This window comes from Cydia strobilella, chromosome 27 (genome assembly GCF_947568885.1).
Source record: "Cydia strobilella chromosome 27, ilCydStro3.1, whole genome shotgun sequence".
Classification (NCBI taxonomy): Eukaryota; Metazoa; Arthropoda; class Insecta; order Lepidoptera; family Tortricidae; genus Cydia; species Cydia strobilella.
Genome location: NC_086067.1, coordinates 7,524,006 through 7,651,085, shown reverse-complemented (window position 1 = coordinate 7,651,085; position 127,080 = coordinate 7,524,006). Strand labels below are relative to the sequence as shown.

At 39.4% G+C, this 127,080-nt stretch overlaps 6 protein-coding genes across 6 annotated transcripts; 3 read left to right on the top strand and 3 right to left on the bottom strand.

Moving 5' to 3' along the window:
* Positions 1-12,167: 12,167 nt before the first annotated feature.
* LOC134753595 (uncharacterized) lies at positions 12,168-16,174 on the top strand. The gene is made up of 2 exons (XM_063689518.1): positions 12,168-12,386; positions 12,461-16,174. The coding sequence occupies exon 2, from the start codon at positions 12,625-12,627 to the stop codon at positions 14,572-14,574; it is 1,950 nt and encodes a 649-aa protein (XP_063545588.1). The 5' UTR covers positions 12,168-12,386; positions 12,461-12,624; the 3' UTR covers positions 14,575-16,174.
* Positions 16,175-19,502: 3,328 nt separating this feature from the next.
* Positions 19,503-22,450, bottom strand: LOC134753478 (uncharacterized). Its single transcript, XM_063689354.1, has one exon. It carries the CDS (start codon positions 22,448-22,450, stop codon positions 19,568-19,570), a length of 2,883 nt encoding a protein of 960 aa, XP_063545424.1. The 3' UTR covers positions 19,503-19,567.
* Positions 22,451-24,974: 2,524 nt separating this feature from the next.
* Positions 24,975-33,260, top strand: LOC134753614 (ets DNA-binding protein pokkuri). The gene is made up of 4 exons (XM_063689551.1): positions 24,975-25,119; positions 31,688-31,805; positions 32,009-32,163; positions 32,574-33,260. The coding sequence occupies exons 1-4, from the start codon at positions 25,117-25,119 to the stop codon at positions 32,640-32,642; spliced, it is 345 nt and encodes a 114-aa protein (XP_063545621.1). The 5' UTR covers positions 24,975-25,116; the 3' UTR covers positions 32,643-33,260.
* A 15,906-nt stretch (positions 33,261-49,166) lies between these two features.
* Positions 49,167-79,490, bottom strand: LOC134753621 (SID1 transmembrane family member 1-like). Its single transcript, XM_063689557.1, is given in 20 exon segments — positions 49,167-51,286; positions 53,193-53,271; positions 53,814-53,939; positions 57,198-57,330; positions 58,089-58,205; positions 59,028-59,150; positions 59,855-59,975; positions 60,551-60,733; positions 61,104-61,215; positions 62,458-62,566; positions 64,316-64,477; positions 65,494-65,648; positions 71,390-71,550; positions 72,000-72,083; positions 72,562-72,750; positions 72,865-73,043; positions 75,122-75,244; positions 77,070-77,160; positions 77,728-77,797; positions 79,287-79,490. Coding segments are annotated over 20 exon segments (2,592 nt in total). The 5' UTR covers positions 79,385-79,490; the 3' UTR covers positions 49,167-51,109.
* Positions 79,491-81,178: 1,688 nt separating this feature from the next.
* LOC134753477 (uncharacterized) lies at positions 81,179-84,013 on the bottom strand. The gene has a single exon (XM_063689353.1). The coding sequence runs from the start codon at positions 84,011-84,013 to the stop codon at positions 81,179-81,181; it is 2,835 nt and encodes a 944-aa protein (XP_063545423.1).
* Positions 84,014-87,702: 3,689 nt separating this feature from the next.
* LOC134753581 (wee1-like protein kinase) lies at positions 87,703-108,340 on the top strand. The gene is made up of 11 exons (XM_063689504.1): positions 87,703-88,145; positions 94,111-94,223; positions 94,693-94,806; positions 95,937-96,028; positions 97,754-97,971; positions 102,027-102,173; positions 102,779-102,912; positions 103,695-103,820; positions 104,993-105,120; positions 106,273-106,439; positions 107,122-108,340. Exons 1-11 carry the CDS (start codon positions 87,922-87,924, stop codon positions 107,291-107,293), a joined length of 1,635 nt encoding a protein of 544 aa, XP_063545574.1. The 5' UTR covers positions 87,703-87,921; the 3' UTR covers positions 107,294-108,340.
* The last annotated feature ends 18,740 nt before the right edge of the window (positions 108,341-127,080 follow it).

Here is a 127,080-nt window from a genome sequence, read left to right as displayed (position 1 = left end):
CTGCCTAGTGCGGTTACTAATGTTTATCAACTTTGATTGTAATAACTTTTTGCTTAATAAATATTTTTCATTTCATTATAGTACTCGGGTAATACTAACTTCTATAAGTACAGGGATAAGTTCGCCTTTGTTTCTATCACGAACAAATCAAATCAAACAAAACTATCTTGTCTTTCCATGGGCCACAAGCTATCTCCATACCAAATTTTACTAACTCGGTCAAGCAATATAATATCTGTATCATTGTAATATATCTAGTGTTGCAGGCGTCCATAGGCTACGGTGGCTGTTTACCGTATGCCACCGACGTGGTATTAAAAAAAAGCAAGCGTGCAAGCAGACAGATAGTAAATAGTGTTACCTGCGTTATATTATAACTTTTTATATTGTTGAACTTAAAATTGTGGCTATAACTAAATCTACCATGCAGCTAACCTTTGTGTAGGCACAGAATAAGTAATAGTACTACCGTACAGAAAATAAACTTCCTGCAAAACCGAAGTTTCACAGCTATTCAGGAACGTTCATCTGTTCTGTTCTGAATCATGCTGTTCCTTTCTATTGTACGGCACTATCCCTTTCGGCTATTTAGGGTTGTCAAAATTTAAGTCATTATCTTATCTGTGGCTGTGCACGCAAAGGGACGTCAAGTTGTGCCAACCCTAATAATTGCTCGGAGCAATGCTGAGCCGAACGGACCCGAGTTTGCCCGAAAGGACCCCCCCCCCCCTCCCCCCGGTGTAGGCACCTATTAAGTACCTATTCCTATCCTCCTTTTATTTAAACTTTATTGCACAAAAGCAGGGGCGTAGCTAGAGGATATGGCGCCCGGGGCAGTCACCAAATTTGCGCCCCCTGACGACTGACAAAAGTTTCCCTGCTGCTGCCTTTTGTCCATTTTGGCGCCCCCTCTTGGATGGCGCCCGGGGCACTTGCCCCCCCTAGCTATGCCACTGCACAAAAATGTACAAATGGCGGACTTAATGGCAAATGGCTTTACCAGTCAACCATAGGGCCAAACAGAGACCCTTACAATCGGCACAGAGAGGGAAAAAAATCAATGAATTAAAAGAAAAGCAAACGAATATACTTATAAACTACATATATTAATAATTGTATTATATTAGAAAGTTCTAGAAGTAACTAATAAACACTTTCTTGTAAAAGGTTTTGTAGCCCTGACTTTTTTTAAAGTGCACGTGGCGTGTAAGCTGCGTTTAACTTTTTTTTCTCATCTCGTGTCCCATCCTCATTGCTGAGCTAATATCAGTAGCTAATCATACTATGTACCTTGCCAAGCTAATTTATACTTTATTGCTAAACAAATAAGGTGTTAAACAGCCCTACTACGAAAAACAAAAATCGGAATTTTATTACCTGCCTCTATCGCTCTTCCTTATTCGTGCGAGAGAAAATTCGATTTTCGTTTTTCGCTGTTGAAAATTAAGGTGACATTCCGATGTTAACTGCAGCTGCTACTGTTGCGGCGGCGTCGTCGATGCTGCCATTTCTGTAGATTTCCTTGATAAAATGAGTGACGTTCGCCGCCACATTACTGCCGCGATTACGATGCGTGTTACGTAAACGAACAACTCGCGAACGCGAAGCGAAGCGGCGCGGCGGGCCCACGGCGTTCGTGTTCGCAACGAGATCGCCCACGTAGAACACTTCTATAAGGTATCAAAGGATTGATTCACCCCGCGCCGCGCCTGCGTTAGTGTAAGGCCTGAGTGGACGCTCAAAGCGGAGCGTTCGGCGGGGCGTGCAGCGTGGCGTCGGGTTCACAAGTGATGTGAGCAACGTGCACTAAGGCCGCTCCTATACGTTTGCATTTGTTTAACATGCACGCCGCACGCCCCGCCCCGCTGCACGCCCAACTCGAGCGTCCACTCAGGCCTTACACTTAGACGTTTATTTCATCACTTTTTTATCAAAGAAGTTGACAGATACAGCGACGGCAAAAACGACGCCGCAACAGTGCAGTTGACATCCGAACGTCACCTTTAATTCGTTTGTAAAATTAACCGTAATATTCTGTAACGTTCAAATGAAATTCAGTCGTATGACAACGTATTAAAGTGCAATTTGCAATAAAAGGTTTTGTAAAGAATTAATCATACTACGTACGTTTTTTTCGCAACTTTTATGTTCTTATGACATGCTATTTTGTATTCTAAGCATGTCACAATACAGTTGAAATTGGTTTAGTATCTTAAAGCGCTTAGAAGTTTTTTTCAGTCATCCCTTAAATACATCGTTAGGGCGTTTTTTTGAGAGTTATTTGCTAATTATGTTGGTATTTCCTGTTGATGGCATCCTGTTGGAGAGTCGAGCGGAAATGTGTCGGTAGTTTGACACTTTTGACATGTAAGTGGTAATGGCGCGGACGCGAGGCTAACTGAATGATTTATCGGTTTTGTGCCAATTTTAAACAAGTTAGGTATAAGTCTAGTGAAGTTAGGTACTGTATTTTTAAGTCACAGTTACTGTTTTTTTGTAAGGACGTGTCTGGCCTAGTGGGTATGGTAGTGACTAGTGACCCTGCCTATGATCCGAATTCCGATGGTCGTGGGTTAAAATCCTGGTACAATATATATGTCATCGGTAATCAAATGGGTACTAATTGTCGGTATTGAGTTATTGCTACCAGCATATAGTCCAAAACGTGCTCTTTAAAATGCAAAAACAATCAGAACTTATTTTTCCTTGATTTTTTGAAAATTCATCATGTAAATGTACAGATTTGAGATATTCGATGTTCAAATTTTAAAGACCAAGTTCTAGTGCGAAGTTATAGAGATAGCGGTTTTAAATATTTGTTTCTGGGTGTTTTCTGTGTATTTAAGTATGTATTTATAAATATTTATATATGTACTACATATGTATTATAAAAGTAAGTGATATTAACAGTATAACTTGGTATAACAGTGCTGCAAAGGGGACAGTTTTAACGACTATTAATTAAAAATACCCCTCGGACTATGATATGAATTTTTTTATTTTTTTATTATTATGGAGTATCGAGACAAACTATTCTGGTTTAACGATTCGATGCTTTTTATCAAATATTAAGTAATTGTGATTTATCTCTAATAAATAAAATAAAATAAAATAATAGGCACACAACAAAACATTTACTTTTATGCATCTTTAGAATCTATTGGTTCTCATAAATTATTTCGATAGTAATACTAATTTATTTTCCCATTATTCATTTATTGAGAAACCTTTTGTTGGATAACCCCCTGTACTCTATAAGTGACTTCATTGGAATTGAATTTGTAATGATATAGGTATATGTAATTTTATTTATGATTCAAATGATTTATTGTATTTTAAAAATGACATTTACTTCTTTTGTGATATTTTATTTTGTTTGACATTTAATAATGATTCTAAATTGCTAAGATTGACATCTATTTTTGACATGTTTTTGTTTATACATACTTATATGACGATCCTTATTGGGGGAGAAAATTATTTAAATTTATTTTGTATTTTTTAGTATGTAATGTTTGACGATCATGATAAGAAGATAAGCATAATTTTGACATTGATGCAAATTTCTAGTGTAATTTTTATCCTGAAATAAATAAATCTAAATCATTTTTTACTAAAATTTGCGCAGTATTTCAATTTAGGTATATATTTAACCAATAACTTGTCTCATATATAAATTTATTTAAAGATTTAGACCATAAGAAAAGTGCAGCGATTTTGATAGCATACGCAGTGCAAGTGTTATTTTAAACGTCAAACTTCTATGAAATTATGACGTATAAATAACACTTGCACTGCGTGTGCTATCAAAATCGCTGCAGACTATTCTTGGTTTAACTCTACCAATTTATACACATTTACTGTATGTATTCTTTCTGTGTTTTGTGCATAAGTGTTTTCTACTACTAGGTACTACTAATTTCGGGCAAAAATCATGTATTCAAGGGATATGCGCATGTCCGGGAAACGACGAATGAACGAATTACACAATAAAGAGGACGTCCGCGTCCGTCGGAGAAAGCGGGAGGCGATTCTACCTTTATCATCTTGTTATGAAACGGTTTCATTCATTCATTCTTTTAAAATTATGGGTTCAGTCCAGTGAGACTAGGGTTACCAGATGTCAGGAATTTTCGCCTTTTGTCAGTAATGCGGACGGAACACGAAAATGTTAGGATTTTTTTGAATTAATAGAATTTTGTCATAAATTACCTACATAACTTTTTATTAACTTAAATTAAAACAATGTAAAAAAATAACAATGATATTCATGCACTCAATCAATAACTCGTAACTATTAATTACCAAATCTTACTCAGGCATACATACATAAATGTTTTTAAAGTCGAAATCATGTCTAATATTCGCATTTGCAAAAATAACAATATAATAAGAAGTAGATAAATCATCTTGTTTAATCAGGCACTAGCCCCCCCCCCCAAATTCGTCATCGTCGTGAACGATGAATGTCAGGAAATATATTCGGAATTCAGGAATTTTGTGGCTTATAATATATCAACATAGAGTAACTTATACTAGAGCGGTACTGTCATAGTAAATTTTGTAACCACAGTAAATTCACTGCCATCTATCGACACACTTTAAAGCTAAAAATGAAGATTTATAAAAATACGTTAAAATGTATTTAAATATGGATAAATGATTTTTTTATTTGCATTAATTATTTTTATATGATTTTGACCCATGTTCTTTCACTGATATGCGTTAAAATTATAAATAACAAACGAAATCGTCAACGCCCTCTATATGAGAGTAGGCCAAAACTAGTGGCGCCATCTGATCGAGAATCAAATTTTCTTGATTTTCGAGGCACGTTTTTTCCTTAGACTGTATCCATCTATTACGGAGTTATATCTATCTTTGATATCAAGATCTAGGACAGAGTCATGACAGAGTGTACGGTGATTTTATTAGCTCTTGTTTTATTTTATTTTACTTTCATCATCTTCATCTTCCTCGCGTTGTCCCGGCATTTTGCCACGGCTCATGGGAGCCTGGGGTCCGCTTGGCAACTAATCCCAAGAATTGGCGTAGGCACTAGTTTTTACGAAAGCGACTGCCATCTGACCTATCCAACCCAGAGGGGAAAGTAGGCCTTGTTGGGATTAGTCCGGTTTCCTCACGATGTTTTCCTTCACCGAAAAGCGACTGGTAAAATATCAAATGATATTTCGTACATAAGTTCTGAAAAACTCATTGGTACGAGCCAGGGTTTGAACCTGCTGAGGGCGCCGTGGTGGAATGTTATCGATCCCAGTGCGCCCTCACGAACGGCTAAGAGGGTGAAACGCCGGAGTGGGTTTAGTGGGTAGGGCCAATTCTCCCCCCCTCTCGCCAAGAGAGGGAAAAGGAGCGGCGAGTCCCACACACCGTGCGTAAGTGCATTCCCACTCCGACAAAAAAATAAATTAAAAAATAAATAAAATAACGTACTATATCATGAGAAACATACAATTCACATTATGGCTTAAGAACTAGCACGAAATCCAAAACAAGTGTACACAGCATGTTTTACAATTCAGTGGAAATGTTACAAGTTAATTTCAGAGAACAAATAACTATCTTAACATTACAATATAACTAATATAAGGGAGTTAAAGGTTCTTGTAAGGAGATAGTGGACTTTACAAGGGCCACGTGGAGCTACTTGGCGTTGACGACAGAACGGTGGATAAACTCGTACTGTTAGCTTATTTATTAATAATTAATAAGTGATTAATATATATTTAATTAATTACGTGCATGTCACTTGATTATCCCTCGGCAAACCAAGAAGTCATTAGTACAGTTGTTATTTGACTATATCCGTCCACCGCCCTCTACGAGTTGTTTCAACGGTTGCTGAGTGATAATAAAAGGGGCAGAACCAGCCAGCGGTTCATTGCCTTGACGACAGTCGAACAGTGCGGACGTCTAGAGTTAAGTGCTGAATGTAAGAATATTATAAACAAAGTGAGTTATTGTAAAAGGGGTAAATACAAATAATACAATTATTATCCAGTACCTATTGAAGTTTATTTTCTTGGTAAATACTCCAACATTACCTAGATTAATTCTTCATTATCCTCACACTTCCATATTATCATAGAGTAACTTATATATTATTTTTGCTTCCACATTTCTTATGCGAACTGCCAAGGAGTGGAACGCCCTGCCCGAGTTTGTGTTTCCGCATGAGTACAATTTGGAGCTCTTCCAGGCAAGAGTTAATCATGAGATACAGCCTGGTGACAGACAGACGGACAGCGGAGTCTTAGTAATAGGGTCCAATGGTTGTCTGTAAAGTCGGTTTACGGACGATAATTTTGCGTGATAGTCATAAGAAAACTGATGAAAAGGCCGTAACGTTACCATTGAGAATTATTGGAGATATGTCCACAATGTTACCATGGAGATTTGTCCACATCGTGACACTTTTTCGTGCATGCTACCGGTGTTCATCGATTTAAAAGACAATCACGTCATAAAAACATAACGCAGTAAGTTGAAAACGATAGCCTATTTTATTGTAAGGTACAGTGGTACATACACGTTTGCGTAACCTAATTCAGCCACCAGCTATAAAATCGCAAAATTTATTGCAAACGTTCAATAAGTATAAACAAGTTTTGTTATTTCCTTTCCTCTGTCAAGCAAATAATGTTTACAAGTTTTAAGTATACTTTTTGTATATCTATTATGTTAAATTTATTCCCTGGTTCGATGGTGAACGGGACTGATACTGATGACATCATTAAAGAGAAGTATTTGTTTTGACCATGTTTTGATAAACACATTTTTTATAGCCGTATTTTATAAAATGCCGCATGTACCGCGTCGTCTGTCAAGGCATTTGGGGTATTTTCTATAAAAAGGGACCTTATTGTCGATGGCGCTTACGCCGCACAGCGTCGCGCAGCATTGTATTTATATCGGAGCATCGTTTATAATGGCGTAAGCGCCATCGACAATAAGGTCCCTTTTTATAGAAAATACCACATTTATAAAGACTTACCTAACTGTCAAAACATTTTTTTTGACACACTTTTATTGCTGACTGTACTTCTTCTCATTTGCATGTCTATCGAGTACTTCTTGAGACCTTTATAATGAGCCTAAACTTGATGTGTTTCTGTTTTTCCATCGAGGAGTTTCTTTGGCTACCTACGGGCTGCATCATCAGAACACCTCCATGTTAGCATATTATTGCATTGTCACCGGAATTACGACAGTACTCCAAATTTTATATTGGTAGCTTAGATGGCAGAGCACTGGGCTAACGATCCAGTGGTTGTGGATTCAAGTCCCACCAAGAGTAAATTTTTCCGCTTTTAATTTAATTTGTTGTTTCAGATTTTTTGAATCGTATGATATTGCAAAAGACATACTCAAGGTTTTCTTCCATCTATTCGCGGAGTGTGTGAGGTCGACAATGGTTAATCAAAATCAAAAGTAAGTAAGTTTCTAGTTTTTGGGTATCTACGGGATGTAACAAAAATAGTGGGGATCCAAGGGCCGGTTCCGGTATTGAAATAGGTACCTATTAATATCGCTCTAAAACCGTTATACATGGTTATACTTATTATTTCGTTTATTAAAAACCCGTTAATTGGTGGAACTCACCAACGGAGCGGCAGCTGACGTTCACGAGGGTTGATCATAATACATACCCGTTAACCATTATACTAGCTTTGTTTGTTATTTATTTATTTATTATTTATTATTTATTGGAAACAATGTAAGTTTACAGTTTAAAACCAATTCACTTACATGCTAGGAGTACAGATATGAGTAGGAACATGGAAACTAATTAAAACTAACCTCAACAAACTCAACATTCATACTTATAAAAACATGCGCATAAAAATGTCAAAACAAATTCTAATTTCAAATTTACTTACACGCTAGGAAACAAAAAAAAATCGGCGGTTTGTTAGATTAGAATAATAAAAGCTTTAGTTTATTCTGAGGTTTGTTTACAGAGGATCTACCGGGAAACGCGAATCCGAAATTTCGCTATCTGCTTCTTTATCGCTCGAATATGCAAGAGTGACAGAGATGTTTGATAACGAAATTTCGATTTTCTTGTTTCCAGGGGCGTATAGCTAGAGGATATGGCGCCCGGGGCAGTTACCAAATTTGCGCCTCCTGACGACTGACAAAGGTTTCCCTGCCTTTTGCCCATTTTGGCGCCCGCCCCCCTTGGATGGCGCCCGGGGCACTTGCCCCCTCTGCCCCCCCTAGTTACGCCACTGCTTGTTTCGCAATAGACCCTCAGATTGTGGTACTGGCGCCACCTACGCAGTTTCGCGTAATATTCCCTATATATTATTTGCTATGTTATTCCAAAGAGAATTAAAACCTGACCAGTAATATATGATAATTGTCAAGAGGGCGCTGTTGTTGTGAATGTATAGAGTGACAGTTCAGTATAGTATGAAAAAATTAGTTCCAGTGAAATTCCGCAACATGGCGCGTGATCATATATTCCTGGTCAGGCTTTAAGACCATATTTTTTTTCCCACAGATTCATAATAGATGACCTACAAGGTTACTTATTTTATCCGGCGAAAACAACTGTGGGTTACGCTCCGAAATTCACGACCAACCGTCGATTCTTCGCTAATCTGATAGGCACGCCTCAGTTCCATCACATGTTGAACAAAGATCTCGCAACATTGAGGGAAAGCTTCGTAGAAAAACTTAGGAAGTGTGATGAAATCGTGATGGACGAGCATCTGCTGGAGGAGATGTTGGACAGAGGGCAGGAATCTTCACTTATGATTTAATATGTTTAAATAAAGTATCAGTAACTCCGTAGTTTTATATCTTAGCAGTCTACAGTTAAATGTGTGGTGTCGACGCACCAAGGTGCAAGACGTTGGTTTCGTCAAACTATAATGTCGTATTTTCTATAAAAAGGGACCTTATTGTCGATGGCGCTTACGCCATTATATACGATGCTCCGATATAAATACAATGCCGCGCGACGCTGTGCGGCGTAAGCGCCATCGACAATACGGTCCCTTTTCATAGAAAATGGCCCAAATAGAGGTGGGCGGGACATGTTGCTAGGCAGAGTGATGACAGGTGGACTAATATATTAACGGAATGGTGGCCGCTTTCGAATGAAAGAAGCCCCTGGCGTCTGTCGGCTCGTTGGGTGGACGACATCCGGAAGATTGCGGGTCACTTCTGGTTGAGATTAGCTCAGGACCGGGACAAGTGGCGTACTGGAAGGGGGCATATGCTCAGCAGTGGGCGATAAAGGGCTGCTGATGATTATAAGTAAAATGTTGATGCTGACTGCATAGTATGCAATTCCAATTTCTTACTGTTGGTTATTATATCTATCTTTGTTATTAGTGACCGCCTCAATACCTTAGATGCCAAACGCCAACAACGTAAAGAGGGACCGAAGCCCTCTTACGCGTATACGTCTACAACGCGTCTGGCCACCTCTATTATCGAGTCTTTAACACCAAGTTCGGCCTGGCCAGCCACATTCGGCCCATAAGCGGCGCGGCGCGGCAGGCCCACGGTGTTCGCGTTCGCAACGAGATCGCCCACGGAGGACACTTCTATAAGTATCAAATGATTGATTCACCACGCGCCGCGCCGCTTCGCGTTCACGTGTTGTTCACCTACGTAGTATCGTGTAAGCTGTGCCCTGTTTCTCAAAAGCTTGTAGCTTGTAATACAAGTGGGTGTCCCTTTCTAACAAAAGCTGTCAAAAAGTGAGTTCCGCTTGTATTACAACACAAGCTGCAAGCTTTTGATAAACTGGGCACTGGCCAGCCACATTCGGGCCATAATAGGCGTAGGGTCATTGCGCTAGTTTCCGTCCATGCTCCAGTTTTCGTCCACTTGACGGATTAGAAAATAATATATTTCATTTTTAATTTGCTACTTGCGAAATATCATTTTTATGTAGATAGATATATTTATTACATTAAGGATTGCAATAAGTCCAAAGTGCAGTAATGTAGGTTTACATTCAAATTTCGTCAAGTAGACGAAAACTAGAGCTGGACGAAAAGTAGCGCAATGACCCTATAAATCCGTAATTGCTGAGGTCGCCGTCATCGAAAGCGATAAGAAGGACTATATACTTAAGTAATAAGTGTTAAATAGTGCAAGCAATACAGATGCAAGCCGGATGGTATGGATGGTCGTTTTCGAGAGAAAATGCTCAAGTTGCTTATAAAAACACCCAAATCACCATACATGTGCCTTTAAAAATTGAGGAGTTCCCTCAATTCCTCAGGGATCCCATCATCAGATCAGAACCAGATTAATATGGGACCAACTTGGAAGTAGCTTCTTTCGAACAAAAAAAGAATTACTCAAATCGGCCAACGGGTCTCGGAATAATCGGTGAACATACATAAATAAATAAAAATAGCCACAACCGAATACAGAACCTCCTCCTTCTATAAAATTGAAGTATAGTCTCCATGCCGGATGGTACAGTACAGTAGGTAGAGTAGGTACAACACCTTAGAAATCTATGTTTACATGAAAATTACGGATGGCTGGCTACTGATAGCTAATATTGACTCACAGATAATACGAAAACTAAGCCGGATCCGAAAAAAATGGTCCATACCCATACGTGACATCCCAACTAACAGAATCACGTTTTATTTTTTACAAAAAGGCGGCCTCAGACGAGCGGAAGCTGGACAATATACCGGACATAGTGTGTAAATATCTTAATATCGTGGATTTATAACACAAATATCACATCAGCATCACCTTGTGTGCTCTATACAGTCTATACCTACTTTTGGCGTATTCGTATTTCGAAAATATATGATACCAATCAATGAGGGCTACCGCGTTTAATTTCGCTGCTAGGGGCGCTAGTGTAGATGGTCTTTAAAAATGTCAAATGCATCTTCGAAGTTTGGGGGTTTCAAGCTTTTTTATCGGGAAATTTCACTCCTTATTCATAATTGTGCTAAATCTTTGTCCATCTTTGATTAATCGTGGTAAACAATAGATGTTAATAGTGGTTAAAAAAAGTGCCAAATAAAATATATGCAAAATTAAACAGGTTGAAAAAATGGCACATTTAGACTCTAAAATACCTTTGTGTGTATGTCTTAACGTATTGATTTTATAAAAATAAGCATAGAAGAATTTTGAGATCTGTTTTTCTGGACCTACATCTACAGTGGCGCCAACTGGTGACCCCAAAAACGTTAGCCCTCATTAAATATTATACTTGCCTCGACCAAAATGCTAATTCAAACTTACATAATTTACTTTTATTTGTACATAGTGTTCGTTTGTCTATCATTTTGTATTTATAATAAATAAATAAAATTCTTTATTTCAGGCCAGACTGCCCATAGATTGTTAGTTATATACAGACTTATAATATTAGAGTTAGTACATCTTAACCTAGGCATTACAGTTCTTATTTTTTTTACTTATTTGGGGTCCCGGTAAACAGGACGATGAGCCGACGCCCAGTGGCTAAAAAACGGACAATCCCACCTCTCGGCTATATCTACCAGCAAGCTGTTGGTGCTACCCCGCAGGCGATACATTTGAGAGGCGATTCTTTTTCTCATTATGGCATGAAAATCGTCCATTCGTGCTTGTGCAAACATGCCTGATGAACTGCAAAAGCGTGGTAGCCCCAACAGCATCCTGAAGCCGTTATTGAACTGGACACGCAGAGCACTGTAAGCACGCTTCGTATAATTGATCCACAGGCCGCACGTATTTGTCTACTCTCAATAGTTCAAAGGTTGACTGGAAGAGATCCCTTATAGGGATAAGGTCGCCGTTGTACATTGTATATCTACATTTTTTGTTTTGTATCTGTTACGGCAATACCTAAAGTGCATAGAAACCGGCGGCGGCCCGTGACCTTCAGCCCGACCCGCGCCTAGCGACCCGCGCGCTTATCCCCGGCTGCGATGCGCCCCTACCACGAGTACCATGACGTCACACACATGTCATCGCGTCATGCCCCCAGCAGCCAATGAGAGGCGTGCATCAGACATGTCGTGATCGGCAGCCAATAGTGTAGCGGCTCGTCATCCCTGCGCGCACCAATGAAGACAGAGGATGACAACACAATTTGATTTCTCACCGAACAACTTACCTGCCTACTCCTGTTTTAGTTTGCTTATTTTTTATAGATAAAGTTAATTAAGTAAAAATCCAGAATTCATCATTTCAACAACCTGCCATCCACATCAGCGCAAATCCTGGCCAGCAGAGCTATCTACGTATGTCTATACGCGCAGACATAAATTTGATCCATCGATACCGGATATCAACCAGCCTTGGATCCACGGATTGGGTGTGAGAACGCATCGGCAGAGTGCTGAAACGACCAGAGTCATCGGCATCGGTGAAGATCTTCGGTGAGACGAGCCAGCTTACCTATCCTACCTTTCCCTTTTACGCTTGCGTCATACCGTGCTTTTTTCAATTCCAGTGCTTGTGCTTTCGTTGTGACCCTATCGCACGTCGTCGAGTCGACCTTCGCAAAAGTCTGCAAGCAGCCCGCGTCAGCTTCACTGCTAGATGCCTTGCTGTGCTCGACCGTGGTGGTGATTGCAACTGTGAGTACTTAGCGTCTGCCTTTATTCGATTCGCAAAATGACTGGCAAATATGATTTTGTGTTTCACGCCGCGTTAGGTCCTAATCAAGAAGCGGACTCGGAAACGATAAAACATTTAAACCGTAGACGAGGTTCCGTAAAATGTAGGCTGACTAATTTCAAAAAGTTTGTAAAAACATTTGAGGGTTTAACTTTGTCCGATACCCAACGCACAGAGCTCAATTTACGCATGCAGGGAGCTCAGGGTATTTTCGATGATTTTAGTGAAATTCATAATCAGTTAGAAAGTTTAATTCCCGATAGCGAAATGGACTCACTTTTTGAAACCAGAGAGGTGTTTGAAAGCGAATATTACGCGATTTTAGCTCAAACGCAATGTATGGTGAAATGCTCGGAGAAAGCTAATGAACCTATAGTGCAAGCTTCTAATAATTTGGCGCAAACAGTTCGGCTCCCCGTCATTTCTTTACCTACCTTTGACGGATCTTATGAACACTGGTTACAATTCCGAGACACATTCGCGTCTTTAGTGCACAACTCGCAAGAAATAACCAGCATTCAAAAGTTCCATTATTTAAAATCATCGCTCAAGGGTAATGCGCTTCTTGTTATCGATTCGCTTGAGTTTTCGGCAGATAATTACGCAATTGCTTGGGAATTACTACTGAACCGGTATGACAATAGTAGATTGCTAGTGCACAATCACGTAAAGGCCTTGTTTTCTATACAATCGCTTAACAAAGAATCGCCGGCACTGTTAAGAAAGTTATTAGATACAGTTTTAAAGAATTTACGCGCTTTAAAATTGCTCGGTGAGCCCACAGAAAGTTGGGACACACTAATTATTTATTTAGTCGTCTCTAAATTAGATCCCACCACCGAACGTGAGTGGGAGCAATATAAAAGCACTTTATTACCAGTGTCGAACGAAAACAAAACCGCGCTTAAGGTAGATGATTTGCTAAAATTCATTCGCGACCGCGCTGATATGTTGGAAACATTATTGGTTACGCACAGCCGGTCCAACTCACATAACACTTATCCGCAGCATGATGCTAAAAAATCATACACTCATAACGCGCACACGGCTCCAAAGGTTCACTGTAATGTTGTCACCGAAAAGTCCGTGGACAAATCTCACTCCAAACAAACACATAACAAAAAATTATGTATTATGTGCAACGGTAAACATCCTTTGTACTCGTGTCAAGCATTCATTGATTTAAGTTTGCAAGATAAATTAAAGTTAGTTCGCGATAAATGTTTGTGTGAGAATTGTTTACGAACAGGGCATGCGCCCAGTGAATGCCGATATGGCCCGTGCAGAAAGTGTAACAAAAAACACAATTCCATAATTCACGAGGACGAGAAGGAAGGTGCCAGTGACAAGCGCTCCGTAGCGTTGCTGGCAACAGACAACGCATCAAAGTCGCCCTCCTCCTCGATCTCTGATAATAATATCGCACGCGCACAACACGTATTGCAGGTATCGAACGCACACATAGACGAAGACTTATACGCGCGATTGTCTTCGAGGCGTCCTGTAATATTAGCAACCGCCATTGTCGAAATTCCAGATAGTTACGGTAACTATCATAAAACGCGAGTGATTCTCGATAATGGGAGCGAAGGTTGTCTAATTACCGAAGCGTTGTGTGACAAATTAAATCCGCTATGTATACAGTCCACAGAAGAACTAAACGGTATCATGAATTTAGCTACACATAGTTCGCGAGTATGTGAGATCGAAATAAATTCACTTGTTACCAATTTTAAGGCGCGATTACAATGTCGAGTTTTACCGAAGTTAACCTCGTCATTGCCTACGTTTCCGAGTAAACGTAATCAATTCCGCATTCCAGACAACGTACGTCTGGCAGATCCTAGCTTTCATGAAAGTCAACCTGTTGAGGTCCTTATAGGAGCTGACATATTCTGGGAGCTCCTCGTAGGGATAGTTGAGATAAGGCGCTTAACGAACGGATAATTTTTAATAAATACCCAGTTAGGATGGATCGTTTCTGGACCTGTCTCCTCTAATACGCGCAATACAAAGCCTATTAATTGTAATTTTATGCAATCTCTTGACGCGACCTCATTAGATAATCAATTACGTAGGTTTTGGGAAATAGAGGAGGTGCAGGTAAATAACAAATCGCACGATTCGCGCAGCGAAGAGGAAATTGCATGCGAAGACCATTTTGTCAAAACGACCACCCGTCTCGAGGATGGTAGGTTTTGCGTGCAACTTCCTCTCAAAGAATCTCCCGAGTCTCTCGGTGACTCATTCGCGCAAGCGAAAAGACGCTTTATGTCGTTGGAAAAACGCCTCAATCGCGATCCGATATATAAAGGCATGTACAGCGACTTTATAAAAGAATATCTCGCATTAGGTCATATGAAACGAGTATATACCTACGGGACCCCTAATTACTTTCTGGCCCACCATGGAATTTATCGTGCACATGCACAAAAAACACGTCTAAGAGTCGTATACGATGCTAGCGCCCCCACGACCAGTGGCAAATCGCTGAACGACATACAACGCGTAGGCGCGCCTATACAAGGCGATTTGATTGCTATATTGTTAAGATTCCGTGAAAATAGGTTTGTTGCATGCGCTGACATCGAAAAACATTATAGACAAGTCCTAATTGACGAATCTCAACGCGACTTACAACTAATTTTATGGCGCGATAATCCAAGCGACGACCTTGACATATATCAGCTGAGTACCGTTACGTACGGCACGGCGGCCGCTGCCTTCCTCAGTTGCAGGTGTCTAAAACAATTGGCGCTAGAATGTACAGATCCCGAAGTAGCTAGAACTATTAGAGACGATTTTTACGTAGACGATTTTATTTCTGGATCGTCTACGATTCCCGAATTGCTACGAATTTGTGACGAAACCGCGAAAGTTTTAAGTTCTGGTTGCTTCCCATTACGAAAATGGGTATTTAACTTCGATTGTAACGATCAACGTTATAATGACGACACGTCAAAGGAATTATCATTAGGCGAGCACGCGCATAGTAAAACTTTAGGTCTCGGGTGGTACAACAAAAGTGACGAATTGTTCTATCACTCGCGACACGAGCCAAATCCTAAACCTGTCACGAAACGCATAATATTATCCACGGCATCACAGGTTTTCGATCCGCTCGGATTATTAAGTCCAATGATAATTATCGCCAAATGTTTATTACAACGGTTGTTTTTATTAAAGGTAGATTGGGACGCAGCTGTGCCCGATGACGTCACGCAAGCCTGGCACCGCTTCGTAAGCAACCTGGCTATTTTACCTAACATTCGCATACCACGTCATGTTATGTGCAATGATCCTATATGTATAGATTTGCATATATTTTCAGATGCAAGCCAATTAGCTTATGGCACTTGCGCCTATTTGCGAACGATTGATAATAAATCAGCTGTTACCGTCCGGTTGCTATGCTCGAAAAGTAAAGTGGCCCCAATTTCGCCTCCTTTGAGTACGCCTCGACTGGAGCTGTCCGCGTGCTTATTGGGCGCTAAATTATATAATAAAATAAAAGAATCGTTCCGCGCGAAATTCAACCGAGTAATATTTCATACCGATTCAACTATCGCACTAAGTTGGCTCCGAATGCAGCCTAATTTACTAAAACCTTTCGTTCAAAATAGGGTTGCAGAAATCCACGAACTAACGAAAGAACACTCGTGGCATCATGTTAGCGGCAAGTGCAACCCGGCCGATATGGTTTCTAGGGGAGTACAGTTGGACGCACTTCGCTCATCCAGTCTCTGGTGGAGCGGCCCTGACTTCCTTCATGACATTAATTATAATGCTCAGACTGTAGATCCGTCATTGTTGCCAGACGAGTCCCAGATACCCGAACGTAAAACGAATCCGATGACTAGTCTGGTATGCAACGACAATAACAATAATAAACTATTTACATTCGACAGGTTTTCTCAGTTCAACCGAATGCAGCGCGCAGCCGCGTACGTAATTCGCTTCATTCATAACTCGCGCAATAAGGATGCACGTCGAACCGGCGCGCTCACTGTAGATGAACTGAGGGAATCTGAGATATTACTCTCGCGCTTATCGCAATTGGAGTCATTATCGGATGTTCACAACGCATTGACAAAGAACAAATGTATCGCAAAGGGTTTCTTAGCCAAATTAAATTTGTTCATTGACAATAATAACCTAATTAGAGTCGGAGGACGGCTTACCAATTCTTCTAGGTTTGATTACGATAAAAAACACCCGATATTACTTTCTAGTAAGCATCATTTTACTATTTTGTTGTTCCGATTTGAACATAAAAGATTATTGCACGCGGGACCGCAGCATATATTATTCTCGCTTCGCGAGGCCTGGTGGCCCGTAAGCGGTAGGAATCTTGCTAGGAAAGTGGTTCACAGCTGCGTTGTTTGCGTTCGTTTTAAGGGTAAAACGTTAACTCCTATTATGGGTAATTTACCTTCTGAGCGATTAGAACCAGGGTTCGCGTTTGTCAATTGCGCTGTGGACTATGGAGGTCCATTCTACATTTTAAACCGCAAGGGTCGGGGAGCCACAACTGTCAAGGCGTATTTATGTATATTTATATGCTTTGCTACGCGCGCAGTTCACTTAGAGTTGGTTACCGATCTCTCTTCAGATGCTTACCTACTGGCGTTGAAAAGGTTCATTTCGCGTCGTGGTAAACCTTCAAAAATATTTTCGGACAACGGACGGAACTTTGTAGGTCTTATGAATGATTTTTCAAAGTTTTTAAAATCATGTTCGAGCGAAATAAAAGAGTACGCAATCTCACAAAAAATTGAATTTATTATGACGCCTCCTTATGCTAGTCATTTTGCCGGTCTGGTCGAGGCTGGTGTTAAGAGTTGCAAGCATCACTTGCGACGTGTGATAGGCGATGTCAAGCTAACTTACGAGCACTTTAGCACTATTTTGACGGAATGCGAAGCCATTCTGAATTCCAGGCCTTTGAGTCCTTTGTCCTCAGACCCGCAAGACTACACCCCTTTAACCCCTGCTCATTTCCTTGCTGGACGTCCGCTGACAGCCCCTGCGTGCGCTGACCTCAACGACGCTCCCGTGCACCGTCTGTCACGATACCAGCGAGTGGAACAAATGCGACAACATTTCTGGGCCAGGTGGTCGAAGGAGTTCATATCCGAGCTGCAGGTCAGGACAAAGTGGACGCAAAATTTGGACGACCTAAAGGTGGATACCCTCGTCCTAATCAAGGAGGACCATGCTCCGCCCCTCAAATGGAGCTTAGGGCGAATCACCAAGACTTACCCGGGCAAAGACGGCGTCTCCCGAGTAGCCGATATCCGCACATCCCGCGGCACTGTACGCCGAGCTTTTTCGAAAATCTGCCCGCTACCTACGCATGATGATGACTAACTTCACCGTCTCATCTTCACATTGGAAGTGCACTCTTCCAAGGCCGGGAGCTTATGTTACGGCAATACCTAAAGTGCATAGAAACCGGCGGCGGCCCGTGACCTTCAGCCCGACCCGCGCCTAGCGACCCGCGCGCTTATCCCCGGCTGCGATGCGCCCCTACCACGAGTACCATGACGTCACACACATGTCATCGCGTCATGCCCCCAGCAGCCAATGAGAGGCGTGCATCAGACATGTCGTGATCGGCAGCCAATAGTGTAGCGGCTCGTCATCCCTGCGCGCACCAATGAAGACAGAGGATGACAACACAATTTGATTTCTCACCGAACAACTTACCTGCCTACTCCTGTTTTAGTTTGCTTATTTTTTATAGATAAAGTTAATTAAGTAAAAATCCAGAATTCATCATTTCAACAACCTGCCATCCACATCAGCGCAAATCCTGGCCAGCAGAGCTATCTACGTATGTCTATACGCGCAGACAGTATCCTAATATAATCTGTCTTGTCCTAATGTACCCACGTGTTAAAGATAATAATTTTTTATTATTATTTTAAAGTTTATTGCACAAAAAAGAGAATAACAGGCGGACTTACTGCCATTATAGGCATTCTCTACCAGTCAACCATACGATACGATAAAGATACGATAGAGTTTATTATTCAAGTAGGCATATAACAAATTAACAATGCGCTTAATGAACGTCAAATAATGCTATGACGTAATGATGTATGTATGTATTAGTATTGTGACATCAAAATGATATTTATATGATATCAGTCGAGCGTGGTAGACCCTCAGTCCCTACGTAGGATTTCAGCTAGGGTTTGTCCAATCGCTCATCGGAAGATCAGCGCTGGAAGCCACCAGCAACATGCTGAGATGAGGCAATTTCGTGGCACTTTAATCTTATTCTATGTTTTCTTTTATTTTTCACCTCAGCAGCTCGAACAAGCCTTCTTTCGTCACTCCCTGGAGTGAGGAATGTGCGACTTTCCTCACTCCCTGGAGTGAGGAATGTGCGACTCCTCACTCCAGGGAGTGAAGAAAGTGCGACTTTCTTCACTCCAGGGAGTGAAACAAAGTAGCTTTTTAATTTAGTGAAGGCCATGAATTGCCACATCATACTTTTATTACAATTGTTTTTTTTTGTTTTTTTTTTCTCTGTATTATTCTGTGTAATTCGAAATACATTTTATCCTTTAATATGTTCTCAATACTGAGGTGAAAAATTATGTGTGCAACACGAGAGCAAAGTTATTTTACGTCTCGTGTTTTTGAGTCCCTCGCTACGCTCATAATAAACACTCCCAAGAAAAACCAACTTTCCTCTCTTGTTGCACAAATAACTATTGTGTAATCTTGTTTGTTTGTGCTTACGAATAAGTATTCTATTCTATTCTATTCAATGGCTAAAGGACATTCTGTATATCGTTCTTGATGTAATGCATTTTCCCATTCAAAAGATCCCCCGACTGCAATCGAAATAAAATACATTTTTTTTTTTTTTTTTTTTTTTTATGAAATAGGAGGCAAACGAGCAGACGGATCACCTGATGGAAAGCGATTACCGCCGCCCATGGACACCCGCAACACCAGAGGGGTTGTAAGTGCGTTGCCGGCCTTTAAGATGGGAATACGCTCTTTTCTTGAAGGTTTGAAGGTCATATCGGTCCGGAAATACCGCAGGCGACAGTTCATTCCACAGTTTAGCTGTGCGAGGCAGGAAGTTTCTAGAGAAACGCACAGTTGAGGACTGCCAACCATCTAAGTGGTGAGGATGGTAATGTTTTCGCGTAGGGCGATGGCGAAAAGAAGCTGCAGGGATTAATCCGAACAATTCCTCGGAGCACTCCCCGTTATACACGCGATAGAAAATGCAGAGCGAGGCCACATCTCTACGCAGCGCCAAGGAGTCAAGCCGTTCCGAAGTACGCTGGCAGTCGACAATTCGAGTCGCTCTTCGCTGGATGCGGTCCAGAGGGAGAAGCTGGTATTGGGGTGCCCCTGCCCATAGATGAGAACAGTATTCCATGTGTGGGCGAACCTGCGCTTTATACAGCTGTAGGCGGTGGGCCGGCGTGAAATACTGTCTCGATCTGTTGAGCACACCGAGCTTTTTTGAGGCTAATTTGGCCTTACCCTCTAAATGGCCGCGGAACTGGACTTCACTCGAAATGTCGACGCCGAGGATTCCGATACTGGCTGCGGCAGTCAGGGGAGTGCTCTCAAAACGAGGTGATACGACAAATTCTAACTTTTTTGCGGTAAACGCGCAAACCTGTGTCTTGGCAGGGTTAAAACGGACTAAGTTTAGTCGACCCCATTCAGAGATTTCTTTTAGGGAAGTCTCAATTTCAGACACAAGTTTGTTCCGGCTCTCGATGACGTTTTCCCGAGAGATATTGGTGCGGCCGGTGTAAGAGGCATCACCCGTACTATCATCAGCATAACAATGAATTCCGCTGATTTGCAGCATGTCATTGCTATGCAGAAGGAATAGCGTGGGTGATAGCACACAGCCTTGGGGGACACCAGCATTCACAGACATGGAGTCTGAGCATTCGCCGTCAACTACGACCTTTATGCTTCTGTCTGCTAGAAAGCTACTGACCCATACACATAATCTCTCGGGAAGCCCATAAGATGGTAGCTTCGAAAGAAGTGCTTTGTGCCAGACGCGATCGAAGGCCTTCGCTATATCCAAACTAACAGCCAATGCTTCACCCTTTGTCTCGATTGCCTGTGCCCAACGATGTGTCAGGTAGACTAGAAGATCACCAGCCGAGCGGCCTCTACGGAAACCGTATTGTCGGTCACTAAGCAACTGGTGGTCCTCTAGGTACCGAAGGAGCTGGCAGTTGATAATGGACTCCATTATCTTCGAGAAAAGGGAGGTTATAGCTATTGGCCTGTAGTTGGATGGATTTGAGCGGTCGCCTTTTTTAGGGATCGGGTGCACCAAAGCTGACTTCCACGAGGTCGGGACTACGCCGGAAGAGTAAGAGAGCCGAAAAAGACGCGTTAAGACCGGTGCCAACTCGGGAGCACACATCTTCAGCACAACCGCAGGGATTCCATCGGGCCCACTCGACTTATGAGTGTCGAGGGAAAGAAGTGCTTTGCGCACCGAGCTTTGTTTGAACCGGACATCCGGCATATAGCTCTCGCACCGCGGTATGGTCGGCGGCGCGTTTCCCCCGTCACCCAAAGTCGAGTTGGACGCAAAGAGTTTGCCCAGAAGATCGGCTTTGTCTTTTGCGTCGTGGGCCAATGAATCATTCTCCGTGTGCAGAGGTGGAAAAGATGGCGTGCAGAAATTCCCCTGGATAGCTTTGGCAAGAGACCAGAACGCACGAGTTCCCGACGGGAGGCGCTCTAATTTCTCGCCAATTCTACCAATGTGCAGCGACTTTGCTCTGGCAATAACTCTTTTGAAGGACCTGGAGGCAAAGTTAAACTTCTTTTTTAATGCGCTAGTCTTTACATCCCGTACTGCCGCTGCGTCTACCCAGGCCTGGTAACATTCCTGCTTTCGGCGAGAGGCCTCTTTGCAGAAACGACCAAACCAAGGTTGGGATTTGCCACCAACAGGGACCACAGAGGACGGAATGAAAAGCTCCATTCCCTGCAGCACCACGTCAGCAACAGAATCAGCAACGACGTTGGGATCATCCGGCGTGAAGCAAACCTGCCTCCAAGGGTAGGATGCAAAGAAGGACCGCATCCCGTCCCAATCTGCTGACCTATAGTGCCACACACGGCGGCCACAAGCAACTCGCCGACGCGGCGGGTACGCGAGTGGCACCGTACTCCGGATCAAGCAATGATCCGAGGAACCGAGTGGGGCTTCAACGAATACATTGTAGTCAACCGGATGAGAGGTCAGCAGAAGGTCCAACAGGGAAGGTTCATGGCCTTCCACATCTGGGATTCGCGTAGGCGCAGTAACCAATTGTGTCAAGCCATATGCCAGAGCAAAGTTATAAACAGATCTGCCCGCATGATCAGTCTTGCTAGAGCCGAGCCATTCGGCGTTGTGGGCATTAAAATCACCAAGTACAATGATCTCAGCGGAAGGGATCTGCTGCTGCACAGAGTCTGCAGCCGTTTGGATCTGCTCAATGAGTCGGTCAGTTTCGGCATCACCGCTATGGGACCTATATAGGCACGAATAGACACGGGGATGGTGATCGTTGTCTATACGCAGCCATAAGGTGGAGAGGTCCCTACCTTCAAGATTGTTGAGGCGACGAAAACTGATATCGTCTCTAACGTACACGCACACCCCAGCCCTAGGCGAAAAGGAGTGTTCCAGTCCGTACCCAGGGTAGGAGAGGTAAGATGTGTCCGCCGGAGACGCTATCTGCGTCTCGGTCAAAAAGAGCAAGGCCGGCTTTGCTGTCTCGAGGTGTAGGTGGACAGCATTAAGGTTTATACATAAGTACATAAGTACAGTCACATCATAAATGTGCATAAACCTTTGTATTTACTGTAAATGACCGTAAGTGTACATATATATTCCAATTTAAATTCATAAAGTTATGTAACTAACATCAAAATTATTTTTGGCTTTTCAGTTCGCTTAAAATTCAGCAGTCGTGTTTTTAATTTTTTAATTAATTTATTTTATAGACTATGTAGTAATGTAATGTAGTTATTTAATAGTCCCAACTATAACTATAATAGTATCCACCTGCATCTATTGATGCTGCATTAAATAGAGGAAGCAATATAAAAAACAATTTCTAAAAACAAAACAGTGATTCATTGATCGGTTAAACTCGTACAAAGAAACAGTACAGGAAGAGGCAAAGGATGTTACTTTAACAGCCAGGATCCCTATACAATCTTTCTTTACAAACCTCTTCCGTTCACAATAAAACGGACCAAAGACATCTATTCTATTATGCCATTATTTTTTTAAACGGCGTCCGCCCGTCTGGGGAAGTCAAATTTGGTGTTTTGTCCTACTTCCGGTCTGCGGTATTGTAGGGTGCTTCCGGTCGGACTTGGCTTCGTCAATAGAGGATTGTTACGTGGATTTAGGTATTATCATAGAGTAACTTATACTAGAGCAGTACTGTCATAGTAAATTTTGTAACCCCAGTAAATTCACTGCCATCTGTCGACACACTTTTAAACTAAAAATAAATATTTATAAAAATACGATAAAATGTATTTAAATATGGATAACTGATTTTTTTATTTGCATTAATTATTTTTATATGATTTTGACCCATGTTCTTTCACTGGTATGCGTTAAAATTATAAATAACAAACGAAACAGTCAACGCCCTCTATACGAGTGTAGGCCAAAACTAGTGGCGCCATCTGATCGAGAATCAAATTTTCTTGATTTTCGAGGCACGTTTTTTCCTTAGACCAAAGATAGATATAACTCCGTAATAGATGGATACAGTCTAAGGAAAAAACGTGCCTCGAAAATCACGAAAATTTGATTCTCGATCAGATGGCGCCACTAGTTTTGGCCTACACTCGTATAGAGGGCGTTGACTGTTTCGTTTGTTATTTATAATTTTAACGCATACCAGTGAAAGAACATGGGTCAAAATCATATAAAAATAATTAATGCAAATAAAAAAATCATTTATCCATATTTAAATACATTTTATCGTATTTTTATAAATATTTATTTTTAGTTTTAAAGTGTGTCGACAGATGGCAGTGAATTTACTGGGGTTACAAAATTTACTATGACAGTACCGCTCTAGTATAAGTTACTCTATGCTTAGACTGTATCCATCTATTACGGAGTTATATCTATCTTTGGTATTATGACCGATTTTTGAAGAATAATGAGCTATTCGGGACAGGATGGAGGTTTTATCTTTTTTGTAGGTACACTTACCAATGGCGGATTTGCAGTCTTGCCTCATGCAGGTCCTGTTGTAAGGTCTATTTTGATCCCGCGGGAGTTATGGATTGTGAAAATAGCTATAGGGTCATTGCGCTAGTTTTTGTCCACTTGACGAAAGAATATAAACCTACATTGTTGCACAAATATATATATATATCAAATCTACCTATCTACATAAAAATTATATTTTGCAAGTAACAAATTAAAAATAAAATAACTTTATTATTCGCAAATCTGTCGTGGACGAAAACTAAGAGCACGGACAGAAACTAGCGCAATGACTATTGACTATCTTGTAAGTACGGCGCCTTCAGGGGTTTTGTATTATAGTAGAAGTAGGTATAGGTTATAACTATCAAATCTAGAATACTATAATAATATAATTTTTTAGTTTTGAGGTCACGTTAAGTTCACTGGAGTCATTAAATTATAAAAAATTACTTCAAATTCTAATGTTCGAAATTACTGCGAAAAAGAAAGTTAATTTCGTAATTTCCGTGTCACCCGCCATTTTAAAAATACATTTGCGCGGGAAACCGAAATAACGCAGGAAACAACGTCCTTAATTATTTTCAACGGGGACTAACAACATATATTGCAAATTAAATACGATTAAAATTAACTCTTATAATTAGAAGCGTTAAGACTTAAATTCTAAACGCTTACTGGCGCAAATACGTCGTTTTCGAAAAACTAAATCATCCGGAAACGATTAGTTTTAGAGCCACACGCTGACAGGCAGGATGTAAGAATTCATTATCCGCTTCTTAAAAACAATTCTACATCTCCCTCACACTTCACAAAAGTCGGTATAGAGTGACAGAGCCAGAGCATCCCGCATCCGGCAGACGCTCGCAAATCCTTTTCTCATGCAATAACGTCCTATTTGACTACAACGCTAAAAAATATTATGGACCTTCTTAACTTGTATTAGGGTCTATTTTTGAATGTATTGAGTGCAAACTTATAGCGTTATATAATTATAAAATCGCTAGACTTTGGCTTCTATTGAATTTTGTGTTTGAATGATCGTAACGTAGAATGAAATACCATTCCAGTCTTGAATGGGCTCGTGTGAGCACGTGACGCCATTTTGAGAAAATAACGTTACGTTCGTAAATAATTATTTAATTTAGTTTAGTTATTTCATGTTGTATGGTTTATGAAACTGTGTTAAAACTGAAATTAATAGTGAAGTGTGTGTTGAAAGGATTTTCCAGTGTCATTTTATTTGAATGGTGAGTTGAAGTGATTTTAATTAATTTCGTTATGTTTATTTAACATGTGATAAAAAATAGTTATTTGTTATAAAAGGGTGCAGTTGTATTTACCCGCGAGTGTGGAATTGAAACACGAGAAAGGGAAATCCTGAGCGTAGCGAGTCAAACTTTCCCCACTAGTGGATAAAATGCGTGTTTACCCGCTTGTTTTGAAGGATAAAAGACGGCTTTCCGAGCTAGTGAGGGGAAAAAATGTTGACCGCTGAGTTTCCGGCTATGATTGATATTAGGATTTGTATTTACTTGGGGTTGGGGTTTATTAATCATATTTTAAATTTACTTATTTTCGCTCTAGATAGGTATTCAAGATTCAGGTCATACATATATATGTATAAGTAGTTAAACTTAAGTACTAGAAGTAGATACAGACTTTCCGGAAAATTATCAATTTGGACCTATATTTTTATGCATATGTTTACATTTATGGTCACATTTAAAATATTCACATAATAAATATAAGTATTGTTAATAACAATATTTTAAATGTGACCATAAATGTAAAAATATGCATAAAAATATAGGTCCGAATTGATAATTTTCCGAAAAGTCTTCCGTCCGGAAGCCATTTTCATGAAGACATTACGCTGAAGTAGATGGCGTGTGCATACTACTGTCTCTACCTACTCTACCACTGTCGCCCGGTAGTGTTGGGGTCCGAATAGGTACTAAAAATTGGTATAGCGGTGACCACCTCTGAACTGAACTATCTCTTTGAACGTTTTTATTATGTAAAATATGTACCAGCTAGCAGATATATTAATGTGTACAACATAAAGGGTCATTGCGCTAGTTTTCGTCCAGCTCTAGTTTTTGTCCACTTGATGAAATTTAAATATCAACCTACATTGCTGCACAAATTTGGACTCATTGCAATCCTTAATGTCTAATCAATATATCTATCCACATAAAAATGATACTTCACAAAGTATAAAAAAAGGAAATATTGTTGGTCAAGCAAATCTTGTCAGTAAATGGAAACAAAAAAACTACACTCATCCCCTTCTTCTGGGCGCTAGCACCAGTGCAAGACAAAGACAGTATGACTCTCTCCGTCTACGCCCGAAATGAGACAGTCCCTTGACAAACTATATGTATATTAGTTGCTAATCCGTCAAGTGGATGAAAAGTTGAAAACTAGAGCATGGACGGAAACTAGCGAAATGACCCAACTTAAAGGCAAAGAAAGCGGGGCAAATTCTATGGGAATAAGCCATTACTTAATTGTAATAGAAAGATTAGAAAGTCACTATTTTCACACACGTTACTAAGAACAGGGAACAGAAGTTTTTCCCACTCATCGACACACTTCTATTGTCTCTGGCCGGACGTAGAAAGCGCGGGAAAAAGATGGCGGGAAAATGCCACCACAATGGCCGAGCTCACGACCCAATCACAAGCTTAACCAGTCTTAGTTAGCCATAAGCCAATGTTATTTTAACTAGTGACCCGCCCCGGCTTCGCACGGTTAGTTCAACTAATACTAATTTACACAAAACCTTTACAAATTATACATATAATATGGGGCATTTTCTATGAAAAGGGCCCTTATTGTCGATGGCGCTTACGCCGCACAGCGTCGCGCGGCATTGTATTTATATCGGAGCATCGTTTATAATGGCGTAAGCGCCATCGACAATAAGGTCCCTTTTTATAGAAAATACCACATATAAACCTTCCTCTTGAATCACTTATCTATTAAAAAAACCCGCATCAAAATCCGTTGCGTAGTTTTAAATATCTAACAACTGTTTAGCTATCACGGTTCATTAGATACAGCCTGGTGACAGACGGACGTACAGCGGAGTCTTAGTAATAGGGTCCCGTTTTTACCCTTTGGGTACGGAACCCTAAAAATTAGTCAACATATCTACAATCTATCTACAACATATCGAGCAATTATGTAACACGTTTTGAATGTAAAACTCAAAGGTACACGGAAAGAACATGTCACTTTTTTCGGAAAATGAGATTATCATTTCAAAATGTAGAGCTCTTAATGAACTATTAGTTATACCAAAGAGGATATCTTTTCTAGACAGTTGAAATTTTCACAGATGATGTATTCCTGTTGCCGCTATAACAACAAATACTAAAAACAAAGTGGGGCTCCCATACAACAAACGTGATTTTCTTGCCGTTTTTTAGCGTAATGGTATGGAACCCTTCGTGCGCGAGCCCGACTCGCACTTGGCCGGTTTCTTATATGGGGCATTATTGGGACCTTATTGTCGATGACGCTTACCGCACAGCGTCGCGCGGCTTATATCGAAGCGTCGTTTATAATGGCGTAAGCGCCATCGACAATAAGGTCCCTTTTTATAGAAAATACCACATATTGATTCGTGAATAACTTAGCCGGCGGACGAAGGACCTCCTTAAACAGCTCCATCCGCAACTTAACGACGTTAATAATTAATGCAGCCATATTTAATAAACAATGATCAGGAGTCAGGACGCTCGTAAAAACGTTCCTTTCCCGAACGGAAGCCGGCCGGACAACATGGCGCTTACGGATATCCGGAGTCTGCGTTTTGACGTTTGAATAAAGGGCGCAACTATGGCGCAGCACCAACCCCCTGGTTTTTGTGGTAAATATGGCGGATGTGTTAAGGATAGGAAGCAATCGATTATATAAAAAAACCGGACAAGTGCGAGTCGGACTCGCCCACCGAGGGTTCCGCACTTTTTAGTATTTGTTGTTGTAGCGGCAACAGAAATACATCTGTGAAAATTTCAACTGTCTAGCTATCACGGTTCATGAGATACAGCCTGGTGACAGACAGACGGACAGCGGAGTGTTAGTAATAGGGTCCCGTTTTTACCCTTTGGGTACGTACCCTAAAAACTATTTTATTAAAGGCGGGCCAATCTAACTCTGCATTGGCATGGCATCAATAAATGGCATATGCAATGTCAAATGTCTATGAAAATTACAGAATAATAGGATATGTTTATGTGACTGCTACATAATAAAAAGGGTGTATTTCCCCTTTTTTATACTACGTCGGTGGCAAACAAGCAGACGGCCCGCCTGATGTTCAGCAGTCTCAGATCCGTAGCGTATCCTATCGTATCGTAGCGTATTCACGTGAGCCGGAGACATTAAAGTACGAGCGAGGGTTTACGAGCTGAAAGCGAGTTTCATAAAATCACACGAGTGTTTTAATGCCTAATTATATACAGTTAGGCTGGATCTACACTTGTAAGTTTCTTCTTCAATTCTGATTTCGGTATGGTGTAAATGTGCTTGTAACAATTTACGTAAGTAAATCTCACAGAACTTTTGTAAGTGTAACTAATTGTAATTTTATTTACATACACTGCTTTATCTACGCATATAATTATTATAAGCTCTCTGTCATTCGTTCGGAACCGCATTTTACAACCACTATTGCGGTATTTGATCACATAATAAAACGTCATCTCAACTGTAAAATGAGGTCAAATCAAATTCCTTTGTTTTTCGGAGATTGAAATTTAAATGTCATTAATAAAACGATATCGACGTTATCATTACGCAATAATAACATTTTCACCTCACTAGCTCGGAAAGCCGTCTTTTATCCTTTAAAACAAGCGGAGAAAAACGCACTTTATCCACTAGTGGGGAAAGTAATTTGACCTTGGATGGAGCGTGTCTAAGTAGCTTGACAGATAACAAAACGTAAAACGCTTATAATAATGGTTCGTTCGATATTAATTATCATTAAATTTGAGAATTTAATAAAAAAATACCAAATTTAGCTTTATTTAATGATTTTAAGTCATAAACCTTAAATTCCATAAAAAAACATTTGTTTTTTAAATGATGTTGAATGTAATTCTGAACGCACAAGTTGATTCAATGGAATTTCAAAACGCATCGTCAGAAATGTCAACATTGTCAACAAAAATTTTCTCACCGACTCCGACACGTAAAAATACACAACTTCCAGAGTTTTCTGTTATAATATCGTTTTATCGTAAAAAAATGAGTGATTCCAGTGATGAAGATGATCTAACGCCTGTGGATGTTGCATTTTCCTCGCTATAGTGAGGGGAAAAGTTTTGTGTTACACACGGGTGCAATTTGTTTTTTGTACTTCTCGTGTGTTGAAACACTCGCTACGCTCAGGATTCTATTTTAGACCACTCGCTTCGCTCGTGGTTCAACTATAAAATCCTTTCGCTTGCTCATGTTTCAATTCCACACTCGCGGGTAAAATACAACTTTGCACCCTTGTATAACAAATAACTATTTCACAGATAAGAAATTTGTTCTAACAAAATGGTTTTTGCGGTATTTGATCTCATATCATGCTGTTTTATAATGTAGATAAAATGCTATTAGGTACTTATTTCAAACGACAAAAAAGTAGTTAGCAACTTGCGCCAACAGTTCCACATTCAAATAGTTGAATTGGAAAGGAAACGGTAACAAAAATCGGGAAGCGACACAACGGACCGGATCCGGAAACTGGTGGCGCTGCATTATGACTATTATGTAATTATACTGATGATATTATGGCTTTACTGACTGGCCTTGCCCAGCGCGTGTTAACATTAACAGTAGGTATTTATAAAATACATGGATATATAATTATGTTCACGTGTACGTCATACCATAGGTACAAACAGCAACAAACTAAACTAATATTAAATCACATTAAAAATCGGGTCTATCGCGAATTTATTTTGTTACCTTTATTTACCGACGTTTCGACACAGGTTTCACTGGCCGTAGTCGCTAACTGATGTCCCAGCAAAATGTCAAAACAGAGAGACCCGATTTAATGTAATTTAATATGTGTTCAAAACGCGAAAGTTTTAATTTAAACACATAACAGTTTAAGTTTTAACTATGTTTTAACACTTAACTGTACATAGGTGGACCATATTACAAAAGGCATAAGGTCCACTTAGGGTCAGTTGACAGTGGGTGATGTTACGTCAGGATTTTCCCTTCGGGATTTTTGGTCCTTTGCCAGGATTGCGGGGGGACTTGGCGAGTGTCAGGGCTTTTTAGAAACCTCAACTTACCATTTTAGTTATAAGCTAAACTCTAACAGAATGCAGACTCAGCCTTAAAGAAAAGTGGTCTTCTGACTGGCAGTCAAAGACAGACCTATCTGTTAGTAGCCTTATCTCACCCGGTGTGAAAGTGAAGGGGTTCAGTCTCCCGCGACATGAATGGTGCAAGCTGAATAGAATGCGGACAGGGTTCGGCCGTACCGCACATTTTAAACATCTTTGTGGATGGATCGACTCGCCCAGATGCGACTGTGGCGCCGAGTCGCAGACTGTCCAACACATAGTCCAGGAGTGCCCCCTCAGAGCCTACCCCGGAAGCCCCGATGACCTGTTCTCACTTACCCCTGACGCAGCCCAATGGCTGAGAACCTTGGATATAAACCTGTGACATACCTGTTATATTTTCGATTTATTTGTGACTTTTTATGCCATTCGATTAAATAATAAAGTTATAAGCTAGCTCAGGTTGGATTTGGCCAATTTGATAGCTAGATAGATAATAGTTTATTCATTAACACATGGTAATAGATACATTTAAAATATACATCATGTACACAATATCTATACTACTAACAGGAAATTTGGGCTGAGGAATAGGGTAGGCTACATAGTTAAGGTATTTGTAAACTACAGAGGACACACGAATGGAACGGATACTCGGACCAATATTTTGCAATGCTCTACCGGCCCGCGCAACATGGTTCCCCTATCACTAAGTCCGTCACTTTCGCACTCACATACTTGTTAGAACGTGACAGGCATGGTGATAAGCGTACCGTGCTACGACGCCTGGACGCATGTGTTCCACAATAGTTATTTGTGCAACAAGAGAGGAAAGTTGGTTTTTCTTGCGAGTGTTTATTTTGAGTCCCGAGAAGCGAAAGACTCTATAATTGAATCACGAGCGAAGCGAGTGATTCTAAGTTAGAATCTTGAGCGTAATGAGGGACTCCAAAACACGAGATGTAAAATAACTTTGCTCTCGTGTTGCACACATAATTTTTCACCTCAGTAGTGAGAACATATTAAAGGTGAAAATGTATTTCGAATTACACCACAGAATAATACAGAGAATAAAAAAGTATGAAGTGGCAGTTTATGGCCTCCACTAAATTAAAAAGCTACTTTGTTTCACTCCCTGGAGTGAGGAAAGTCGCACTTTCCTCACTCCAGGGAGTGACGAAAGTAGTCTTGTTCGAGCTGCTGAGGTGAAAATTTTATTGTACCATGTATTAATGTACCATGGTTCGCAATAAACGATTCTATCCTATAGCAGCTTCAGCTTGGTTCCATTTTTATCGCCTGTCACTTTCGCACTTACATATTAAATATTTGTTAAAACGTGACAGACATGGTGACGGGTGATAAAAATGCGACCGTGCTACACGGCCGCTGGTCAGGATATTAGATTTTCTTATATACTTATACGGTTACTACTCACGTGTCATCATGGTAACGCATTAGAGTATTTTGTCTCTGTCACTCAATTTGGCCTAATCACAGTATCTTGTTCCAGAGCTGCGCACCGGCCGCCATCATGCCTTCGCAAGCGCGCTGCGACCGCGTCCCCCCCACCGACGGCACCCCCTGGGGCGCCCTCGACCTTACCCTCCAGGATGACGACTTGCCTATCGGTTCGTACCTTACAGTCTCCGCCTCAACTCCATATATCCCCAAACGTCTATAACGCTCTAATCTCGAAGCATGTCTTGTCGACGCAAGCGCGCTGCAACCGCGTCCCTCACCCCCCACCGACGGCACCCCATGGTCATGTCCCAATTGACTACCACTGTGTTTTCTATTGACATATTATACTAACATTACATTATACCCGCAGATCCCCGTCGCTGGAACCGTCAGCAGGTGGGCACATGGGTGTCGCGCCGGGGCGGCCGCGCCGAGCGTTTCCCCATGAACGGCAAGGCGCTGTGTCTCATGACCAGGGACATGTTCCTGGCCAGGGTACCTGGGAAGGGACACGAGCTATACCAGGTAACTTCTTTGTCAGCTCTTGACAGTGAGACCGCGCAGAGCGTTTCCCCATGAACGGCAAGGCGCTGTGTCTCATGACCCGGGAGTCCCGGGACATGTTCCTGGCCAGGGTACCTGGGAAGGGACACGAGCTATAAGGTAACTTCTTTGTCAGCTTTTGACATTGAGACCGCGCAGAGCGTCGAGCGTTTCCCCATGAGCGGCAAGGCGCTGTGTCTCATGACCCGGGACATGTTCCTAGCCAGGGTACCTGGGAAGGGAGTGAGTCATGGGTGTTTTCTATGTATTTAAATATTATATGTATCGTTGTCTGAGTACCCATAACACAAGCCTCCTTGGGCTTACCGTGGGACTTAGTCAATATGTGTAGAAATGTCTTATAATATTTATTTATTATTTCTCTGTTTCAGGACTTCAGAAGAAGGCTCGCCAAGGCTCTGGCGCTACAGGATTTGCTCGAAAAAATGGTGCCAAAATGAACAGATTCCAATGCATTTGAGGATAACATTTATGGTTTAAAACAACCTTGCTTACCAAGTTAGCGGTAAAAACGTTTCTTCGTAATAAGTTAATATACCTCCGTCTCGAATGATCCTCGCTAAGAGAAAAAGAGAAGTCGGTTAGATGTAAGTTTATGCTTACTTTATATGTATAAATGTAACGTTTTCAACCAAAAGGTACCACATTGTCGCTTGTTGATAAGGTTGATTTTTAATTGAAGCTATATGGAAATAGCGCCTTACTGACAAGCGACAATAAGTACCCTTTTGGCAGTTTTGGCTGAAAATGGCACAAATGTCGCGGTTAAATGCCAATTTATTCGTCATTAAATGTTCTATGACTATGACACGGTTTTTGCTTTGACATTTTAGCACTATTACTAATGTTTCTCACCAGAGGGCTCGGGTAGGTAGTAGAAAAATTGTAATACCAAAGAAACAAGTCCTTCAAAGTTGACTGCTGAATAAGATGGCGCTTTATTTCAAAACTTGAAACCTAGTTGCCTATCGCATAAAGTATGACCCTTACTTCATGCGCCATCTACCTACTTGAACTGTCATTTGTAGCATGAATTGTTCTTAGAATTTACACTTTTAAACTATAATTAACTTCGATTTTGTCTACATAAGTAAATTTTTATATTTTTTAATGTGTTGTGACCACAGATATGTTGCGTGTCATTTTCCGTTGTCGACATTTATATACAGGATGGCTAAAAAATAAGTGCCTTCCCGTTTGCCAGGGAGGTATTGGGATTATACTGAGCAACTTTTACTATAGGACCAACCCCGAAATCGCGAAAAAAAAATTTGGCTGTTTCATACATTTTGGCTGGTCCATTTTCTATGGGAGTGTAAAATTTTTGGTTGGTCCCATAGTGAAAGTTGCTCAGTATAATTCCAAAACCTCCCTGGCAAAAGGGAAGGCACTTATTTTTAGCCACCGTGTATATGTAGGTATATCTAGGTTCTGACCATTACTTCTTACCAAACCCTCGTTATTATTATTCACTACGGCGGGACTTAACCGCGTAAAACAAGTTTAAAATTGACCTCCAACGTTTCGAGGACGGCGTTGTCCCCGTGGTCTCGGAGAAGACTGGCTAAAGTTGACATCAACATCTAGCCGCGCGAGTTTCGAATTCGAAATGTCGGAGGTAAATTTAAAACTAGTTTAGTTGTTAAGTAACATGTCCTATATTGTATGCTCTGGCACGGTATCATGTACCTACTAAAACTAAAATGTAAGACCTTAATGTACTGATGAACATGATAACAATGGATTAAATGAATAATGAATAACTTATTTTACGCGATTAAGTCCCGCTGTTGTGAATTAGTTATTTGTGCAACAAGAGAGGAAAGTTGGTTTTTCTTGCGAGTGTTTATTTTGAGTCCCGAGAAAGCGAAAGATCCTATAATTGAATCACGAGCGAAGCGAGTAATTCTAAGGTAGAATCTTGAGCGTAGCGAGGGACTCAAAAACACGAGATGTAAAATAACTTTGCTCTCGTGTTGCACACATAATTTTTCACCTCAGTAGTGAGAACATATTAAAGGTTAAAATGTATTTCGAATTACACAGAATAAACAGAAAAAAAAAGTATTATAATATGTACGATACGATAAGATACGATACGATACGATACCGTACCGTACCGTACCGTACCATAAAAAAATGTAATAAAAGTATGAATTTCATGGCCTTCACTAAATTAAAAAGCTACATTGTTTCACTCCCTGGAGTGAGGAAAGTCGCACTTTCCTCACTCCAGGGAGTGACGAAAGTCGGCTTGTTTGAGCTGCTGTTGTGAATAATACCTATAATGAGTAAGAATCGTGAAAGTTTAAATCAGTGAAAACCTCGTTATATTTTTAATTTGAACCCCACATTCGTTGGGAATAATGAAGTATTTGTTTTAGTTCCTATTAACTATGTAATTTATGTTACTTAGTTTTAACCTTTTAACTGTAAATAACCACACGCACTTTGTAAGTTGAATAATTGATTATACATTAATATGTTTTTTCATGTATTTTTATCCTAGATAATGTAGGACCTATAACACTCCGATCCTTTCAATTTTGGTACCTTAAATACATCTAACAATGTAATTTTCAAGAGTGTGCTTAGCTTAGAGCCTAACTGACTCTGGGATATAAAAACAGACCTTAGATAGGGCACAAAAAATTGAAATTACGTAAAATACAAGTCAGTTATATTTATATATAGTTTTGGTTAATGTCAAATGGGTTTACAGTTGTAGTGCGTAATTATTTTCCATTGTATTTTTACGGAAACGCACGAACGGGGAACGGGTCTTGCTATTTTAGTCAGTCTCGGTACCAAAACCAAAAGTACTGAGGTTGACTGAAGTGGCATGACGAGAAAAAAAAAATACATTACATCTGTATCTGTACATAAGTAATTTAAGTTTGGTATGTAATTAAACTTTGGTAAAAAACTTAACTTGTAACAAAATGGTTACTTTTGGCTGCTGTGGACATCTCCCAGATAGCATTTATACGTCAAAATGACGTCAGCGACGTCATTATGATTTCATAATGACATTATTGCGTCTTTATGACGTCGCTGACGTCAGTTTGCTACCTAGGCTGTTATTGGCTATGTTTTCTGTTCACTATGCATTGTATTACTTTTTGTATTGTTGTTGATGCCTAAATAAATAAAATAAAACTGTCAAAAAGAAAATCAAACGCTGCGCCAAGGACCTTACATTCAAAGGTTAATAGTCTTTATCTTTTCAAATGATTTTTACGTTTAAGATGGTAATCTGTTAAACAAAAGCCATTGTCTCTTTTGTTCGAGCGGTTGGCCATTGTGTGCCATTGTGTGTGAGCGCCGCGCGCGCCGTGGCACGCGCCAACACACAAAAAAAAACATTACAGAAAATGAAGACTATAACTTGGAGAGATCCCATACAGGGATGAGTTCGCCTTTATTGTATTTATTTTACTCTGTGACTGTGTTTCTCGTGTTTTTATTTCTATGTACAATAAAGTATATATAAGTACATACATACATTATAACCTTTTCGACGCCGTGTCAAACACAAAAGCTTTCATCCAGACGCCACGTCACCGTTGTGTCAAAACTGAAATTGAACTTTATGCACATGCACGTAGGTCTATTTTGCTCTGTGGTCTATGACCGATTAATCGGTTTTTGGCATTGAACCTACGGTGCGTATATATCGGTCAATGGCGTCCAAAAGGTTAAAACTAAATGTTCAAAAGTGTAAATGTAATACTTACTGTAACACGTGGACGACAACAGGGCTCATCCATTAATTACGTCACACGTTTAGGAGGAGGGAGGGGGTCAAGAAAATGTGCCAGGTTGTGACAAGGGGGAGGGGGGAGTCACAAACTTTGTGACGTCAGTTTAACTACATCTGTATCCGAAAATGGTTTTGATTTTTTATTCACTGTTAACAGTTAAATTAACTAGTTTTTGTAATGATAATCGGTTTTCTGGATGTATGTTGGCTTCGTTGGCAGTTGGCTTCGTGTTATGAATTTCTAGCAATGATTTTCTCAAAAATATTTTTTTCTTTTTATTAAATCAATAAAAACTAATTGAAATGAAATGAAATACATTTATTTGCTAGAATGCAGGTCAAAAAAGGTACAAAAAGGGTAAATACAGTTCCAAATACATTCCGCCACATAATGGCATGCAAAATTACATTCTTAATTTAATTTGAAATTGTTTATTTCGTTGAAAACAAATATGTGACGTCACACCAGGGGGGAGGGGTTCGCCAAATGTTTGAAATACAAATACAAGGTTTGAAAAGGAGGGGGGGAAGGGGTCAAAAAATCTTCATATTCGAGTGATGTAATTAATGGTTGACCCCAGTCATGGCAGATTAATTTTAAACCTTATGGTGGTGCCATCTGTAAAATACTTCAATCGGCCAACAACATTAAAACGTCCAGTTTGAATGTAAGATCCTTGGGCTGAACACAGTAAATACTTGTAGTGATATCTATGAATATAATGTATGGCATCTAGTCAAGGCTGTAATATATTACTTTCAGTACACTTGTGTTTTATTTTATCATGATTCCAACCTGTACTAAACCAAATTATAAACCATTTATTTACATAATTTATACAAATACTAAACTAAATTACTTAATCGAAGTGGTCCTTACATTCAACTTGGAACACACGGCTGGCTAGGGGCACGTCCCGGCATTTCAATTTAATACGACTATAATTTAATATTTTTGTTTATATTAAAAAATATTTAATTGGATTAATTTAACAGCCGTTATCTTGTATGTTTTTATACAAAAATGTTTTCTTGTATGTCCATGTTATGTTATGTTTTTTTACTCTTCTGTACCTCGAAATGTTAATTAGATTGCAGGTTGTAGAAAGATATTGAATTCCGTTACTTAAAATCAAGGAGTTAATCACAATAACAGGGAATAAGCAAACGCTTAGTGGTGGTAGCGAGCGAACGAGTTATAATCGAAGAATAAATTTGTAAGAATAGAACTGGGTATAGCGTGGTATGTGGTCTGGGTATAGCGTAGCGGGCCGCGCGAACGGAGGCCGGCGAGGAGCGCAAAATGCGTGCGCGTCTGTGTGCGTGCACCGTGCACCACACACACTGGGATAGTCCCACGCTACGCGGTACGGCGATATTCATCTTGAAATCTCAAAATTGAAAACGGGCTCACCTCCTGTTGGCTCTTAATGGTATAGAAAGGATGCCAATCTCTTATGGCAGAATTGTTGCAAAAGTGACCGCTTTCAGCTTTAAATAATAGTTCCTAATCTCTCCGGTGGCGCTAGTTAGGCTCTGGGACATGAGTATAACATGAACCATATAAGGCAACAAATAACCCGACCAAATTACGTAGGTTGTTTTTGGTAGTATTTCGGTGTATGGTGGCGCCGCCTAATTACTGTTTTTTGATAGACACTTTTCATACATCTCTATGAAAATCTCTATTTGGCTCCTGTATATAGTCTCCATGATCCAAACGTTCTCGAAACACCGTAGGTAGTAAAACATACACGAATTTCGTAATTGACGACATATACCTTGTCAAAGGACTGTCTCATTTCAAACATAGACGGCGAGAATCGTATTATGTATTATCTTTGTCTTACACTAGTAGAAAAAAAACCCAAAAGAAAAGGATAAGTATAGTTTTTTCACCTCAGCAGCTCGAACAAGCCTACTTTCGTCACTCCCTGGAGTGAGGAAAGTGCGACTTTCCTCACTCCAGGGAGTGAAACAATGTAGCTTTTTAATTTAGTGAAGGCCATGAACTTCATACTTTTATTACATTTTTTTTATGGTATGGTATGTCGTGTCGTGTCGTGTCGTGTCGTGTCGTACCGTATCATCGTATCGTATCGTATCGTATCGTATGGTATGGTACATATTATAATACTTATTTTTTCTGTTTGTTCTGTGTAATTCGAAATACATTTTAACCTTTAATATGTTCTCACTACTGAGGTGAAAAATTATGTGTGCAACACGAGAGCAAAGTTATTTTACATCTCGTGTTTTTGAGTCCCTCGCTACGCTCAAGATTCTACCTTAGAATCTTTCGCTTTCTCGGGACTCAAAATAAACACTCGCAAGAAAAAACAACTTTCCTCTCTTGTTGCACAAATAACTATTGTTCTTATTTACTGACAATTTGGTTTAACCAACTATGAAATAAAACAATGAAAACGGATTATATCGCGTAAATTTTACATAGTTTTATTTTATGAGTAACTATCGCGGTAACCTAACACTATTGACCAACTATATCAAACATATTGTTTAGGCAGCAGTTCGTTGCGGTAGATGGCGCCACAGCGTTCTATTCCCGTGTGTCCTACGGTACGGCATCAAATTAGTACTTCTTTTCTGGTTTAAGGATACCAATCTTTATCATAATAAAAAAAAAACAATCACTAACACTAAACAAAGAGCACTAACTTTTATTTATTATTATTTTTCATTTATTTTGATACACTGGCAGCTCTTCTTCTTCTTTCTCTCTTAAATGTTGTCATTAATTTACTTATTCATAAATTTTATCATTAAGTAATTGTATAATCTTTGTTTCAGTTTTAGTTTGTAATTGCCCTGTTAATTTACTAATGTGCATGTACTGCATGTTGTTTCTCTCAGAGCAATAATTGTTTTACCTATTAGTGGAAACTGTTCTGGCTGTTGTGTCAACTATAGTTATTTGTTATACAAGGGTGCAAAGTTGTATTTTACCCGCGAGTGTAGAATTGAAACACAAGCAAGCGAAAGCATTCTATAGGTGAACCACGAGCGAAGCGAGTGGTTCTAAAATAGAATCCTGAGCGTAGCGAGTGTTTCAACACACGAGAAGTAAAATACATTTGCGCCCGTGTATAACACAAAACTTTTCACCTCACTATAGCGAGGAAAATGCAACATCCACAGGCGTTAGATCATCTTTATCACTGGAATCACTCATTTCTTTACGATATTATAACAGAAAACTCTGGAAGTTGTGTATTTTTACGCGAGTCGGTGAGAAAAGTTTTTTAGTAAAAAAATTGTGGACAATGTTGACATTTCTGACGTATGAAATGTCAACGATGCGTTTTGAAATTGCATCGACTCAACTTGTGCGTTCAGAATTATATTTAACATCATTATAAAAAAACAAACGTTTCTTATGGAATTTTAATGTTTATGACTTAAAATCATTAAATAAAGCTAAATTTGGTATTTTTCATTAGATTCTCAAACCATTTATTTAATGATAATTAATATCGAACGAATCATTATCATGATTAACGTTTTGTTATCTGTCAAGCTACTTAAACACGCTCCATCCAAGGTCAAATTACTTTCCCCACTAGTGGATAAAACGCGTTTTTCCCCGCTTGTATTGAAGGATAAAAGACAACTTTCCGAGCTAGTGAGGGGAAAAATTTATTAAACTGTATGTGTGATTATATGCTGTTTGTTTCCCTTTGCAATAAATAAATCATAAATCATTTATTTCGTGATAAACTTACATACATACAAAATAATTATAAGGAAATAGTACATTTCGATGCTAGTGCGGAAAGTATGTCATTACTTCACGAGTACCGAGATATACTCGGGACGAGTGAAGAATGACATTTCCGCACGTGCGTCGAACGACGTTTTTTAATACAGTTGCGAAAAAATAATAAAAACAACAAGTAAGGAATAAAAACTTTGGAAACTTAAAACGCCTCTTAGTAGGTAGTAAAAGTAAAAAAACGCCTCTTCTTTGACAGGCGTTTCGGCAGCTATTCCGTTCCATTCAGACAACTTATTAAGAACGGTTTTTCAATATTCAATATTAAAAAATAAACGTGTTATAATGATGATGAGGTAAGTAATTAAATTATAAAATTTGTATATTTTTCGTATTCTTACATTAACAGTAGGTTTTTATGTTGATTACGACGTTTAAAGGAAACTAATATTAAGGGGCCGTAGTCGATTTTGGAGCAAAAATTTAAAATTGATAGATTTAGTCGTTGAAATTATACACGTTTTGTTACGTAATATCTAAATAACAAGTATTGGTTTCTATTAGCACGTCTTCTCATCTTGCCTTTTAATAATGAGGTCACGAGCGTGCGTCACCGGTAATATATGAAAAGAAGGGGCAGTTTTTAAACATTCATCAAAAGTTTATGGTGGTAAATTATACAAATTGATGTATAAGAATAGTTTCAGCAAATGTTGTAGATTGTTTAAGTATCAAAATTATGTTGAAATTCAGGCGATTTTCAGAGAAATTGTCACTTGTTTTGAAGTAATTTCTGGAGAAAAATGATTTCGTCTAACTTTCATTTACACTAGTTCAAAGTCATAATAATAAAAATGTAAGTACAGGATATGTGTAATACAAAATTACCATGTTTAGCCGTCCAAACTTTACGAAATTTACAAATAAGAGCGACAAAATCAGTGCTTTACGCGCGTATACCTAAACGTCCATCAGAAAAGCCAACATTACTAATTTAGTGAGTCTGTTTTCAAAAAAATGATCTGATAAAAGGTAAGATAAGAAGACGTGCTAATAGAAACCATTACTTGTTATTTCAATTAGGTAACAAAAAGTGTACAATTTCACCGACTAAATCTATCAATTTTACATTTTTGCGACTAAAATCGACACCGGCCTCTTAACACTCATCAATAAGTAGTCATGAATTGGAACAAGTATAAATTTTAAAAAATTGGAAAAGTAAAAAGCACGAGTTCGCGAAAACCAACTTTCCGCACGCTAAACAGCTACGTAAAGTAGCACTTTTTGAGCAACTGTATTAAAATTTAAATTAAAACATATTTGCAGTATTTACCACGAAATGGGCTCGCCTCAGCATAATGCCGACCTAAGTGTCAGCGGTGATCTTCCGGCGAGTCCATTTGTAGACCACGATCGCAGCTGTATTCAGTGGCGGTACTTCCATACAAGCCCAAAAGCCGGGCTTGCCTTCAATGCTTCCAAAACTTGCGTTACGAGTACAAACTGTAAATAAATGGTTTGGAACAGTCACCTGATATTTCTGTGGTCACCTGCAATAATATGTTACTCTTCGAAGGCCGCAATAATATGTGACACGCTCTTATGGCAGTGGTGTAGCGTGAACTAATCTAGCCGTGGGCGTAAACGCATCTGCGAGGCCCTTTTCTTTTACTGTGCCCAAAGAGGCCTCGCGCGAGGCCCCCCTTGGGGCGCGAGGCCGTGGGCGACGGCCCACTTCACCCACGCCTAGTTACGCCACTGTCTTATGGCTCTACAAATAAGATCGTTTCAGATACGTACAGGATAAAATGAAATACAATTATTGTAAAATTAAATTTATTTGACAGACTAGCTATGCATTCACTCGTTACTTATACAACTAGTGGTAAAATAAATCATATTAATTATCTATATTTAAAAATACAAAAACATAACGCAACGTGCAAAAATTTAAACGCCAAACGTCTAAATAAAGGGTAATGTTATGGATGGTATAGAAAGGATGCCAATCTCTTATGGCAGAATTGTTGCAAAAGTGACCGCTTTCAGCTTTAAATAATAGTTCCTAATCTCTAGTTAGGCTCTGGGACATGAGTATAACATGAACCATATAAGGCAACAAATAACCCGACCAAATTACGTAGGTTGTTTTTGGTAGTATTTCGATGTATGGTGGCGCCGCCTAATTACTGTTTTTTGATGGACACTTTTCATACATAGAGATTTGGCTCCTTTATACAGTCTCCATGCATATAAGGCAACAAATAACCCGACCAAATTACGTAGGTTGTTTTTGGTAGTATTTCGGTGTATGGTGGCGCCGCCTAATTACTGTTTTTTGATGGACACTTTTCATACATAGAGATTAGGCTCCTTTATATAGTCTCCATGGGGTAATGTATTTGAAATACTCATAAGTGTCAACAATCAACTTCCCGATTATTACCGGAAATAACATATACCTTTCCATATACATACATTACAAAGTCCAGAACTGTATAATATGTGGTATTTTCTATAAAAAGGGACCTTATTGTCGATGGCGCTTACGCCATTATTAACGATGCTCCGGTATAAATACAATGCCGCGCGACGCTGTGCGGCGTAAGCGCCATCGACGATAAGGTCCGTTTTCATAGAAAATGCCCCATATATACTACTAATATAAACATACATATATATTTTACACGGTGGCTAAAAAATAAGCGCATTCCCGTTGCTAGGGAGGTTTTGGGATTATACTGAGCAACTTTTACTATGGGACCAACCCCGAAATCGCGAAAAAAGATTTGACTCATACATTTTGGCTGGTCCATTTTCTATGGGAGGGTAAATTATTTTACAGTATATATGGTGCTACTTTCTCGCACTAGTACGTAAAAGAGCACTTTTCGTGCATATGTCGAAAGTTTAAATAGCCATATGTACTGTAAAACGTTGTACGATACACGTGCGAATAGGTAATTCGCAACTCGTGTCGATTTAATTTAATTTATCGTCTCTCGTTTCGAATTTCCTCTTTTCCGCACTTGTATCGTAAATAACTATTTTCGCGATTTCATGGTTAGTTCCATAGTAAAAGTTGCTCAGTATAATCTCAAAACCTCCCTGGCAACGGGGATGCACTTCTTTTTTAGCCACCCTGTATAAATAAATATATGGGATACATACTTCTACATATATGGGATGATTGACAGTCTAAGGCAAAAATATCGATCCAGACAAATGGCTCAAAAATATGTGAACACGACTTTATTGTCTAAAGTGTAAGAGCGTACACATATTTTTAACTTTGGGAATGTATATATATTTATGCCCTTGACTGGACATTATACGAGACAGATGAGGACGGAGCAAATGTGACGTTTTCAATCAAAAGGTACCACATTGTCGCTTGTCGATAAGGTTGATTTCTAATTGAAGCTATATGGAAATAGCGCCTTACTGACAAGCGACAATAAGTACCCTTTTGGTTGAAAATGGCACAATTTGCTTGATTTTTTTAAGAAGACATTGGCGGTCAAAGGCTACATAATCAAAGTGGTTTCTGCAGACATGGCAGTGTAGGAGTATTTAATAAGTTCAAGCTTCTAATAATTTCATTGTATAATAATTAATAACATAGTTAATATAGTTGGTCAAGCAAATATTGTCAGTAGAAAATCGCGAAATTCTAATTTTCTATTTCGATATGCCTTCGCGCCTACATTTTTTAATGCCGCCTTTTTCTACTGACAAGATTTGCTTGACCAACTATATCTACCTAAATATTCAGGTTGTAACAAAATTAGTGGGGGCCTGGGGGCATATTCGGTATCGTGTTCTGATTAGGAAAAAGTAAAAAAAAATTTTTTTTGCAAAAAAAAAAATGGCGCAAGTCGTTCGAGCCGCCCAACAATCCCAATTTTTTTCGCGACATTTTTTTTTTACTTTTTCATAATCAGAACACGATACCAAAGATGATACCGAATATGCCCGTAAACGGATCCCCACTATTTTTGTTACACCCTGTATGTGATTATAAAAACAAGTAATTTTTATTACTAAAATAATATATATAAAATTAATATAACGCATTATTTGTATTTTAACAATTATTAAGGTGGTAACATGAAAAAATGGAATGGATTTGAAAAGCTCAGTCTAAAAAATCGTGTGTGGATATTTTTGAGCTCTTAGTGCGTGTATTTATTTCTGAGGCTTTATGTACACCCCAATTTTTTTTTAAAGCGGTTGATAGTGAAAAGATAAATATGAATATGACATGTTAACGCTATCTCTACTGAGCTCGTTCACTTATGTGTACTAACAATGGCATTCTGTTAAACAAAAGCCATTATTTATTTTGTGTGAGCGCCTGGCCTTTGTGCCTGAGCGCCTGGCCTTTGTGCCTGAGGCTCACACACAATGGCCACGCGCTCAGGCACAAAGGCCACGCGCTTACACAAAAGAAATAATGGCTTCTGTTTAACATAATGCCATTGTTAGTACAGGTAAGTGAACAAGCTCAGTAGAGATAGCGTTAACTATACCATCGCCTACGATGTTAACTGAGAGTTCGTAAATTACACAAAAGGCATAAGGGCAGTAAAATTGCGATAGTTATTCTACAAAACCCTAAGTGTAAATTTAATTCGATAGCGTGACGCGTTCGCGTTATGTCTATTTTTGTATGGGATTTTGAACAGCGCGCCAAGCGGGAAGTTTTGGAAACTGAAAATCCCATACAAAATGTCACATCGGGTACGGGTACGTCACGCTATTGAATTAAATTAACACTAGGGATACTGGATAGAGAATTCTGTATATCCATCAAAATTTATCTAATTCTTTACGAATTATAACTACAACAAAAATGTAACGTTTTCAAGCAAAAGGTACTACATTGTCGCTTACCATAAGGACGAAATTGGATTGTATCTTTATACGAGTAAACTGTCAGAGCATCCTTATGGCAAGCGACAATGTGGTACCTTTTGATTGAAAACAACACAAATAATCGGCCCAAATAGTTTGAGATCATTAAATCATAGCAAAATTAAATTTAATATTGTCTTCGCGGTTACCGCGATAGTTACTCATGAGATAAAACTATGAAAACGGATTATATCGCGTATATTGAATTTATAATACATTCCATATATATATAAATAAAGGTAACAAAATAAATTCGCGATAGACCCGTTTCTAAATGTGATTTAAGAGCCAACAGGAGTGGTCATTTCTCCATACAAACGTACTCGACTGTTTCCTCCGTGGTTTTTGAAGCTAGAGCAATGATTTTTTCAACACAGATTAATATTGTCAATATCTGTGTCGGTGTGTTTTGCTTTTTTTGATATGTTTGTTTTTTAAGGCGCTAGAGCCCTTAAAACATGGCCAAAAATGGCCTCACTGACTATGCCGCAATAAGAGGCGTGGTATTCAAAACTGATATCAATTAGCCAAAAAATCAAAACAGTCCGACACAGACAATTTCATAATCATTTAGATTTCCAAATTTGGTTACGATTGGTTAAGTTTTGGAGGAGGAAACAGTCGGGTACAAAACCTCGATTTTTGAGATTTTTACGCAGGATTTTTCGCCAAAGCTGCAGTTGTCCTTATCGCACTAATTTTAGGGGCGGGGTCAAGTTTCTAAATACGTACACAGACAGAAAAGTGATGGGCAATAGTCGACATTGAATGTCGATAATCTAGTGATGTGATAAGATCGATAAACCATAACAAAGTCGCGATTTGCCTCTTAGTAGGCGAAGTAAGTAAAGTGAGTATGCACTTTGGCCTCAGGGGATATCGTTTAACACGATTTATTATTCCTTGGTTCATACAAAGCTGAGCTGACGCACTAGTTACGAGATTAAGTCCTGGCTACCCCACAAAAAGGGAGGGGAAAAGTCGGCTTATGCGGTCCAGTTTGCCTCTATTTCTACATATCTGTTGCTATGAGATCAAATTTGGTATAACTTTTGTGTAAATTAGGGACAAATAATTTATTTTAGAAATAATAGTTCTACATTTTCATACCCAAATCTGAATATATGAACGAAACATTAAAATTATATATAATTTTTGGTCACTGTTTGCTCTTTAGAAGCAAATTGTGGTGATTTGCACTAAAAATTAATTACACAATTTAGTCAATTTATTCTTTATTTAGAAAAGTATCAGTTCTAAGTACGTATTCATACATTTGATTGTAAAAAAAATTTGTAATACTTTGGTTAAAATATTGTTTTATATTTTACAATTTTCACTATTATTCTAAAATTTATTTTAAACAAAGTATTAATTTTATTAAAACGTTTATGACGTGATCTTATTAAGTATGTATATGAAAAGGGCTCCATGAGGCGAAATACGTTTTACGCCAATTTTTTTTTTTTTTTAATTTACAACAAAGAGGAAAGTTCGAGAAAAATGTGGTTACTTAATAATTGCCTAACTTGTTGAAAAAATAACTTTACATACTATCAACTTATAACCGTAGTATATTCCATGATATGTTTTAAATACACCATATTTTTTTCTAATATTTAATATCTTTAAATAATATCTGTCTGTCTGTCTGTCAATCTATCTGTTAGTCTGTCACCAGGCTGTATCTCATGAACCGTGATAGCTAGACAGTTGCAATTTTTACAGATGATGTATTTCTGTTGCCGCTATAACAACAAACACTAAAAACAGAATAAAATATATATTTAAGTGGGGCTCCCAAACGTGATTTTTTTGCCGTTTTTTGCGTAATGGTACGGAACCCTTCGTGCGCGAGTCCGACTCGCACTTGGCCGTTTTTTGTTAATAGCTTTTGAACTTTTTTTATGTGGGAATAAACGCTTCGAATACATTTTTCTAGACATCATTCCGAATCTAATGTGTAATGTGTAAATATAAGTGGCAGCCCAATTTCAAAGAAAAACCGCAAATCGATGTGCAGGTTAGCCGTTTGGCAAACGCATACTAAGACGTCAAAACAAAATTTTTGACCCGCAGTTCCTAAAAAAATCCCTATCATTTGTTGTATATTGTACTTATTTATACTTACTTATATACTTGGTATGTTTTGAAAATTTTTTTTGTTTCAATTTAAGAAAAATGGCTAAAATGTAATGATGTGGTATATTTTCAGAATCGCTTCAAAAAGCCCTTTCGTATGATAGATAAGAGAAGAATACGATAGGTCTTAAAAAATAGTTTTTTTTTACAAAAAAAAAGTTTCAGCACTCCCCTCCCAAGGGAATTTTTTATTTAGGAACTGCGGGTCAAACATTTTGTTTTGACCTCTAGTATACGTGTACCAAACGGCTAACCTGTACATCGATTTGCGGTTTTTTTATGCGAACAGCGTACACTATATTTTTCACCACCTTGAACGTTTTGTAGACTATTGTCCCAAATTGGGGTTTCATATTTATTCCGAAGAGGATTAGGAGCTCTTGAAACATACCTATTTTTATCAAAATCTGACTTATAAATAAAAAACGGACCATTAATAAAACTGTATATTTACATCAACGTAAGAAATATCACATGTCACATGTTTCTTTGTTATGATAATTTTATCTAACCTGAGGCTTTCTTTTTTTCTATTCAACGAAGCCGGAGAGCGGCAAATTTGTTTTTCATCACACTTGCTCGAAAAGATCTTATTTCATGCAGGTGTACTGAAGAGAAAAGGCCTATATTGTTCCCGCGGGAGTTATAGCTTTCTTTTTTTAATTAGATATGTCACTAATTCATGCAAAGTACGAACCAAGTAAGTTATAAGTAAAATACTTTGTTTAAAGTATAAGGGTGTGTAAGGGAGTTTTACTTCAAAAATACTGAAAATTATAATTTAGTATTTTTGTTTATAATATTTAATTGGATTAATTTAATAGCCGTTTAAAATATTTTTACAAAAAAAAAAACAATCGCGGCTGAATGCCGAAGGTCTTAGATGCCTAACCTGTCAAGAAATGACAATATGGCGGACGAATATTTGAAATGTCACCGTATTTTATAATTATTTCCCTGAAAATTTAGTTTTTCATCACAAGTGTAACGAAAACCATTGTGTGTAACTCCGGGGGTAACAATGTAGGTACTAATAGCACAGCGTGCCGAAAGTTGATACTTTCCGCACGGAAATCAGAAAAGAAACGATTGTTTTTGTACTCTCTGTAAAAGTCAAAATGTTAATTGGATTGCAGGTTGTAGAAGGATATTGAATTCAGCTACCTAAAATCAAGAAGTTAAATCACAATAACAGGAAATAAGTAAACGCTCAGTGGTGGTAGCGAGCTAAGCTAACGAGTTGTTAACCGAAGAAAAAGTTTGTAAGAACTAGGTACCTATAGCCTATGATATGCCTATATAGCGGGCCGCGACGCGACTTGCAAGCATAAGGTCTGCGAGCGCAAATGACGTGCGCGTCTGTGTGCGTGCACCACACACACGGGGATATGGCGGCGCCGCCTCCGTCAGCGCGACGGCAATAATCACTTCGAAATCTCAAAATTGAGAATTCGCTGAGCTCCTGTTGGCTCTTAATATGTGTTTAAACCGCGAAAGTTTTAAATGTTAAAATGAAAGATACTGTATATATATATTTATTATGTATTATAAATTCAATATACGCGATATAATCCGTTTTCATAGTTTTATTTCAAAATTAAATTTGTTTACCTTACCATTTTATGATTTTTTTCTCTTAATAATAACAATCAGACAAAACGTGAAGTAGTTAATGAATTACGATTCAAGTACGACAAATAGGAAATTCACAACGAATGGTGATAAATTAAAACACGACCGAAGGGAGTGTTTTAAATGGATACAAGTTGCGAATTACGTATTCGCACATGTATCGTACGTTTCACAGTACAAAAAGGCCCTTTAAATTTTCGACAGGCACGTAAAGTGCTAATTATAGCACTAGTGCGGCAAAGTAGTACCATTTTTATTGTAAATAAGGCTTACCTTGTTCGCTTTAGCTACTCCCGCGTCTGAATATACTTTATTTTGATGACCGGTCTGGCCTAGTGGGTAGTGACCCTGCCTGTGAAGACGATGGTCCTGGGTTCGAATCCCGGTAAGGGCATTTATTTGTGTGATGAGCACAGATTATTAAGTATTTAGACAGAGAATTAAGTATTTAAACATTATAAATATATCGTTGTCTGAGTACCCATAACACAAGCCTCCTTGGGCTTACCGTGGACTTTGTCAATCTGTGTAAGAATGTCCTATAATATTTATTTATTTATTATAATCTGATTAAGCACCTTAAATTAATTGATCAATCATTTCATTTATTGAGTAAACAGGGGGTTTCACCCTAAAGGGGCCCACTGACTATCAGTCCGCCGGACGATATCGGCCTGTCAGTTGTTCGGGTCAAATTTTTGTTCTAACTGACAGGCCGATATCGTCCGGCGGACTGATAGTCAGCGGGCCCCTTTTAGCTATATTTTGCGTTAATACAAATCAGCTTCATACAGCCAAGCTTTCCAGTCCATAGCTGACTAATAACTTCTTACCAACCGGCTCAGTTGACAATGTATCTTTCAATCAATCTTTATGTAGAATGGCTCCATCGATACTGTCGATGATTTCGCCAACGTCAAAGTGGGATCGAGTTATATTTCTTCAATCTTGATGTAAATCAGCCAGTGTACGGTAAAAGTATAAATAATACAATTATGGCCTCTAGGGCTCTATCCAGATACGGTTAGAGGTAGAAATACCAAATGCTCTTAGAGCACGACGTTGTTCGGTAGTTGTGATATTATGAGCTCTTGTATAGCGATAGCAACTATACAAGGGCCACGTGGAGCTACTTGGCGTTGACGCCAAAACGTTGGATAAACTCGTATCTAGATTAATTCTTCATTATCCGCACACGTCTTCATTAGTTTACTGCATAATAAGCTATCAGTATTACACTTCAAATAACGTTAATGAGCAAAAACAAAAAATTAATCCCGACTCGATGTCGCCAAGATGGCGGTCGTCAAGCAACTCCGACAATGTATCTTACAATATACCTTTACACCCTCTTTTTGTATTTTTGTGTTAGATTTTTTATTAACTAACTTTTTTTTACCAAGAAAAGGGTTAAACGGTACAAGCTCCCGAGTCCCGAGCCATTACAGCAGTTTTAAATTTGGAACCTTCGTTAATATAGGTACTATAAGAATTCAAATTTCGATTTGAATTTGTCCTTTTAAAATGACATCTGGAATGAGGGCTATCGTTTTTTTGCTCACCAGTTGGCGCCTCTGTTGATGGTGGTCCAAAAGACATGCAAAAAACTAAAGAACAGCTGTCAGTCATTGAAGTGACAAGTGACATTTTGACATTTCGAACTATGGAAAAGACCACCATCTACACTAGCGCCCCTAGCGGCGAATTCATACGCGTTAGCCCTCATTATGTTCGAATTTTTTGAGATTTTTTTTATACCACGTCGGTGGCAATCAAGCATACGGCCCGCCTAATGGTAAGCAGTAACCATTTTTGACCACTGCATAAAAACAATACCTTTTGTTTAACATCTTAGGATTTTAAACTCAAGAAATCACCTCAGAAAATTCCTACTATACAGAGTGACATTTTAATCACTCTTCGTAGCCATACTCTCGGACTTTATCCGTCATACTGTACAACTTTTATTATGGGACCAATGCCGAAATCGCGAATAAAAATTTGGCTGTCCCATAGAAAGGGGTCATCCATTAATTACATGACACGTTCAGACGCAAGAAAGTGTGACATGTTGTGACAAGGGGGAGGGGGGAGTCACACATTTTGTGACGTCACATTAACTTATTTAAATTATTTTATTCGCTGTACAGTAAATAAGAAGTTTTTGGAACGATAATCGTTTTTAATCGTTTAATTTTCATTCCTAATCTGTTTTGGGTTATAAAATTACTAATATTTCTTTTGTCAAAAATATTTTGATAAAATGTTAATAATACTTAATTCTATTTGCCGATTTCATTGAAAAAATGTGACGTCACACCAGGGGGGGAGGGGTTTGCCAAATGTGACCAAGTGTGACGGGGATGGGGGGGGGGGTAGAGGGGTCAAAAAAACTGGATGAACCCAAATCAGCGGCATCACATCACCCGGAATGTATGAAACTGCTAATTTTTTTCCGCAATTTCGGCATTGGCCCCATAATAAAAGTTGTTCAGTATGACCTATAAAGTCACTGCGCACTGGTTAAAATTTCACCTTGTATGTGGTTATTGCCATTGCTAGTATTATTTGTGCCATTTTCAACCAAAAGGGTACTTATTGTCGCTTGTCAGTAAGGCGCCATTTCTTTATAGCTTCAATTAGAAATCAATCTTATCGACAAGCGACAATGTGGTACCTTTTGATTGAAAACGTCACATTTGCTAGTGTTAACTAGACTAGAACACCATAATCTCGCTCCTCGGCGTATCCATGAGGTTATCGTCTATCGTCAGGTACATGTTGAATGAGAAAAACATGGCGATCGAAGACATGAAGTGCCAGATGTCGTGAGCGTCGTACAATTGAAGTAGGGAGCACGGTCGGTTGCTCTGTCGTGATTGGGCCGGGGTTAGCTGCAAAAAAGGATGCACTAGTAGCAAGGACCTGACATTCTTTGATAGAGAAAGATAGTCTTATTGCGATTCCTATAAGAGGAAAGAGAAAATAGTGCCATGTTTTGTCCTTATCACCGACCGGGTGGCATCATATGGATGCGATGGCGAAATACCGAAATTTATAAAAGTGAAAGAGAAAAAATCCTATGCTGCCCAAGTTTTATATGAATATTCTTTCTCTTCACCCCGGTCGCTCGGTGGAGTCGATGGCGCGTCTATAACTACTTGTATATACTATGTCTATGACTAGTAGGGTAGATATGAGAGTTCTGGCGCACTTTAGGTATTTGTCCGCCACGCTAGTAGTCTAGATATGAGAGTTCTGGCGCAATTTAGGTATTTGTCCGCCACGCTAGTAGTGTAGATATGAGAGTTCTGGCGCACTTTAGGTATTTGTCCGCCACGCTAGTAATGTAGATATGAGAGTTCTGGCGCACTTTAGGTATTTGTCCGCCACGCTAGTAGTCTAGATATGAGAGTTCTGGCGCAATTTAGGTATTTGTCCGCCACGCTAGTAGTGTAGATATGAGAGTTCTGGCGCACTTTAGGTATTTGTCCGCCACGCTAGTAATGTAGATATGCCTGTAATATGTTTTGGACCGAAACAAGTGGCGCCCTCTGTCAGATCTTTTCGAAACTAACAAGTGGCGCCCTCTGGCGGAAAAGTTTTGTTCCAGAACCATCATATCTACACTACTTGCACTTTGGAAGCTTATATCATAGACAAATTATGTTATCAAGACTCGGAAATGTTTTTTGTCAAAAAAAAAATATTTTTGATACAAGCTTGTATCGCGGACTTTTCTTTCCACAGGCAACTAATACTCATCGAGAAAATTCTAACAACCCCAAACACAATCTGGTTGCGCTGTTTTATCACAGAGTTTCTATGGCCACCTCCTGTCTCCATCATCAGATCAGCTCCATGTCATCATAATACATATTGCATTGTCATCCGAATTACATATGTGCCATTCTCAATCAAAAGGGTACTTATTGTCGGTTGTCAATAAGGCGCTATGTCCTTATAGCTTCAATTTGAAATCAACCTTATTGACAAACGACAATGTGGTACCTTTTGGTTGAAAATGTCACATATGTATGCAGTTTCAACTCAATCAGAAATCGGGAAGTGGGTCAAATTTAGCTTCCAAGATTTTACCCACACTAATATACATCGTAACAGGGCATGATAAATAGGGCTGGTGGAGGGGATTAAAAATGGAAACGGAAACTGGTGATGGAAATATTATGGCGCTAGGTGTCAGCCAATCGTGAATCGCTACGTCTGTCTGTCTGTCTCTGTCGAACAGCATCACTCTCCCTCAAATATTAAATATGCTTCAAACAACGGATAATAGATATAAAATCATTTTTTTAACATGCAGATACGTCTGCGAGCGATACTCCAAATATTATATTAAAGGAAAAAATGGAAAAGTTACACTTCCGGCAGGATTTGAACCCGCAACCTCCGCAATCCGTGCGTTGCTCTTAACCAATTGAGCTACGGAAGCCTACCAGAACTTTGTAAATCTTTCCATTCCTTCCCTTATGTATACACGCCTTTGGGGTGGCGTAAAGCGACATCTACCGTAAGACGATTACATCTTTTTAACGGCACCGGAGTCTCAAGTTGCATTGAGAATTCGCCACTAACAATGTGCTAACCCATACTAAAATCAATTTTTTAACATGCAGATACGTCTGCGAGCGATACTCCAAATTTTATATTAAAGGAAAAAATGGAAAAAGTCAAATCCTGCCGGAAGTGTAACTTTTTCCATTTTTTCCTTTAATATAAAATTTGATAATAGATATAAATAAAAGCTTGTAAAATAAAAACAACAATAATGTTACATACCGCCCAATTAGTGATCTGGTCCAAATAGAAATAGCTGGAGCTGAACCAGGTGGTGTACGTCAGCACTATGAACACCCAGCTGCGACAGACAAACATACATTATCATATGTGGTATTTTCTATAAAAAGGGACCTTATTGTCGATGGCGCTTACGCCATTATTAACGATGCTCCGATATAAATACAATGCGCGACGCTGTGCGGCGTAAGCGCCATGACGACAGGGGAAACCTATAATAATGCAAAGATAGATATAACTCCGTAATAGATGGATACAGTCTAAGGAAAAAAAGTGCCTCGAAAATCACGAAAATTTGATTCTCGATCAGATGGCGCCACTAGTTTTGGCCTACACTCGTATAGAGGGCGTTGACTGTTTCGTTTGTTATTTATAATTTTAACGCATACCAGTGAAAGAACATGGGTCAAAATCATATAAAAATAATTAATGCAAATAAAAAAATGATTTATCCATATTTAAATATATTTTATCGTATTTTTATAAATATTTATTTTTAGTTTTAAAGTGTGTCGACAGATGGCAGTGAATTTACTGGGGTTACAAAATTTACTATGACAGTACCGCTCTAGTATAAGTTACTCTATGAATAATGTAACGTACCTGTACCACCGTATCGACTCTCTGTGTAGCAACTTGATAACAATGTAGAATAACGTGTACAGGAACAGATTGCTCATCAGCACTAGAAGTAGATGTGAAGCGAAGTCTCGACTATGCTGCGCCACGCTGTGGACAGTAAATAAAATAAGATTTGTAATGAAATAAAACTATGAAAACGGATTATATCGCGTATATTGAATTTATAATACATCCCGACGTTTCGAACCCTTTACAGCGTTCGTGGTCAACGGGTGACTATACGCGATATAATCCGTTTTCATAGTTTTATTTCATGGAAATAAATATTTTTATTATTATTATTATTTTTTATTATATCATTCAATCATTTCGTTCATTCGTTTTATTAATTCATTTCATTTCATTCATTCATTTTATCGCTGAGTGTACTTTTGCCTTTAACAGGCAGCTAGTACTCATCGAGATCATTCTAAGCTTGCGCTGTTTTATCACAGAGTCCTTATGGCCACTTCCCGTCTCCATCATCAGATCAGCTCCATGTCATCATAATATTGCGTTATCGTTTGATTTCCATATGTAATTATGTTTGTATGCAAATTTTCAGCTTCATCGGAAGCCGGGAAGTGGGTCAAATTTTGCTTCCAAAATCTGACCCATACTAACATGGCACTGATATAATTTACTCTATGTTATGATGATGTTATGCCCATAAGCGGCAATAGCCCAGTTGACCAAGTTAGCTATTACAAACAACACGCAGCGGCCAACATATGTAGGTGTTATGGCGAGAGAGGTAAGAGCGAATGACTACATACCCGTAAGCCGCAATAGCCCAGTTGGCCAAGTTGGCTATTATTAGCAGCACGCAGCGCCCAACATATGTAGGTGTTATTTATTTATTTATTTTCGGAGAACCAACAGCTATCAATTATACAATAGTTATATTAGTAAATAACAAAAAGTCAATTATAGGTTCCCACCAATAGCAACAAGTTAACACATAATTGGTGGTTAGCACTAAAATTTTACAACGTATTCAACTAAAACTAATTTCAAAATATGAATACCTAATTATTAAGTAACCACAATTCAATACTCTTAATATACTGAGCTAAGAAAAACAAAACTTATTAATAAAATACATCGACCGATACAATAATATTATTATGAGTATGCTATCGCATACGACTCGCTCACTTAGGTAATTTGTTTGCCAGAATCCGTCTTATAGTTGTGATGTTACTATTAAAAACGTCAATATCACACTCTTTCGTTAGTTCATTTAGACTTTTACCAGCTCGCAATAGAAAGCTATTCTTTCTGTAATTACGTGATGAAAATGGAATTGAGAGGGGAGGGAAGTATCTTTTAGGTCTAGATGGAGTGTTGAAGGAGAGCTTAGCGAGCAATTTAGGACAATCAATGTTACCATTTAAAATTTTGAGTATATATGTAATATCCGCAATCTGTTGATGTTATGGCGAGAGAGGTAAGAGCGAATGACTACATACCCGTAAGCCGCAATAGCCCAGTTAGCCAAGTTGGCTATTATGAGCAGCACGCAGCGCCCAACATGTGTAGGTGTTATGGCGAGAGAGGTAAGAGCGAATGACTACATACCCGTAAGCCGCAATAGCCCAGTTGGCCAAGTTGGCTATTATTAGCAGCACGCAGCGCCCAACATGTGTAGGTGTTATGGCGAGAGAGGTAAGAGCGAATGACTACATACCCGTAAGCCGCAATAGCCCAGTTGGCCAAGTTGGCTATTATTAGCAGCACGCAGCGCCCAACATGTGTAGGTGTTATGGCGAGAGAGGTAAGAGCGGATGACTACATACCCGTAAGCCGCAATAGCCCAGTTGGCCAAGTTGGCTATTATTAGCAGCACGCAGCGCCCAACATATGTAGGTGTTATGGCGAGAGAGGTAAAAGCGAATGACTACATACCCGTAAGCCGCAATAGCCCAGTTGGCCAAGTTGGCTATTATTAGCAGCACGCAGCGCCCAACATATGTAGGTGTTATGGCGAGAGAGGTAAAAGCGAATGACTACATACCCGTAAGCCGCAATAGCCCAGTTGGCCAAGTTGGCTATTATTTGCAGCACGCAGCGCCCAACATATGTAGGTGTTATGGCGAGAGAGGTAAAAGCGAATGACTACATACCCGTAAGCCGCAATAGCCCAGTTGGCCAAGTTGGCTATTATTAGCAGCACGCAGCGCCCAACATATGTAGGTGTTATGGCGAGAGAGGTAAGAGCGAATGACTACATACCCGTAAGCCGCAATAGCCCCAGTTGGCCAAGTTGGCTATTATTAGGAGCACGCAGCGCCCAACATATGTAGGTGTTATGGTGAGAAAGGTAAGAGCGAATGACTACATACCCGTAAGCCGCAATAGCCCAGTTGGCCAAGTTGGCTATTATTAGCAGCACGCAGCGCCCAACATATGTAGGTGTTATGGCGAGAGAGGTAAGAGCGAATGACTACATACCCGTAAGCCGCAATAGCCCAGTTGGCCAAGTTGGCTATTATTAGCAGCACGCAGCGGCCAACATACGTAGGTGTTATGGCGGCTATTGGCCTTGAAACCAGCTCTCATGTGGCTCGGTATATAACTCCACTAGCGACATGACTACATACCCGTAAGCCGCAATAGCCCAGTTGGTCTAGTTGGCTATGACGAGTAACACGCGGCGGCCAACATATGTAGGTGTTATGGCGAGAGAGGTAAGAGCGAATGACTACATACCCGTAAGCCGCAATAGCCCAGTTGGCCAAGTTGGCTATTATTAGCAGCACGCAGCGCCCAACATATGTAGGTGTTATGGCGAGAGAGGTAAGAGCGAATGACTACATACCCGTAAGCCGCAATAGCCCAGTTGGCCAAGTTGGCTATTATTAGCAGCACGCAGCGCCCAACATATGTAGGTGTTATGGCGAGAGAGGTAAGAGCGAATGACTACATACCCGTAAGCCGCAATAGCCCAGTTGGTCTAGTTGGCTATGACGAGTAACACGCGGCGGCCAACATATGTAGGTGTTATGGCGAGAGAGGTAAGAGCGAATGACTACATACCCGTAAGCCGCAATAGCCCAGTTGGCCAAGTTGGCTATTATTAGCAGCACGCAGCGCCCAACATATGTAGGTGTTATGGCGAGAGAGGTAAGAGCGAATGACTACATACCCGTAAGCCGCAATAGCCCAGTTGGTCTAGTTGGCTATGACGAGTAACACGCGGCGGCCAACATATGTAGGTGTTATGGCGAGAGAGGTAAGAGCGAATGACTACATACCCGTAAGCCGCAATAGCCCAGTTGGCCAAGTTGGCTATTATTAGCAGCACGCAGCGCCCAACATATGTAGGTGTTATGGCGAGAGAGGTAAGAGCGAATGACTACATACCCGTAAGCCGCAATAGCCCAGTTGGCCAAGTTGGCTATTATTAGCAGCACGCAGCGCCCAACATACGTAGGTGTTATGGCGGCTATTGGCCTTGAAACCAGCTCTCGTGTGGCGCGGTATATCACACCGCTATCTGTTATAGAAAAAAAAATAGTTTAACATTTCGTATTGGTTGTGGTGGCCAAAAATCGTGGCTTTAAACCTCGGTCGTGCCGTATATAACAGATAAAAATCGTCCTCGGTAAAAGCGCAAAAAGTTGATAGATAGATAAAGCCTGACCAGTAATATATGTGGTATTTTTATTTTTTTCTATAAAAAGGGACCTTATTGTCGATGGCGCTTACGCCATTATAAACGATGCTCCGATACATATACAATGCCGCGCGACGCTGTGCGGCGTAAGCGCCATCGACAATAAAGTCCCTTTTCATAGAAAATGCCCCATATGATCATTGTCAAGAGGGCGCTGTTATTCTCATGTATAGGGTGACAGTTCAGTATAGTATGAAAAAAATAGTTCCAATGAAATTCCGCAACATGGCGCGTGATCATATATTCCTGGTCAGGCTTTAGATAGATAGATAGATAATTTATTGCCACAACAAGGGTTTTTTTACAATTATTATTATTTATTTATTTAGGGTTTTATTATTGACTAATAGATCCTTATCACACGCCGGCGAAAGGTTAAACATTGTGAATTAACTATAATATGTGACATTCCAGGATTAAAGGTACCTTATGGCGGTCGGCACTAACGCCATTATTAGCGACTTTCGTCGTGAAAGGGTTCATCCATTAATTACGTCATTACGTCACACAAATTTCGAGGTTTTTTGACCCTTCCCCCCTCCTTGTCACACTTGGTCATATTTGACAACTCAACTCACCCAATCGGAACCTGCCAAGATAGTAAATCTGGAAGGTCATAATGAGACACGTGGTGAGATGCAGGATTGTGAACGCCACCCAGAAATACACGTTAGCGTTTAGCACACCCACCAGACCTGGAAGGCGAAACCATTTGAGAACTTACTATACCTAAGCTTAGAATAAATTTAAAAGTGGAAAAAATTACTGCCTTGGGTGAGACTTGAACTCACGGCCTCTGGATCGATACTCCAGCGCTCTGCCAACTGATCCACCAAGACCTCATCCATAGTCAGCAAATCTTCCCACTATATGGGTCTAGGGGACCCTAGCGACATCTACCTATCTAAGCTTAATAGCATCGATCGCAGACGTTTCTGCTTGTTAAAAATTAATTAACTATACCTAGTTCGTTTTTTAGCATTAGAAAGAAGGTAAGCGATCTTGACGTATCTTTTATTAAAAATCACTATTGAAAAATAAGTCACAGCAAATATGTTACAATTATAGATCATATACGATCTTTTACATCGAGAACGCTGGTGGCCTAGCGGTAAGAGCGTGCGACTTGCAATCCGGAGGTCGCGAGTTCAAACCTTAGCTCGTACCAATGAGTTTTTCGGAACTTATGTACGAAATATCATTTGATATTTACCGGTCGCTTTTCGGTGAAGGAAACATCGTGAGGAAACCGGACTAATCCCAACAAGGCCTAGTTTCCCCTCTGGGTTGGAAGGTCAGATGGCAGTCGCTATCGTAAAAAGAAACCAGTACTGGTAATTTTATTACGTATCAAAACGTGTATAATTTTGACGACTAAATGTAAGTAATGTAACTACTGTATGTAATACCAGTATGTACAAATGAACATGATTACAATGGAATAAATGATATGATATGATATGATAAATCTATCAATTTTACATTTTTGCGACTAAAATCGATACCGGGCTCCTTACCAACGAATATGATGAGTGCCAGCACACCGAAAGTGGCGTGTGCCCTCGCGTTGATATCCGGATGCCGGGACTGATATATCTTCACCATACACAGTACCGATGTCACGTACATGAATGATGTGTCTGTAACAAATTAACCTTTAAAAAACCGGCCAAGTGCGAGTCGGGCTCGCGCACAAAGGGTTCCGTGCCATCACGCAAAAAAACTATAGATATTGTTCTGTTTACGGATGTCTGAATAAACGGAAGAACAAGGAAGCTGAAATAACATATTTTTTAAATTCCGCACTATATTGACCGAAATATTTTCAAAGGAATAAGTACTTCTGTGGCATACCTACTTCCGTGAGAATCAGACATACTATCTCTGGATACAAAAATTATGTTTACAAAATCAACGTTTGTGACTCCTACATATTTATCTTAAAAATAATAAATCAGTAGGTATTGGTACAAACACTTGTGGCGTGACAACCCCGTGCCGACACTCGCAGCTCGGTCATATAACTGCGGAGCGCAAAGAAGATTCACGGTTCGTGCGCGGTTATAAGTTTCAATTTTGCTTGCAGGCGGCGAGAATAGGTATAATTTTATACCTAAATCTGACTTTTGTGAAGGAGTTAATTTTCTGTACGGTATTGGTAGTACTATTATTCTGTGGTCTTAGTAATAATAGGGTCCCGTTTTTACCCTTTGGGTACGGAACCCTAAAAAGTAGATTGTCAATCTTAGAACGCGAGTTTTTACGTTTGAAACGCGAATCTCTGCATTTGGAAGACTAAATACTAATCTATGTGTATGAAACACTATGCACAAGGTACACTCACCAAACTGGAAATTCATGCTATTGGGACAAACGTGGTAGGCAGCTGAAAGCATGCCTTCGCTGACCAGCGCTATGCCCATGGCGTATAGAAGTCCGAAGTGCTGAGGTATGCCCAGTTCTTTCTGAAATATTTTTTTTTGTCAAAAATTTCATTTTTGATAGAAGCTTTTATCGCTGACTGTACTTTTCTTTCAACAAAGGAATACGTCATTAGTCATAAGATTATAGTCTAGCATCCCTCCAAAACATTCTTCCGTCATAAGAAAGATTACAGTGCAGGTTCTCACCAGTAAATAATTGACGATCATAATATAAATTCATATAGATAAGTGTAAGAATAATTTATATTGTAATTTATCATTATGAAAGAAATAAACTAAACTAAACTAAAGTCCTCCGTCATAATAGTATAGTCATGCATACCACCAATCGAATCATAAGTTATAATATTATAGTCTAGCATCCCACCAGAAATTTCCTACGTCAAAAGGTTATAGTCCAGCTTCCCACCAAGAACTTACTTACGTCATTGATTGTAGTCTAGGATCCCACAAAAAAAACCTTAAGTCGTAAAATTATAATCTAGCATCCCACCAGAAAATTACTACTTCATAGATTGTAGTCTAGGATCCCGACAAAAAATTCCTTATGTCATTAGATTATAGTCTAGCATCCCAAAAAAAGTACAATTCCTTACCTCTCGCCTAAGCCGGGCCTGGTACCAGTCATGCCTGCGCCACACCGCGGCCAGAAATAGCGCCCCTAGCACCACATAACCAAGGTTAGAGTACACGTGGTTAAAGTCAGAGAGCGCCAGTAGGGGATGGGCGCATAAAGAGTTGAAGTAGCATAAGTCTGCGTTCCCTGATTGGTTGAGCAACTGTAACAAACATGGTGAAATTAATTTAAAACATAATTGTTTAATTCTCGACCGTCAGAACATTCCAGAGGTACATTTTGAGCGAACTTACCCTTTGGTATGTCACCACGAGCTGTATGACCGGCAGTGTGTAGAACACAGCTACCGTTCGAACGTTCCAGAGGTACATTTTGAGCGAACTTACCCTTTGGTATGTCACCACGAGCTGTATAACCGGCAGTGTGTAGAACACAGCTACCGTCAGAACGTTCCAGAGGTACATTTTGAGCGAACTTACCCTTTGGTATGTCACCACCAGCTGTATGACCGGCAGTGTGTAGAACACAGCGACCGTTCGAACGTTCCAGAGGTACATTTTGAGCGAACTTACCCTTTGGTATGTAACCACCAGCTGTATGACCGGCAGTGTGTAGAACACAGCTACCGTCAGAACGTTCCAGAGATACATTTTGGAGCGCGCTTGCAATACACGCGGGCGACACCTAAAACATTTGTCATGTGTCACTAGTAGTAAATTTTATTTGTCAAAAAATATTAGTTCATACACCCAAATCCAAAAGGGCAAAAGTAAGTAAAGCCTGTCCAGGAATATATGATCACGCGCCATGTTGCGGAATTTCACTGGAACTATTTCTTTTTTTTTTTTTATTAAAAAAAGGCAAGCATTTGACCGCAATCTCACCTGATGGTAAGTGCCGATGCAGTCTAGGATGGATCATGCTTACCTAAAAGATGTCTATTCACTCTTGATTTAAAAAGGTCCAAGTTATAGTGGACTGGGAATATATTTGCAGGAAGTGAATTCCACTCCTTAGCCGTTCGCATGATAAAGCTGGATGCATAGCGCTTAGTACGAATCAGTGGCAGAGTAACGACGTAAGGGTGAAACGCAAGTCCGCGTCTAGTCCCACGGTGACAGAATGGAGATGGGGGGGATTAAATTATGTAATCCCATCGCACACTCCCCGAAATGTATCCTGTTGAACACCGATAAACAAGCTAACTTTCTACGGTACGGTTTTCTTTCAAACTATACTGAACTGTCACCCTATACATGAGAATAACAGCGCCCTCTTGACAATGATCATATATTTCTAGTCAGGCTTTAAGTAAGTAAGTAAACACTTTATTGTACGAAAAAGAAAGAAATCAAGGTTACATCAGCTAAAAGTAGTACAAAGGCGAACTTATCCCTAAGAGGGATCTCTACCAGACTGGAAAAGTATGGAAACAAGCTTATATTATATGACAATAAAAACCGGACCAGTTCGATTCCGACTCGTCCACCGAGTGTTCCGTACAAATTTAATTTTTAGTATTTAAGTTTGTTGTATGGGAGCCACTCTTAAATATTTATTTTATTCTGTTTTTAGTATTTGTTGTTATAGCGGCAACAGAACTACATAATCTGTGAAAATGTCAACTGTCTAGTTATCACGGTTCATGAGATAATGCAGCCTGGTGACAGACAGACGGACAGTGGACCACTCCACTCCACTAAAAACAGCCTCGCCATCATACTGAGATCTTGCTCTCGATTGATATCATCTAATGTATAATATTCCGACTCAGTCTCTGACGATGAACCTCGGCCGAGATAGGTATTACCGGCCTCGTGTTCATTAAAAGGCCTCGCTTCGCTCGACCCTTTAATCCACACTCGCGGTAATAGGTAATTGCCTATTTCTCGGCCTTATAGTGTCCAGATGGAACCCGCTACCCACCTGGCTAAGTTAGCGACACACAGCCTCCCCATTATCCTGAGATCTTTCTCCCGATTGATATCATCCAATGTGGAATAGTCCGATTCCGTGTCTGATGATGAACTGCATTCTGCAACGACGTCAGATCATATTTTAACTATAAAACTCACGTGAGACTCGCACATATTATAGTATAATCGTCATATAACTTGTCAGTCGAGTGTTTAGGCCACGAAGTTTGCTGAGTGGCTTAAGTAAGGCACGAGATTGAAAAGCTTATATTCAATCACTACTGTAAACAATACTTTTTCAACGAATCAACTATAATAATACTTTTTCTACTACAAAACCGAAATAATTAAACAAAGTTATGTAAATATCTCAGTAGATAAAAAGTTAGTACAAAAGCCATCAATGCACTTCTTATTCTTTAAATAGTATCGGGTTGATATCTTTTGTTCTATCCTTTGGCGACACGTGATTGGTTGGTTGATGAGTTTTTTTTAGAGCTGCTGAATTCCATAGTATGAAAGCGTTTAGCTTTAGTTCATATTAGTCCTTTTATGTACTACCCTCAAGTATAAAGGCTAGAGCACACCGGCTGCGTGTGCGTAGCCGTCCACGCACGCGTCATCAAGCGGTGTGCCGTCTCTTATAAGTGTCTGTATATTACAAGCCGCGTGTGCGTCTACGGGAACGCATCTGGTATGCACAGACCTTAAAGCAACGCACATATACTACAGTAAGCGTAATGGTATGTAATGACAAACACAACAAATTGGCCCAATGACGTCATCACACACCACTATGCTTACCGCACAACTCTGTCACGTCAGAATACAGCTCTGTCACGTCAGATGACAGTTCGGTCACGTCAGATACTCTAGGCTGCATGAAGGCCAGTTTGATGAAACTACCTTCCATTTGATCTGAAAAATCTGACAAGAAAACTTAATGTTAAGTATCCTACAAATCTAATTTTGAGAAAGACCTATATAATAGTAAATGAGGCGGAAAATTTAAAAAGTGTAGGCGCAAAGGGTTGTAGTCCCATAGAAAATTTTAATTTGGCGGCTTTTTCTACTGACAAAGTGGGTGTCTGAGTATAATGTACTGGTATTTACATTTACCGGTGTCCCTGCGATCTCCCTCGCCCACTAGACACCGCTGCGAGCTCTCTGCCTCCGCAATGATGGGCGTGTGTCGTCTGCGACGGACACGTTGGCCGCGTCGTGAGGTGTCGAGGGGGGTGAGATACATTCCGCTGTGTAAGTATATTTACCGGTGTCCCTGCGATCTCCCTCGCCCACTAGACACCGCTGCGAGCTCTCTGCCTCCGCATTGATGGGCGTGTGCCGTCTGCGCACGGACACGTTGGCCGAGTCGTGAGGTGTCGAGGGGGGTGAGATACATTCCGCTGTGTAAGTATATTTACCGGTGTCCCTGCGATCACCCTCGCCCACTAGACACCGCTGCGAGGTGCTCTCAGCCTCCACATTGATGGGCGTGTGTCGTCTGCGGACGGACACGTTGGCCGCGTCGTAAGGTGTCGAGGGGGATGAGATACATTCCGCTGTGTAAGTATATTTACCGGTGTCCCTGCGATCTCCCTCGCCCACTAGACACCGCTGCGAGGTGCTCTCAGCCTCCACATTGATAGGCGTGTGTCGTCTGCGGACGGACACGTTAGCCGCGTCGTAAGGTGTCGAGGGGGGTGAGATACATTCCGCTGTGTAAGTATATTTACCGGTGTCCCTGCGATCACCCTCGCCCACTAGACACCGCTGCGAGGTGCTCTCAGCCTCCACATTGATGGGCGTGTGTCGTCTGCGGACGGACACGTTGGCCGCGTCGTAAGGTGTCGAGGGGGATGAGATACATTCCGCTGTGTAAGTATATTTACCGGTGTCCCTGCGATCTCCCTCGCCCACTAGACACCGCTGCGAGGTGCTCTCAGCCTCCACATTGATAGGCGTGTGTCGTCTGCGGACGGACACGTTAGCCGCGTCGTAAGGTGTCGAGGGGGGTGAGATACATTCCGCTGTGTAAGTATATTTACCGGTGTCCCTGCGATCACCCTCGCCCACTAGACACCGCTGCGAGGTGCTCTCAGCCTCCACATTGATGGGCGTGTGTCGTCTGCGGACGGACACGTTGGCCGCGTCGTAAGGTGTCGAGGGGGATGAGATACATTCCGCTGTGTAAGTATATTTACCGGTGTCCCTGCGATCTCCCTCGCCCACTAGACACCGCTGCGAGGTGCTCTCAGCCTCCACATTGATAGGCGTGTGTCGTCTGCGGACGGACACGTTAGCCGCGTCGTGCGGTGTCGAGGGGGATGAGATGCATTCCGCTGGAAAGAAAAAGTAAATATTTTAATAAACCGAAATAGATGTCATATACGGAAGAAAGTGACGAATTCACTTAGTTTTGCGGCAAGTATATATATTTTCTACCGTACCTGCCTACCATGCCATGGTAGTTTAAGTTATATGCTTAAAATATATGTATTGTTGCAATTGTTATTGGTGAGCAATAAAGAATATTTGAGATTCAGATTTATTTGTATTGTATTGTACCTATATTTTCAAGCAATTAGTGAAAAAGTACACAGTATGTTTAGTATTTACCTACATTTGTGTGTGTTTGTTCAATATTTGCACGTATTCACCAGTATTTTTCTGTATTCGGATAGAATTTGGCTAAATTTGTTTTGTATTTATACAGTTTTCTAGTATTTTCTAACCTTCATTCAAATTAGCCTCAGACCGTGATTATAAACGCCACGTAGAAACACAAGAAGCCGAGCGCGGCCCCTGCTTCCATTATGTAGTCCTGGTACCTTTACATACTGTATTTGCATATATTTGTGAAGTATTTAACTGTATTTGTGTGTATTCGTCCAGTAATTGCATGTATTCGTTCCGTATTTACCAGTATTTGTATGTATTTGCAAGTATTCATGTGTATTTCACTTGTGATTTTCAAGTTTTTGCCTGTATTTCACCTACCTTAGCCAAATACTGTTTGAATTATTTCAGCATTTTATTTCCTTACCTTCATTCAAGTTAGCCTCAGCATCTTGCCTTGCCTTGCGTCGTTGATACACGACCGTGATTATAAACGCCACGTAGAAACATAAGAAGAAGCCGAGCGCCGCCCCCGCCGCGATCATGTAGTCCTGGTATGATATCGTCGCTATGATGCGGAGGCTGAAACAAAAGGGCTTATTTTAAGGTGGTTCGACTAGGTTACCCAAAGCTTAAACCCCGCTAGATGGCGTCACTTTTGCAAATTTTAAGGTTTTATTTTTTTGTGGAATAGTGTTGGTATCTGTATACTTAAAAGTATGTTTAGCGCACTCTTTACATAAATATTGAACTATAATAATAAACATTGAATACTTCATTAGTGCAAAAAACACTTTTAAAGTCGACAGAGTGTTTCTGTCATGCTATTTCCTACTATTACTCACACATGCAAACAGTGTTTCCGTGATGCTTGTAGTAGACAATTTCATGCAGTGTAAGTATGCTGCAATGGCGTTGCGGTATGTTCGTGGAAATACGTGCAAGAGGATTCGGGTTCGAGACTGGTACGTCAGGGGTACTTTTTTTGTCCTTTTTGTGTTATCTTATGTTTCTTATACCTTTTATTCTTCGAATTCTTGTCCGATTGTCCGATCTTTCAACAAATGTCAACATATGATATTCACAAAAAAGAAATACATAATACATAACTCATATCACATAAATGAACACCGCCTGGAAACTACTGAAAGTATACGTGATTTAGGTATGCACTTAGACTCTAAATTAACTCTTGATGTTCACGTAGACAGCGTTGTAAAAAAAGCGTACCAAATGCTCGGCTTCATAATACGTACATCTAAACCGTTCAAAAAGCAGGACACTCTCATTCTACTATATCAATCACTGGTAAGATCATATCTTGAGTATGCTTCAGTAGCGTGGAACCCATACTACCAAATTTACGTAGATAAAATAGAAATGGTGCAGAAGAAATTTCTTCGCTTTCTGAATTTTAAAATAAAGAGTCCGCGTTGTTCATACGCTGATCTTTTGACCAAGTTTAACATGCTGTCTCTGGAGAACCGACGAGCCGTTGCTGACGCAGTGATGCTGCGCAATATCTGCGTAGCCGATGTAGACTGCCCGCAGCTTCTCGCGGCCCTACAGTTTCGCACTCCGCAGAAGTTGACCAGGTCCAAACACTTATTTAGTTTACCGCTTACGCGTTCTAACGCAGGCAAACGGGCTCCTTTACATAGAATTTGCGACCACCACAACCAGCTACTTTGTAATGTAGATTTATTCTCATGCTCCCGTGCCTCATTCAAGGCTGCTGTCACAAAATTATATAAAAAATAGATAAGTAGTTTTAGATCATAACATTCATAAATCATAAATATGAATTTAATGTAGTTGTTGTAGTTAAAATAGTTAAGTGTTGCATGTTGCTAGGTTTACATTTTAATACCACTTATGTTCTCGGTGAGATATGCTTAAGGAAACAACATAATCTATAATAGTTATGTATATTCTGTCTATACCTAGTCGGCTCATAAGTTCTGTCACTGGCCTTTAAAATTTAAATTTGGAACTCCTAAAACAAAAACCGTTCTGCATTTGAATTTCGAATCTTTATTAAATATTTGAGTAGTATAATTTTGCAATTTTCTGTTTTCTTCAACATGGAGTGGACGCTTAAAGATAGCCGTACCGCAATAAATGCACTATATCGTTGTGGTCACTCGCCGACTAAAATTTTTAAGCTACTTGAAAATTTAAAATTCTCTCTAAGATTTGTGTATCGTACCATAGAAAGATACAGTGAGGTCTCTAGTTTAAATGACAAGAAAAGAAGCGGTCGTCCGCGTACAGCTAGGACTCCAGCGGTTGTACATGCAATTAGGGCACGCATTGCCAGAAATCCCGCTAGGAAACAAAAAGTTATGGCCCTCCAGATGGGTTTGAGCAAAAACACGGTGAAAAGAGTGCTTAATCAAGACCTGAGACTTCGTGCTTATAAACGAAAAACTGGCCATCTTCTCAATGGTCGGCTTAAAGCTTTAAGGCTTAAAAGATCTAAAGCTTTATTGAAGAAGTACGCTAAAAATAAGCACCGTTGTATACTGTTTTCGGACGAGAAAATTTTTGACATAGAAGAAAACTGTAATAAACAAAATGATAGAGTGTACGCTCGCAATAGTAAAGAAGCGTCTAATAGCATTCCCCGTATTCAAAGAGGTCATCCCCCTTCATCTGTGATGGTTTGGCTGGGAGTTTCTTATGCGGGCGTCACTAGTATGCATTTTTGTGAGAAAGGAGTAAAAACTAGTGCCAAAGTGTACCAAGACACGGTGTTGACTAATATTGTGAAACCACTATCCCATACGATGTTTCTAAACCAGCATTGGGTTTTCCAGCAGGACTCTGCTCCAGCCCATAAGGCAAAGTCTACACAAGCCTGGCTCGCCTCCAATAAAATCGACTTTATACGGCATGAAGATTGGCCCTCCTGTAGCCCAGATCTTAATCCTTTAGACTATAAAATATGGCAGTATTTAGAGGAAAAGGTGTGCTCAAAACCTCATGCAAATCTAGACTCGCTGAAAAAATCTCTTGCTACGGCAGTGGCCAATATCGACATGAAAGTGGTGCGTGAATCCATTGACGACTGGCCACGAAGACTTCAAGCCTGTGTAGATAATTGTGGCGGTTATTTTGAATAAATGTTATACATTTAGATTCTCTAGTTTATAAGCTTTCAAACGCTGTACAAATTATACGGAATAAACTTAAACTTTTGATTTTATTTGATACTATGTATATGACAGAACTTATGAGCCGACTAGGTATTGTTCTTCACTTGTATGCTTCTGTTTTATCTCCTTGTAATAAAATAAAATAAATAAATAATAATAATAATTCCGATATAACCGAAATATATTTCAGTGATATCGGAAACGGCTCTAACGATTTCGATGAAATTTGCTGTAAGGGGTTCGATCTAGCTAGGTCTTATCTCTGGGAAAACGAGCATTTTTGAGTTTTTACTTATGTTTTCTTTTTCTCCCAGATATTCAGTATTATTAATAAATTAGTTTATAACGTTTTATAAAAATATGTGACGTTTTGAACTAAAAGGTAGCACATTGTCGGTTGTCGATTAGGTTGATTTCATTTTGAAGCTTTATGGAAATATGACAACAATAAGTAGGTACCCGTTTGGTTGAAACCGCCACATATATTGAAAACCTGACTTTCACAAATCTCACCTTTTTGGGTTCTTCCAACTCAGAAAGGATGGAGAATACTGACGATTCTTAGTAGCACTAGCCCAAGGAAGTCCAGGTTTGTAAGTGTCAGGTATCAGTTTTTTTTAAAGCGCTAAATATAGTTCTACAAGTAAAGCAATCCCTTACTGCCCAGCCTCTATAGTATTTTTCAAACTAGAAGGGTACGATGATAGATTTCATCTCCATACAATTTATAACCTTTTAATGCCAAATGTTGCAAAATTATATTGAATTGAGATTTATCATCGTACCCTTGCAGTTTGAAATAGTTATTTACGATACAAGTGCGGAAAAGAGGAAATTCGAAACGAGTGGCGATAAATTAAAACACGACCGCAGGGAGTGTTTTAAATCGACACGAGTTGCGAATTACCTATTCGCACGTGTATCGTACAACGTTTTACAGTACATATGGCCCTTTAACCTTTCGACATATGCATGAAAAGTGCTCTTTACGCACTAGGGCGAGAAAGTTGCACCATATGTACTGTAAAATACTTTTTAGTACATATGGTGCTACATATACGTTACCGCCCTAGTGCGGTAATTAGTACAATACGTGCATATGTCGAAAATGTAAAGGGCCATAATTATGTACTGTAAAACGTTGTACAATACACGTGCGAAAAGGTAATTCGCAACTCGTGTCGGTTAAAACACTTCCTTCGGTCGTGTTTCAATTTATCGCCACTCGTTGCCAATTTCCTACTTTTCGCACTTGTATCGTAATGTACTAATAATAAAGTAGTAATTGTAAAATAAAATTAAAACTTTTTTTATATATATTTTTTTTGGATTCAAGTAGGTACAGTGAGTAACAACATTGCATGGCCTTCTAATTATAACTATTATAGAAAACGGGATATTTATCATGTTTATTTATATTATTTATTTCTCGATATTTTGGCCGGTCTTGCAAGACCAGTCGTTGTGGAGATCCCTGGGGAGGCCTATGTCCAGCAGTGGATGTCTTGTTGGTGTAGATGGATTCACACAACAAATGAAATAACATTTTTTCATATTTGTTATCCGTAGTTGTCCCTGTACCTGAAAGAAAAATAATATCATGATAGCACAAAATCTCTAATGTTATAGGAAGAAAGATGATGCAACAATATGGATTCTAATAAAGTTATCATTTACTTACCTAGTAATAATTGTGTTTTTCATTCATAGACAAAATTCCATAATTTTCATCCCCAGGAAATGTTTTATTTTACTTTATTGCAGTGAGGATGTCCTGATTTTTTCTGGCTAATGAAGGAAAACATTTTATTTCCAAGAATGCCTCTTCATTTTGCACAATACCTAAAAAAACCTAGAGTTAGTGACACATTGACTATTCGGCAACCAAAACAGTAATAATTACATTATATAGGTATTGTTCACTGCTTATATTACGGAAGAAGTGAGAATTATTTTCTAAAAAGATCGGCACGAGAAAATTACAATGTACAATGAAGGAATAAAACTGCACCTACCTTACGAAACTTCACCATCATGAATTCCGCTTCAATTGAGTCTGAATTTTTCTGGATTTTCGCGGACCAGAACACCGATGATTTTTGTAACTTGATTTAGACGTTGCTATCATTTTCAGTTTATACAAACAAATTGATGTCACAATAAACATGACCCTATGTGTCAGTGTCAACACTGTCAAATAAAAATGCACTAAACATGACGGCACTGCAAATCCTGCCAGGTCGGCCAGGCAACGTCGCCAACGTCATAGAGTGGCAACGCCGCACGCAACGTATTTGTACACGACATTTGTGACACACACATACGTAAAATTGATGAAAAAATTACGTTGATTTATGTATGATTTCTGTATGAAACAAAGTTTTTCTATTAATTTAGCGCAAACGAATATTCGAAAGTAGATAAATGAGCAAATATTTGTGTAGTAATAGTGTGTAGTGCCTTAATTAAAGCAGATTGAATTTTGTATGAAAATCGAACCACCTTAAAGTCGTGACGTGTGTATTTGCACAATATATGCGATGGATTCATGTGGCATTGGGGTTTTCGCTTATATTTGTCAAGAAGTTATCTGTATTTGTCAGTATTCGCATAGAGTAACTTATACTAGAGCGGTACTGTCATAGTAAATTTTGTAACCACAGAAAATTCACTGCCATCTATCGACACACTTTAAAACTAAAAATGAAGATTTATAAAAATACGATAAAATGTATTTAAATATGGATAAATGATTTTTTTTATTTGCATTAATTATTTTTATGATTTTGACCCATGTTCTTTCACTGATATGCGTTAAAATTGTTAAATAACAAACGATACCGTCAACGCCATCTATACGACAGTAGGCCAAAGCTAGTAGCGCCCTCTGAACGAGAATCAAATTTTCTTGATTTTCGAGGCACGTTTTTTTCTTAGACTGTATCCATCTATTACGGAGTTATATCTATATTTGGTATTCGTAAATTAATATCCTGTATTTGAATGTATTTACCTGTATTTTTATGTATTTAATTATAATTATTTGTATTTGCCAGTATATACTATATATTTCGCTTGTATGTGTAGAGTTTTTGCATGTATTTCACCTAATTTTGCCGGTATTTACAATAATTCACATGTATTCATCAAATATTAACAACTTACGTGAAGTTCTTAGTCCTCGCCGTGGTGGCTACGTAGTTTTGCTCCCAGCCAAGGTACCTCGCCATGGTAGGTAGGGTTTTGTTGTTGTTTAGCCCCGTGCAGTCCTCGTCTGAAGTTTTCACTATGAAAACTATGTAGAAGCCTACAGGGAACATGTCTTGCTGGAATTTAATAATAGTATTATGTAAATACTAAATATGCCTCTGATTTTGTCTCTTTCAAACATACAACTACAAGAACAAATGAATTTTAAAAGTTTTAGGCAGACGTATAATACCAAAAAACCGTCAAGTGCGAGTTGGACTCGCGCACGAAGGGTTCCGTACCGTTACGAAAAAAAAACAGCAAAAAAATCACGTTTGTTGTATGGGAGCCCCATTTAAATATTTATATTATTCTGTTTTTAGTATTTGTTGTTATAGCGGCAACAGAAATACATCATCTGTGAAAATTTCAACTGTCTAGCTATCACGGTTCATGAGATACAGCCTGGTGACAGACAGACGGACAGCGGAGTCTTAGTAATAGGGTCCCGTTTTTACCCTTTGGGTACGGAACCCTAAAAATATAAATAATTGATAAAACAAAGACTAACTCATAGATTACTTACATTTAAAGTAATACCTCCTTGCCTCGTCATCGTTAGGTAGTATCCGTCGTATAGTATGTTCCTCTCATTATCGAATACTGGGCACTGAAATAAAATAAATAAATTGGAATCACGTTAAGGTAAATGTGGAGAAGATCATCTGTCAGGTAAGACCGTCTACTAGCTCTTTCGTCGCTTCTGTTGCGTTTCTACACTTACTCCACTTACAGACGTTCGGTAGAGTAGAAGGAGCTAAGGTCTTCCTCTTTGATTGTCTGTTCAAAATTCAAGAACGCGCTTTTTGGCCACTATTTAGTGTATTGTAAAATATTTTTAATGTGTATGGTCAGTATATGTCAAATATTTACCTGTATTCGTCAGATATTTGTATGTATTTATGCAGTATTTACTCGTACCTGCATTTAATACTTACCGCTAGCTAGTTTTGCCAATACTTACCCATATTTAACATTTATTTGACTGTATTCGTTCAATGTTTTGATGTATTTAACTGTATTCGTCCTGTATTTGAGCAGTACTTGTACCCTATAAAGGTGTATTTAGTTTAATAAAATATACTTACGGAAAAATTCTGTATAGATATGACAGCACAGACATCATCATCTGACTCTATCATGACGATCACGCTCTTCGGTTGTCTGAACCACGAGAATGACTTTTGGCTTTCGAAAATGTTCTCCAAAAACACGCTTTTCTCTTCTCCGCTGCACATGGACTGTCTTTTCTCGCTTTGTTTCTTTAAATCCATCTCCTGAAAGTTAAATTTTAATGGTTATTCACAGAATAGATATACGTACAAAAGCTTTATGTAGAAATCTTTGACCGTTTCTCTTACAATAGTAACATGTTTTACACTAACACTTACCTTTTCCTGTTTAAAAGGAAAAAAGTAATATTTCGGCTGGCTCGGCGTCACCGTTATATTAGTAGTAGTATTTAACTTTATGTAGAAATCTTTGACCGTTTCTACTACAATAGTAACTTCTATCGGGTCCGGCGAGGAGGACGTTAGATGGACGAGCGGAGTGTTCTGATTCGAGACGTCTGAAAAGGAAGAGGCAGGTATGACTTAATTATATTTTAATTTCAAGCTAACATTAACGTAATCTACTATTAAAATCTAAATAAACTTGAATGGAACAAACAAAAAGCTTTGTAAAAATCATTACTAAAACTGGCACGAACGTATTGGACATTATCTTGTAAGTCAAAATGCCTAAATACATATTTGTGATATATGCTGCTTTTACAAAATGTATGTAGTCATCCATGTTCATATATTGGGTTCATATGCCAAAATATACGTCAAGTTTGGCGCTCCTATGCGATATGTATGCCAATGGCTTGGCAGAGAGTCTCTCTGCCAGAGACAAATCGATGGAAGCATAAGTATTCTTAGTCTACAATTCGTGGCAGTTTTTGCGTTACTAATTTTGTGGCAGAACAGACCATTTTGTGAGTAACTTATATATAGGTATAACGATTAAACTCCAATTCATGAATAATAGGTATAAATCATACTGTAGAATATTATACATAATAGTTTTTATTAGCAGTGGGGGATAGTATCGGCATTATAATCGATTGAATATAGGTAGACGTATTAAAGAATCATAAAATTTGCTCATTGAGAAATATGAACTATATAATGTAATTGATAAATATATTCTCACGACATTATTTCTCGGTTTTGTTACTATTTACAAATGGTTTATTTACAGTATTTAACATTTTTATTTTACATTTACCCACCAGAGCAGTTTTTTTTATTATGACTTTTATATCTGTATTTTTTTTCTATACAACGACCAAATCCTTGAGTAAAGTTTGTATTTGAAATACACCTATATCCATTCGGTTACATTAGCTAAACATAAGAACCTTATATACTTACATAGTTTTCATGTAAAACTAAATTTTGAGGAACGTTGATTTTGACGTCATCTATCCGCGCTTAAAAACTTTGTCTTATTCACTCTGTATATAAGCTTCTTGTATAAGTGTAAATAATCGGTGATATGGGGCATTTTCTATTAAAAGGGACCTTATTGTCGATGGCGCTTACGCCGCACAGCGTCGCGCGGCATTGTATATGTATCGTTTATAATGGCGTAAGCGCCATCGACAATAAGGTCCCTTTTTAAAGAAAATACCACATATAATAAAAACGTGATAACAATAAATTTATTTACGTATCAGGGGGCCGCAGTAGACCCTGATCCGTCCCCCGTTTACTACGTCAGCGTGAACAGAAAGACATACCTATTTTATATGTGTATATAACCCGACCAGAGGTTTATTAAGTAAAAGTACATATGCTTCAATATATATATTAACATTAATGTCTGCACTTTTTATAGTTTTTATTTCTATAAAATTAAATAACTAACCTATAAAACTTAAAAACTAAAACTAAAAATAAATAAAATAAAACTAAAAATAAATAAAACTAATCTTAAATAAATAACTAAAAACTATTCCCCTGCGGCATGGTGCCGTAGATGCTGGCAGCACTTCCTCGCTGTATTGCAATGTTTACTCTTTGTGCGAGGAAGCTGCCAGCTCTACGATCACCGGCGACGTCTATTATTGTATTATTATTGTATGTATTTATATTAATATATGTATTATATGTGTATTCTACTACTCTTTTGACAAATCCTTAAATAGTGTAGACGCGTTCGGACTATTTCACATGCAGGTAGGAATATTCGGAGATAACAAAAAGCTGATAATATTGTCTTCGGTTACCGCGATAGTTACTCATGAAATAAAACTATGAAAACGGATTATGTAATTTTTCCTCAGTCACCCGTTGACCACGAACGCTGTAAAGAGTTCGAAACGTCGGGATGTATTATAAATTCAATATACGCGATATAATCCGTTTTCATAGTTTTATTTAAAAAGCTGATAACATAAATTTTAACCATATAATTAGAATTTTTTTGATTTCATTGTTTGGTATGGCTCCTCTATAGTAATTATATAAGCTAAAAAAATAGTATGCTAAAATGTAAAAAATAAGGTCCTAGAACAGAATAGTGCCACTTTAATCCCTCCTAGCAGGGAAGAAAAAGTCCTTTTCGAATAGGTGATATGAAAAACATGTTGTGTCTTACCGCACGTGTCTTCGTCCTCAGCGAACATGTTGTTGTGAGGACAGAGAGTCCGCGATATGTTGGTGAACTGCTGGAAGCTGCCAGGCACCTCCACCACCATGGGCAGCTGCCAGGATGACACTCCTGCAATAAGTAAGATGAGAAATATAAAATGTACTTTAGAATGAGAAACAAACAGTAATAAATAAATAAATAAATATTATAGGACATTCTTACACAGATTGACTAAGTCCCACGGTAAGCCCGTAAGCCCAAGGAGACTTGTGTTATGGATACTCAGACAACGATATAAATCCATACTAATATTATAAATGCGAAAGTCTGTCTGTCTGTCTGTCTGTGTGTTCCCTCTTCACGCTTAAACCGCTGAATCAAAATAGATGAAATTTAACATAGAGATAGGTTGAGTCCCTGAGAAGGACATAGGATAGTTTTTATCCCGAAAATCATCCCTTAAGAAAGTAAAATCCGGGGTGGAATTGAGATAATTAACGAAGTGCCTGCTAATTTGTGTGCATAATATGCTCAAACTTAGATTGCTATGATAATTTTTCCAGGCGCTATTCTTACTCTAGCTGCGGTTACTAAGTCCACGCAGACGAAGTCGCGGGCAAAAGCTAGTAATATATAAATACTTAAAATACATAGAAAACACCCATGACTCAGGAACAAATATCTGTGCTCATCACACAAATAAATGTCCTTACCGGGATTCGAACCCAGGACCATCGGCTTCACAGGCATGGTCACTACCCACTAGCCCAGACCGGTTGCATACATAATTACTATTTAGATTAAGACCTTATGAATCCGCAGCAAGCTCGGCCGAATTTCACCTTCTCATTTTAAAACTACGTGTTGGATTGTAATAAAACTTTGCACATACAATGACATGAGGTATATCTAGTCCTGTAATTATTTTATACTAGCTTTTGCCCGCGACTTCGTCTGCGCGGACTTAGTAACAGCAGCCAAAGTAAGTATAGCGCCTGGAAAAATTCTCATAGCAATAATTCAATTTGAGCATATTTATTATGCACACAAATTAGCAGGCACTTCATTAATTATCTCAATTCCACCCCGCTTTTCACTTTCTTAAGGGATGATTTTCGGGATAAAATCTATCCTATGTCCTTTTCAGGGCCTCAACTATCTCTATGCCAAATTTCATCTAAATCGGTTCAGCGGTTTAAGCGTGAAGAGGTAACACACAGACAGACAGACAGACAGACAGATAGAATGGATAGCTCCAGTTTATAAAACAAACAAATTTTGAATAAGAAAAACTCAAATTAGCGTAGTGATTTTCTAGATATGAATAAATTATCGAAATAATATCTAATCTGGTCACGCCTCAGCTATCGCAGTAATCTACAAAAAGTATGAGAATTTTATAAGCGAAATATCGTCAAACGTCCGGAGAATCTTACTGGTAAGATTGGTATGTTACTGGTAATATTTCCAAACAGAGTGTTACTGGTAAAAAAAGCGCTGGTGGCCTAGCGGTAAGAGCGTGCGACTTTCAATCAGGAGGTCGCGGGTTTAAACCCCGACTCATACCAATGAGTTTTTCGGAACTTATGTACGAAATATCATTTGATATTTACCAGTCGCTTTTCGGTGAAGGAAAACATCGTGAGGAAACCGGAATAATCCTAACAAGGCCTAGTTCCCCCTCTGGGTTGGAAGGTCAGATGGCAGTCGCTTTCGTAAAAACTAATTAGTTCGATCATCTTCCTCGCGTTATCTCGGCTTTTTGCCACGGCTCATAGGAGACAACTAATCCCGAGAATTGGCGTAGGCACTAGTTTTTGCGAAAGCGACTGCCATCTGTGCAGTGCGTGCACAGACTGAATACACAGTGCGTGCAGACAAGCAAACATTACAGAGGAGCACATAATAGAGAGTTACACGTATGTACTTTCGCTATTTTTTTTAGTAAACATACCTTTCTGTTGTCGCGCCGTGACAAAGAGAGGGAATGTGCTGTTGGCGAAGTTGCTGGCGACAGTTACTCGCGCCGGGGTGTCGAACGAGTCCTGTGGGCCAGCACAACATTCGTCAATAGGACCTCACCCAGACCCGCCTCGCGAGGAAATTGCCGCGCGAAGCAGCTCGGTCGGTGGAGACATGCCTCGGTCGAGGGATGCGGCCGAGGCACGTAGGTCAGATAGGGTAGGAGGAGTTTTGGTCGAAGGTTGTCAAGTTCCGACTGTTCTGCGGCCGGTTCCCTGACATTGCGGGGTTGCGAAATGTATCGCAGCATTCGCAGCCATACAATTATTTTAAAGATTTTTTTTATGATAATATGTATGGTAGTTTTAAAGTATTTATTAGTTGCCTGATGAAAATAAAGAAAGAAAGAAAATAAATTTATTCAGGACGCTACGCAGTATTGCTTAAATGTAATACACTTTTATTAATATAAAACATAAACGTCACTGAAAAGGTCTCCCCTCAGCTTGATGTCAAGTTACCTTTCAGGTATCTTGACGGTCTTCCGTGGAGACCTGTCCAAGCGATCGCGTCAGCACGTAAACTTAACTAACATTTATTATTATTATAAAGATTTATTATTCATTCATAAATTATTTTCAAAGACTCACCCCAGCAAACTCCATAATGTATTCCACATTCTTACTCACATTGACTGTGTATTCAACATCAAATTTGTATCTGAAATGATAATAAAAAAATTAGCTAACACCTAACAGTAAGTATAGAACCTTACTATTTGTGCCATTCTCAATCAAAAGGGTACTTATTGTCGGTTGTTAATAAGGCGCTATTTCCATACAGCTACAATTTGAAATCAAGCATTAATGTGGTACTTTTATTATTTACTAGCTTTTGCCCGCGACTTCGTCTGCGTGGACTTAGTAACAGCAGCTAAAGTAAGTATAGCGCCTGGGAAAATTCTCATAGCGATCAGTCAATTTCAGCATATTATGCACACAAATTAGCAGGCACTTCATTATATATCTCAATTCCACCCCACTTTTTACTTTCTTAAGGGATGATTTTCGGGATAAAAACTATCCTATGTCCTTCTCAGGGACTCAACCTATCTCTATGCCAAATTTCATCTAAATCGATTCAGCGGTTTAAGCGTGAAGAGGGAACACACAGACAGACAGACAGACTTTCGCATTTATAATATTAGTATGGATTGAAAATGTCACATTTATTATTTCAATTTCAATTATTTAATTCAGACTAATGCCCATATAATTTGTTAGTATTATTGCATTTGTGAAACGAATGAGTGGCTGAGACAACAGAGCAAGGTCACTGATGTTGTAAAACGCGATGGCCAGTATAAAGTGGTAATGGGCTGGTCATATAGCACGAAAGACCGATTCGTGGAGTAAACAACTACTTGAGTGGCGAACATGGGACAAAGAGCATCCTCAAAGTAGACCCCAGATGCGTTGGGACGACAACATCAAGAGGACTGCAGGGAAGAACTAGCTCCAAGTCGCACAGAACAGTGACGAATGGCACAAAAGGGCTAAAGAGAGAGAGTGCATTTGTGCTAAGTGCAAATAGCTTTTAATAGGCAAAGTAAAAAAAAAAAAGAAATCCCCAAGACTATTCAAAACTGTCACCAATATTCTGGTCTCTGATTATAAGTCATTGACATAAAGTATATGTGATATTTTCTATAAAAAAGGGACCTTATTGTCGATGGCGCTTACGCTATTATAAATGATGTTCCAATATAAATACAATGCCGCGCGACGCTGTGCGGCTAAAGCGCCATCGACAATAAGGTCCCTTTTCATAGAAAATGCCTCATATTAGATAAGTAGTAATGCATAAATATGTTACACATAAGTTTACAACTGGGTATCCCACAATCAAGTATGATTCATAATTTCTTATTTTAGCAATATAAATAGATAATCAATTGATTGATTTTCTAAACATACTTCTCCAAAGCAATTATGAATAACAATTGCAAAGTTACATTTTGTGATTATAATTACGATTCGTTTCACAATAATTAGTATAAATAAGGTCAAAATTGCGGTACGCACGGTTGAAACAATGATGAATATTTTGATGATTTATTAATTATTATAATAATTGTAAGTTGTATTATAGTATCCTTATCGTAATTGTACGTAAGTCAAATGTATAATTATAACTTAGAATTACTTACGTGTTATTATAATTAAACACAATTCCAGTATTTTGCTGACACAAAGAAATGAAAGGAAAACTTAGCAATATGTACAATTTCACATAGCCGCGCGCCATTTTGCACCACACACTTGATAATTTCACTTAAAACATTGAATTTGAATTACTTATTGCAGTTTTAAATGTAATTTAAACGTAATTTTCACCTATTTTGGAAACTACTGCAGTAGTGCAGTATCTACCGTCAAATCATGACAGCTGTAGTGTCAGTGTCATAACAAAATGCAGTTGCCATGTGCAGTGAGTAAATCCCTAATAAAACTATTGAAAAAGGTGCCCCCCGTATAGGAAATATTACGCGAAACTCTGCGTAGAGGGTGCCACTACTACAACCTGAGGGTCTATCACGAAACAAGAAAATCGATATTTCGCTGGGACATCAATTAGCCGCGACCACGACCTGTGAAACCTGTGTCGAAACGTCGGTAAATAAAGACAAAATAAATTCGCGATAGACCCGATTTTAAATGTGATTTAATATTTCTGTCACTTGCATATTCGAGCGATAAAGTGACAGATAGCAAAATTTCGGATTCGCGTTTCCCGGTAGATCCTCTGTAAACAAACCACCTTAATTGATGCATCAATGTCATATTTCAATATCTCTGAAAACTTGTCAAAAAACTGTTATGCTTCCAATGTAGCCCACAGATGGCAGAATCTACAATGCACAAGGAAACGTACATGAACGGTAGAGGGCAACACTTGCTTTGGCGTGAAGTGTCAATGTATAGTTTATATTTCCGATTCAGGCCACAAGATTGCAGACCCTCCAACTCGCACGGTCCCTATATCGCTCGAATATCAAGAGCAATAGAGGCAGAAAACAAAATTTCGATTTTCATTTATATTATACTACCTACTCTTTGTCTAACACAGTATTATTATAGTTTGGCTACGGACTGTCTTATTTCAAACGTAGACAGAGATAATCATAATTATACTGTCTTTGGCTTATGCTAGTACTATAATAGCACCCAAAAGAAAGGGACGAGTAGTATTTTTTTTCTTATTTACTGACCAATTATGTTGAAACGCGTGTGCATTGGTCATTACACACATCGGCTTTCTTATTGCGCGCTCGCTTACAGCTCGCGCGCATAATATCACAATAAAAAGATGAAAATAAAATAAAAATCATTTATTTCGGACGATATAACGAACGAACGAAAATATGGATTGTATTCCATATTTAGTTAGTTACAAATATACTTAAATTACTATGTTAGTACCTATGGCGGTCAGCAAAATATTATCGGCGCGTGTCGATTGTAGACTCTAGTTCCTCATAACGTGAAATAAGAATTGAAACGCCGATTTGCAACACAATTATATTATTAATAAATTAGACGCGTATACATGACATGTTATTTCTTTGAAGGATATTGCAAAAATAAAAAGCTTGACAATGGCCGCGCTTATATAGGTCGCAGGAAACCCGTAGCGCGCGATGTGTGCAGCGCAGCGCCATCTACCATGAAATTGAGTATGCTTTCTTGCTTGCCGCAACATACTCCCGCCTAAAGAATAGCAGAATCCTTTCTTCTCACATCTGGTAGTGGACAGAGCTTCGAAATCGAGCGGGTTAGCACTCCAGTTGCTGTGCGGACTTCGTAGACTCGTGTCACGTTGTCTTGTCCAGGGTGTTTCTGTACAACTCTACCTAGTAGCCATTTACTAGGAGGTAATCTATGATCCTTAATTAGTACGAGGTCTCCGACGTTAAACTCTTGTTTTCTGATTTTCCACTTCGGTCTCTCTTGTAATCTTGTTAGAAATTCAGTTTGCCATTTTCTCCAAAATATTTGTAGCATTTTCTGAATGTTTTGCCATCTTGATAATGAATTTGTCTTATGTTGTGTCAAATCTCTCTCCGGGATGGTGACTCGGTTCTCTGACAAGAAAATGTGCTGGTGTCAGCGGCTCTAGGTCATCAGGATGATCGCTCAGCGGTGATAAAGGTCTTGAGTTCAGACAAGCCTCGACCTGGTTCAAAAGAGTTGTAAATTCTTCGAAGGTAGGTGTAGCGTCTCCGAGAGTTCTCTTAAGATGAAACTTGATACTCTTGACTCCGGCCTCCCACAATCCGCCATGGTTTGGTGATCCAGGAGGGATGAACTTCCACTTGGTGCCTTCTGTATCTAGTAGGGCTGCTAGTTCAACAGGGATTGTTGACTTGCCAAGTCTCCAAGTCTCTAGTATTTCTTTGCTCGAGGAAATGAAGTTAGTCCCGTGGTCACTCCACATCTCCTTGACGAATCCTCTTCTTGATGTAAATCTTCTAAATGCTGCCATGAACGCTTCCATAGACATGTTGCTCACACATTCTATATGTATTGCTTTAGTTACCATGCAGATGAAGATGCTTATATATGCTTTGAAAGTCTTTGTTCCTCGTCCAGGGCTCATGCGCACGTTTACTGGACCTGCGAAATCTACACCAGTTGTAAGGAGCGCTCTTGACGGCTTCACTCGTATCTCAGGTAAGTCACCCATCAGTTGAGTTACTGTCTTTGCTTTTTGTTTAGCACAAGGAAAGCAATTTCTCACGTATGTTTTTATAGTGTTTCCTGCGTCAATCAGCCAGTATCTTCCTCTAAGATATGTAGTCATCAGTTGAGGGCCTCCATGCAACGTCTTCTTGTGTGCGTCGTTAAGTAAAAGTGGTATCAGTACGTTGTTCTTGGACAGGATAATTGGATGTTTGCTCAGGAACTCTAAATCTGCATGTTTCAATCTTCCTCCAACTCTCAGGATTTGTTTGTCATCGAGAAAGGGCGTAAATGACAGTAAACGACTTCTTTTCTTCAATGTTGTGTGATTTCTCAGAGCTTCGATTTCTTGTGGAAATTCTAGTTGTTGAGAAAGCTTGATACATGTTGTAAGTGCTTCTTCTCGCTCATCATGAGTTACATATTGAGGTAAGTTTTCTTTTACATGTTTGTTTTTTAAGATAAGCCATCTTCTACAGTAGGCTATGACTGAGATGAGTTTTCTCAATGATGAATATCTCTTTGAAATTGTAAGTATGAAATCTTCTGTCTTCTGAGTCTTCTCTGACAAGGTAGTAGTTGCGCATTTGATAGATTTTCTTGTTTCTAGATCTGTATCTTCTACTTCATAGTGTTCTCTTCTCCATTCTCTTTGATGTAAAAATGTTGGGCCTTGAAACCATAGTGTATGTTCTTTTAATTTCTCAGGTGTGACTCCTCTCGATGCTGGATCTGCAGGGTTTTCTTTTGTGTTCACGTACGACCATGTTGTATCTATGTTGTTGTTGATTGCAATGACTCGGTTTTTCACAAATGTTGTCCACTTCAGCGGGTCTCCGAGAATCCAGGCTAAGGTTACTTTTGAATCTGAATAAGCGTATGTATGGTTGTGCTCGATTCTCATAGCTGTAGCGACGTGTTTCAGTAGTTGGCTCAGTAGCAGTGCTGCACTCAGTTCAAGACGGGGCAAAGTGAGTTGTTTTTTCAACGGTGAGATTTTTGTTTTTGCCATGATGAGTGATATTTTGACTTCTCCGTCTGGTTGGATTACTTTGCTGTAGACTACTGCTGCGTAGGCTGACATTGATGCATCAGCAAAGCCATGCAGTTCTACTAACTCGCTGTTGTTGGTCGTTCCGATCCATCTCTCAAGCTTCACGTCTGACAGGTGCTCTATGCCTCTGCAGAAAGTCTTCCACTCTGTCTTCAAGTCTTCAGGTAACTCTGTGTCCCATGATAATTCTCTTGACCAGGTCTTCTGTAGAAATATTTTCGCCATGGCTACAGATGGTGCTAGCCAACCCATTGGATCAAACAGGGAAGCGATGACTGTTAAGACGTTTCTCTTTGTTACTTGCTGCTCAGATAAAGTGTTGATTTTGTTTGTTACTAAGAGGGTATCTTCGTTTGAGTTCCAAGTGATTCCTAATGTTTTGATTGTCTCTTTTTTGTTGATATCTATCTCAGAATTCTTCGCTCTCTTCTCTGGTTCTACTGTGTTTATGAATTCTTTGCTGTTTGAAGACCATTTTTGTAACTCGAAGCCTCCTCTTCTTAGTACTTCTGTCAGTTGACGTTTAGCCTCTACTGCGGTTTCTATTGTATTTCCCCCTGACAGTACATCATCCATGTAGAAAGAATGGTTGATGATTTCTCGAGCTTGTGCATAATCTTCTGTGTTTGCCTCATCGATTGCTATCTGTCTCAGGGTTTTGATTGCTAAGAATGGTGCACATGCTGTTCCGAAGGTTACAGTTAGCATTCTATACTCTCTTATGTCTTCATCAGGGCTGAATCTCCAAAGTATTCTCTGAAAGTCTGTGTCTTCTCTTCTTACAAGGATCTGCCGGTACATTTTGATGACATCGGCGACAAAGCAGACTTTATGCGTTCTCCATCTCATAAGAATGTCTCGAAGATCTCCCAGAAGTGACGGACCAATTAGCAGTTCTGAGTTGAGGCTTACTCCGTTGGCTCCTCTGCATGAAGCATCATAAACTACCCGAAGCTTAGTAGTGTCTCTATCTTCACGGATCACAGGATGATGTGACAGGTATACTCTTCTGTCTGGCTCTCTCATAGGTTCATCTCGTTCAACTAATTCCATATGTTGTAACATTATGTACTCTCTCATGACTTCATTGTAGGATTCTCTCAATTTTGTGTTTGCTTCTAATCTTCTCTCAGTGCTCATGAATCTTCTCAGTGCGATTTCTCTCGAATTCTCTGGTAAAGTAGGTTTGTCACACTTGAATGGAAGTGATACGATGTATCTTCCGTTTGTATCTCTTGCTACTGTATCTTGATAAATGTTCTCAGCTCGAAGTTCTTGTGGGGTGAGAGTGTCGTTTTCCTCTGACTCTAATCTCTCTGTCTCCCAAAATTTTTATACCATCTTCTCTAATGTTATGTTCAGATGCATGCTTTTGAACTCTCTCATGTGGTTGTTGTTCAACTGACCTCCTGACAGGATGTATCCCAAGCGAGTTTGTTGTGCTATGGGAGTACCTGGTTCTCCTTTAATCACTCCGTTCATCAAAATGTCTGTGTAGATGTGAACTCCAAGTAGTAGATCAATGTTGCTTGGTGTATGGTAAGTTGGGTCTGCAAGTGACAGGTATTGCAGATGACTCCATTTCTGTGGATTGATTGGGACTTCAGGCATATTGTCGGTGACATCTTGAATAATGTAGGCTGTGCAGTTGACTTTGAAGTTGTCGTTGAACCTTGAGTAAACTTCTATATCTGTAGCGGACTTGATTCTTGTTGACATATGACCCACTCCGGTAACTAATCCATCAGCTGGTTTTCTTCGCAGCTGTAATTGTTTGACAGTTGCTTCACTTATAAATGATTCTTGTGAACAGGGATCAATGAGTGCTCGTAGAACTTGTATACCATGGCCAGTCTTAATGTTTACTAGTGCGGTAGCCATGAGCGCAGTATGACTCTGAGTGATAAGGTAGTTTCTTATTTTTGGTGTATCTGAAGGTTTTGTAGTAGTCTCTTCTCTCAAATTTGTAGCGGTTTCTCTCGATGTAGATTGTATTGGATTTTCTCTCTTCTCAGTTGGTTGGTTTTCAAAATGAAGTAAAGAATGATGTCTTTTTTGGCAATGATGACAAGATACTCTGGATTTACAATTTTTCACATTATGTTTTGATGACATGCAGTTAAAGCAAAGTCTTTCCTTTTGGACATGTTGAACTCTGTTGTTGACATCTAGGTTTGCAAATTCTTTGCATAGATAGGTGAAGTGGTTTTGTTTGCAGTAGGAACACTGTATTGTAGTTGTAGCGGGGCTTGTTAGAAAGGATCTCTGTCTCACGATAGCTCTCTCTCTGTCCTTCGAATAGGTTGTAGATGGAACCATTTCTAACACTCTGAAACGTGTCTCTAAGAAGGTTGTAAACTTCTCTAGTTTCGGCAACTCTTGTACAGGTAGCGCTTTTATCTCCTCTTCCCACTGTTTGCGCGTCTCGTCATCCAATTTGTTGAGTATAATGTGAATCACGATAGTATCCCACTCGTTAATCTTTACGTCGTTGTTTTTAAGGCTGTTCAGGCATTCTTGGGTAGTATCGAGTAGCTCTCTGATAGATCTAGATGTGCCGTTGTACACTTTCTTTTGATTCATAAATCTATTCAAGATGGTATTTACTATCATGCGTTTGTTGTTGTACCTCTTGTCTAAAGTTTCCCATGCAACATCATAGTTTTTCTCGGTTATTTGCAGATGCTTCAATAATTGTTCAGCTTCACCGGTGACACTTGATTTCAGGTAATGAAGTTTTTGTACCTTGCTCAGCGATGTTTTATTATGAACGAGCGACGTGTACAGGTCTCTAAATGACGTCCATTCTTGATAATCTCCAGAGAATTGGGGCAGGATCACTTTTGGAAGCTTCACCTCTTGCGTAGAATGCTTGTTTACTTCCGACGTTGACTTGTATTGCGGTTGCGATTGCGGTTGCTCACTCAAAGTTTCGGATTTGTTGAATAGCTCGATAGTATCCGATAACTCTCCTTTAATCACAAAATACTCTTCTTCTCCATTGGAGTACAAGTCGGTTGTGAAGTAATTATGCTCCTTTTTCTGAGCCGTAGTTGCATATTTCAAGATTTGGAAATGGTTTGTTTGAAATTTCTGCCAATACTCGTTCAATGTATCAATTCTAGCTTGTACATAGCCTTTCGTAATACGTGATTTTCCTTGCTTCTTTAAGTTTATCCCGATCTTTCTTATTAATTCGTAAGTAATTTCTTGTTCCGACACGTAAGTATCCATTTTGTAGGTTATGTAGTAAAATCTTACGAAATATCTTGAATCTTCACTCTTTTGGCTTGAAAAACACTAAATGTTCGTAGCTTTGCTCGTTTTTACACGTTTTCTTCAAAATTATTACGAATCTCGATGTATTTTCACAGTTTTATGTCCATTGTTTACACCAATGTTTACACCGAAGCGCCGACTATTTTTACGAAAATCACTCAATTATTGTTCTCGCGGTACTCGATATGGTTATTTATTGTATTTATGCACTGAAACCTCGTAAATATTATTCATTCATCGTTTATTTCTCGTATTTTTAGTATTTTTTTTCATCATTGTTCGTATTTTGTTTTTTCACTCTTGTTCCTTCTTCATTTATTTTGTTCTAGAATGTTCGATGCGTGACGTCTATAATCTCTCAAAATTATTCTTATTTCACTGCGATTGTTCGTTTTTCACCACTAATTCACTATATTTCCGGCTCTAATGGACCACTTTGTAGACTCTAGTTCCTCATAACGTGAAATAAGAATTGAAACGCCGATTTGCAACACAATTATATTATTAATAAATTAGACGCGTATACATGACATGTTATTTCTTTGAAGGATATTGCAAAAATAAAAAGCTTGACAATGGCCGCGCTTATATAGGTCGCAGGAAACCCGTAGCGCGCGATGTGTGCAGCGCAGCGCCATCTACCATGAAATTGAGTATGCTTTCTTGCTTGCCGCAACACGATAACTTAGTATAGGTTAGAGCACGCGCTGATTTGATTAAGATAATGTCTGTACCGCCGTAGATTAGAAATGTATAAAACACTTGATTATGATTTAATAAATCAGTCTAAGTCTACCCGTCAACGGTACCTTTTACTCACCCAACCACGTTCCTCTAAAGTACCTAAACTAAGATGTACTATTACAATGTACTATTCGTATGAAGTTAGATTGCATACCTACCGGCTGCCTTTCATAACTTGTTTCAACTTGTTTGCTGCTCATAGTTCTTTTTCATGAACTAAAGAGTTTGGTCCAGTTTCGGCTTTAAATCATTGGGTCCGAGATGGGAATAGGGCCAACCAGAGACTTTGGATTGAATACGGTCGTTCTGGTATGTCTATGTTTTTTAAATAAGACTGGCGGGATAAGTGCACAGATGTGCAAACCATGTACAATTTATTTACTAATATTATCCACGAGTGCCTAATAAGGAAGTACACTGAAAAGTTGTAAACCCTCTGGCCTCACCAGCCCTAAGAATAAAATTATTAATAATTAAACTTAAGGCAAATTTTATTTGAAGGCAACACCAGTTCAGTAAAAGTCAAATGGCTGTTTATAACTCAATGCGTTCATATTTTTAGCCATATCAAAACATTTCGACCGCTAACCAAAATAAAATAAAAAATCTAAATTACAAAATTATCAAAATTTTCATCTGTTCAATGATAGTATCATAAAAAAGCTTCAAAGTATGAGCTTCAAAGTTCAAACCCTTTCTGTATCATTAAATTGCAGTTACAAAACGCAGTTTTAAATATGAACGCATCCATAAACGGACCAATAAAATGTATTGAAGCGACATCGTTATTTAAAAAAAATAACGCCAGCCAATGGGAGCACAGTATTCATCGCACCGGTTAAATGAAGCGCTGTGATTGGCCGCACACTTGAACAGGTGCTGTGCGTCATCCGCCATAACGTACGTGAATGTGAAAGTGTGCTTTGTTTAGAATATTGTTAAATCCAGTGTTGTGTAAGTTATTAATTAAGGTACAGTGTTATTAAAGTGTAAAGTGTTATCTATGTGTTATTAACTTATTAATCATGACCGAGTGGTACAGAATGAATACGGGATTGACTAAGCATAATTCTACGGAACTGTCGGAAGAAATGTCAGATTCCTTCAATACATTTACGGAAAATCTGAGTCCTATCCCGCCAGTGTTTCCAAGGAAGCTGGATTTTAGTTATCCCGATGATGAAGAGAAAGTGGGATCTCCAGCGCCTTCATCAATGAGTCCACCATACAGAAAAGTTCGAGCTTTGAGGTAAAACTTTCACTATCACATGAACTTATCTCGTAAAATACCACGTTAAAGCTTGTTTGTCGTATTGAAACGCTAAATGAATGCCAAATTACCTAAAACCCGTTATATAACACTAGGCTGACGCTGGCTTGTTTTGATTGCGACGCAGGTGTTGCAAATAATAATAGCAGTATCTTTTCTAGAAAGTGTGTTAATTTTATTCATTTATGAGCATCTCATCAGTCATCACATGATTGTTCCATTTCTATAAAAGTTTTGGCTTTTTATAAGGAATAAAGATTTAGTAGGTTATAAATAAATCAATAATACTTACAATTACAATTATTCATACATTTTAATCTTTGATTTGTATTTCTTGTCTTCATAATATCAGTTTTTTCTATAAGAGACCAAGGAGTAAGTAATAATTTTTATTTAATAATAGTGGATTAACAAATAGAAAGTTAGGTTATATTTTTCTTCCATCTTTCAAATTATACTATACCATCATATTTTTAGGGTTCCTTACCCAAAGGGTAAAAACGAGACCCTAATTTTTAGGGTACCCTATTACTAAGACTCCACTGTCCGTCTGTCTGTCACCAGGCTGTATCTCATAAACCGTGATAGAATAGAATAAGATTTTATTCGTAAGCACAAACAAACAAGACATTACATAATATAAAAGAAAACATAAAATAAGTTTAAACAGTGATAGTTAGACAGTTGAAATTTTCACAGATAATGTTATTTCTGTTGCCGCTATAACACAACAAATATCCATTTTCCCTATAAGGACATTCTCTCTTTTATTTGTAGGCACAATCCCAATCCCAATATATGGTGCATTCCACGAGAATATTCCTTATGAAACGCCGTTTTTCTAATAGTTCTGAAAAGGCTGAAAAAATGATATTGGGTCTGGTAGTACAGTCACCATCAGATATATCGGAGCGGCTGGGGCGCTCACAATATCTGAACACGCCTCTATTGTCAGGGCGTTAGAGTGCGTGTTCAGATATTGTGAACACGTTGTCCGCTCAGACATATCTGATGGCGACTGTATATTCTCGAGCTTTACGGATTTGAGTGAATTAGCTGACATACATGGCAAAAGCATTTCGTAAGGGACATTCTCGTGGAAAGCCCCATATGTACAAGCATAATAAAGTTATTATTACATAGGTATTTTTGGCGCATCGTCTGATCTGTTACTTTTGATGGTAACTGAATGAATGAATGTTTATTTGCGAATATGGGTTACAATTTTAATTACATAGTCCACCATACTCTAATACTAAAAGGTATGCAAATATAAAATCTAGATTTCGTGGCTGAAAGTCACACAAAATAAAGATGCCTTAAGGCTGGCGTCCACTAGACTCGCCGAGGCGAATCGAATCGAATCGCAATAATTCGCCTCCTATGTTTTCTAATGCAACTGCGTCCATTGACGGGCGCGCCGCGGCTCTTCGGCAATGGACGCAGTTGTATTAGAGAATATAGGAGGCGAATTATTGCGATTCGATTCGCCTCGGCGAGTTTAGTGGACGCCAGCCTTTACTGTATAATGAGAAGAGGCCTATAACTATACAAGGATCTAAAGAAGCATTTTTAGGATCATCTACTCTTTCCTTAAATAAACAAGTTGAGACAAGTCTCAGTTACAAATTCCATAAAATCTGGCAAACCTGTCAAACCAGTTCTCATACAATTTTTGGGCACAAGTTGTAACAAGTTTGTTTATTGTTATCCATTCATACCATGTTTATTTAAGGAAGGGTCATGTTTGATCTATCTTGTACATGAGGCCAATTCAAACTTAATATTTTAATATCAAAATGATGACTTTTTGTTATCATTCGCAAGTACATTTCGCTCGAACTTATTCGTACATGTATTGGTGCGAGCAAGACGCATAGCGAATGTTGAACAAGATAACATCCATTATTTTACCCCTCCTATGCTTAGACATATTGGGTCTCTGCGTGGGAATTTAAATCTATTGTTTTAAAGGTCAAAGTCACTTTTTCAATAATCAAATTTGACAGGCCACATACGAGGGGTTTAACATCCAAATGCACTTCAAATAGGTTCCATGCCATACCTTAAACTTGTGTTTACCTCAAATTTTTAAATTAAAGGAAAAATCGCAGACGTTTCTGCTTCATAAAATAATTGTTTTTACCTATTTTCCAGTTACAGTTACAATAACAGTTTTTAAAGTTACAGTTCAAAAAACGCCCTAGTTTGTCTTGTCCAATTTTGTTAGATGAAAGTAAACTTTGTTAGATTCAACATAATGGAAATGGGCTTATAATTATAACTATTATATAACATAAATTAAATGCATGTTCTGTAAATTTAAATACCATGAAATCACCATGTTATGTGAGACTAAAAAGTTAATTATCTTATTTTATAATACAAGAAATATAAAAAAATAGAAACTAAAACCCTTTCTGAGCCATGCGGGTCCAAAGGTCCCCATCACACTAGCAGCGTTACCCCGCTGTATGGCGATGGAGACCTGTTGGACAAGCCATGACTCAGAACGGGGGTCACTCCCTTTCTCTCTGAGGCGCTTGCCAAGCTCTCGGAAGAGCTCACGCGCCTCCCGCCCCCAGGGCCCGGCAGTCTCGACGGCGACGGGCACGAAGTCATAGGTGGCTTCCAAAGCAGAGTATTTGAGGCGCTTGCTTTTGGCCGCAGTCTCTGCCGCTGAGCCTGCCGACTTAGCAGTGTGTCTACATGGGATGCAGCAAATGTACTCAAACAGGTTGCATCCCATATAAGACACAAAGTTAATTCATCCAAAAACACAGTGTGTAACATGAGTCATATAATCCCACATTCCTATGCCTATCCCTAATGAGTTCCTGATTAGCTAATCAGGATGTTACTGATAAGGGATCCCTAATCTTTTGTTAATTCGTGGCTCTATCCACGTGGGATTTGTTGTGGCATTTTCCTTTCCTCAAAAACTTACCTAATCACCTGTCTGTTCACACTTAAACCACTGAACCAATAGCCGTGATAGCTAGTCAGTCGAAATTTTCACAGATAATGTATTAGTTTTGCCGCTGCTATAACAACAAAACAAATACTAAAAGGTACAGAACCCTCGGTGCGCGAGTCTGACTCGCACTTGGCCGGTTTTTTTAAATTTGCGACCTTTTTCTACTGACAAGATTTGCTTCACCAACTAAAGATAACATTAGCTTCTTACACACAGGCATATTTTTTCTAACACATTTAGCAGAAATGTTTGTCAGACTATAAATCCATTTAAAAGAATTAGTGGACAAAAATGTAACATGGCCATGTGTTCACAAGAATTTCAGTTAAAAATCAGTTAAAGCGCAGTTATAAACAACAATGACACAAACATATGATCACAGCTGTCGCCACAAAAAACGCCCACGCAAAAACACCCCAATGAAGAATCATTCTTATTACAACACTCACAGAATCCAAAAAAATATGTGCCTCACCTTTCTTAGGTAGCTTATAAACTTTTAAAAGGATTTGAATCTTATAATTCTACATATAAAGTTCATTTTGCAAAACATGATAGGTGGATGAATCACCTTGCATGGACAAAAAATGAGTGTGTTAAGATTTTGTATTTTATTTGAAATGTGTTAAAGTTCAAATTTGATTGAGTTTGTTCTTTAGAATACACTACTTACAATTTGTATGATTCTTGCAAGTTTCTTTTTTTTTTCTAAATCTTTCTCAGGTGTTACACGTATTGTTACTATAAGGTGGGGAGTGCAAGTGTGATTTTACATCTGCTCTTTTCATATGGGTTATAATTGTAGCAACCTTATGTAGACATAGGGAAAATCGTTACATTTTGATATCAGCATAGAGTAACTTATACTAGAGCGGTACTGTCATAGTAAATTTTGTAACCCCAGTAAATTCACTGCCATCTGTCGACACACTTTAAAACTAAAAATGAAGATTTATAAAAATACGATAAAATGTATTTAAATATGGATAAATGATTTTTTTTATTTGCATTAATTATTTTTATGATTTTGACCCATGTTCTTTCACTGATATGAGTTAAAATTGTTAAATAACAAACGAAACCGTCAACGCCATCCATACGACAGTAGGCCAAAGCTAGTAGCGCCCTCTGAACGAGAATCAAATTTTCTTGACTTTCGAGGCACGTTTTTTCCTTAGACTGTATCCATCTATTACGGAGTTATATCTATCTTTGATATCAGTGACTGACTATCCCGTTCCAAAAAAGTCACAGTGAAAAGTCATCGTGACTTCGCCTGTTAACCGTGTCACTGCATGATATTTGTGACACGTCACGGTCCTGTAATGAACATTTTTTTGTCACACTCATGGAGACTATATAAAGGAGCCAAATCTCTATGTATGAAAAGTGTCCTTTAAAAAAACAGTAATTAGGCGGCGCCACCATACACCGAAATACTACCAAAAACAACCTACGTAATTTGGTCGGGCTATTTGTTGCCTTATTTGCTTATATGGTTCATGTTATACTCATGTCCCAGAGCCTAACTAGCGCCACCGGAGAGATTAGGAACTATTATTTAAAGCTGAAAGCGGTCACTTTTGCAACAATTCTGCCATAAGAGATTGGCATCCTTTCTATACCATCCATAGTCACACTGTTATTTCAACGTGACTTTTAGAGCCGAGTTACAGTCACAGCGTCAGAGCGTTTGTCGTGATTTGAGTAACAGAGACTGCTAGGAACAATAGGAACGTATGTGATTTTGTAACGTTGTTATTTTGTGAAAAGTCACAGTGACACCTTTTGACGGCGAGTCATGGTGACACGTTATTTATTCCCTAATGTTTAACCTCATGGAGAAAAAGAGGTTTACACTTGATTGCTAGTTGGAATAACTATAAATTTATTACCTAATAGATGTCTTTTCACCAGGGACCGGCCCGCTATCCCTTATCGGGGTTTTATAAGGGTATTGCATAAGGCTTAACTCACCATACCCTTTGCCAGACGAAACCCTTTGTTTTGCTTTTAAAAACCCTTACATAAAGCTACCACATTTGAGTAATCGGTAGCCCAAATACCCTTACAAAACCCTTATCATCCACTCACCAACACCTTGCATATTGCTTATAAGGGTTAGCCTTTTAAAGGGCTTCCCTTTTAGCATATAAGCGTGCTAATTTAAGTCATCTACCTTGTTCATAAAGCACACATTACTTCGAATCCGAGCGATCGTCGGCGGCGACGGCGGCGTTCTTTGACTAGGCACGTATTTTCTTTCCTTTTCATACACTACCGTAGATATATACTAATCCTGTCTCTTTCACGCAAAGGGAAACCTTTATAAAAAGCGCTTAAAGATAAGGGTAATCCTTATTAAGAGCTAGCCTTATTTTTGGTTAGCTTTTCGGTAAGGGTTAGTCAAAGGTAAGGGTATGAATGGGCTTGCAGTTCAAAAGGGAAAGTCTTTCAATGTGTTAGCCGTGTTTGAGTGTCGCCCATTGAAAGGGTTTTATCGCGGAAAGGGTTGTCCGGTCCCTGCTGTTCACTCTCGATTTAAAAAGATCCAAGTATCCAGTGGACTGGGAATAGATTTGCAGGAAGTGAATTCCACTCCTTAGCCGTTCGCATGATAAAGCTGGATGCATAGCGCTGCACGAATCAGTGGCGACGTAAGGGTGAAACGCAAGTCCGCGTCTAGTCCCACGCTTTCCTAGGAAACCAGAGCTTTAGGTTCAAATTACCTATTCTGATCTTATACTTTTTTTTTAATTAGCCTACTTTGGTGTCCCATTGCTGGGCAAAGGCCTCCCCTCGTTTTTTCCACCCGACCCTGTCATCGGCATTTTCCCACCGTTCGGAGTAGAATGCGTTCAAGTCGTCCCGCCATCTCCTTTTCGTTCTGCCTGAACCCCGGCCTGGATCTTATACTATTATGATTTTAATTTTATTATTATCTTATCTTTACTATCATCTTTACAGGTTGTTCGACAGTCCCCGAACGCCGATGAGCCTACTGGAGAAATGCTCATCAACACCATCCCACAACACGTCGAGATCGCGACTGTTTCCACCCAAACTTAATACTGTACCATGTAAGTTATCATCAACATACAAAATTACAGTAAGATATAATCTATATTATAGATATCATCATCATTATAGATAGATAGATAGATTAATAATTTATTGCCACAACAAGGGTTTTTTTACAATAATTTTTACACACTTATGCTATACTTAAACTAGACAATTTATGTATAAATAAATTCAGATTACATATCTACGTGACAATAGGACAGTCTCAGCTAATGTACTGGAAGCCCTTAAGGCTACAGCAGATAAGGCTAAGTACAGTTAAGGCTAACTGTGTGGTTTTAGCGCTGGTTTTCAGCCTGCCCGAATTGAGGCGGTGACTCAAGACGACTGCTTAGTACTAACATATTATATAATCACTATATTTTATTTACTTATTTATACGAATAAAAATTACTTAAGTAACTAAACCAAATTAAAGAGAAAACTTAGCTACAAGAAAGACATATAATTTGCTATGGTCCCCAGGCATTACCACGGGCTCCAGCCATCACCTGCACCCGCCGGACGAGGACAGTGCGCTCGGCAGTATGCATGAGGACTGTAAACCCGTGGCCAACATCAACCCGTTTACTCCTGATGGTAACTTTACCATTTTTCTAAGACCTACCTTTACCTACCCTATATACCTCAAAGTGTAAACTGTCCGCCAACGAAGCGGCGGCATACGTCCACGGAGCGTCATGATACAGCCCTTATTGCTTAAAAGGTTTCTGGCAGACAAAATAAGGCCAGGTTCACACGGCGTTATTTTTTCCCTATTTTTCGTATACGGGATTTTATCAAATACCGTAGTGACAGCTGACAGCAAAATTTTGTATGGCAACTTACAAAATCGTTCGTACGGCTAGACTCACTGGCTAGGCTAGATCTGGAAAAAATCCCGTATACGGTATACGGGAAAAATTAACGCCGTGTGAACCTCGACTATAAAAATACACTCATTAGCTTTGAAAATAGGGATGTTGACATGAATCTATAAAATGTTATATTTTTACCATATTAGAATGCTGAAAATCATATTTTGTAAGTGTAAATATGCGTAATAAATTAATTAAAAATAATCTCTAAAATTATTTATAATAATGCCCAGTATCACGTGACTGCGGACGCAAATCAGAGCGCGTGACGTCACTGTGTGTGAAACGCGCACAGACAAGTTGTCTCAAGGTGGTGAGGACCGCCAGGTCAGTGCCAGAGGTGGCACTGACAGCAGTTTTGTTTATCACATCGTTACGTCATCAAGATCACGTGACAGCTTGGAGCGTTTTTGCGCGAAATTTAAACACTAAACTAATAAGTCGATTTTTTATTAAAAATTAATGAATAAAAATATTTTTTTTTGCAATATTTACGTGTGTATCTATAAAATGAAAACAGTTCAAAAAACCGGCCAAGTGCGAGTCCGACTCGCGCACCGAGGGTTCCGTACTTTTTAATATTTGTTGTTTAGCGGCAACAGAAATACATCATCTGTGACAATTTCAACTGTCTAGCTATCATGGTTCATGAGATACAACCTGGTGACAGACAGACAGACGGACGCACAGACGGATAGCGGAGTCTTAGTAATAGGGTCCCGTCGGTACGGAACCCTAAAAATTGTCAACATCCCTATTGTTGACTTTGTGTATAAATTTCGATAAAAGTTACCCGTTCTACTCTTGATATTTTGTAATTATTATCCATTAACTTGTATTTATTGTGCACAGGTCAAGCATTGAATAAGAAGAAGCGGGCGCTCTCCAAAACACCAACGTCTATGGGAGATGGCACACCGGAGCAGCCTGCTAAAAGATTGAGGGTAAGCACTTACAATTACTAGAGGTGCTTCTGCAAATCCTATGTCACTAATTAGCATAGACATAGTATAGTAGTTATAGACATGAAACCGAGCGACCAGGGGTAAGAGAAAGACATATTCATGTATTGACATGTTAATGTATGGCAGCATAATCCTTTTTCTCTTGCACTCTTATAAATTTTGGTATTTTGCCATCGCCTCCTACCTATGCTGCCATAACCCGACCATGAAAAAAAACCCGGTCGGTGATAAGGACAAAGCATGGCACTATTTTCTCTTTCCTCTTATAGGAATCGCAATAAGACTATCTTTCTCTATTAAAGAGTGTCAGGCCCTTGCTAATGAGGGATAACAGGAATCCATCATTATCATCATCAAAGAGGTACAATGTTACAATTGTACAATGGGCTGTGCTCTGAAGAATTGTTTGACATGATGCCAACGGCCGCTTTCTATCACCGCACCGCTCGCCATCGGCAGGGTGTTCATCCTCACACCCTAGCACCTAAATGGTCGCGTACTGTGCGGTTTAAGAGGAATTTCCTCCCGCGTACGCTTCGGCTGTGGAATGAGCTCCCTGCCGAGGTTTTCCCGAGGGGCTACAGTATGGGGTTCTTCAAAAAAGGAGTGTACAGGTTTTTAAAGTGTCGGCAACGCGCGTGTAATATCTCCGGTGTTGCAGGCGTTCATAGGCTACGGTAACTGCTTACCTTCAGGCGGGCCGTATGCTTGATTGCCACCGACGTGGTATAAAAAAAAAAAAAAAAAAGGTGCAACGGACAGTAGTTTGGCCAGATACCGGATACTGGATATCCGGCAGACTGGTCCGCTGAATACCTGGTATCCAGCTGGTAACCGACAAAATGTTTTGCCTAACATGTTCACAATGTTCGGGTTGCAACTTTTTCTAGTTACAGAGGCAGTCTGTTAGTAAAGCTAACTAAATTCACACGCAGTGCAACTTGAATATCGGTACTTTACAAAACATTCAAAGATTTTATTTGTTAACGTTGTGTGTGTTACGTTATACATAGGTAAGTTACAAGTAAGTATGTAAGTAAAGTAAATACACTATATTGCACCCCAAAAGAAAAAAAATAACAGATTTACAATGTAAATAAAGGTAGCAACAGGCGGTCTTAAGATGTACACTTTGTAAATATTTTCGTTGCGATTGAATACCTAATTAAATTTGTTTTGTTATCTATTAAGGTGTTTTTAATCATAATAATCATAATCATTTATTTGCACATACATAAAAAGAGTTTTACATAGATATTATAAAAGTTACATGGTCTAGCCTTTAGTGCACATTTTCACTTTCACTTTTTTTTTTAGTGCACATTTTATTCATAAATATACTTACTGCTAGCCTTTCTCCGCATACGTCTTGTCTGGTTGCTCTTGGCATAGGCCTCTCCCATATTCCTCTACGAGTCCCTGTCCAGAGCCTGTCTTCACAAGGCTCCAGCCACCTGCCTGAACTCGTCTTCCCATCTCATTTTTTGTCTGCCATCATTCCTTTTTCCGTCTCTTGGGTACCATGTTGTTATTTACCTATATCATTATTCATAAATATGCACGGTGACCGTGTAGTGCTAAGTTACTATCCAGTATCCGGCCAGAAACTACGCAATAATTTGGTATCGGCCGGATAGTAAAAATATGGCCGGATAGGTCACTTCAAATATTAATATTCATTTGATATTTTAATATTGTCACCAGGAGTCTAACATATCTCGCTACAACGTAGAGTTTATCGAGCTCGACGTGATCGGCCGCGGCGAGTTCGGCCGCGTCACGCGCTGCGTCAACAAGCTGGACGGATGCGTGTACGCACTCAAGCGGTCCCTCAGGCCTGTCGCGGGCTCTGCGCAGGAGCGTGCCGCGCTCACCGAGGTGTACGCGCACGCCGTGCTAGGGAAACATCCCAGGGTCGTCAGGTGAGTTGATACAATACGTCAAGCAAGCTGGACGGATGCGTGTACGCACTCAAGCGGTCCCTCAGGCCTGTCGCGGGCTCTGCGCAGGAGCGTGCCGCGCTCACCGAGGTGTACGCGCACGCCGTGCTAGGGAAACATCCCAGGGTCGTCAGGTGAGTTGATACAATACGTCAAGCAAGCTGGACGGATGCGTGTACGCACTCAAGCGGTCCCTCAGGCCTGTCGCGGGCTCTGCGCAGGAGCGTGCCGCGCTCACCGAGGTGTACGCGCACGCCGTGCTAGGGAAACATCCCAGGGTCGTCAGGTGAGTTGATACAATACGTCAAGCAAGCTGGACGGATGCGTGTACGCACTCAAGCGGTCCCTCAGGCCTGTCGCGGGCTCTGCGCAGGAGCGTGCCGCGCTCACCGAGGTGTACGCGCACGCCGTGCTAGGGAAACATCCCAGGGTCGTCAGGTGAGTTGATACAATACGTCAAGCAAGCTGGACGGATGCGTGTACGCACTCAAGCGGTCCCTCAGGCCTGTCGCGGGCTCTGCGCAGGAGCGTGCCGCGCTCACCGAGGTGTACGCGCACGCCGTGCTAGGGAAACATCCCAGGGTCGTCAGGTGAGTTGATACAATACGTCAAGCAAGCTGGACGGATGCGTGTACGCACTCAAGCGGTCCCTCAGGCCTGTCGCGGGCTCTGCGCAGGAGCGTGCCGCGCTCACCGAGGTGTACGCGCACGCCGTGCTAGGGAAACATCCCAGGGTCGTCAGGTGAGTTGATACAATACGTCAAGCAAGCTGGACGGATGCGTGTACGCACTCAAGCGGTCCCTCAGGCCTGTCGCGGGCTCTGCGCAGGAGCGTGCCGCGCTCACCGAGGTGTACGCGCACGCCGTGCTAGGGAAACATCCCAGGGTCGTCAGGTGAGTTGATACAATACGTCAAGCAAGCTGGACGGATGCGTGTACGCACTCAAGCGGTCCCTCAGGCCTGTCGCGGGCTCTGCGCAGGAGCGTGCCGCGCTCACCGAGGTGTACGCGCACGCCGTGCTAGGGAAACATCCCAGGGTCGTCAGGTGAGTTGATACAATACGTCAAGCAAGCTGGACGGATGCGTGTACGCACTCAAGCGGTCCCTCAGGCCTGTCGCGGGCTCTGCGCAGGAGCGTGCCGCGCTCACCGAGGTGTACGCGCACGCCGTGCTAGGGAAACATCCCAGGGTCGTCAGGTGAGTTGATACAATACGTCAAGCAAGCTGGACGGATGCGTGTACGCACTCAAGCGGTCCCTCAGGCCTGTCGCGGGCTCTGCGCAGGAGCGTGCCGCGCTCACCGAGGTGTACGCGCACGCCGTGCTAGGGAAACATCCCAGGGTCGTCAGGTGAGTTGATACAATACGTCAAGCAAGCTGGACGGATGCGTGTACGCACTCAAGCGGTCCCTCAGGCCTGTCGCGGGCTCTGCGCAGGAGCGTGCCGCGCTCACCGAGGTGTACGCGCACGCCGTGCTAGGGAAACATCCCAGGGTCGTCAGGTGAGTTGATACAATACGTCAAGCAAGCTGGACGGATGCGTGTACGCACTCAAGCGGTCCCTCAGGCCTGTCGCGGGCTCTGCGCAGGAGCGTGCCGCGCTCACCGAGGTGTACGCGCACGCCGTGCTAGGGAAACATCCCAGGGTCGTCAGGTGAGTTGATACAATACGTCAAGCAAGCTGGACGGATGCGTGTACGCACTCAAGCGGTCCCTCAGGCCTGTCGCGGGCTCTGCGCAGGAGCGTGCCGCGCTCACCGAGGTGTACGCGCACGCCGTGCTAGGGAAACATCCCAGGGTCGTCAGGTGAGTTGATACAATACGTCAAGCAAGCTGGACGGATGCGTGTACGCACTCAAGCGGTCCCTCAGGCCTGTCGCGGGCTCTGCGCAGGAGCGTGCCGCGCTCACCGAGGTGTACGCGCACGCCGTGCTAGGGAAACATCCCAGGGTCGTCAGGTGAGTTGATACAATACGTCAAGCAAGCTGGACGGATGCGTGTACGCACTCAAGCGGTCCCTCAGGCCTGTCGCGGGCTCTGCGCAGGAGCGTGCCGCGCTCACCGAGGTGTACGCGCACGCCGTGCTAGGGAAACATCCCAGGGTCGTCAGGTGAGTTGATACAATACGTCAAGCAAGCTGGACGGATGCGTGTACGCACTCAAGCGGTCCCTCAGGCCTGTCGCGGGCTCTGCGCAGGAGCGTGCCGCGCTCACCGAGGTGTACGCGCACGCCGTGCTAGGGAAACATCCCAGGGTCGTCAGGTGAGTTGATACAATACGTCAAGCAAGCTGGACGGATGCGTGTACGCACTCAAGCGGTCCCTCAGGCCTGTCGCGGGCTCTGCGCAGGAGCGTGCCGCGCTCACCGAGGTGTACGCGCACGCCGTGCTAGGGAAACATCCCAGGGTCGTCAGGTGAGTTGATACAATACGTCAAGCAAGCTGGACGGATGCGTGTACGCACTCAAGCGGTCCCTCAGGCCTGTCGCGGGCTCTGCGCAGGAGCGTGCCGCGCTCACCGAGGTGTACGCGCACGCCGTGCTAGGGAAACATCCCAGGGTCGTCAGGTGAGTTGATACAATACGTCAAGCAAGCTGGACGGATGCGTGTACGCACTCAAGCGGTCCCTCAGGCCTGTCGCGGGCTCTGCGCAGGAGCGTGCCGCGCTCACCGAGGTGTACGCGCACGCCGTGCTAGGGAAACATCCCAGGGTCGTCAGGTGAGTTGATACAATACGTCAAGCAAGCTGGACGGATGCGTGTACGCACTCAAGCGGTCCCTCAGGCCTGTCGCGGGCTCTGCGCAGGAGCGTGCCGCGCTCACCGAGGTGTACGCGCACGCCGTGCTAGGGAAACATCCCAGGGTCGTCAGGTGAGTTGATACAATACGTCAAGCAAGCTGGACGGATGCGTGTACGCACTCAAGCGGTCCCTCAGGCCTGTCGCGGGCTCTGCGCAGGAGCGTGCCGCGCTCACCGAGGTGTACGCGCACGCCGTGCTAGGGAAACATCCCAGGGTCGTCAGGTGAGTTGATACAATACGTCAAGCAAGCTGGACGGATGCGTGTACGCACTCAAGCGGTCCCTCAGGCCTGTCGCGGGCTCTGCGCAGGAGCGTGCCGCGCTCACCGAGGTGTACGCGCACGCCGTGCTAGGGAAACATCCCAGGGTCGTCAGGTGAGTTGATACAATACGTCAAGCAAGCTGGACGGATGCGTGTACGCACTCAAGCGGTCCCTCAGGCCTGTCGCGGGCTCTGCGCAGGAGCGTGCCGCGCTCACCGAGGTGTACGCGCACGCCGTGCTAGGGAAACATCCCAGGGTCGTCAGGTGAGTTGATACAATACGTCAAGCAAGCTGGACGGATGCGTGTACGCACTCAAGCGGTCCCTCAGGCCTGTCGCGGGCTCTGCGCAGGAGCGTGTCGCGCTCACCGAGGTGTACGCGCACGCCGTGCTAGGGAAACATCCCAGGGTCGTCAGGTGAGTTGATACAATACGTCAAGCAAGCTGGACGGATGCGTGTACGCACTCAAGCGGTCCCTCAGGCCTGTCGCGGGCTCTGCGCAGGAGCGTGCCGCGCTCACCGAGGTGTACGCGCACGCCGTGCTAGGGAAACATCCCAGGGTCGTCAGGTGAGTTGATACAATACGTCAAGCAAGCTGGACGGATGCGTGTACGCACTCAAGCGGTCCCTCAGGCCTGTCGCGGGCTCTGCGCAGGAGCGTGCCGCGCTCACCGAAGTGTACGCGCACGCCGTGCTAGGGAAACATCCCAGGGTCGTCAGGTGAGTTGATACAATACGTCAAGCAAGCTGGACGGATGCGTGTACGCACTCAAGCGGTCCCTCAGGCCGGTGGCGGACCGGGTGGATAGAGGATAGCGGGGGCACTGCCGTGTCCCCAGATTATTACGAGTTATAGTTTTTTTACAGTAAGGTTTTGAATTTAATTTTATTTCAATTATTAGGAGGATTTTATGTTAAATTAAATTGTACTAATTCTACTGTACTCATAATATTAATACTCATTCCTCACCTTAGATACTACTCGGCGTGGGCAGAAGACGACCACATGATAATCCAAAACGAGTATTGCTCGGGTGACAGCCTTCAGCAGATGATGGAGAACGGACCGCTGCCTGAAAGTGAACTGTTACTACTGCTGTCCCATGTTGCTGATGGTTTAGCGTGAGTATTCTATGTATGTATGTATGCGTGTGTGTGTTGTGTGTATACTTGGTACGACACATGATCATCCAACGTAGTAGTAATTTGAAAACTGCCGGGGACTTACTCTTAACTACTGGTGGCGGCAAATTGTTTCCACATTTAGACGCAGCTTAGCGAAAACTGCCTCTAAATGACTGAAGCTGGAATAATGAAAGGGAGATGCTCTCTTGAACCAGAGAGTAAACTGTTACTACTACTGGCACATGTTGCTTAGCCCATATAATCTTAAAAATATAAGATTGGAGCTAGGAATGTTGTAATTCTTGTTCTTTATAAAAAATAAACAGTTAAAATTTTAATTTTTTTTTTTTGCTGATGATTTGGCGTGAGTATTCTACACTAGTTTCTGCCTGCGGCTTTGTCTGCATAGAATTGACATATACCACTTAAATTGTTAAGCCTTTTGACCCCCTTAAGGAATGATTTTCGAGCTAAAAACTAATCTATGTCCTTCATTAGAACTCAAACTATCCCCGTACCAATTTCTAACTATGCAGACTTGTATCGAAAAAGATTTGCGTATAATTTTCATTTGTTCTAAATATAATTTTCGATTGTTACAGTTACATCCACTCGTTACAACTCGTACACATGGACGTGAAGCCTGGTAACATCTTCGTGTGCAGCCGAGAAGGCGAACCAGCGGCGGACTCAGACGATGACGACTATAACACCAACACGCACATATACAAGATCGGTGAGTTACATTAGTTACATTTGGCACACATGGACATGAAACCTGGTAACATTTTCGTGTGCAGCCGAGAATGCGAGCCAGCGGCGGACTCTGACGGTGACTATAATACCAACACGCACATATACAAGATCGTTGAGTTACATTTGGCACACATGGACATGAAACCTAGTAACATTTTCGTGTGCAGCCGAGAAGGCGAGCCAGCGACGAACTCTGACGATGACTATAATAATAACACGCACATATCATATACAAAGATCGTTGAGTTACATTTACATTAGTTACATTTGGTACACATGGACGTCAAACATGGTAATAACACGAAATTTTAACGCATTTAAATTAAAAAGATGTTTAATTTTCCATTATATGATTTTTACATCATTACGACATACCCAAATCACACAAAAATGTGTAACAATACGATTTCACACTCATTTTATGGGCCACCCTCATAGACAGTATATACAAGTAGTTATAGACGCGCCACCGAGCGACCGGGGGTAAGAGAAAGAATATTCATATAAAATTTGGGCAGCATGGGATTTTTTTTTCTTTTTCACTCTTATAAATTTCGGTATTTCGCCATCGCCTCCTATCTATGATGCCACCCGGTCGGTGATAAGGACAAAGCATGGCACTATTTTCTCTTTCCTCTTATAGGAATTGCAATAAAACTATCTTTCTCTATCAAAGAGTGTCAGGCCCTTGGCCACCCCACACTAGCGTCTCGAGTCAGCGCTTATTCCTACAACTATATAAATTATATGTTTTTCCATCAGGTGACCTGGGCCACGTGACGTGCGTATCATCCCCGCGCGTAGAGGAGGGAGACTGTCGCTATCTCACTCGCGAGATCATTCAGGAGGATCTCACACATCTCACCAAGTCGGACATATTCGCCTTCGGTAAGTCTGTCCTACAATTATTTACAACAGGTGACCTAAGTCACGTGACATGTAGAGGAGGAAGACTGTCGCTATCTCACTCGCGAGATCATTCAGGAGGATCTTACACATCTCACCAAGTCGGACATATTCGCCTTCGGTAAGTCTGTTCACAATTATTTACAACAGGTGACCTAAGTCACGTGACATGTAGAGGAGGGAGACTGTCGCTATCTCACTCGCGAGATCATTCAGGAGGATCACACATCTCACCAAGTCCGACATATTCGCCTTCGGTAAGTCTGTCCTACAATTATTTACAACAGGTGACCTAAGTCACGTGACATGTAGAGGAGGGAGAATGTCGCTATCTCACTCGCGAGATCATTCAGGAGGATCTCACACATCTCACCAAGTCCGACATATTCGCCTTCGGTAAGTCTGTCCTACAATTATTTACAACAGGTGACCTAAGTCACGTGACATGTAGAGGAGGAAGACTGTCGCTATCTCACTCGCGAGATCATTCAGGAGGATCTCACACATCTCACCAAGTCCGACATATTCGCCTTCGGTAAGTCTGTCCTATTATGTGTCCTATTCCTAGGCATTCGCTGGATTTGAACTTACAAGGATGATATTTGTAACTGACGATTCGCAGATGCTTGTCTTCGATAGGTTTATTTGAATAAAGAAAATTTTGGTTTTAACTTCATCATAATAATCCTCATGCTTTATACTTCTATGGGATTCTTTCAAGTCTAAAGAACGAATTCTGTATAAATTGCATTTGATGCTTTTCATTTATGCAAACTTCATAATGACACGTCTTTTTGATATTTCTGATGTCATACTTCTTTTAATACATAATTCTTTTCGACTGGAGAGAGCTGGAAGTAGCCGCCCAAGATCAAATGGAGAATTCTTCTGCGAGCCCTATGTCCCTAATGAGGGATAACAGGAATGTATCATCATCATTATACTTCTTTTCCTTTCTTTTTCTTTCTTCTCTATCCGTTTGAACCTAATTTGATCCTTTCATAAACCTAATAAAGGGCCATTTCTTTTGTTTAATTGTTTTCTTAAACAAACGAAATTCATCCTAATTTACTGTGCAACAAGGTTCAAATAAAAAATAGGAAAATTTAGTATGGTGGGTCTTACGAGGCTATATAGTGTTTTGTATTGTCCAGGTCTGACGCTGTTCGAGGCGGCGGGCGGCGGGCCTCTCCCCAAGAACGGTCCGGGCTGGCACGCGTTGCGCGACGGACAGCTGCCCGAACTACCCGGCATCTCCCGAGAGTTCCACCAACTCATACAGGTAATATAGGCAGGCAAGCCATTTCCGGCAGTAGAAAAATGAGGCTAATTAAAAAAATGTAAGCGCGTAGGGTTGCCCTTCCGCAGAAAATTTGAATTTCTTGCCTTTTTCTACTGACTAATTAGGTTTGCCAGAGTTTATATTGTGAGGGAACTTTTGGATCGTTAGGAAGCCTTTGACACGGTTGACATCCTTTCCTTAGGTATTGGTATAGAAATTATATTTATTATCGACATGCGACAGCGCCTTTAGAGCTCCTTTATGCAAAACATAATTAGCAAATTGGCATTATTAATAAAAAGTAAATATTGGAATATTGAAAACCATATCAGTGTAGAACCGAACATTTTTTTATGGTGTGCCTCAGGGTACTGTCATTGGACCCCTACTCTTTAAGTAATTCCATCGAGTCCTACATGTAGCCTTTCTATTTATCGTTACTACTCCGTCTAGGGTCTATTTAGTCATATTACTTTGGAATATTTGTGTCGTATACTAGTCTAGTTTTACAAAAAAATGTTTTCTTAAAATATGACATACATCATTTTAGATTATTTACTTCCACCACTGTTGGCGACTGGCATGCGACCTCTTTGTAAGATTTTTATTCTTTTCTTTTGTTCTATGTCAAGTATTAATTGTCTGTCTACCTTTGACACCGTTTGTGCTGTATTTTCTTGTTGATAATATTATTAAAACAATTAACTTCTATTACGTGTTTCCGTCATCTCATCTCATTATACAATCCACCCGTTAGCTATCGACCATAAATGTATTCACTAACAGTAACATTATAAAACTTCACACCGAGCAAAAAATATGAAGTAGTATTTTTATTCCGGCGCCATTTTTAGGGTTTCGTACCCAAAGGGTAAAAACGGGACCCTATTACTAAGACTTCGCTGTTTGTCTGTCTGTCCGTCTGTCACCAGGCTGTATCTTATCAACCGTGATAGCTAGACAGTTGAAATTTTCGCTATAACAACAAATATTAAAAACAGAATGAAATCCCATACAACAAACGTGATTTTTTTGCCGTTTTTTTTTTGCGTAATGGTACGCAACCCTTCGTGCGCGAGTCCGACTCGCACTTGGCCGGTTTTTTTGCAAAAGATGTGATGTCTTTTGCCTAATCCATATAATAAATTTCAGAAAATGATCGACCCGGACCCAAACCAGCGACCGTCCGCGAGCCGCCTGCGGAAGCACCCGCTGCTCCACCCGGCCGGCAATAAGAGCAAGACGCAACTAACGAGGGAGCTAGCGGCCGCTAAGCTTAAAAACGAGTTGCTTACGAAGAAACTAGACGAATATGCGAGGTAAGTAACATTGAATTATAAAAAACTAGCTTTTGCCCCTGACTTCGTTAGCAATTTGGGTAGCTTATTTTTTATCCAATCTGGTTTTTATCGATTCCTCATACAAACTTCCACAGTTCACCCCCTTAAAGGATGATTTCTGAGATAAAAACTACCCATTTCCTTCCCCCGGACTCAAACTATCTCTGTACCAAATTTCAACTAAATCGGTTCAGCGGCTTAAGCGTGAAGAGTTAACAGACAGACAGACACACTTTAGCATTTATAATATACATCTTTTCCCTATTTTTTTTTTTCTTGTGCCTATATTTGTATTGTATGTTGCTTTATATTTTTCTACTTCTTTCCAATTTTTAGTGTATTTTCCCCATTCCTTTTTGTGTAATATATTATATGTTTATCCTATTAATTTTGTATGTATTTATATCCTTTATCTTTCTGGTACCTTGTTGTACATTTTGCTACATTTGTCACCCTCTTTTCACTTTCTCCTCTCATCTACTCAAAGGTTAACTGGAAGAGATCCCTCAAAGGGATAAGTTTGCCTTTGTACATCTTATTATTTGTACCATGTAATTTTTAATATGTATATTGTACTTTTTTTCTGTAAAATAATACTTTTTTACTGATTTAGACTAAACCTTGGTTTACACAAAATTTGACGTTATTTTTTAATTCCCAGATGTATAAAGTCCCTAACCCCCGGCCGCCTGGTGAGCCAGGACTCCGCCAAGTTCCGCACGCGCTCCGCAAAACGCATGCAAAAACCGAGGGATCATCTCGACACCATGCAAACTACGAATACGCCCATGCACCGCTTGGACAGGCGGACGGACAGACGGAAAAAGGTATAGATATATAGCATATTGACAGAGAAATTAATAATTGGAACTATAAATACAAAGGATTTTGATTGTCACGAGGAGACGGTGGAATATATAGGTTTATAGATAACTGACCGGTTTTAAACTAATACTAATACATAGGGAAACTTTGCGGAGGGGGGCACACAATCCCACAGTCTGAGGTTTATCGCGAAATAAGAAAATCTAAATTTCGTAATCTAACATCTCTGTCACTTGCATATTCTAGCGATAAAAAGGCAGATAGAGAAATTTCGGATTCGCGTTTCCCGGTAGGTCCTCTGTAAACAAACCGCTTTGATGCATCGATGTCATATTTTATTATCTCTGAAAACTTCTCAAAAAACTGTTAAAGGCACAGTGTATAAGCTCCTCTATGGTTTACCAAAGAGGCTAGTGCTGCACTCTGGTGGCGGAACATTGCAGTAATACCCCCTATTTAGTTCGCATTTCCTAGAATTTCCTTCTACATCTAAATATTTAGTACTAGTGGGCACACGAAATGTAACAAATAAATATATCGCTTTTGTGTTGTGCTGTACACACTCGTAGAGACAACCCGATACTGGATGAGAACGAGTGTATACATACTGGTCCCTTTTCGTCTCGCTCTTACTCCGAGACTCTAGGAGACGCTCTTGACGAGTGTGTAGGGTAAGGTAGGAAACAGTGGCTCAGTCGCCCCGATATCGCTATCATGTTGGAATTAGGTTGAGTGAGTCACTGTACCCGGCTAATTTCTGCGAGCCACTGTTTCCTACCCTACCCTACAGCGGGCATTAAATTGTTTACAAAATCAAGCTATAATTATTGTAAACAACATTTGAACAACATATGTGGTATTTTCTACAAAAAGCGCTTGGAGATGGCGCTTACGCCATTATAAACGATGCTTCAATATCGACAATAAGGTCCCTTTTCATAGAAAATGCCCCATATTACGAATAAGGATACAACTATAATAGTGTAATAGAGACTAATTACTATTGGGGATTATTTTTCTTAGTTGTTACCACTGGGGATAAGGGGTCATCTATTAATTACATCACACGTTTAGGGGGGGGGGGGGCATGTGACAAGGGGGAGGGGGGCGTCACAAACTTTGTGACTGCACTAACTTATTTAAATTATTTTATTCGCTGTACAGTTAAATAACAAGTTTTTAGAACGATAATCGTTTTTATTCGTTTAATTTTCTTTCCTAATCAGTTTTGGGTTATAAAATTACTAATATTTCTATTGTCAAAAATATTTTGATAAAATATTATTAATACTTAATTCGATTTGCCGATTTCATTGAAAAAATGTGAAGTCACACGAGGGAGGGAGGGGTTTGCCAAATGTGACCAAGTGTGACAAGAAGGGAGGGGTCAAAAAACCTCGAAATTCGTGTGACGTAAGTAATGGATGAACCCTAACCCAACTAATGCGAATAACCCATTTTGTCCTCAATGATTGTGACTATGTGTGTGTGTTCTATGTCTTTGTACAATAAAGAGTTTATACATACATACATACATACTATCGGTCGTTCCTTAAAAAGTAACGCGAGTCACTTTAGTCGCAGAATGACCTTATTTTGTCATAATAATTGTGACGATGTATATAACAGATTAAAGTGCCTTATGATGGTTTGGCTAAACGCTATAAAAAAACGTACGGTCAAATTCTACCCGACGTTTATACACGTCAGTCCATGTTCGCGTCATCGCGCGAGATTGACTACCCGTCTCTTTCTAATTAATATAGTTAGATAAAGATTAATAGTCTGTTACGCGCGTAAGTTATAATCAGTTGATATTTTACTTTAAAGACTCGTACTTAAGATGAAAGGGGACGACCGATTCACCATACAAACAGACCCCATTTTCCTCTCTGGGTTATATATATTATGTTTATTTTATTTTATCAAAGAGGATATAATATGATAGAGCGGTACTGTCATAGTAAATTTTGTAACCACAGTAAATTCACTGCCATCTGTCGACACACGATTAAAACTAAAAACAAAAATATCAAAAACATGAATTTATATACGGATAAATGATTTTTTTTAATTTGCATTTATTATATTAATTATTTTTATATGATATTGACCCATGTTCTTTCACTGATATGCGTTAAAATTGTTAAATAACAAACGAAACCGTCAACGCCATCTATACGAGAGTAGGCTAAAGGTAGTGGCGCCATCTGATCGAGAATCAAATTTTCTTGATTTTCGAGGCACGTTTTTTCCTTAGACTGTATCGATCTATTACGGAGTTATATCTTTGATTTCATCAAAGACTTTATTTTGTTAGAGATAATGATATTAAATAACTTTCTTATATCTTAGTGTCTCTGAGAGCTGTAGACCTGGCAAATCCCCGTAGCTTCTCAATTTGAAAAAAAAAACAGAAACTTAATTGACAAAAAAAACTACATAAATATCGAACAAATTAATATACGAAAATTAAAATTGATAACCAAGAATATTTTTTTGATTATTATAAGAATTAGAACCGAAAAGCAAATTCCATACAAATGTTTAAATGCAATCTCGAACAATAATTAAAAAATACGAAAAAAATCAAACGAAGGGTCATAGCTGTGGTACGAATACGTCAAATTGTGTCAAAATATTTTCAATACTGTTCATATCCAGAGAGGAAAATGAGGACTATAAGTACGTGTGTATGAAACAAGCGATTTAGCGAGGCCGTCCACTTTCGTTTTAAAATATTGAGCTTTTTTTTCGCAAGTCTTCGCTGATTAGACTACGAATGGTGATCAAAGCGTGCCCTTACGAATTTAAAATGTATATTAAATTTATTATTAAATAAAAAAATGTCCTAAATAATCTTCCATGTTTTTCAATGTGATATTTATAATTTCGATTTAATTAATTATAGGTCTTGTTAGATTTAAGTAATTTTATTTTAATACTCTAATCAATGAGGTGATTGAATACATAAATTCTCTATCCGTCGAATTTTGTTACAAAATACGAAGGACTAGAATATTTTTGTAGTTTATTGTCCACATTTTGCTTGAAAACTACACAAATATTTAAATATGCCTATTGGAATTGTAGGGCATGTATTAGTAAAGGTTATGGTGTGGTAGTAATAGTAGTTATTAAACATTATTAATATTTAGACAATTTGTAAAACTGAAATAAGTATCATATACGAAGGAAAAAATGACCAAAGCCTCCAGTGTCCAGAGCTGGAATCGAACCAGCGTACCTCGTTTACCGGACAGGTGCCTGAACCGCTCGGCTATCCGGCCACGGTGGCATGGGTCGAAATTTCCAAGTATATGACAATTCCAGAAGGCTTGTGGCGCCCCCTGGCGCCATTTTGTAAAACGTCCAGAAATCACTTTGTATTTGTATAGGCGCCGACAGATGTATCGGAGCGGCCGAGGTGCTCAAAAATATCTGAACACGCACTCTAAGAGCGTTTTCACATCATCAATACAACAAGTATTATGCCTACACATACGCACACAAACAAATATTATCGGTCCGACAGCTGACGGGGGGCTCCGACATGGCTGAATTTATCGGAAGCGCCATTCCGATATCGGATGTCGGAAGGCGCCTGACAAAAACAGCTGCAGAAGAGTGCCATTGGCATTGAGTCCGCCTTTTCTGCGTTATTGATCGTTTTTAGGGTTCCGTACCCAAAGGGTAAAAACGGGACCCTATTACTAAGACTCCGCTGTCCGTCTGTCCGTTTGTAACCAGGCTGTATCTCGTGATCTGTGATAGCTAGACAGCTGAAATTTTCACATATGATGTATTTCGGTTGCCGCTATAACAACAAATACTAAAAACAGAATAAAATAGAAATTTAAGTGGGGCTCCCATACAACAAACGTGATTTTTGACCGCAGTTAAGCAACGTCGGGCGGGGTCGGTACTTGGATGGGTGACCGTTTTTATAGTTAATGGTACGGAACACTTCGTGTGTGAGTCCGATTCGCACTTGGCCGGTTTTTTAGTAATAATGATTTATTAAGCATAAATAAATACAGAGAAACACATATAACTTACATTTTCCTTCCGACATCCGATTTCGGATCGGACAATGTGAAAACTCTCTGACGCCTTGACAACAGAGGCGTGTTCAGAAATTTTTGAGCACCTCGGCCGCCCAGATATATTTGATGGTGACACACAATAATCCATATAAAATGACGCTGTATATATATATAATTATAGTGCTTTATCCAAAATAACAAGCATATTAAACAATAAAATATATAAAAAAAGAGTAACAGGTTTTAAAGGACAACGCACATGTGACACCCCGAGCACTGGCATTATAAGTCTAGTTGAGCGTGTCAGAAATGTGTTTATTATTTTAAAATATTTTCTTTAGTTAATAGGCAGCTTTTAAATCTGTAATATATCAATCATTTATGTATAGAAATGCTTATCGAAAATAATTTTAAGTTAATTTACATTATAATTTGAATCGAATATTTAATTAATTTTAACTGCGTATTTTAACATTATTTTTTTAATATAATAAGTTGTAAGGCTTCTGGCGTTTTAAACCATCCGCAACGTCGAGGAAAATATGGGGCATTTTCTATGAAAAGGGACCTTATTGTCGATGGCGCTTACGCCGCACAGCGTCGCGCGGCATTGTATTTATATCAGAGCATCGTTAATAATGGCGTAAGCGCCATCGACAATAAGGTCCCTTTTTATAGAAAATATCACATTTATCTTATAATAGTTATTTGTTAATATTGATACCCGACCAAGCGAAAGATTGCAAAATTGAACCACGAGCGTAGCGAGTATGGAATCTTGAGCGTTGCGAGGGTTTCACCGAGTGAAACACTAAATTTTTTCACCACACCAACACAAGGAAAATACTAACTGTAAAATATCAAACAAAATCAAAGCAAATCAATACAATGAATGTTATTAAATATTATCATTCAATATTCGCATTTGATTACCCCACACATAGAGTAACTTATACTAGAGCGGTACTGTCATAGTAAATTTTGTAACCCCAGTAAATTCACTGCCATCTGTCGACACACTTTAAAACTAAAAATAAATATTTATAAAAATACGATAAAATGTATTTAAATATGGATAAATGATTTTTTTATTTGCATTAATTATTTTTATATGATTTTGACCCATGCTCTTTCACTGGTATGCGTTAAAATTATAAATAACAAACGAAACAGTCAACGCCCTCTATACGAGTGTAGGCCAAAACTAGTGGCGCCATCTGATCGAGAATCAAATTTTCTTGATTTTCGAGCCACGTTTTTTCCTTAGACTGTATCCATCTATTACGGAGTTATATCTATCTTTGCCCCACATGTGGATAAAATGGAACTTTGTTATCAGTTTTTGAACAATCAAGAGTGCCTTTACCAGCTGGTGTGGGGTGTGGTGAAAAATAAATTACTTAGTCGCAATGAAACCACCTTTCAGTTAAAGTAATAATTTTATTTTTAAATATTTGTTATAGTCTACCATATATCTCAGGCTATTGAAAGTTGTGCGGTGATTTTCAAATAAAGACGAAGAAAGAATTTAGTTCATTAACCCGCTATATCCTATCTCTATCGCACGCGCATAATTATATTCCTGTCTCGCTCGCACAGTGTCATTGTCCGCCGGCATCATGAGTGGGACAACAACATAATTACGCGCGTGCGATAGAGATTGGAACAGGCGGGTGGATGTACGAAATTCTTCCATCCTGACTTTAGAAAATAGCTGTTCGTTATAACTTATCAACTGCCTCAGTTATACCAAAGAGAATTAAGAAGAACTGCTCACTCCATACATCGGTTCTGTTACCAAAAAGACTGTTATTTTCGTAGTCTACATCTAGCGTCAGGTAGCGGAACTATCAGCACTGCTACTCGACAATAGATGTCGCGACAAACGGAAAGTCTAATGCTCAAAGATTTTCAGCTAATATTATAACCGGATTAACCGGAACTATTTTCAACTCCTGCTTATAATATTAGTTATAAATTGTTGAGAAATACACTTTTCGTCAGTCGCGACACATGTGACATCTAGTGTCGAGTAGCAGTACTGATAGTTCCGCTACTTGACACTAGATGTACACTACGGAAATAATAGTCTTTTTGGTAACAAAACTGATGTATGGAGTGAGCACTCTATCTACTTAATTCTCTTTGGTTATACGGTAGATATAAATGCGCACATATAAACTATTATTTTAAACTAGTGATACCTACACTATGCCATATGCTGTATTTCTATAAAAAGCATTGAAGTAATATGTTACTATTTATTATTTTTCTTCTCCCTAACAGCATTGATACGTCATTAAAACGTCAGCGACGTCATTGTGACGCCATAATTACGTCATTATGACGACGCTGACGTCACTTTTGCTACCTAGACAAAATTCAATTTTTTTTTTGTAAGTCTCATCTAGATTTGATTTTAAAACGAGTATTTTTGATAACGAAAATAGTATATAAAAAAATTTGACGCAAAAAATTTTTGGCCTCTATGTTACTCGAAATGGACGACCGGTCCCCTGTTTATCAAAAGCTTGTATTGTAATACAAGTGGAAGTCCCTTTCTAACAGAAACTGTTAAAAAGTGACATCCGCTTGTATTACAAGTTTTTGAGAAACGGGCCCCTGCCCCATAGCTTTTTTTGCGACAACTTTTTTTTCTTCTACTTTATCCTAACCAGAACTAGTATTTAAAAAATACTCCGTCACAGGGCGGACACGCTATACATCAAAAATTACTTGCGTTGCTATGTATAAACGGCACGTCTGTACACGCGTCATGCGTCATTGTGTGAGTAAGTTGCTTAAGTAGTATTGAGCGGTCGGCAAACGGCCGTCAATCTGGTGTCGTGGGGCGAGGTAATTCGAATCGGGGCGGGGCGGTGCGTGGCCGTTCTGTATGATAATACTATTACTTATTCTGTGACTCCGTATACGAACAACCTATTTAAAGCCTGACCAGTAATATATGATCATTGTCAAGAGGGCGCTGTTATTCTCATGTATAGGGTGACAGTTCAGTATAGTATGACAAAAGTGAAGTCAAAAAAAGTCAAAAGCATTTATTTGTCCAATATAGGCTACAAAATACAGGATTGCTAAAAAATAAGTGCATTCCCGTTAGGAGGTTTTGGGATTATACTGAGCAACTTTTACTAAGTTGTTTAAAAATACATCGTTTTAGTGGTAACATATTACTTCAAATTATTGAAGAATTTCTTTTTAATTAAGTAATAAATTTAGACTATAGTTGCACCAGCAACGTAACATATTAATTATTAGTTTTCATAAGGGTTTGTTATTAAAAAGATAATAATATTATAATAATTGATAATTTTCCTACTAAGTGGGTGATAATTTTAGATGTCAGATCTCAATATTCTTTACTATATACGAATTTGTGTCACAGCTGTAGGTTTAGTGTCATGTTTGTCATGACAGTTTTAAAAAAATGTAAATTTGACAAACTGTAGATTCTGCCCAGGTGGCAAAGTGACGTCAGCGACGTACAAGTGACGTCATAATGACGTCATTTATACGTCATAATGACGTCATTTATACGTCATAATGACGTAATTTATACGTCATAATGACGTAACGGATGTCATAATGACGTTCCGGACGTCATAATGACGTATTAAATGCTACCTGGGCTGTACATTGAAGTGACAATTGTCATGACGTTTTTATAAGTGACGTCATAATGACGTCATTTATACGTCATAATGACGTAACGGACGTCATAATGACGTTCCGGACGTCATAATGACGTATTAAATGCTACCTGGGCTGTACATTGAAGTGACAATTGTCATGAAGTTTTTATAAGTGACGTCATAATGACGTCATTTATACGTCATAATGACGTAACGGACGTCATAATGACGTTCCGGACGTCATAATGACGTATTAAATGCTACCTGGGCTGTACATTGAAGTGACAATTGTCATGAAGTTTTTTATAAGTACACATGCATTGTAAATTTTGTTTGAAATTTCTTGTTAAGCGGAAAATGTTTGAATCTTTTAATAGTTGTTTTTTTAAAATGGCTGTCGGTGGTTGACCAAAGGAAGGAATGGAGTATATGTGAATAAATGTATGTATATTTGCTATTATTATATGATTGTAATAAATGTGCTTGTTTCAATTAATTATGTTTTTTTATTTTGTGACTATTTTTACATTTTCGTTTTAACCCTATGACGGCTATTTATTTATTTAATCTTTATTGCACAAAAGAAAAACTTATTGTACAAAAGGCGGACTTAATGCCAAAGCATTCTCTACCAGTCAACCTTAAGGCAAAACAGAGAGATTGTGGGCGGTGCTACTACTAACAAAATATAAAACGCACCTAAATTTAACTTAACATACATATGCAAGACCATCGAAATATATACAATATAATGACTGGTAGAGAATGCCGTGTAGCATTAAGTCCGCCTTTTGTCCCTGTATTTTTTTTTACTGTGCAATAAAGTTTAAATAATAAATAATATTACGCTATGCTATGACCCTAATATTATAACATCTTTGATAATACATATCATATAAACACATATATATAAAATATAATAACTGGTAGGGAATGCCGTGTAGCATTAAGTCCGTCTTTTCGCACTGTATATTTTTTTTACCGCGCACTAAAGTTTGAATAATAAATAATATTACCCTATGCCAAAAAGGATATAATAAGATAGAGCGGTCTGTAATAGCATAGAGTAACTTATACTAGAGCGGTACTGTCATAGGAAATTTTGTAACCCCAGTAAATTCACTGCCATCTATCGACATACTTTAAAACTAAAAATAAAGATTTATAAAAATACGTTAAAATGTATTTAAATATGGAAAAATGATTTTTTTATTTGCATTAATTATTTTTATGATTTTGACCCATGTTCTTTCACTGATATGCGTTAAAATTGTTAAATAACAAACGAAACCGTCAACGCCATCTATACGACTGTAGGCCAAAACTAGTAGCGCCCTCTGAACGAGAATCAAATTTTCTTGATTTTCGAGGCACGTTTTTTCCTTAGACTGTATCCATCTATTACGGAGTTATCTTTGCCTATGCTATGACCCTAATATACTTACTTTATGGACGAAACTATAGTTAGCAAAAGTCAAAGGAATTTAAAGTTTAATTACAATCAATTACAATTCATATTTCAATAGCAACCGCCTGCGAATTGTAAACAAATTTAGTGAAACAACGCCCTCTTGCGATACAACAAGGTACCATTTCGTTTCTAATACTAGTTCTTTTAACGAGACGTATGATAATGCTATTCGACGACAGATGGCGCTAGTAAAATAATAAGGCAGCCGGCAACTCGGTCACAGATGTCGCTAAGCTTGTTTTCTACAATTTTCTATAAGCAATAAGTTGATTTGATGAATTGAACTAGATTGAACTCTCGGTCGCCGTAGAACCATGTCAAATTAACAAAGAGAGAAATTCCTGAGTAATTTCATTTAAAAGGTATCTTTGACATAGTTCTGTAGATTGTGATATATAACAAGTTACGATGTATTTCATAATTGCAAAGACCTAACTCCGTATAAGATAAACAGTCTAAGGAAAAAAAACGTGCCTAGGAAGTCAAGAAAAATTGATTCTCGCACAGATGGCGCTACCACCAATACTACAGTTGTGCCGTTCCCGGTAACATTCCCCATTTTGCATGGGGAATGTTACCGAGCGAGAAATTTCCCCATACAAAATGGGGAATGTTACCGGGAACGGCACAACTCTAACCAATACCAATCTTTGGCCTATTCTCGTTTAGAAGGCGTTTCGTTTGTTATTAACAATTTTAACACATATCAGTGCAAGGACATATGGGTCAAAATCATATAAACATAATAAATACAAATAAATAAATAAAACATATATACAGGGTGTCCCAGAACAACCACATCATAGTGACACCGGAGCACAGAATAAGTGGCATAAGTAATAGTATTATCATACAGAACGGCCACGCCCCCCCCCCCCCCCCCCGCCCCGACTCGAATTACCTCTCCCCGCGACAGAAATCTGGCGGACTTCTGGCGTACTCTCAGTACTATTTTTAAGCAACTTACACTGACGACGTACGTACGTGACGTGTGTACAGACGTGCCGTTCACACATAGAAACGCAAGTGATTTTTAGGGTTCCGTACCCAAAGGGTAAAAACGGGACCCTATTACTAAGACTCTGCTGTCCGTCTGTCTATCACCAGGCTGTATCACATGAACCGTGTAAGCTAGACAGTTGAAATTTTCAGATGATGTATTTCTGTTGCCGCTATAACAAATACTAAAAAGTACGGAAGCCTCGGCGCGCGAGTCCGACTCGCACTTGGCCGCCTTTTGATGTATAGCGTATCCGCCCTGTGACCGGAGGTAGGTCAACTGAAGAAGAAGCGCTTGTTTTTTCCATCAAAGACCTATGTAACTCCGTAAGTATAAGATGAATACGGTCACATACAGTCAACACGTCGGTGGCAACCAGTCCGTAACTGGAGTGTATAAACACTTGTAATTCTAGGGGTGTAACATTCGCGTTGCTAAAGTAAGTTAAGTATGTTCAGCGAAAGGAAACAGCTAGTGTTAAACCAAAGATAGATATAACTCCGTAATAGATGGATACAGTCTAAGGAAAAAACGTGCCTCGAAAATCAAGAAAATTTGATTCTCGATCAGATGGCGCCACTAGTTTTGGCCTACACTCGTATAGAGGGCGTTGATTGTTTCGTTTGTTATTTAACAATTTTAACGCATATCAGTGAAAGAACATGGGTCAAAATCATATAAATAATTAATGCAAATAAAAAAAATCATTTATCCATATTTAAATACATTTTATCGTATTTTTATAAATCTTCATTTTTAGTTTTAAAGTGTGTCGACAGAATAGATGGCAGTGAATTTACTGGGGTTACAAAATTTACTATGACAGTACCGCTCTAGTACCAAGAAAAGTGCAGAGATCAGAGTGCAGAGTGCAAGTGTTATTTTAAACGTCAAACTTCTATGAAATTATGACGTATAAATAACACTGGCACCATGGAGACTATATAAAGGAGCCAAATCTCTATGTATGAAAAGTGTCCATCAAAAAACAGTAATTAGGCGGCGCCACCATACACCGAAATACTACCAAAAACAACCTACGTAATTATGGTCGGGTTATTTGTTGCCTTATATGGTTCATGTTATACTCATGTCCCAGAGCCTAACTAGCGCCACCGGAGAGATTAGGAACTATTATTTAAAGCTGAAAGCGGTCACTTTTGCAACAATTCTGCCATAAGAGATTGGCATCCTTTCTATACCATCCATAACTGGCACTGCGTGTGCTATCAAAATCTCTGCAGACTTTTCTTGGTCTAACTCTAACGAGATATTATTATTTAATCCCACAATTCGAAGCCCCAATTAGCAATAAGCATCATCTGCGCAATAATTAAATCAAGAAAAAGCGTGAACACATCATAACCATTAAACGCAATAAATTAATAACATCCCCCTAAATTCGGAACGCGACTTATGGAGGTGACAGTTGACAGCTAGCACGTGGCGCCATCTTTTGTTCGATCCGTGACGCTCTGATGCCGCAACAGAAGCGTCAAAGCATTTTCAACTTTAACTTATAGCTTTAAGGTTTAAATTTGTATGGATGTATTTCGGTGATGTTGCGTTTTGATATTGGGAATTGTGATTACTTGATTAGGCATGGCGATTTGATTTTGTCATAATTGTATTATCTTTTTATTTATTGCAAAATGTTTTGATCTGGTTTTATTTAACTGTATTCAAATACGTTACGGTTAGGATATTTATTCGTGGATAATTTTTGATTTAGTTTCTGTGATTTGGTATAGGATTAGTAAAATAGTGACTAAGCCCAAAACAAAATAATTATAAAATCTGTACGGAATCGGAATATGAAGAGTCGTAAAATGTGTAGGCTCCCTTACATTCCACGACCACACGTCAATACGCCATCGCCCACATTGAACTATTATTTTCCCCCTCGCTAGCTCGGAAAGCCGTCTTTTATCCTTTAAAACAAGCTGGTAAAAACGAATTTTATCCACTAGTGGGGAAAGTAATTTGACCTTGGATGGAGCGTGGAGCGTGTTTAAGTAGCGTGACAGATAACAAAACGTAAAACGCTCATAATAATGGTTCGTTCGATATTAATTATCATAAATAAATGGTTTGAGAATTTAATAAAAAATACCAAATTTAGCTTTATTGAATGATTTTAAGTCCTGACTAACTTTTTATTTATGACCTTAAAATTTGTTTTTTAATAATGATGTTGAATATAATTCTGAACGCACAAGTTGAGTCGATGCAATTTCAAAACGCATCGTCAGAAATGTCAACATTGTCAACTTCAAACATTTTACTTTAAGGCGGTTCCCTGAGCCAGAAGGCGAAAAATCTCCTTATATGATCATGTTTTTCTAAGAGGCGTTGATATTCGTAGACGTGGAAAAAATATATGTAGTTCTTGACTATATTATCTTTAACAACATAGCTTCCGATACACGAATTATGAAACTTCGCTCGATACAATTAATTCCCAAAGTAACCTCTAACTTTGACTTTTAATCCTACTTTACTCGGTTATTTATTATGTGATACTATAAACAAAAAAAAAAGAAAAAACAATCTTAACATAAATAGTAATTTCATAGCTTTAGAATTTCGATTTCGATTCGATTTGTAAGGTAACGTTTTTAAAATAAATAAAAACCGACAAAATTCGATCAAAATTGACACTTGGCGTGTATGTTCTTTCCCGTTCTTTCTTGCGAAATGTGACAAAGACAGCGGCAAACCGATGGAACGGCCTTAAATCATGGAGACTATACATATAAAGGAGCCAAATCTCTATGTATGAAAAGTGTCCATCAAAAAACAGTAATTAGGCGGCGCCACCATACACCGAAATACTACCAAAACAACCTACGTAATTTGGTCGGGTTATTTGTTGACTTATATGGTTCATGTTATACTCATGTCCCAGAGCCTAACTAGCGCCACCGGAGAGATTAGGAACTATTATTTAAAGCTGAAAGCGGTCACTTTTGCAACTATTCTGCCATAAGTGATTGGCATCCTTTCTATACCATCCATACTTTAAATCTTCTCACCGACTCACTCACGTAAAAATACACAACTTCCAGTTTTCTGTTATAATATCGTAAAAAAATGGGTTATTCCAGTGATGAAGATGATCTAACGCCTGTGGATGTTTCACTTTTCTCGCTATAATGAGGTGAAAAGTTTTGTGTTACACACGGGTGCAAATGTATTTTATACTTTTCGTGTGTTAAAAACACTCGCAGGTAAAATATAATACAACTTTACACCCTTGTATAAAAAACAACTATTGCCTCGATTAAAGGACCGGGCCGTGTCCGGGCCGGAGCTTCCGGCGCTTCGTTTTCTATGGAAAGCATCACGTGATCACCTGTCATGTCATAGAAAAATAAGCGCCGGAAGCGCCGGCCCGGACACGGCCCGGTCTAACGTGAGTCATCCTTAAAACGGTGTATTTTTCTTTCTTTTTTTTATTACAAAAAGGCAAGCATTTGACCGCAATCTCACCTTATGATAAACTGCCGATGCAGTCTAAAGGTCCCTCCAGACTATGTGCGTGAATCGCGGAGCGACTTCGCGGAGAGAACATGTAGCGACGTTGACGTATGACTCCACACTCGCAAACTTCACGGCGATTTCGCAGTTTGGTTCTCGCCAAGATGGCGGAAAAGCATCAGCTGATCGAGCTTAACTGTTAGTTATCTATGGCATCATACGTGATTGAGCTATTTTTCCATTTTGTTTTGTTGTAGAACCGTAAAATATAGCCGCTTTATATAATATAATTATTATTTATCTTGTTACATATGAGTCAAAATAGTGTGTAATGTGGAGTCTTGCCAGTTCGCGCTTCGCGCTTCCTTTGACGCGGGCTAATAAACCGACAAAAAACGGGGAACTAGGCGCGAAGGCGTGAACAATCTGCGAAATCGACGCCACACTTACGTTCGCGGCTTCGCGCCGTGATTCGCGCATCGCATGAGTGTGGAGGGCCCTTTAGATGGATCATGCTTAACTAAAAGATGTCTATTCACTCTCGATTTAAAAAGATCCAAGTTATAGTGGAATAAATAAATTCAATGTAAAAAGTAGAAAACTTCCATTAAACCCATTTTTATGCAACCGGTCCCGTTGCACCCCTTCCTAACTGTCCATAGCGAATTGCAGTAATTGCATAAATATGGGAACAATATCGTGGGTTTTTAACCCTAATATGTATGTCTGTCTGTTAACAGCTGCGGTATAAACAAATAAATCGATCAGTTTTGAATTAATTTCTTTAATTTCAATGGTTATCAAAACGCATATTTTTTATATACATATAATAAAGCGGAAGAGGGTCGAAAGTCTGTACATGGAAGATATTCGAAAAAAAATTGGCTGGGGATACTTAGAATCGATAACAGAACACATTCCAACAGTTTTTAGAATTTTTGTCTGTTTATCTGTTTATCTGTTTGTCTGTTTATCTGTTTGTCTGTTTATTTGACCGCGCAACTAATGAAAACGGCTGAACGGATTTTGATGCAAACTTTACTAATCTATCGAAAAAATCCACGGCCAGGTTATAGGCTATAAAAATTTGAGAAATTTTACCCCTAAGGGGGTTAAAAAGGGGATGAAAGTTTGTATGGGGTTCAAGATTTATTTTAAGCTAGCAATTTGAAACTTCGTAAGAAGATATATTATTGAAATACAAGAAAACTAATTTCAGCGTTTTTGAAAATTCATCCCCTAAGGAGGTGAAATAGAGGTTGAAAGTTTGTATGGAGATCAATTTTTTTTTGAGTGCGTTACTTGAAAGTGTATAATGGGCATATTATTACAATACAGGAAAAGTGATTTTAGCGTTTTCAAGAATTCGTTCCCTAACAGGGTTAAAACGGGGGTTGAAAGTTTGAATCCATTACAAATTCTTTGAAACTTCTTAGAAAGGTATGATAGACGATTACAAAAAAACTAATTTTGACGTTTTTGGATATTTAACTCCTCAGGGGGTTGAAAAAGGGATGAAAGTTTGTCTTGGGGTGCAAATTTTATTTTAAGCTAGGAACTTAAAACTTTGTAAAACGTTATTATATTAAAAAGCAAGAAAAATACCTTTAGCGTTTTTAAAAATTCATCCCCCATGGTGGTGAAAAAGGGGTTAAAAACTTTATCTTGATAACTATATCATTTTAGCTACTAGGCCAAGTTAGGTATCGTTTTTGTATAAATCGGGTATGCCGAATTAATTTATGATATCAAAATGACACCATTCCCGAGTGAAAACACAAAAAATATAAAAAAAACTGTTTTTAATTTTTCTTTACGCTTAAACCGCTAAACCGATTTAGATTAAATTTGGTATAGAGATAGTTTGAGTCCCGTGGAAGAGCATAGGGTAGTTTTTATCCAAAAAATGGAGACTGCGTTTGCATGGAGAAGCGGCCGTGCCCTTTCCTCTTAATAATGGTCACGAAGGTGTGTACTTTAAAAAAAAAAAAACATTTTTCAGTAAATGTCAAACGATTTGGGACTTCTACGCGTTACCATGCCTTCCCGAAAAAAATCGAATCTTTCGCGAAAGTCTCGCAATGCATTGCGGCCACAAGGGGCACGGTCTCAGGAGTCTGAGAAAAACCACGGTGAGAGACTCAGTGGCGCTCTAGCCAGGCAGGTCGCTTCGCTTTCGGCTGAAACGCCGGCGTCATGTTTAGAGTGATTTGACTGGAGGACCGATTTGGATGATATGATTTTGATGGGAACACCCAAATATTCCGAAATACGTTTTTCCGATTTTTATAACCACGACTTTCATAATCCCGATTATTTATAAGTCCGAAATATCAAAATTACGATTTTCAAAAACACGATGAAATAAAATCACGAATGTGCTATTTCCGAAAACTTAAAATCCGATTGTCACTTGACAGAAAGCTTAGTTCCGATTTTACACTTTTCCGAAAATATTTTTTTTTCCGAATTCCTAAATTCCGAAAAATCATTGTCCGATCGGAAATAAAATAATTCGGTATTCAGAAATTCGGTTTTTTACAAGATCGGAAAAATGAAATCCGTGATATTCAAATGAAGACTCACGTTTTCGTGATTATTGCGGGTACCTGTCCTGCCGCGTCATGTTAAATTCGGCATAAAATATTTTTGGCATAAAAATTCGGCATAAATAAATTAGACAGAACTGCGAACCTGCGAACCCGAACTGTTGCTAGAAGTGGGTTAGGTTAGGTTAGAACTGCGACCCCCAAGAAAACGAACTGTTGCCAGGAAAGTGGGTTAGGTTGGGTTAGAACTGCGACCCCCAAGAACACGAACTGTTGCCAGAAAAGTGGAAATTTAAAAATTGGGATATTTAAAATAGGAATCACGTTAATTCGGAATAAGGGCAATTCCGAATTCGTGATTTTGAAAATCGTAAATGTTTAATTCGGTGTTTGCCACCATCGGAATTGTTATAGTCGGAATTATGTAGTTCGGAATTTACAAAATTCGGCTTTTTGGGTTTTCGGAAATATAAATCTTCGTGATTTTCATCATTCGTAATTATGACAGTCGGAATTTTGATGGGTCGAGCATTTAAAAATCGGAACGATAAAATTCGACATTCTAAAATTCGGAATAAAAATTTTCGGAATTATGTAGTGTACCCGATTTGGATAGGTACAGTCAAGGACGTAAAAATACAAAAATGGTACTTTATCGCTCGATATACACCTACTACTCTATGCCGTTTAAATCACGTCAAAAATTTGAATAAGGGCAAAAAAAATATTCATTTTGGAGTGTAATTTTATTTAGTGGTAGCAAAGAGGATATAATATTATAGAGCGGTACTGTCATAGTAAATTTTGTAACCACAGTAAATTCACTGCTATCTATCGACACACTTTAAAACTAAAAATGAAGATTTATAAAAATACGATAAAATGTATGTAATATGGATAAATGATTTATTTTATTTGCATTAATTATTTTTATTATTTTGACCCATGTTCTTTCACTGATATGCGTTAAAATTGTTAAATAATAACAAACGAAACCGTCAACGACCTCTATACGAGAGTAGGCAAAAGGTATTAGCGACATCTGATCGAGAATCAAATTTCGTGATTTTCGAGGCACGTTTTTTCCTTAGACTGTATCCATCTATTACGGAGTTATATCTATCTTTGGTGGTAGGTACCTAATTGTAAAATATTTTATCTGGACTACAGTCCTCTAGCGTATCCATCTGTCAACTTTACTTTAAGTTCCGTCTCCAGGGGATAGGGAGATAAATTAGGGGTGAATTAGCCGCTTACTGACACAGACCGAATTCCACGCAGGCGAAGCCGCGGGCACAGCTAGTTTTTTATAAAACTCGCATTGGACTTACTAGCCATTTGCGGAAGTGTCGCACTCCTATGGACGCTGTGTAAACCATAATTTGGGGCATTTTCTATGAAAAGGGACCTTATTGTCGATGGCGCTTACGCCGCACAGCGTCGCGCGGCATTGTATTTATATCGGAGCATCGTTAATAATGGCGTAAGCGCCATCGACAATAAGGTCCCTTTTTATGGAAAATACCACATTTTATTGATGTTACAGGCCTGGGTCTCTATTGTTGTGTTTAGTTTTAAGTCATAATGTATTAACAAGTTTGAGAGCAAATCAAATTTTTTTTATTATTATTTTGATTTGTGTTTTTTTAAGTAGTCACACTACTATATATAAATTAAAAACTGTAATAGATGTCATATAGTCTTACTAAGATGGCATATAGTCGAGAACTTCGGACGGGCACCGCCGTGGCGGGGTGGCCTAGGGGTTCTTGGCGTTAGCCGCGATAGCTAAAGACGCCGGTTCGAATCCGGCCTTCACCACTGGAGGGCTTCGTCACTTTTTCTTTAATATATGACATCTATTACAGTTTTTTTTTCATAATGTATTGTTTGTCTACATTTTCGTTAGACATAATTTGGTTTTTCTCAGAAACGCATAACTTTTCATGATTGCCATAAAACAAACCTAACCTAACCTATCTATAGGATAACCTGAGAAAAATCCTTAAAAGTTAACGGTTTTAGAATTATGACTAATGATAATATGACAATCATTACATTATGACTTTCAATAATTATGTCTAACAAAGGGTCCCCTACAGTGATGATGATATCAAAAACAAATCAAAACTTTCTATCGCATGTATGGTATTGATTATAATGAGTCCTCCGAGGATGCATTCGGATTAATCCCTCCCGATTACGGGACAATGTTCCCATCTTCACTGAGGTACCTAGTGGTCCTCAATTTTTTTAAGTAAAACTTTTTTAGGAAAAGGTTAAAAAAATTCAAAAAGAAAAAACGGAACCCTTATAGGATCACTCGTGCGTCTGTCTGTCCGTCTGTCACAGCCTATTTTCTCCGAAACTCCTGGACCAATTAAGTTGAAATTTGGTATACATATGTAAGTTTGTGACCCAAAGACGGACATGTAACGTAAACAAATGAATTTTAAATACGGGGGGCGTTTTTGAGGGGTAAATGAGAAAATTAAAAAATAAAGTTTTTCAAACTATATTATGTTCATGAATCTAGTATAACTGGATCGGTCATGAGGAGTGGGGGAAAATGACCGAACGGGATAGTCTTATGTATCTTTCAGTAGGAGTAGCAGAGAAAGCGCTGTTATTGTTTGTCCTTGTCATAGTTTCACTTTTCCACCGCTGCCACAACCGAGGTTGTGGCAAACAAATAAGTACGTGACATGTCATGTTTGTTCGTTGCTTGTTTAATTATCGTTGTTTTGTATGAAATTGTGCTTTCTCTTATGAAATATAGTGATGGTTAGCGTTTTGAATGCTTGAACTTAAAATAAAATAAAATACTGGTGAATTGTTCTGTAATCGGCTGTAATAGCCGCTCTGAGCAAAAATATGAGATCATAACCTTTCACACGTAAGTACGGTATTTTACACCTTCCTCTTAACGCAATATGTGAGAATAACATCGTAAAATTACGTTACACTCAAAGCAATGTAGAATCAAACGATTTCAATAAAAATATCACAATTATTTACGCAAATTAACAAAAATTATTTGTAAAATTATCCGCCCAAATTACGTAGGTAGGTAGGAGTCTGAGGTCAGCCATTTTTAAACTTCTTCTTAATTTAGCTGCATAACAATCATGTTAGGGATACCAGATGAAAATATCATAATTTTATGGGTAATTTTGACCTCGAAGTTTTTTCGTACTTCTAATTCCAAAAAACAAATGTTGTGAAGATTAAATGTGGTGTACATTAATTGGTGTGATTGAGATTTGTGATTTCTTTAAATTAAAACCCATAATACATTTTATTTACTAAACATGTTTAGTTTTGTACCACCTTCGCGAATTATAGGAGGTATTTCATTGTTTATACGCCTAAAAAGAACGGCCCATTGACATTTTATTTAACAATTTTTTAATACCGTCAAACAAGCTAACTTTGCCTCCAGGGTAATCGTCCCAACGTGATATCAAATATTGGGGTAATTTTTACCAATATGGTATCCCCACGTTTATGACGTCATCTATGTCTATCCCTTACGGGCGCACGCGTATAGCTGGTCTGTGTAATGCTAGGTCTATGATTATGTTACATATCAAATG

Coding starts and splice junctions, on each gene's coding strand:
- LOC134753595 (XM_063689518.1), top strand. CDS start 12,625: ATGACTGGCAAATATGATTTTGTGTTTCACGCCGCGTTAGGTCCTAAT.
- LOC134753478 (XM_063689354.1), bottom strand. CDS start 22,450: ATGTACTTATGTATAAACCTTAATGCTGTCCACCTACACCTCGAGACA.
- LOC134753614 (XM_063689551.1), top strand. Junction 31,806..32,008: donor GGATGACGACTTGCCTATCG/GTTCGTACCTTA, acceptor TTATACCCGCAG/ATCCCCGTCGCTGGAACCGT. Junction 32,164..32,573: donor AGGGACACGAGCTATACCAG/GTAACTTCTTTG, acceptor TCTCTGTTTCAG/GACTTCAGAAGAAGGCTCGC.
- LOC134753477 (XM_063689353.1), bottom strand. CDS start 84,013: ATGAGCACTGAGAGAAGATTAGAAGCAAACACAAAATTGAGAGAATCC.
- LOC134753581 (XM_063689504.1), top strand. CDS start 87,922: ATGACCGAGTGGTACAGAATGAATACGGGATTGACTAAGCATAATTCT. Junction 94,224..94,692: donor CAAACTTAATACTGTACCAT/GTAAGTTATCAT, acceptor TATGGTCCCCAG/GCATTACCACGGGCTCCAGC. Junction 94,807..95,936: donor CAACCCGTTTACTCCTGATG/GTAACTTTACCA, acceptor TATTGTGCACAG/GTCAAGCATTGAATAAGAAG.